Source organism: Pyrgilauda ruficollis, unplaced genomic scaffold (assembly GCF_017590135.1).
Source record: "Pyrgilauda ruficollis isolate IOZ18807 unplaced genomic scaffold, ASM1759013v1 scaffold74, whole genome shotgun sequence".
Taxonomy (NCBI): Eukaryota; Metazoa; Chordata; class Aves; order Passeriformes; family Passeridae; genus Pyrgilauda; species Pyrgilauda ruficollis.
This window is the reverse complement of record NW_024529266.1, coordinates 123,098-256,732: the sequence shown is the minus strand read 5'-3', so window position 1 is coordinate 256,732 and position 133,635 is coordinate 123,098. Positions and strand designations below refer to the sequence as shown.

Below are 133,635 nucleotides of genomic sequence, written 5' to 3'. Positions count from 1 at the left end.
AGCCTTGGATGAGGCTCCTGTTTCCGGGCCCAGTTGATGCATTATGCATCAGGGCTGCCGGCAACTGACAGCCCCTCAGCCAGCGTCTACTTGAAAAGCAATGGTGCTAATCAAAGTCGACACATTTGAATGTCCAGACACACACACAGAGAAATTTACTAATCAAAAAGTGTATTTCCTAGGGCTGTCTCCAGAGAAATCCGCAGGAAGAAATTGGAATAATTTATTAGCTTACAAGTTTTCGTTGACAGTTAGCCCAAGGCTATTTATCTCTGTAATAGAGAACGTCTCCAATGTGGCAAAATTGACCAAATCAAACAGCTTTGATCAGAAAATGAATCTGGCAAGGCTGTCTGTCTGTAGGTCCCAGGGGAAAGGTGGGAAACAAACAAAAAGATTTAACAAGTGGTCAATAGGAGGAAGAGAGAGAGAGAATTTGCAGCCTGGAAAGTCAGAAGCTTGCAAAAATCATCACATACAAGCACTGAAATGAATTACGGGAGAAATAAATAATGTCTCACATCTTAACATTTAACATTGTACTTGTGCATAATTGGATCTATGCAGGCAGTGTGATTCTTGCATTAAGGTGATGAAAAATAACTGCAGGTAGGGGAAAATGTTTTCACTTCTACTTATAGGAAAACAAAACAGAGAATTCCACATCTTCACAAGAACACTGGTAGCCCCACTGAAGTTGGCACTTACTACCCATTAGTAATACCTGCTCTGCCACAAAGATGCAGAGTCCCACAGTCTCAGTATGTTGAAAGCCATCACAAAACCAACACCAAGTTCTGTTTCAAGGAATTTGAATGTGTTTCTGCTGTTTCACTGCACAGTTCAGCCATTGATTTAACCACCTTCCTATTGAGGACTAAGACTTTTAAAATGAAAAATAATAAAATGTAAGAACAATTAGGGATAAAATTAAAACAAGTATAGAACTTAGATTTATGTAATAAATAAATCTAGACATGCCTTCTTTTGTAAAGAAAATTTTTACCTGTCAAAGATCATCCCATGGAGAGGATGCAGAGGAAAAGGTACAGGATGGCAATCAGAAGCTTTTACATTGCCACAGTTCTATTTTTATGTTACTTAGTACTCTCTGTTTCTAGTAATACATGTGAAATATCAGATAATAATACCTATGAGTGAAAAACTTAATTATTTTTTTGAATTAAAGTGCTTAGTGATAATTAGATATAGATGCCTCAGATGGCCATTTCATTATTATATTACATTCTCAATGCCTCACAGACAACAGACCAAAGGACTGTATGCTGTTTCCCTTTTTGCAGAAATTGCAATACTTCCCTGATAGGAAATGGATTTATTTATTCAGATTCTTGTGCTATTGTCTTTAAGCAGGAAAAGGCAGAAGTAATCTCTCTAAGAAGTCTCTCTCTCCTAATAAATGTTTCAGATTATGTGAAAGAAAGAAAAGTGCAAGCCATCTTAACTTAATAACAAAGGATCAGCAATTTTATTTTGCTTATATTGGTGAATTGAATAAGCAACCTTAAAAGAGAAGCACTCAAACAAGTTGAGATTGAAAGCACTCCAGAAAGCAACCAGGCAGCCTAGTCAGATACCCAGCAGGAAACTGAAGGCGACAGGTTACCTTCTCACATCTTTTCAGGCCATTTTATAGGACCGTAAGTCCTCACACCTGATCTATATTGTTATATACACTTCGAGAGATCAGTAGGGAATAGTCTGGGAATTTATTTATTTATCACTGTTTGAGGTGATAAATTTATCAATTTGAGGAGAAAAGCTGGCCTTTTGAATATTGTTCATCAAATTCAATTTTGAACGGTTTTGTATTTTTACATGAAATTTTCAATACAAGCTGGTTTTGTACTTGAAAAAAATTGATAGTCTGAAGATGATTGGCACTGTATGTTTTGGTATCACTGGGCTGGACCATGAACCCCTTCATTATTTCTTAGACGCTTGTGAGGCAAGGAGGACTTTTGCCTTATTAAGAAATTGGAAGTATCTTATATTTGCATTGTAGTATGCTTCTATAACAGACTAAAACAAGGTAAAAATTGATTGATTATAGTTCCTGCATAATAGGTAAAAGTTCAGTGTTTTAATGGCCTGGCAATTTAAGAGGCAGAATGGTCTGAGTAATAAAGCCAAAACCCCATGTTTCCAATCCCTCCTTTTCCACTGACTTACTGTTTTGCAGTTTACTGTTTTGTAGGACCCAAGAAACATGAATTTTCATCATTATGTCTGCAGTCAATATGCTCTTTGAACGTTTAGCTTCTCCTGTGAGATTTAGTGTTCTATCTCAAGGTGTGGTTTTGCAAATATTTTTACAAGTTTCCCCTTTGCAAGACTTCTTGTGAATTTTCCATTTTGCAAAACAGAACCACATACTTTACTTTTTCTTTAAAAGGCGATGAGCTTCCTGATTCCTGATCTGTGGAAGAGGGGAGGAAAGTGTACATTTCCTCTGCCTGGGATCCAGTGATAGGATGTGTGGAAATGTTCAAAACTGCACCAGGGGAGGTCCAGAGTGGACATTAGGAAGCATTTCTTTATCAATAAATGGTCAAACACTGGAATGGGGTTCTTAGAGAGGTGATGATACCCCAAGCCTGTTGCTGTTCAAGAGGGATTTAGACAATGCCATTAGTAACATGATTTAACTTTCTCTCAGCCCTGAAGTGGCCAGGCAACTAGACTAGACGATTGACGTAGGTCCCTTCAAACTGAAAAATTCTATTCTATTCTATTCTATTCTATTCTATTCTATTCTATTCTATTCTATTCTATTCATACTGATACCTAAAACCATAAAGCAGCAAGACTCTTGTAAGACTTTCAGTTTAATTTCTGAGTGCAATTCAAGATGCTAAAGGTAATCTTTGGAACTCTGGATGATATGGTGGTGTACTTAAGGAATGATGCAATCCTCAAACCTTCAGATAACAAGTCTTCACTTTTTGATACTCCTTTTTTTTGTATAAATATCATTACTGACCTCACACAAATTCCTTCAAATGAAATTGCTGAAAGGCATTGCACTGAGGAAGAGACAAACTGAAGAAAAGAAGATGCAAAATGAAAACCAAAACCAATTAACCAAAACAAACAAACAAACTAACTAACAAACAAACAAACAAACAAAAAAGCACTTCTCTCTAGAAAGAGCTAACAAACTTTAAAACAGGGGATGTAAATTATAGAAAAATTGTGAGCTTTCTCTTTTTCTTCCTTTCACACCAATTTTTTTCCCAGAAACAACCTCTATTATAGTCATGTTTAAAAGGATACTAATAACTGGCGCAGTACAAAAGCCTGCAAGAAGTAGAATATTTCTCCTCTGCCACTGCTGGCAGCTCTTACCCAAAACTTACGCGACACGTTCATCTGCACTTCTCTGATGGAAGTGACATGGCCAGGACAGTACTGTAAACTTCAACATTTTTAACCTGCATAAAACCATTGACTATGTTTTCTTTCTTGTCAGAACAGAAATGCACATTGTCAGATGTTGCCCCTTTGCCTCCTATTCATGTTGACATGAACTGTACTACTGCCTTTTCTTTTCTCTCCAGCGCTAAAAGGATGAGAAAATTATCTATGGATGGAAGTGTCTTCTTCCTCTGCATAAAAAGTTGATTTTTCTTTTTTTACCTGCCTGTTTAGAGCTCAGTGTTCCCTTTATTTTGCAAATTAATGTTTTCTTGGCAATGTAGTATTTAGATTTCTTTTATTAATATTAATATTCCCACTCCCTACCCCAAAGACAGAGGTGAGGTACACTAGTCTGCATCAGGATGCCCTTAGTAGTGCTATGTCTCAGGCTCTGGTGTGCACCAGAAAGGGACTATGAAAACTTGAGCTGGGCAAGGCTGGATGATATTGGAAAGTATGGATGTTCTTGGATTAGTAAGGCCATGCATGGCTTTATCCTCATTTTTGTTTTAATTTTGTTTGCTTTATTATGCTGTGTTATTGAAGCTGTTTCTTGACAGGACTTAGTTTTTGCTAGTTTTGAACAACTATCAGTTTCTTCCATTGTGATTTTACAAAGCAATATTATCAAGATAAATTAGTAAGTTATGGCAAATGTCTTAATTTATGTTTTGATCTAAATCACCTAGTATTGAAAGACTTTTAACAGAACGTGGTCCCATATTGTTCTAAAACAATAATGCAGTTCTGAAAAAAAGCAACCTTAAAAATCTAACTCATAGCAATTTTGTGATTACTAACAAGGGACATTCAAACAGACTTCGGTCAAGTCTGCTGTGATCAAATAATCTACCTCTCCCAAGTTATGAGGTTAGGGGTTTTCCATACATCTAAATTAAATTACCAGTCACCTCAAAGAACCAAATTATTTTAGGACTGGGCCACCAACCAGATCCTGGTAGAGCAGAGGAAGTCATAGTGCTTCTCAGATGACTCATAATGGCTGATGTCTGTTCTGCAACCTCTCACATACCACACACCCTTTGCCTTTATCAGCCATTCTCCCCTATCAGGTCATGTGGTAAGGCCATATTGTCTTTATGTGTCCAGCATATTCACAGAGAAAACATGCCTGTAACAGGTTTTGATGTGTTTTTTCATGTAAGTCATCCTGTGATCCTGTAGCAGCCTAGGGATTTTGGAGGGATAAGCCTTAATAAGGCTTGTAACTCATGACAAGACTTACGGCAAACTTTATGGAACTGTAGGACTTTGGAAATATCTTCTTTCTTGCCAAGGTCCAAGCTTCCTTCCCCATGGAATACCTCTTTCTGACTTTAACTTTTTATAGTGTCCAGATCACCCTGGCATGACCTAAGCAGGGATTCCAGATGTTTTTGGTAATGTCAAGCTGTAGTGTGTGAATCCCTGTGTAGGTATAGGATCTCCCAGCTGAAGGTCCTTGAGATGAAATTTCCTTCCCTCCACCAATAGAGCATTGGTCTAATTGGCTTTTGGGTGTGATACAAAACACAGATCCTGTACAGGCTCTTATTCTTCACAGAAGGACACAGTAGGGAACAAATTAGGGTAAACCAATTTTGAAACCAGTGGCAGAGCCAGTTCCAAGTAAACTTATCATGGGGACAGAGGGCAGTGAGGCAGCCACAAACATGTAGTGCTGGGCAGACTTTGATTTGAAAACACACACACACACACACACACACACACACACACACACACACGCACATCTAAATGTCCAGACTTACTGGGAGGGCTTTTTATCCACTGGTCTTGTAGGAAGGCCATGCAAACACAGCAAAACTCACTGCCTACTCCTCCAGTGGCATTTTACAGGAAGATGTTGAAGGCAGTTGCCTCTGTCATCTTTGACCCACCATGGATTGCCATCACCTCTGAGACATGGAGTGCAGAGAGCTTTTGTAGGAATACAAACAGGTATAATAGACAGAGAAGCAAGACCAGATGCTTTCTGGGTGGGCACTTCTCTCTACATGTTTGCTTCCATGGCATGCATTTCAGTAGAAGGAAAATTAATTTATTTGGCTCAATTTTTGCATTTTGCGTGTTTATCTATTTGTTTACATTTGTTTCTATCTTTCATGTTACTAATGTATTTCCACTTCATTAGCAAATTCTCAGCCCTTCATAGGTGTAAATGTTACATGAATTTTTTTCTTGGTTGTTTTAGTCAGCTTCTGAAACCACTGTTCTAGGAGACATGCCAGATTTACATGAAATGTTTGAGAGAACGCTTTCTTTATATTAAGGAAAGAGGGATTCTGCCTCATCCTATTTTAAAATAAACTTTAATATGTATTATTTTTACATGAGCAAGATTTCTTCTCTGAGGTTTGTCATGTACTTCTGGCAGCCAATACTTTCCTGGCAGCTTCATTCTCAGACCTTTGGTCATTATCCTCCAATGTCACCCAGCTAACTATCACCACAGGCAGGAAATCACTCATGAATCATGACTTCTGTGCATCTCTAGAACCTCAGATCTCCTCTGACCTTAAGCACTCTCTTCAATGCCATTAAATAAATTAAATGTTTAAATTACCTATATTAGCTTTAATTGTATAATTATAGAGTCAATGAGAAATAAATCTGTAAAGGGGAAAGTCTAATCTAACAAAAGACTTGCCCTCACTTCGAAGTGGATGAACATGTCAGTGGAAATGATAGAGGCCTCTGTAGGAAATCAGCTTATGTCAAGGTTTCATCTCCTATAATCATATGATATAAACAATACCAGATTTTTTAGTTGAGGGCAAATGTCCTCATGTTATTTCAATGTTTTATCAATTTATCATTTATCATTATGTCATATTCAGGAGAAAACAGCAGCTTTTATGCACTGGGATGAGGATGTAGTGAAAGCCTTCCTCTGAGACACACATAGATTCCAGGCAGAGGTCAGGGGACGAGAACAACAAATAAAAATTCTAGTACTAGTAAAAATATCTTAAAATAGATCTGAATTGTTTCAACATGAAGAGTGGAATTAGAAGTTTAATTTAATGAAATTAAATAAGTTTGATGAACTTATATTTAAGTTAAACTATGCTCTTTCGCAATGTTGATAGCAGTCTCCCATATCTCCATTTACCTGTAAACTGACCCTGTGAATAAAGGTGTTGGGAAGATGAGTCTCCAGACACAGATTGCCTAGGGATTAAGTTATAGGAGATACAGCAGGCACATCCCAGGGAGTGATGGAGAAATTCTGCATCAGCAAAGGAAACTTGCAGGAGATACCAGGAGCTCAGTCCTTCGCCTCTTTAATTTCGCTTCTGCAGTTCAAGACCACCTTCCAGGACAGACAGGAGTTCTTGGAGCTCTAGTCAGGCTGCAGAGCAGAGGACCAAGTGCATGAGAATGATGTGTCTTGTGAGAGCTGTCAGCAATACCTCTGTATTTTCCAAATAGTATTTGTCTTCAGTTTTCTTCTATTACACTGGGGACAGACTGCAGCTGGCCTCCATGTCTGAGTGGTTAATAAAGTTGATTTACACTGTTTATTTCTGTCAGGAGTCCATCAAGCATACTTTATTTTGCCTCTGGTAAGTCCCCAATTTGTTACTCTATAGTCATCTTCCCCAGACACATCGATTCCATAAAAAGAAAAACATCATTACAACATATTGCCAAACCAGTCATTCACAAAGGAAAGAAGTCCATTTATTCTTAGCACCTAGTAACAGTTAACTCTGTTTATGCTGGCATTACCTTTTAGTTGGTAAAATATAAGTGAAAAAAGTGTGTAAAGTGCAACTCCTGCTGATTACAATGATTTAGACTTAAAAGTTGGTGTGTGGGGTGCTGTAACTTGGTTTGCAATTGTTTTAAATAAAAATTATGTTAGGGAGGTAAAAAGACTTTCTTATCTTCCTCATGAAGTCTTTTCACCTTTAAGTAAAATTTTTCATGGAAGGGTTTATTTTTCTCTTGTTAGGTCTGCTGCAGATTTTTGCTGGTGGTTCCTCCTACTGCTGTGCTCCCACCCTCCAGGAAGAGTGGGACAAACATCTCCCACAGAGAAAGAGCGAAGAAGAGTTACCTCTGGCACCTGCAAAGCTGGGAATTACAACAGCCAAGGCATCCTGTAGCAATAGGGGAGAATGAACTCTGTCATCTCCCCACACTGAGAAGCTCCTGGGAATTAGGATCAGAGTTTTATAAAGACAAACTGTCATTGCATTACACATACTGAAAAACAAATTGTAGGGAAGCTGGGCTATAAATTGATTCTCATTGATTAAATTCTCATCTCAGTGTGCTGGAATAGTGTGGAAGATCCAAAGGATCCTGTTGCATGACAGGTCTACATAAATCCAAGGATTTATGTCAGTGCTTTATGGAGCACTTTGGGAGTGTCCAGTTTTTGTCTCTCTTTGAATAAAAAACTGTGGTTGATTTTCAAAGAAAATATTAGTTAAAACCTCATTTAAGACTCAGGATCAGTAGGGTATGTCATTAATCTCACAAAGTCTTCCCAATGTCCATAGTCATGTTTTTGGCAAATACGATTATAAATGGAATAAGGAGATAAAAAAAAAAAAAAAAAAAAAAAAAAGAAAAAAAAAAAGTTAGCTCAGAAAATTAGATTTGTCCAGTTAATTTAATGACATATATGCAAAGGTTTGCTAAATGTTTGAGATACTGTAAGGGTGAACAGGACAGCTCACTGAAAGAATCCCTTTCCACTTACATTACACTGCCATGTCCAGGCATGGCCAGACAACCAAAACAAAACACACACATATCTGAAGCCTGCAATAAAGAATGCCTAAGAGACCTCCAAGCAAGCTCTGATGTAAACCAAATGCACACAACACCTCAAAGCTCTACTACTATAGACCCAGGGGAATACAGCCTTCAGGAGACAGAGCAAAGCTGTGCCTTCATGCAATGTTTCACATGTGGGGTGCTAATCCTCATGAAGTCCCTTGGTCAAACACAGCAAGGCCAGGATGAAAATACAAACTGTGTTTTTTCACACCAAAGTTGTATTTGTTGCAATTTTTTCTGAGGATAGCTTGCTACCTTCTGTGGGAGCTGGAACTGATATACTGATAGGTATCAATACCAGCAGGACTTTGTCAGAGCTTGATCCTGTGCTTTCCTCTGTTCACATGATGATGGATACTTTCCATCCCTCCTCATATTGCACTGTGCAATTCTCTTGTGCCAACAAACAAGCTTGACAATGTTGAGGCTGCTAATGGAGGAGTTGATGTCCCACCATACTGATCAACATTATATAGCTCTGTTGTGTTCTTCATGGTAGAATTAACTTGTTATCTATTATGATATAACATAATATGATATGATATGATATAATTATATAATATATTAATATATAATATAATATAGTAGTATATTATAGTAATTTATATTATATTATATTATATTATATTATATTATATTATATTATATTATATTATATTATGCATGTTTCCCAAAGACTCTATGCTTCTGCTTTTGTACAAGCTTCTTGCACAATGGATTCCTGGGCTGTTTTATTTTTTTTTAATTTTAGGTGCTATGTTATTACAAGAAGTGCAGATATTCCATTATGACAAAGAATGAATAGTAAGAACAGTAGATAAATTCAAATGAAAAATACCTGAAAGAAAAATGAAAATTGTATTCTAAAAAGCTGAAGGAGCAGATGCTAACATGGTGGGATTGACTAAATGAAACCAATGATGATTAGATTGTATTTTTAGCAAGGCACATTTGCCATGAATGTTTTGAGGATAGTTTACTACCTTTGTGGTGGATGGAAAAAAATTATATATATCAATATTAACAAGACTTTGTGAAAACAAAGGCTTATTTTATTTTTAATAGGAAGAAAGCTGATTTCACTGTAATTTAATAAAACCCAGAATGCTTGAACATTTAAGGTTCTAAAAAGACAGAGGATAAAGATAGCAATGCTGTCATCAATCTCTCATTCAAAAGTCAGAAAATCCATGGATATTTTTTGCTCATTTCTCTGTCTGGTGGTGGTGAAACAATTAGTGAAGGCAAATGTTGCTCTTGTTCCGGAAAAAAATTACATACTACATTAATTTTGTTCTGGTTTTGTGTGACAAAGAGCATCCTTTATTGTGTATTGGGCTTTTGTGATTTGAGCTGTGTTGCAAGTAGAACTTTTTGCAGTCTTGGAAAGTTGCTGTCTTGGAACTGAGCCTTGGAAGGTTCAGTTAAGTATGAAGTAAAAGACACTTTAGAACACCTCTAGCTTGCATGACTGCTGACTTAAGTGATCACCAAAGGACTTCTTGGTGCTGGAAACTTCACATAAGGTAGATTCTCCAATTCAAATTGGCTTTTCCTGAATTAGTTTAGCAATGAATTAGACTCAAATAAGGAGACCCTGGTTGATTTGTGAAGAGATGTTCTGTGAACAGGAAAAGGATAGAGAAAAGGGATTTCCACAGACAAGCAACAGATGATCACTTAAGGCAAAGCTGAAGGGCAAAATATGTATGAATGAGTGCCCATGTGAGAAGTCCATAAATGAAAGATGAAGAGAAGGGGAGAATGAGATGGTCTTTTGAGGAGAGTAAAGCAAATTTATGATGTGCACATGTCAAAACTCCACTAGGAAAACCACCTCGATTTCCCCCTTTTTGATTTTTTTAAACTGATCAACATAATATGTTGCCACTTTCAAATCTGAAAATTTGGGTGACTGACAAAAATAGGCGGGAAGACTTTTGTGAGACCCAGTGCTATTTCTGGCTAACAGCTGCTCTGCAAAAGTCCATCACTCAACCAATCCAAAATTCAAATCTGTCTCCAAAAGGCCATGTCGTGGTTTGACCTGGAAGTGAGGTTTTGGGAAGATATGGTCAACTTATGGGAGACCTGAATAGGTTATGACTTCTAACATTTTGTCATCTATGCCTATAGACCAGTGCAGAAAAATGCTTACATGAAGTTTTGTATCTAATGAATATTCTCAAAAAAATATGGAGGGAGAAGTAGAAATTATAAATCATTTTAGATAAATCAATTTTGGAGTTCTCAAAGAAAGAGAGCTTAAAAAGAGATGCTGTTGAAAAGAAATGCTGCCACTCATGTTCTCTGCACAAACATTTCAGGAAGATTTGAGAATCAGATGCTGGGAACCTGAATTTTGGAGCACTTACAATCTGTGTCTTCTTCTGAAAATCTGGGCCAAAGTGTTTTCTTAAAAGTGAATTATCTTCACTAATACAAGAAGTACTTGATGTTTTAATATTTTTATGAAACATTGACAAAGCCACAGTATTCTAAATGGTGACTGCAGTTTTTGGCCCTGTGGAGGAGCAAATCTTCTTACTTCCAACCCAAAAATTTAATAATATGGAAGAAAATTTTTCTGTCACCTTCCCCAGAACTTCTCTGCCTTACAGTACTCAAATGCCTAGGCTATTTTTTCAGCAATATTTAATTTTTTTAAAGAACGGACCAGTCTGCAAATTGAAAAAAGAAAGAATGATTTGCCCTTTTGCTAAGACACTCCGCAGGATTCTACCACATCCTATCCATATGGTATAGGCTCCAAGGCAGTGATGTGATCATCCCTCTGTTGAGAGATAATAATGAGAGATAAACTATCTCTTCTTGTGTTGAGCCTTCATTAGAGGCTTCATCCAAGCTCCAAGGAGAAGCAACCTCTAACCTCTAACGTCTATCCTCTATCTTTCTAGCAACCTCTAACCTCTATCCTTCTTTGTTGAGATAAATGTGGACAGTAGTATTTTTCCACTACTACTAACTTGCATCATACAAGAGTTAAAATGCTACTTTATCGGTCTAGACTTTTGGACATAAAGACAGACACAAATCTGCATGTAAACCATCACCAATGATCAATGGTGCCTTCTGCAGTAAAACTAGATTGACACATGCAAATATATTATTTTTAAAGATGGACCAGTGAGAGTAACAGTCAGCCTGTGTCTGGCACGCATTGGTCAGCAATGACCACTGGTCAAACTTTTTCAGGCTTTATTTCAGGTTTTTGCAAAACTTCCTTAATCTTTTTACAGGAAGGCAAGATCTGTGCTGCACTGGTTGTCCCACAGTCCATTAGTTCAAAGCACAAGGAAATAAATGGTGTAAGACTGAGAAGGATTAAACCAGAAAGCCAAACATGAAAGAAGGGACATTTCTGAAGTTCACTTATCTTACTTACTCAATACACTTTGTTTTGGTAGCCTGTAAGTCCTTGCTAAGGGAATGTACAGCTGAATGAGTAGGGGGTTTTGTATGCATACTACTTGTCTGTTTTATTTGCTTATTACCTTTCTTCATCTGGTTTGTCTTTCAAGATTGTTTGACTTACTCTTTTACAGGAAAGATGAAAATAAATCTATGTGGTTCACAGATTGAAAGTAAGAATTAAAAACAACATTATGATTTTCATTGTACAGGTTGTCCTGGGTACTCTCTGAGAGATATTTGGTTTAAGTTAGGAGAATAGACCCGTCTTTGAAGAGAAACAGTGAGAAGGGAAGTGTCCTTAACTTAGGAGAAATTTTATTTTAAAAAATAAGGAGAAAATATGAATTCAAAGAAAAACATTAAGCATAAAATCAAGTTGATTTTGATTGATTTTGGTTGACAAGTTGATTTCAACACGTCAAGTGTTGCTGTTCATTTGGGGGAGTCCCTGGGGGCATCCCCTAAGCTGTGTGTTTGCTGGTAGCAGCAGGCAGGCTAGGAGACTCCACATGCCTTCTGAGGTTAGATGGGGCTTTACTGGGGGGTCCCACCCCTGGGAGCAGCATGGTTACTGAGGAAGAAGGGGGAAAGGGGGAGGGAGGGGGAGAGAGGGAGAGCCCAGGGAGAAAAGGGCCAAGAGAGGGTCTCTTCTCCCTCACACAGCTTAACAGGGAGATCCAAGGTGGGAGTGGAATAAGATTCGGGCCAATGGGATTACAGACACATGATACTTCAGGGGAGGATCACAGACTTGGAATAAACCCTACATTTTCAAGGGATCAGACAGAGCATACCATTTAACTAAAATGTAACACTACAATCAAGAAGACATGTTGAAATTAGAAGTTGCCAAGAGCTGAAACACTAATGTCTAGATTTGATAACTATTGAGATATGAGGAAAACCGTTTGTGCTACAGAGCCAGAAAGTAGACTACCTGATTCCTCCTGAAGCTAATATCTAAATATTTAGGAAGATGTATCAAGGGTCTGTGAAAATATAATATATAATATAATAAGATAATGGAATGGATTTGGGTGTTTTTGGCAAAAATGTTGTTTGTTAATTGTATTGATGTATACTGGAAGACATCTGATGTGAGCTTCATAATTGAAATGTTACAAACACTTCAGCATATGGATCCTTCACATTCACTTAATTGCCAGTTTAGTAATAATTTTATGTAATGAGGAATTATTAATAACACGTGAAATACTAAATTGACGTAATCACCAAAAAAGGTAATATGACATCCACTGTGCAAAGGGTGTTATAATTCCAGGTGTATTTGTTATATTTTAAACAAGTAATATAACTGGTTGAATTCATCTTTCAAAACTATTGACTCTATAAAGTAGTACTAATTTTTTTTTATAATTGTCTTTAAAGGTAAGACTATTAATCAGATATTCTTTTTTTCCCTCATCCTTAATATTTACTAAAATCCAGTTATGACAAAAAAAATTGACAAATGATCATTAACAAACTGCCTTACAGTTTTATGGCGCAAGTCCTGCTGTGAAATAAATCTCTGTATGCTGATTTTTGATTATGTAGGCAGATACCAACACCCTGTTCAGACAAGTGAGAAAAGGGGACCAAATTTGTCTCTTTCCCTGTTGTAGTTTAATCATTGTGGAAGACTGTGATAGTGGGACAAGAGATCTTTTATCTCCAGTACACCAATAAAAATCTTCCCTAAGTTTGCAATTACTGAAAGTCAATAGCCTATTGGTATGAGAAATGTACTCTTTGAGGACAAATGTCCACAACACAGTTATCACCTCTATTGCCACACAGAACAGATTGAGCAGGCACGGAGAATGTCAGGCACCTCCCCAGGTAATCCTCGTCACGGCAGGATCGGCGCACACTGATGTGGGGACCAGTGAAGTGTGCAAGGCCGCTCATTCTCTGGGAGCCCTGTCTAGTCTATGACTTCATTTTCCTGAGTCATTATTCTGACACATCTCATGGGCAACATCTTCAGTGAGAGAAAAGAGCCAATATGAGTTTTACTTAAACTGGTATAAATCAAGAGAAACCCTACTGAAGCCAATGACTTTCCACACAAAATCATAAAAGCAAGAGGTAAACTGAAGCTACTAGTGAACAACAAAATAGAAAGCAAAGTCTTCAATTTCAGTTTACTTCACTTCAGTTTTAAGTGGGAGAAAAGGAATTGAAGTTCTCTGGTTCACCTGATGTGGGAGCAGGAATTGGATACTTAAACTTTGATGTATAAAATTCATTGTGTGCACTTATCCAACTAAAATAAATTAGTAAACCAGAATTACTACATGTGCCTTTGGCTTTTCTGCTTCTTTTTCATAAAGCTTGTATCAGTGATAAACTCTGGTTGAAGAAGATTTGTATATTTAATGGAAGAAGGCATTTTACAAATGTCGTTTAAAGAAACTAGATGACAAACATAAATTAAAGGTCAATTCTATTTCAATTTTAGGTAGACACTTTCAAAAGTTAAGAAGCTTTGGATAAAGGAGATCTCACTCTGTTCCTAAGGAATGCTCCATTCCAGATTTTACTCAGACTAATCAGTGAGTCTTCACAGGGCAACAGCTGTATGCAGAAAGATTCAGGACTGGAGTTTATTCATTATTTCATGCTTCCTTGAACAATTTTTAAATAAAATCTTACAATAATATATGAGTTTCAGTACTTCCAATGCCTTGTAAAATACTGAATTATGGGATCTGAGCAGTTTCCTTCTGATTTTCTCCTTGGAAGAATCCATATAGAAATAGTGTAAACTATATTCAACAGCAAATACAACACAGCCCTTAGAGAGATCATGCATATATGTTTCATAAGGCAGATCAAATGAATTATTTGTACATCCATCTATAACAAACCAAGGAATTTTTCAGGCTCTGTAAAAAGTCTGTGCTCTTTGGGTGATATAATTTCAATGCTAGTACATATGCTATGATTTGATGAATTGCAATAATTACTATGTGCATTGTAGTCTTCCCTTCTTGTTTTCACATTTGCAGATTTTTCTCTGTGAGGCTTACTAATGGTTTGTGTTTTAACCAATTTAATACCTCTTTTCTTAAAGCATTTAGAAGCATTTGTTTATATAAAGAAATTGCTGTTGAACAGGCAAAAAGGATCTATTTTAATATTTTAGAAATCAGCAAAATAGTATTGCAGAAAAACAAAGCATTACATATTGTAGGGAATGATACAAGAGAGTATCTTATTTCATATAAAATGTATTAAGCAATGGCAATCATTTTAGGCAAATGTTTATTTTTTATTTGATTGCTAAGCAAGAGAGATTTTCATTCATCTTCATTTTTGCATTTTTAAGTCTATATAATTTAGTTCACTCTCAAGAATGAAGCTGAATGTTAATAATTTTCCTTTGTGCATTGTGAAAGCGAAAGGCAAAATAGTTTGTTTTTTTGTTTTGTTTTGTTTTGTTTTTTGTTTTGCTTCTGCTTCTGGCTTTGTATATAGTAAAGGAAGCATGCTGTCCAAGAAGATTTTTTGTCATCTACAACAAAAGTACCAGTAGGAGATGGTGAAAATGTTCCTCTTCTCCTCATGAAAGAAGAGAGGAAGACTCAGAAAGGGAGTGAAAGTGTAAAAGGAAGCAGTCAAATTGGAAAGGGAGAATTTGGAAAACTTGTTTTCAGATTTGGTTTGATTCCTGGTAGACTAGAATTACAATTAACATTACTTATTTTGTGTCACTCTTTTCCTATCTAAATTCTCTGTCCTTAGCTGTAAGATGTGTATTCTAATTGATATCAGACGAGGATACTCTTGCTTATATTAAATAGTCTCTTGAACTCTTCAGAGTGGCACTGAAATAAAACACCAACCCATACCAATTTATGAAACTGCAATACAGCAAATTTCCTGCCATCTTTTTAAATCTTAAATACAATTCTATAGAATATAGTAAATGGAGTGCACAAGGTAAAAAAATAGGTTGACAAAAATAGTTAATGCTGTACATTTAACCCAGATCATCAAGAAAAAAATTTCTAAGATGGCAAAAGTGGGAGAGTAGGCACAATATTTTAAAAGTGTAACCCATAACTAGTACGATATGTATACAGTAGCAAGAATTAGTGATCCAGTCCTGAGGTTACCAAGCAATCTCAAATATTGTTTAAGTTCGTGGGAACCCTCGGTGCTAGAACCTCTAGGAAGCATGCCCTACACAACAAGCTAAGAATTTACTATCATAAGAAACCAAAACCAATGGATATTGGCCTTACAGAAATGACAATATCACTGTGAGGCTTTTTACATTAGAGCTGGTGAACATTTGCTGAAAATTATCTGCAGATACTACATTTATTTCTCTTTGTAAGCTGTCCACAAAAAGATAGTAACATTGTAAAATTCTCAGCAGTACTTCTTATTCAAAATTAGTTACACACTTCTCCAGTGAATTTTCTTTTCAAAATCTGCTTTTGGTGAATATTTGAGCTAGCATTCACTTTTTCATGAGTTATTCATACTAATAAAGCTTGAGCACTCAAGTGTTCCTGGAAAGCAAACGTGAAAGCATTGCAAACATGGTCTAATTGAAATCCACTTTCCACTTTGAGCAAATATTCGCAGAACATTTTTTCTACTATTTACTTCGCTTTAGTTGACATTATGGGCTAAAATCTCACTGATGTGCACTAAAGAAACACGTCAGAGCAGAACCCTCTTCAATAACGCAGGTGCAATATTCCTGGAAGAGGCAGGTCTCTTGAACAGGCACAGCATGATTTAACCTGCTCTGTATTCTCATTTCGTTCAGTGGACAGCCTTAAAGGAGACTGCTCAAGAGCTAAGCAAACTCTTTTGATGTGTGGTTGTTTCAACCACACATCAAAATATAAGAACCTGTTGTACCTCTCTCTAAGCTCCCCTTCAGTATTAGTCAATAAAGTTATTCATCTAGCTTTTTTAATTATTACCAGTGATCAACTTATTGCTGGTGTTAAGATAAGCTTCTTCAGGACACATTTTTCTTGATGACATGAGAAGACACAAGATACAAGGAACGACCAGTGGTGTAGTTTATTGTACATGATAGATAGAGAGACAGACAGACAGACAGATAGATAGAAAGACAAACAGATAGATGGATGAAGCTGTTCCCCCTGAAATATCTTGCTTTACGGAACTATCCAAAAATCTTCAGTCCAATCCACCAACCTTCTTGTACAGACAGGTTTCAGTGCACTAGGAACCTCATCCTTTCTAGGAACAGGATGATGTCTGTAGAGCAACAGGAGCCTCCGGAGGGCCATTCTGATTTCGGTTGACCAGAACTTTCTGGATGTGCTCCTATATCCCCATTAAAAGAGAAGGAGACCATACAGAGACATAATGCCCAATGAATGTGCCTCAGAAAAGTGTTGGTATTGGGGAGAAAAATTCAGATCCTATTATCTTCAGTGTCAGTATGTAAGAATGTCCACAGTCCTGCCATCAAACTCCCTGTAAAATTATCTTCTTTGTATCCTCCTTGAGATGTACTAGTCTAGTGAGAATCACTCAGTCCTGCTAGCAATTCCCTGCTACTTTGATTGTCTTTTAAGCTCATCTCCTTTTATTTACTCATTCATCACAGACCATTAAGTGAAGCACTGAAAGGGATAGGAGATATCACATCTCGCACAGAACTCTCAGAGGAAGAAAGCTTCAGGAAAGTTTGTTACAAGCTGTGTTTATATTTCTCACTGTGAAGGCTGCATTGCTAATGTCACAAAGCCTACTGACAGTTTTTGGGGGACTTTGTTGTAAACATAGTGAACACCATCTTTCCATAGCTTTGTGCATGGCCACTCTGGGTCACAGCTCAGCCATTTAGATGTCTTATGTCTTCCCAGATTTGTACTACACAAAAGTTGAAGCCACTGGCTGATAGGAAACAAATAAAAACTAATTTCCCCGCAATCCTTTACATAATACACAACCTTTGCAAACAAAACAGATAATTATAATACAGGCAATTCACCCTTATGGTTGTAGCTACCAAAACTTTGTCATTGTTATATATATCCTGTCACTCCAACTATATCCACTGACTACATGCAGATAATAAAAATATCTCTACTTCAATAGTTCTTACAATATGATGTATCTCATTGCAATAAATTTCCTTCAACAAGGTTGCAATATGTGAAGTCCACTCTCTCCCAAGGTGTTTTTTTTCTTTTGGGTTTTATATACTCAGTCATTAAAAAATAGTTTCCTACATACTAAATAGTGTCACGCAGTCATTTTCATATAGTTAAATAAAGCACTTTAGCTTGGATTTTAGGTCCAATGGCCACACCATGAGAATACAATTCATTCACTAATTAAATGCCCACTACCTCCATCACTAGTGCCTGCCAACTCCAAATTTATACTGCAAAGAACTTTCATTTTATATGATGCATAGAAAAGAAGAAAAAGAAAGGGGGAGAAAAGACCAAGACTATTAATATGTAAAAAATTACCTCTTTAAGGTCAGGAGTACCTCAAAAAGAGTCCCTAGAAATGGAAAGGAGACTCTCAGGTTCATAACAATATAGTAATGATATAAATAATATCTTTCTCTATGTATTACAAACAGCTAGTTGACATGCTTTTGTTGCTACTCTCTAACTACTGGTTTATTGCCCTATTGGATGGGGGCAGAAAGGCATGTCAGTTTTACGCGGCTTATTGTCAAAGTTCATAAAGCTAGATTAGGATGAGTTCTTGTTATGCTTGCTCCTCCCTTGCAGCAGAACTACTTACTATTTTTAATGGATGTAAGTGTGAAAATTAGTATGAGTATTTATTTTAAGGCTGGTTCAGTTTCAGCTTCCTCTACTATATCTACACATTCATACACATTACTTAGTTACCTTTTTTTAGAGGTTATTTTTATATTTTTAATTGTTAGGTAGACTTAGGATATGTAACAATGGATAACTGTGCAATACATTAAATACTTATGGGTATATTGTGCCTTCTGTTATAATATAAAATCCATCTATTCTGGTTGATGGGTTTTAACCTCACACAGAATACTTTAAACTCCATTTGGACTTGTGCCTACAATCACCTTAGCAAAGTCTCTTAAGTAACTGCGCACAGCCTAATTAGTATGCATTATCAATTAACAAACTTAATAGCCGGCAGATTGATTAGATCCTCTGTTGCAGGGGCAGAGCTGAAGCGAAACAGAATGAAAAATCATTGCACGCATACACTGCTGCTTTGTTATTTTCTCAGATCCCCTCCTCCTCCTCCACATTCCTTTAATTAATGCATACATATGGTTCTGAATATCTTGTAAACTGGAGCTTGCTCTAACTCTTTAATAAAACTCACTCGTAGATGAGAGAGCCATAGTCCATGCCTTATTTATTTCTGGCTGAAAACATAAACCATTTGTTTTCAACCAGGTCTTTCCTCTCTAAATGGCACAAATTTTAGAGATCTGCTGCTTCTAAGCTGCTTGTTTTCGTAGTGAAAAGGATAGAGAAAAACAGGTAAGTTGGAGCTGCGTACATCACTCCAAATAACCTTTAGCTGAGAAGCTGGCTCAGGCATCATGCTGATGGCACGCTGATGCATACCACAAGGTGGATGCCATAATTACTGTTATAAAATAAAAAAGCATAGCACAGAGCAAGGCATGTAATTTTATAAATTCTGCTATATTGATGAATTGGAAAATAAGAATACAGGAAGAAAAGCCTTTCTATTTTGAAACGAGGAATCATACTAAAAAATTTCACTGTTAATTTTAGATAAAATGCTAGTATTAGACAGCATTTTTTTGCATCAAAGGATGCAAATCCTCAAAGACTACTGAAAACAACACGGAAGACTATCAGTTGGTGCCTTGCAGTAGGGGCAAGCTCTATCCTTGGGCAAATCAGCCTTTGCACACTGAGAAAGAAAGCTGTGCTTACCATGATGGTCTGAGCACTAGCAGCAAGTTTCAGAATTAATATATATTTAGCATTTATATAGCATTTACATATGCAAATCACTGAAGCTAGTGATTTGCATATGTAAATGTTACATAAATGCTAAATATATATTAATTAATTAGCTAATTAATTCACAAAACATAGTGGTTGGGCAGGTCATGTAAAAGTATCCATGATGGCTAATACTGGTAAATCCAGTAAAGGTGCAAGACTAACTTCCCAAAGACATAACACATGCTGTTGTCAAGACCTCCATCAGTGCTCGAGGGTCCCTAATTCCCACATCTGCACCCCTCAGTGAGGTTGTGCTCACAATTGTTACCATTTTCCTAACCACACAGTCACAAACCCAATGGCTGAGGTTGGAAGTGACCTCTGGATCATCTGGCCCAAGCCTCCTACTCAGGTGATAGCTGTGGCCCAAAAGTAAGATTAAGACTCTTAAAGAATGGCTGCTCCTCTGAGTCCTCTAGGAGTCAGATCTGAAGGAGCTGATGGCTATAGCCTCATCTTGATATAAAGGCAGTGACAGACTGAATTCCCTAGTTGAGAAAAGAGCAACAGTTAGGGGTGGTCTGCTGAATTGTGTTTTTCTTTTCCAAGTAAGAAGTTAAGCATGCTGATACAAACTTAGTAAAATACTCTGCAGTACCTTGCAAAAGGAAAGGTGGCACTTATCACTGGATTGGGACATGCTTTGTCAAAAAATCCTGGAAACTTGCAGATCTGGCTGAGTTCAGGACTCTCCAAAACAGGAGATACTTCCTCTGTCTTGCTGGCACTTGAGAGTTCCTATTACTCCACTGTCCCACTGCAAGCCACTCAAAGACTTTCCATGCAAGTTTTTCACTCCAATGTCATTGATTTCTCTAGCCCATCATTTTTTTTCTTTGTAAGCATGTTCTCCTAAACAAAAGAGCATAATGCATTTGGAAGCAGTATGCTCTGTACTGACTTTGTAATCTATTACTATGCCCTAGCATGGCTTTTCCCCCTACATCTTAAAAAGGCAAAGACAAAGAGTTAGGAACTATTTTCACTCTAAAGTGTAAACAAATATGTGTGATTTAAATAAAACCAACTTCAGTGAAGTTGGAGACAGAGTATCCTTCTCTCAGGTTCTGCTGATGTCACTTGGGTTTTACATAAAGCATCACACAGTTTTATCTACTCAAGCACAAGTAATTAAATTTGTCTTCTCAAACACAAAAAATTTAAACTATTTCCACTACAATGCAGATTTTTCCCTTTGTTTTTTTTTTGTTTTTTTTTTTTTTTTTTTTTTTTTTTTTTTTTTTTTTTTTTTCACTTTTTTTTTCTTTTTCCCTTTTTTTTTTTTTTTTTTTTTTTTTTTGTTTTGTTTTGTTTTTTTTTTCATATATCAGCTGATCTGCTACTGGTGATATAAAAGTGATTTTCAAAAGAAAAACCCACACAAAAATATTGCTGTGTGTTTAGATTTAAAGAATTAGACGAGCCATGCAGATTCAGAAGTGTAATTAAAATATTTTACATAAAAATAAATTTCTTTGGATTAAAGAAATCTGAAATATTGTTAGAAGAAACAATAACATCTAAAATATCAAAGACATACCTTCCAGCGGAAAAAGGCTTCCCTTATTAAAAAAAAAAAAAAAAAACCTTAAGAAATAAGAAGACTGGAATTCCTTTGAGTCTAGGTAAGGATGGAGCATTAATTAGCTGCCAGAAAATGGTCTCTTAACACTGCAGTAAGAAATATGCCTCTAATTCTCATTATGTGACCCAAGAGAGGGGCATTAGGTCTGTAACCAGTGAAACTAAAATGTGAAAACTTTTTTTTTAATGATTGGACTACTCAGAGAGCAAGAGGTGAATAATCACCTGCTATCAAAGTATTCACTTCTCTGGATTAGCAGTGGCTCCATACAGGCCTGTCTCCTCACCTAAACCTGAGCATGCTCTGTTTAAGATGGATCACTTTATAGAATATACAATTTCTGAAAAAGTAAAGAGATCGTAAAAAATAAAAGAAAGAAGCTAACATAGAAAAGTCAAAAGTCATGCAGCAACTTTCTATTATCTCTGTGGGTATTATTACAGGTGTTTTACAGTTCTACAGCTGTTCTACAGCACTCTGTAGTTGTTCATGGTATAGGTGTGTTATTTAATGTGTATCCTTTACGCTCCATGTAACAGAGGCCTTCTGTGTCTCTGCACCATGTAAAAGACTCTTATTTTAGGTTAATATTGTTTCTTCTTCAACACAAGCCTAACTAAAACAATTCCAAAATAATTAATGCCCCATGAACTGTATATACTTCAAGGTATTTCCTGTTTCCTTAAATATTTGAAAGATGATTTGAATAATCTTTCAAATATTTAATAAATATGTGTGATTTTTGTAATCCTATGTTGTATGTTACCCTTTACTACATATCATTTTGACAGCTCTCTGAAACAGAGTATAGTATTTCAGTACTCTCTATCCCATGCTGGAGGCATGAACTGGTACCCCCATCAAATTTAGTATCCTGTTCCTTTGATCTGATTGTTCTGCATGCTCCATATCTCCTTCTCCGCGCTACTGTATCTTATTTTCAGCTACTTTTTCCTATGTGATATGATGTTGCTGTTCATATTTCTAAGGAAACATTGCATCAGTTCATATCTTCTTATATTTTTAGGGATTTATAACGCAAAAGAAGCAACAGGACATCCTTTAATATGGACATACTAAACTTGACAGGATAAACAACAACATACCCTTACACATCTGAGAAAAGATACATAGCATATTGCAAAACGATTTATCTACATTTTGAAGACACTTTGCTACATTTGTATTAGTTTATCTCTGATGTTTAAAAAATCGCAGCTGGATTACTCATCTGCCATAGCCCTAATGATATTAGTATTTTAAGTGCAATTTTTCAAAGTGTCTAGTAATTCTGGCTACTTAACATTTGGAAGGAGCCCAAATTTAAAAGAGTAGATGTTCAGCACTTTCTAAAAATTAGTCCATTTTATATGTCAAATGGAATTTTTCCTGGTTTTCTTGTGCAGAATTTTCTCTACCTCTTATACCAGCAAACAGACCTTGAGGGGAAAGTGGGAGAGATGGTGGAACAGAGAAAATCAGCAAAACTCACCAGCAGACAACACTGGACAAATCTCACAGTTGGCTTCTTATTTGTTTCTATTCCAGAAAATTGTAATATGTGTTTCACCTGCTCTGGAAACAACTGGCAACTTCAGACAATCCAGGTAGCCACATGAGAATTTTCTTCTGCTCAAAGGGCTCTATCAGGCAGCTGCAATGACATTCAAGGATTAACCTTCTCTTAGAGAAGTGTCCACCTCCACAACTGAAGAGACACCACAAACTTGTTTTCAATGCTATGCTAAAACAAGACCAATTGAAAGAAACCCTACCGGGTCCTTATAGAAATTGCTGTTTAGAGACATGTTCATATCAACAAGCAGAGGTTTCTGCTGCTCTTTCAACACTCACTACAACAGGAGCACAAGAATTTCAAGTAGTTAACTGAGCAGAGGTAATTCAGAGGATGGTGTGAGAAATACCATTTTCTCATCTCTTTCCCCAAGACCACAAACTGAATCCAACTAGAATGGGGCCCTAACATCTTCCACATGGCTGACTTCTCAGATATTTGAGAAGCACAGACCTCTCCCCTGATTTGGCATTTGACTATGGCTACATCAACAGGAATCTATTTCCAACAGTTGGTCTCAGGTAAATGAGCCTTATGAAGGGTAAATCTTCAGAGGACCCTCAGCCCACAGAAGAGATCTCAGCTGTCTTGCTGTCTTCAAGGAACTCATATATGTGACAGTTGTATTTTTGGACATCTCACACCCACCACAACACCCCATGATGAGGCTTTAGGAAAAAGACACAAAAAGAAACTTAAAGCTGTGGCATGTCTAATTCTAACTGGTCAGGAGACTGTTGGGCACATTTAAGCAGCTGTTCCACATTTTTGCTATTATTGTGGTTTGAAAGAAAAGCATGTTTCAGTACTTCCCTTACATCAAAATCATGTTCAGGCCATATGATCATGACTGAAAAGTCTACAACAAAGGGTTCCTCTGTAATTATGATAGATACTAATTACAAGATTACATACTTATTTCTACAGGAACCAGGTCTCATTCAGTGCTCATTATTTATTTTACTCTCATAATTCAGTCAGTGACTTTATTATTTATTATACACCATTCAAATGCAGCACTGAATACACTATCATTAAATCTCTTCTGAGCTTCTTATACAATCCTCCTTTATTGTTTTCTTTGGGATTTACAAACACAGATTAATTTATCTTCCCAAAATCCCTGTGAGATGAGGAAGGGTTCTGGCTTGCAAGTTATAGACAAGGATTTATGCCACTGAGGTTGAAAGCAAGACATGAGGTAATTTTCAATACCCTATTTTTTAAAACTGGGGACCTAATTCTTCAGAGTAAAAAATATACCAAAAGCACTCTATCTGTTCATAAGAAAGTTCCCACTGAGCTTGGGTTCAATCATCAAAGCTGATTGGTACTTCTAATCAAAGGACTTTTTTTACATACCCAGAAAGTGAGGATCATGCTTATAATGTCCTTGGTCATCTAAGGGGATATATATAATGTCTGTTTCACAGTGTATGACCTAGTACCGTAGATAGAGCTGATACTAGAGTTCTCATCCATATTTTTTTTTTCCTTCTGTGATGCTGTGAATGGGTTAACTGGAGCCAGAGCTACCTATTCCTTTGTATTGCCACCTATGATGTGAATCCCTACAGACAAATATGTTTAGTAGTAAAGCAATCGTAAAAAGTGAAACAAATTTGTACTGGAAAGACAAGCCCCTTCAGATATTTTTAGAGTATTTTGTGTGCTTGGTTTTGTAAGAATGGTAATGTAATATTTATTTCACAATATGTTTAGTTCCACTAGGCATGACAGCAGTCTTTGCTAGCAGTTTTACTGCTGTAACCTTTTTTCTTTCCCCAGAAAGATTCCGCTCTTCTGTTATTTTCCTCCTGCTTCATGCAAGTTCTTTGATGCAGAATATGCTTTGCTTCCTTTTAACTTGGTTGAATATGGAGCACACTTTTGAGTTGTGAATAATTCATACAAGGAATCCTTATTAAAGATTTTCTACCTGGTATCTGCAGAAGACACAGGAAATCACATCATCTATGACCTTGTGATAGAAGAACTGCTTTAAAAATTATTGAGTTATTCTGACCATAACCTAAATGCACCGACTTTTTCCCATAAGGAACCAGGAAATGCCACCCGTTTAATTTTTTTAATATGGAGGCTCAATCAATAATCTTCTTTCTCTTTCTGTGGGAGACCCTTTATTCATGATTCCAAGCCTAGCTAAATAATAGGTAGGCCAATGATTTATTTTTAATATGAAAATCTTCTTATCTATCGAATACTTTAGCCCCACAAATGTCAAGTCATTTATTCAATTGTTAAGGTGACTGCTCATTTTCCATATTTTCAATGGAATTATTTCCACTTCAGTGCTAAAATATACTAAGCTTGAAGTAAATCAATTCCCTCCTTGTGCTAAAAATTAGCATAGCACAAACTAATCAATGCTATCAAACACTAGTGCAAAAGCTGTGACAATAACCGTATCAGTGAGGAAGTAAATTGCTTATTATGCCAAACTGGGAAAAAAGCCTCATCAGTCACAAACTGTCTGATTCATAGAAATACAGTCTGTGGGTCTATTGTTCTTAGAAGTGGGCAAGTTTGTTCCCCACGTTATTGAAAATACATCTCCTGTAATAATGCATGGCCCCTGCAACATTTCTCTGCAGCAGCACCTTCCCCGTGCCCTAGTGCAAACGTTCAGAAATATTGAGCCCACATTATAAGGGATACAGTAAACTGCAATGCCCATTCTCTGTCATGCACTAGCTCTTGTTTGGTGGAACCCTTGCTACAGCTCAGATGAGCTGGGGAGATGGCACTGCAGCTAGGGTTGAATCGGGAGAGCGGGACCTGGCGCTCACCTTTGTCTCCAGCTTCCCGCATGACTAAGTACAGCTGCTCTGTACCTCTGCTTCCCCATCTGCAGTCAGGGGTAAATATGTCCCTGCTGACTAGTGGTGTTGTGAAGACAATATGACTAATATCCGCAAAGCATTCAGGTGCCTGAATGTAGGAGTATAATAGAAAACCTGTGTAATAGTTCATTAAGGCAGGGCTGCTTCCACGACTGTCTAACAAGACTGTCAGCAAGGATGGCAATTAGTGCCAGTGACTGGACCAAGACCACCAACTCGTTTCCTCTGGGCCCCCAAGCAGCCATCTGATGATAATAATTTTGGGTCTTTACCAGGCAGGGACAGACATGAACGGATGAGCTAGAAGGGAGAGGTTCTATGTTCCATTACTAATATCCTGAGCTATCCAGTCCTACTATAAAAATTCACTTTTATTAAAAGGTTATTTCTGTCACTTGCTATAGTATCGCTATCATTCTCTGGGATAGAAATGATGAAAGATCATTTTAAATGTTATCAATGCAATATTTAAACAGCTTTTTTTTTTTTTTTGTCTCAGAGAAAGTGCTTTGAAAAGACACCCCCTCCAGCATGTATTAGTTCTTAACAGGACCAACTTTTTAAAACTCACAGTTTTTGCACAGTGTAGGAAGAAAAAAAGAACAAATCTGCAGTATACTGTGCTACATTGTACTTCTTGCAGCCTGGGACACTTCTTTATTTATGCTTAATAAATTGTCACAAATAGAAGTTGCTGAAGTATGTGGATATTGATTTCCAGTAATATAGTGACATTGATATAAAATGAATGTAATTTTAGTATTAATACCTTACACTTTTAATAACAATTTTGTCCCAGGAGGAAAACGAAATACTTTCTGGGGATCACCTTGCTCCCAGCTGCTGTGCAATGCCTGTATTACGGTGTTGCATTTGTCTCCTTCAGAAAGAGATTCCTCCCTGACACCTCTTAGCTATTCACAGCTAGAAGCAACTACCAATGCCCAGATGAAGTTGTAGACTGTAGGAAGTAAATGTACATGTTACAGTTTTTAAGATCATGCAGCTGACACCCACACACTTTAACCCAATCTTCTCAACAAATAACTCTTTCCTCCCTTTCTGCCTGCAGAAGTGATGAATGTGAGCTAGCAAGCCTTGGCTTTATGCTCTTCTGCAGACAGGACTTCCCCTAACAACACGCATGGATTTCCATTACATTCTGATTCAGCAGAAAATTGTATCATCAGCACCACTTGTGCAGCTGAGATTATCAGAGTAGTCCAGGGGATTGAAACACACAGCTTCCATTAAAATGAATTAGAAGTTCTTCCTGGAAATGGACCTTCAAGTCACTGGACCAGTTCAGTTCTCAGTAAGAGATAGAAAGCACTTTGGGGAAGAAGGTATGGTGGAGTATAAAGAGGACAACCACAAAACAAGTTGTAGCAAGTCAGGACTTCCCTGCAAGAGAAAGAATCTTACCTTTTTACAAGAATATTCCAAAACACTACATCTTACAGAGCCACTATGTTATCTAGTGCAATTACTCAGTGTCTGCCTTTGCTACATTTCACATGCTGAAGTAGGGGGGCTGTTTGCAGAAGAACTGATTATTTTCAAGGCTTCTGCTAAAAGGCACCACAACAGCATAAAAATAGCACTGTTTTAAGAGAATGGTTTAAATACAAACTTCCTTGGGCCAACTGCAGGCATTGCTGAGGAAAACACAGTTTCGTGATTACAAATACTGGTAAGTAGAAGAGCAAAATCCTTGATAAATGAATCAAATTTACTATTGTGCTTTAAGATATAGTTAAATCATAGAATACACTAATGTCTGTTTTTTTTAGATTAACCTAAACTGATGACATTGATTGCAAAAGAATATAACGTTCTATTGAGGAGAAATGATAGCAGCACTAAATCTTGTGTCTATTACAAAAATATAATTCTACAGATCCTTTCAACATAAATGTCTTTAGATATGATATGCAAATTGCAGCAAGTCTCCTTAAGGCTCACTCCTATAATGCTCAAGGCCCTGGGAGGCTTGGTACCAGCTTGGTTCAAGGTGCAGTAAGAGCAGATACAGGGAGGGAAAAATTCTTTATTCAGGTGTCATGAGTATGCATGCAAATACTTCTGTTGTTATTCACAGATTTGATTCATAGCAAAATTTTGCTATTTTCATGGATAATCAGAGTGCAGATATCTAGACAATATACCCACAGAAAATTGTTTGCAGCACAGACTCTCCGTTTTTATAATAAACCCATAAAACCTCATCTGCAACAAGGTGAGCCCTGTTCAATAGGATCCACAAAAAAACTTTATGTTTCCTGGTGCTGTTTCTAGATGTCCCTGTCAGAACCCCAGAGCTGTCATACTGCCTCACCTCGTCCAAAAATGACAAAAGCTCAGCCCTGCTTGAGAACAATGCCTGGTGTCTCGTGACAAAAGATGCTGCCTATGTTGGGGCCACCTTCACGTTTGGCTTGTCTTCCATCATGGAACAGCCCACGCAAATAATGGCATTCATCAACTTTCCAGCACATCTTACAACACAAGCAATGATGGGGTTGTGAAGAGATGAAACATTAAATGTTAGAGAGCATAAAGTGTTATAACTAAGCCATGTAAAAATCCAATAATTCAGTAAATTTTCTTAAAAACAGGAGAAAATCTGCACATGAGAAGAATGTATGCGTGTGAGTAAAGACACATGAGAACAAGCAACAGCTCATCTCAGTTCTTTTGGGCATTGTGTACATTTGCAGTCCAGAAGTAGAAGAATTTGTTTAACCCTTCAGTTTCGTGCAGATAGTTCCCATTTTCATCATAACAATTAGGTACAAAGGGAGCCTGGCAGTCTCAGAGAGAACAGCAATGGAGCAGTAGCACGAATATCATACTTGATGCCATTTTTCTTCTGTGCATAGGCAAAAGATACCTGCTTACAGTGCCATAATGCCATGCCTCTCAGAGACCCTAAACTCACTTCCCAGGATGGAGAGTCTGAACTTTTATGAGGTTATTTATGCGACAGACAAAAGTGCACTACAGGTAAGTATGACAGAAAGAGTTACTGAGTGAACATGTAGCTAATCAATGTGTGTGAACAGATCTGCCATACTTACTCATAAATGTGTAAATGTTGTAAGTAATGAACACACAAAATATGAACACACTCATTTGTCTACTTATGAAGAATCAATTATTTCCTTATCATTTTCTGTACTCCAGCCCATATTGCAGAGGATCATTTTGTCTTACTTCACTGAAAATATAATAAATCTTCAATACATCACCAAATCTAACAAATTAGTACAAATTTTGCAGTATTCTTTCTTTTCCAATCTAAAAAGGGCACATGCAAGACCAAACCTCCAAAGAAACCCATCACTTGCTTCTTAGTTCAAGTCCATTTAATTTTATAAATTCATTACTCCTTGCAGATAAAATTACTTTCCTTGATGTTTTCAAATACACTTCTCTCTGATTGCACTGCATTCAGACAAATATTTCCATAGAACTCACACAAAAAACCCAAATCTTCTCACTGTTAAATAAGAGGTAGATTTCTGATTTATTACTAGTATGACTGAAGTCCATGTAGTGCTTCATGTATTATTGTACTGGATCTCTTCTGTTTTTCCATGTGTTTAAAGAGCTTTAGCCCCACAAATCTGTCTCAATCTCATTCACAGAAATGAAGTCAGAAATATATAGTAAAACCATGTGAAATTTACTTTGGCTATTGCCAAAGGAGAATTTTGAAACATGGCTCTCAGTGTTCTCTAGAAAAAAGAAAATTGTAAGAATTTGATTCAATACACTGGTATTCCTTAATGAAGTGTTGTATTTTGAAATGAAATATTTAATAATGGAAGTCAAACACCTAGATAAATTTATGGTCATCCCTTTGGCATCTGCACCCCTATCTAAATATTTGCTAACACAGGAAAACCCCTGTGTTTCCTCCCTGTTGCAGAGAGTTTTCTGTTTATTTATGAGTTTTCATGCAGTATGGTTTCCAGCAGAATAACCCTGTTAGAGTGCAATCAAAAAAATGGATTTCATATTCTGATCTACGTTGTATAGTCCTGATCTCTTCTACAGACATGAGCGAGTGGACACACTATTACTGTCTTCCACATAATGTGTTTTTTTATTGGAAGGTAACAATTCTTGGAGAAAGGAATTTCCAATGAAGTTTCAAGAAGGATGCCTAGCATCGAGGCTGAGCTCCAAACATAATGACATGGCTTATCACACTGCAAAAGTATTATAATTTGTGTCTGAGCCAGGAGTAAACCTTTTATCTGTCCCAAAGTCATACAGCTGGCTTTTGTGCAGGTAGTCACATTCTGATACCACTTCATGTGACTGCATATTGCTGTGCCTACACATGGAAGTGTACTATTTCATGGCCTGAACAGGCTGTGATTTCTGCTCTTCCACAGCATTGCTCCAGCAATGACAGCAGATTAAGAAGTGGCATCTCCCCCATGCCATCGGCTGCTTGTCCCCACCTCTAACGTCATAGCCTGCCCTCCCAGTTGTCGTGCCACTACAGTTCAATAAAATATGAAACAAGAAGGGAAGAACTAGAGAAGTTTGAAACAAAACAAGCAGTAAACCTAGAAATGTGGGTTAAACTTACCTGAGCACAAAGTATTTATTCTTGTCATTTTTTCATTACCATAATTTACACAAATTGAATATTGAGAGTTGTCTTTGTTGGGAGTTAGGTTGCTTTCCTTTTGTTCCTTTTTACTTAGGGAATTTTGTCCCATAAGTTGCTAGGAAACAGCAACGACTGGGTACTTAAGAAAAACAAGAAGTGGCCAAGATCAGGGGAAGAGGCCCTCTGGTTGCATTTCGGTCTCGGCTTTGGAGGAGGACAGTCAGAGCTGCTGCTTGGGGAAGAGAATTCGCTGCTGCCTCTGGAGCCCAGCTGCTTCTCCTGCCGTGGGGAGAGCCTCTGCTTCTGAGAGCACCCCCTGAACTGGGACCATATGAGCACCTACCTCACTAAGAGAGGGATCTGTTCCCGTCTGCTCGGGATTCTGAGCTCGCCTCTCCCTGCCCTGCTGGGAGCCGCTGCCGCTATCCTGCTCCTGCCCCTTCTTCAGCACTGCTCTGGGCTTTCCCTGCACTGTAGCCCCGTAACCCCTGTGTGCCGAGATGTCCTGCTGGCCCAGCTTGCTGTTTCCATAAGTCTGCAGGGGCACGGAGATCGGCTGCCCCAAGGGTTTGTGAAGGGAAGCCTCACCGCCATCCCTTCCCGTCCGGGCCCAGCCGCCATTGCCGCGCTCCCCCAGCCCACGCCACAGCGCCCCCTGCAGCCGCGGGAGTCGCTGCACCGGCCCTGCCGGACCGGGGCCAGCAGCGCCCCTGCCGGCCGTGCCCGGAACTGCAGCCAAGGGGAAGTGCCGTGGCCGAGGAGTCGCGGCGCAAACGCCGCGCCTGTGTCCCTGTGGTGTTGGTGCCCGAGCTAAGTGTCATTGCCTGTGTCCCTGTGGTGTTGGTGCCCGAGCTAAGTGTCATTGCCTGTGTCCCTGTGGTGTTGGTGCCCGAGCTAAGTGTCATTGCCTGTGTCCCTGTGGTGTTGGTGCCCGAGCTAAGTGTCATTGCCTGTGTTCCTGTGGTGTTGGTGCCCAAGCTGTCATTGCCTGTGTTCCTGTGGTGTTAGTGCCTGAGTAGTCATTGCTTGTGTGCTTCATTATCTATGTCAGTGAAGAACTGTTATTCCTATTCTCATATCTTTGCCTGAGAGCCCCTTAATTTCAAAATGATAATAATTTGGTGGGAAGGGGTCTACATTTTCCATTCCAAGGGAGGCTCCTGCTTTCCTTAGCAAACACCTGTCTTTCAAACCAAGACAGTCTTTAAGATTGACCTTGGGATGGCTGTTGAGTTTCTTACTGTCAAGTGTCTCCTCTCTTGCAAGTTTGTGCCATGCTGCAAAATGAGTTCAGCTGCACAGGGAGGATCTGCTGAATCTCCATGGTTTACAGTCTGGTTTTGCAAGGGAAACAGGTGCAGGTTTTCTTTTCTCTCGCTATAGCAGGCAATAATTCACAGAAAATCAGGAGCTGATATACAAGCTGCAAGGTGGATTGTGCAGACACAAGAACAGTTCCAACTACACCAAAATTAGAGTCCTTAGACACAAAATCAAGATTTGTAAGGGTAAGGGCAATTACACACCTCTTAGAGAAGCATGTCTACCTAGGCAAATTAAAACCCTCTTTGTAGTTAAAAAGCATACCCACTCTCTTTTTACATCATATAGCTAATTTTCCTTCAAAATAAGTACAGTTTTACCTTAGACTGCATATAAATCTTATCCAAATTAATATAAAATTCACTGTATATCAATCAATAGTGAAAATGCAATTCTAATAATAAGAACAATTTAACATTTGATCTGGAGATATGTCTGCTCCTGCCTTTACCTGTGTTACAGCACCAGCAGTATGACTGTATGAAGTGCTGTGCAGCCAGGCTTTACTCTTGGTACTTGAGGAAGAATAACACAAAACAAAAGCCACCATGTATTTAGGCTAAATTAGGAACTAGCCAGATTACACTAAAATATTTTTCAATGGAGTCTTCAGTGCAGCTGTGTCCTGAAATATGCAAGACTAAACTAGTCCTGATATGCTGACAAACATCTCTGTGTAATTAGTCATCTCATGGCAATCACAGAGGTATCTTCTTAAGCACAGACGGCATGTATAGTTTCATGCAATATCAAAGAAATAACATTGGTCTACTGAACCCAGCTCTTGTTCTTACACTATGGCTGTTTATATTGTGGCATTAGGCAACCATATGCACAACACTTTTGTCCATTCATAGCCTCTATTCTGATAAAGTAAGAAGAAGAAGGAAAATAGTGAACAATTCATGTGATAATAATGATGAAGTCCAAGTAGTTAATTCATGAACATAGGACAAACATAAAGTTTTTAAAATGTCCCAACAAACTCTAAATTAACTAGATTGCTTCAAAAGAAGTCTGACTTAAAACACCATCAAAATTCCTCTTCAAATCAAGTGTGTTGAATATACTCTCAATTATTCTCTCATGTCTTTCTTTCTTCTTATGAGTATGAACTAGCATTGTCTATTTACACAAAACATCACACAAGCAATGTGAACCATTAGCATGCCTTCTGCACTCTATAATGATACATGCATGAACTCACATTTCAATGTGTTTTATCAAAAAATTTGAAGAAACAGGAATTGAAATATAACACTTCAATAGTAATTTTCAGCCACAAAAACTACTCAATAAATCTGTTGTCAACACATTGCATTGGATTTTCTCTATATATATATGTGCAAGCTGCTATTTACCCCTGAGTCTCAGTTTCTGCCTTCACAATCTGCCTGTCAGAATATTCAAACATTCAGAATAAGTAATTCTGAAGGACACAGAGATTTGGGAAGCAGACCCTACCTCCCTTCAATCAGTTGTCATGCTCTCTTCAGGCTGAGATTGTCATCATTGCTACAGCCTTAACTGGGCTTGACAGTAGCTGCATTTGTGCGTGTTGGTCTTCATCTTTTCTGGCTAAAGCCTTGGACCTGAGTCTCTGCTTATTTTGATTCAATATTCATAAGGGATAGTAAAATTGCTAACAAAGTTTGGATTCACCATTATTTAGAGTAGCAGCAGAAGATCCAGACTCCACTAAAGATCATCTCAAGTTGATAGGAAGACAGTGAATCTCTTCAAAATCCTAGATTTTGCACCATTCCTCTTAACATCTGAATTTCATGCCAATGAAATTCAGATGCTAAAGTCTTCTCTTTGTGCACACTATAATTTGAAGCAGATTATTTCACATATTTAATGGATCAATGAAAACTTTTTTGGTTTTTTTCTTCTTGTCATAAAGATGTGGCAAACTCCATTTTTCTGTCAGATTTGAGGAACAGAACTTCCTTTACTTGCTCAACATGTTCATTTCCATTCAGTAATGCTGCTGTCAACTGTCATCCACAGTGTCTGAGCCCACACTGGCTTCAGCCACTTGCTACTAGAAACCACAGACTCAGCAATAAGGATGTCATCAGCGTACTTGAGATTACAACATCTCCTTCTGCCAATGTTAATACCACTATGGCAACCATCAACAGCAATACACATTATTATTTCACTATACATATTGAGCAGATGTGACAGCCTTGTCAAACTCCTTTCCTGGTGTCCAACTACTCCGTTATACCTTCTGTTGCTTTGACTACTCTTCTCTGGCCATGAAAAGAGATGGCACAAGTTGACCATGTGTGTAGTAAAGCACTTTTGCAATGTCCAGAACTGGCTCATATTTCTGTATAACATACTAAACTAAGGTTTTTAAAAACAGTTGCTAAAATATAAATGCAGTAGAGTTACCACTTCATTTTTTTTAAATAACAAATTCATGATTAAAATCTATGCAGATTTCCACCAACTTCACCAAGGTCAGGATGTAGCCCAACAGCCGCAGAGCTCCTATTATAGCCAATAGCTGGCTGAATCTACTGTAGCCCTCTTTTCCCGAGCTTCCTCGAAAGACAAAGAAACAGAAATACTGTGTCAGAGTTCCTGTTCAACCCTTTATGTACATTCACCTAATTAATCTTTCTGCTTAATTTTAAATGTCCTAAGAATGTTTTTGCAGTTTAGTTAGAAGAAACTAAGTTCACGCAGACCAGAATATTAGATGTTACTTGTTCTCTTTAAGCAGGTTTTGCAGTATCTTACCTGGAGAAGACAGCAGGGAACCTTAAATTAGAAGAGGGAGTTAACTTATCCCAAGACTAGGTCAGCAGGAGAATGAGAAATAGGCAAGAACAACCTAATCCAATTTTCCATCCATTTTCCTGCTCAACCACATACCATTCAAAAACCCCAAAAGGTTATTCAACTTCTAATTTTGTAGGCATTAGCCTTTAAATCACAACAAAGCAACTCAGAGAACCTGGGGAATGACCTGCCATGTTCTGCTTCACCTCCACAGGCATAGGTTTTCTCTCTGAGGGCTTCAGAAGAAGCAACACAATGGCTATGTAGTAGCACGTCTTTGTATGGTACAATGTACTGTGCATCAGAAAAGGGAGTCTCACAGTGTTCCAGGTGTGATTGTCTTAAGAAACCAGTGTTTCAGACAGCAGCTCTGATTCCTGGCATTTCTTCCTTCTGAGTTTACATCCGTGGCAGGTGAATTGTCCATAGTAAAAAGAGATGTGAAAAACTGGGCAGACGTGGTGGAGCAGGACGTTCCACAGGTAAGGGAAGGTGAGAGGTGAATCCAAGGACTAGATATAGATGTTCTATCATGAGCCAAGTGTTGCTGAAGCTAATATAAGTTTTATATTGAAGAAGGGGCAGGCAAACTCTATAACCTCCATTGTTAAATCAATAACATTGGGGTGTGCTGCTGAAATCCAGCTGCTCATTTCCTTTTTGTTTACCTTTAGGTCTAATCAATATAGAAAAGGTGAAGAGGAAAAGTAGTGTGAAGCAGCTTTGGTTCTCATTAAGGATATTCTCTTCAATCTGGGTAACATGGTAATCTTTTCTTAGAAGAAAATTCTGGAGATATTTGCTGGCAACCATAAGACTTATCTGCTTACTTAAAAGGATTCAACCTTTGTGTCTCCTCAACTCCATCCATAAAAGTGATGACAAAACCTTTAAGTTTGTACAAAAACTTACCTTTGTCTTATTGGCATAATTTCTAGTATGTATTATACAAAAGTTTGAAATCTTCAAGGATTTATTTACTGAATGTAGGAGATATGTGCTAGCTCCAAGACTGATGAATCATCACATGGTGGTGCACAATACAAAACACAAAACTAGAGCGTAAGAGTACAACAATGTTTGAGTAGTCATATTCTAACATCAGCTGGATGCTGCTGGAAAAGAAATGAGGCGGGATTACTATTTTTAAAGGATAGCCAATGCTTTATTTCTTTGGTTTACATTTTTTTAAGTGACTCCAAAATACTTCATGGAACCACAGACTGTACACTGCCTGTAATCTTAAATGCATCCAGAAGGACACATAAATAGATATAAAATGCCAATGAAGGAATAATGTAAAAAAATTCCATCCTCAATTAAAAAATGTGCACAGTCATTTATGTTTGGAAGAAAAAAATCTTATATTGCTCAAGACATGATAAAGACAAGGACTTTGGAAATATGTGACAATCTGAACTTGGACAAAAATCTCTAAACCTGCTACTTCAGTTGTAGCTTTGCATAGTTGTAAACAAAGCAGGTGTGATCAGGTTAATTTCTGCTTTCGTACAGTTCCTTGGCATAGTGCAACACAATAGATTAAGAGACTCTTAACTCTACCAATATCTTCCAATGGAGAGCAACAGCAACAGGCTCCATGCTGGCCTCCCTTCAGGTCACGGTTCTCACAGTGCTTCACAAATTATTCACACCTTAGAAACATATCTGACCTGTGGGTATTTAGCACTCATTTCAGCCCAGCTGTTTTAAGTATGTTGCAAATTCTTCTTGCTAAATACTTAGGTGACCAGTTGTAACCCCTGAGAGCATATCTAAAAAACCCAAGGTCCTGGTTTAGCTTTAGCAAAAGTAGTTTCTTTGAACATAGTAGGACCTCTCACATCCTTAGAAATTATACAAAAGGTGTTCTCAGTGTCATGTTTGTTGAGGGCCCCTTAATGGGTAGGGCAGTTGGCTGGGGACCACAGAAATTCTTTTAATGTGTAACATGTTCAAAAGATGTCAGATTAAGAAATCTTCCTCTGTAAGTGACATGCAAAACCTTTCTAGGACATTGGTGGCTGTTGGTTCTGCTCTGGAAGACTTTGATATAACAGAAACTAAATCACTTAACAGCTGACATTAAATAATTAAGTACCTCATCAGAATAAAGGTTCATCTGTATGCAACTTTTAAGGTAATTTAGATGCTACTTGGTTTAACCTATTAAAGATGCAGATTTTGTGGATCTCTTAAGGCTAGCATTTTAGTTTCCACAAAATTTGTTCACAGTCTTTCAGATTTTTCTGTTCTTGATAGTTATGTTCCCCACTCCACAAGAGATATTAAATTAAAGAAAAAGTACAATACCTTACTCTCTAGACAAGAGAAAGTCTGTGCTATTTAACAAGCTTAGGGAATAAAACCATTGTTGATTTAAATGAAAGGAAAACTCCCAATTGTTTTCAGTAATGGCCAGGATTAAACTTTCTGAAAAAAAAAAAAGAGCTGCTGTTACCTCAGGGGTAGTACTGATTAGGAGGAGTTATACAGGGCATATATCACCTTCAGGTTTTCACTACAGATTATGTCTGTACCTTTTTCTTACCTTCCCTCTGAAATTTGTTTTTCCCAACTCCTTTTCCTCCCTTCCTCCTTCTCTCTCCTCCACCTCCTTGCCCTCCACCTTTTCTTTGAATTTCTTCCACTTTCCCTCCTACTCCTTTCACAGCCTCCCTAATGCAGCCTGTGAACCCATAAAATTAACATTCCAATTAAACTTTCAAGCTCTAAACATTTGAATAGATTAGAATAGAGGTGAGCTAATAAGTAATCCCTTTTGCAGATCTGGTATAAAATGGTGGTATCAAGACCAGTGGGACAATTTCCCCAAGAGCAGGAAACTATAGGAGACTATAAAACTTAGTTTTGGCTCATGCTATCTTTTTATTTTTCCTCTCTATAATAAAATATGAGAGGAACTTTCTTAATTTTCACAGCGTTTGCAGCTCAGGACTCCATTAATGCACCCCTCTCCCTGCTGCTGTTCTCTGCCCTAGTTTGCAGTCAGTTCATTCTGCACTGATGTATATTTCATTGCCCAAGGCTTAATTTTGATTTATTGTCCATCCATAAATTAGAAAAATATGCTCTGGAATTCCATCCCGCTGAAAAGCTGTGCCTGATGTCAGGGGACTGGGTGATATTTAAGATGTCAGAAATACATATTGGATTAGTGTGCTTTGTTTCCCCACAACAGCAGGTGTTTAATCATAGCTGATGGCTGAAGTTAAATGCATTAGGACAGGATCAGCCAAGAAGATGGAGTTTTTCTAAACCATACAAACTCCAGATAAATAACTCAAAACTAATTGTGTGTCCACATCTTAGATACAATTTTATTTACTTTAATACATTAAACAATGAAAATAGACCCTGGCACTTAACTCCTCATTTAAGATCTGTAGAAATATTTGATGCTAATGAGTGAGTGGCTTTTGCAGCATATACATGCTCCTATCTTGGCCCTTCAATGGCTTAAGATATTTTCTACAGTAAAGATAAAGAAGAAATAAATACAAGGGAGTAAAGCAGTTACAGAGATGGTACAGTGTTATTTGAGATTGGTGGGTTATTCCCATACAAAATTCAGGACATGAATTTCTAAAAAATCAGTTAATATACACAAGACCCTAAATAGCACAGACCACATTCTGCATCCAAGAGTTTTCTTGAATTTTCTTCTTCTACTGCTGATTTTTGTTTGTTACAGTTAAGCTTGCTGCTCTGTTTATGTTAATGAGAACTCTCTGTGTATAGAAAAATGATCAGGCCTGGTCTTGAGCAATTTAGCTGGAGGCCGAAGAGAAGACGCTTAGGAGAGCAAACATTTTCAAGGTCAACCGGTGAACTGTAACAAGCCAGTGAGATTCATGGCAAGAATTGTATATTTTGACACAACAGCGATTTGATTAAAAGAGAAAGTAATGGGTTTAAACAGTCGCTATGAGGATGTAGCCAGACTTTGTTAGCTTTTCGCAAATTACTTAACAGAGCAGTGATGGAACTGGAAATGGGGCTGTTTTGTGTAAGGTAAAGAAAAGAGGGTTATGTTTGAAACAGGAATAATAAGGGATGGTAATGTCTGGAGTTCAATTTCACTTTATTCACATTGCAAAAATTTCTTGGAAGTTTAGAACATTATAAATGTTATAGACAGTTATAATAAAGTTTTCTAATATTCAAAACACAATTGCTGTTACTGCATTTATAAAACCACTGCCTTTTATGAATAAATAATACTCTGCATGTACAAGACCCTTCTCACAGAGGTTTTAGATCACTGCAAAAGGCAGGCCATGGAAGAGCTACTGTTCACTCCATATCCTGCAGAGAGAAATTGAGGCAGGGAGGCTCTGATTTGCACAAAATGAGTGAGTCAAAGGAAAATGTATGATACAGAGCCTCCTTACCCAGTCTTCAGATCCAGGGCCTCATTGTACATGGTATTTAAGTATGAGCTTGTAGTCCTAACAGTGGGTACTCCAAAATAGTGTTAGGCCCATCTTTCCAAACTTTGTTGTATCTGTCTCCCAGCTAAAGAGGAGATGCTAATATGCAAAAAAGAGATGAACTTTTTTTACTGACATTGTGATTCTTTTGCCTTCCTGATTTAAAATTATTTTAAACAGATTTTTGAAACCATGGTACAAATTCAACCCTTACCATGACATGAACTCCAGTTTGCATGCATCCCAGAAGAGACATTTTCTGCAGGTAAATTCCACCTTGCCTCAAAGCAGAGACTTACTAGTATCTGAACCTTATGCAGAAGAGTAAAACTTGATGTTTATAAACAGCATTATGAGCATTTAATCAGGCTGGATGTTTTAAAATTATATTTACTGTGAATGTCCACTGGAGACTAATATTCCAGCAAAAATTGGTCCTTTTCCTTCTCCTGTTACATCTCCATTTAATGTTGTTGACTTAGGTTTTTTGCATACACAGAGGTTATGTGACTGAGGGCAGGTCTGCTTTAAAAAAATCCGCAATGAATAAATTCCTGTTAATGGTGAAAGATCAGTGCCCTATAATGGCAAAGCAGGAGCAGGAATCTTCCTAGGCATACAGTCTGGAAGATAAGACCATGCTAGCAGGGTATCATAGATAATTGAATGTGACCATAAACATCAGAATCGTAATTTCTGTTGGTGCAGGTTGTATTTCACAAATAATCAGTTTAGAAAAAAAGTGATTGTGCTTTCTTAATTGTCATTTCTTAAGCTCACAGTATTCAGGGTATATTATCAAGTGGTGAGGTGAATCGTCACGTTTGAATTAAGCCCATCTCAGGCCCTGCTGCCATCAGAAAGAGTCAGCCCTGCCTTACTCAGTACCTTGTGTCTGTGCTCTCCAGAGTGGGACCACATTGAGATTGAAACTGGTTCTCTAACCTGGTTGAAATTCGATGTTTTTTGTGGTCAGCTGGGTCACTGAGTCAATCCAAATCACCACACAAAAACGCAATCACTAGCAGTTACCTTCAGGAAGTGGAGGGAACGTGTCACTGGGGGTTAGATGGGGCAGGGCAGAAGAGACCATGCTGACCACTGACCAGCTTTCCTAAAAACATCTTTGAGTTAGGTTCTGGTGCTTCAGCACAGCTTCAAGATCTGCTCTCTTTAGTCTTAAGGAGTAAGCAGATGGCGATGAAAACCTGCTAAATACTAAGATGGGTGAGAATCATCAAGTAATTTGGCTTCAGTTTTCTTTGAAACTCTTTAGAATTGGTATGATATTGTAGCTACCCTCAGCTGACAGGATTTGCTAATAAATCCCCTCCATACTAAGGCCAAATGAGGTTCAACTCATACTCCTTGTAAGGATTCTGTGGACAGTGAAGATGGTTTTTATTTTGAGGAAAATAAAAATATTGAATTCTCAATTCGGTGTCATTTATTCAGAAAAAAAAATCCACTGAATTGCTACCAATAAGTTAGAGCTGGAGCATATAGCCCTAATTCATATTTCCTATCAGTATTAGAGAATGTAATTCAGAAACTGGTGTTAAATTAATTTTTATTCTAGGGTGTAGTAATTCTGATTTGAGGCTGGAAGGCAAAATCTAATGGGATAACATGTTTAAATATGCATAAATAATAAATAACAGAAAATAGCAGAAAAATATAATATAATAAATATAATAAATATAATAAATATAATAAAATATAATGAATATAATATAATATCATATCATATAATACAATATAAGAATGAAATAATATAATAATAATATGGGATCTGCATATTTCAAATAACTAGTTATTTAAGTGGAAAAATATTAACAATGACAAAACTCAATACCAATAAGAAGTGTCCAAGAAATATTCCAGATTATTCCTCTATGCAAAATCAAATACATCTGTCTTCACTTGATCTCCAGATTCAATGTTTTGCAATTCAAAGCCAGTGGAAAAAGATCTTCCAGTTAATAGATCCTTTGACCCCTGCAAGATCATGATGTGCTGTCCTTAGTATATATACCCTTAGTATACATGTAGTGGGTTTCTTCAATTTTCACTAGTCTTAAAAAATATTTTCCATGGGAAGATTTTGGATTGAGCAGGATATTTATCAGGAATCACAATTCCTAATTTCTCAGCTCTTCCATGGATTCCTTGTGTGACCTTGAATAAGTCAACACACTTCCATTTCCATTGCAGAACAAAAGATATCCTATTTATCTCCCAGGGGCCTTGTGCATCTTAATCAATCAATATTTTTCATGACATTTTGAGATCCACAGATAATTAGAGATTCTACAATAATAAACCATAAGTAGTGTACCCATTTTAGAGGCTGTTTTTTCCCCTGCAGTGTCTTGTAACTCCAGTGGGACTAATGAATATCTGCACGCCTTTCTAGTGTACACTGAAAGGAAATAACTTGCTAAAAAGAACCCAAACAAGACTACCAAACATTTCTCCTGTTTCATTATCCAAGATGTCCTGTGAAGGAAAATAGAAATTCTGATGAGCTCGACCTCTATATTTTCCTGCAGGATCACATCACTACAGGAAAATAACCTATCATTTTGAAAATGAAGCACAGAAACTTTGATTGTGCTGGAAGTCTAATGCAAAACTTAAAAGATAATTGGAATCTTAGAAAAACTGTCAATTAAAATCTAAAACCTAGTAGTATCATAGGACATTTCTTTGGAGGCAATACACAGGGAGGGTCCCACACTATTTGTGTGGTAGACACTAGGTGTTTCAGTGAGATCTGTAATTAAATGATAAATGATATTGTAGTCTGCTATGTTTCCACTTGCTCTAGTAATAAATCACTGGGACATTGAAATGTCCTAGGTTTTGCTACCAGGCCTGCTTCTCCTGAGGCAGAACTTTGAACTATGAATTTTCTCCTCTGCATGAGATACTTTACACTTCATAAGCAAGAAATATGGGCAAAGTTTCATATGAAAATTTCTCCAGTCACTATTTATTCTTTAGAATTGTGGTTACACACTTTGTACTGTAGGGTCAGCACAGGACAGAAGTCTGGGATAATTCACAGAGAAAACATGCAAAGTATTTCTGATGAGCCACATATTACATTGTGTCATAGTGCAACATTGAAGAGATCTGAAAATACGCATCAGAAATAAAACCGTTATTAAGAGTGCTAGCTTTCTGCAGTCCTGCCCATCTAGAGACCACAGGAATGATCTTTATCTCCACAATAAAATTGATCTGGATACCACATGGGCTGAGATGATGAAAGTCAAACCTTTGTTCTAGCTCTAAGCAAAACCAACTTCTTCATCATCAGCAGGGCAATTTGTCTATCTGGAATAACTGAATTTGCTAACAACAATGCTGATAATAAAGTCATACTTATTATTTCTGACTGAAGAAAAATGACTGCAGATAATGAAAAGTAAGAAACATATTTTTTCTCTATTCATTTGAAAACTGAAGTACTATTTAGAGCTGTTGAAATTACAAAGGAAGCTCATTACTTCCTGGATATGCTTCTAAATCACATTTGCAGTCTTCTAAATGTTTAGTAACTAATCTTTCATACTTCCTAGTGGCACAAACAATTATTTAACTTTATTTTAAGCTGTTCATGATGATACACATATGGTAACACTAAGATGAGGCAATTAACAATTATGCATGCAGTCTATTCCAAAAAGTGAGTAGGTAAAAGACACTCCTGTCATAAAAGTCAGGATGATCTGATGTCAATGGGTAATTGATTTATTAATTAAAAAAAAAAAAAACAAACTTAAGCAGACCCCAAAATTTAATTGTTATTAATTGAATTTATTTAATGTTCGAATTACCTATCTACAAGTAGGATAATTTTGCTAGCCCCATAGTTTTGAAAGTAGGGTCTGTCTTCTATCAAAATTCTGTTGGCAACAGGCACAGACTACAACTACCTCTGCAGCAAGTTAGTTCTTTTTTTAAAATCATGCATACAGCAAAATGCCTTTGGAAAATGTGAATCTTCCAAGATTTCACTTAAAATCAGATTGGATTTAACTACTTTGAGAATTCTGTCATAACTCCAAAAATCATACCAAATTTTTGGATGTCCTGAGTATATTATTAGAGACAAAAATGGTTTTGATAAAGATCAAGTTAAAGTTTTCAAGGCTGGGAGGTGATTTTGACAGTTTGAAATTTTACAAAATCTGTTGTGTTACAGTTGAATTTTATTTTGACATTATTTTATTTTTATATTGTAAGTCCCTCTCTAGGAAGTAGATTCAAATAATCTGAGAAAATGGAAATCCTTGCAAACAGAAATGGATACTAAATTAAAAATATAATTTTTCATGCACCTCTGGTTTAACGTGACAGAGCATAGCAATTTCAAAGGAGTATTTGTAGTTATTTAACTAAAGTTTACAGAGAAAACACTGTTCTCCCCTACTCATTGTCTCTTACCACAGCTGGAACTAGTGAGAGCCCTAATTATTTCCTCCAACTACTGCCCAAAATTGTGTTTCATAGCTTACCTTTAAGAGGGAGAAGTAGGATTTCTTTCAGGGTTAGGCAGCTCTATAGTATGTGGGGAATGGAGAAGTGAGTGAGGAGCACAGATTAGTCTACAGAGTGAGTAGCACCTTCCTTCTTCTTGGTGATTATCACAAAATCATAGAATGATAGAATAGTTTGGGTTCAAAGAGACCTTAAAGACCATCTTCTTTCAACTCCCTTGCCACTGGCAGGGACATCTCCCACTGGAGCAGGTTGCTCAAAGCCCCATCCAACTGGGCTTTGACCACTGCCAGGAATGGAGCATCCACAACTCCTCCTGTTGTCTCACCACGTTCACAGGAAAGAATTTCTTCCAAATAGCTAGCCTAAATTTCCCCCCTTTTCAGTTTGAATCCATTGCTCCTTGCCCTATTACTACAGCTGCTGATGAGGAGTCCTTCTCCAGTTTTCTTGTAGTGTCACTTAATTGATTTTATTAAAGTCAGAGTGTCTGTGTTCCACAAATATAAATCTACAGCCCTTCCACATCTGCTTCAACATGTTGGACTCATCTATTTGTGCTTAGTATATGGAGCTAATCAAAGGTCCATGATGCACTTCTAACTCTTTTAATTTCCACAGCTCCACTTCAAGTGCATATTTTGAAGAACTTTATGTACTGATGAGGACAAAGGGAGTGATCATAGGCGTAGAATGGCTTCCAAACACAGCAATTTCATCTTGGAAAAGAGACAAGTGAGTGAGAAGATAGTGGAGGCAAGTAAAATCAAGCTGATGAACTGATGAATAAATGAGAACAGAATAGGAAACAGGGTCAGACAGATCAGGCAGTAGGTTTAAGACAAAGTATTTTTTCACAGAACATGAGCATAACCTGGAAATATAACCTGTTGAGGAAAGCCCAATTATACATGTATTTAATAGAGGATCAGGTACATGTGTGGTAGGTAGAGCCACCAAAAGTGAATAAATACATGGTTCCAGCCTTGAATTTCCTAAATGGCAAAGAGAACAGGGATAACAATGCTTGCATTTATACTTTACAGAAGCAGGTTTGGAAAACAGACTACACTAGACAGGTGTTTCACTAGACCTGTCTTCTCATGTATTTTACCCTAGCTAAGGTAGTTTGGTGTGTAAACTGAAAAATCCCTGAAAAGTTTACAATAACTGACCAAATCAATTATGAGAGCTGGGAAGCTTTTGCAAAATGGCATGCCCTAAAAATTTTCTCTCACAAGACTATGGTCTAATAGTCTTCACCAGAATAGAGAAGCAAATAGGAGCTGAGAGATATAGTTTAGCAGTGTTCCACTCCTGATCAGGTGATCACTTCGCTGCTGGATCTTACACACAAAGTTAAGGAACAGGGAAGGCAAAATAAATCTGACCTGCACACCAGGGCTTGTTTAAGGGCTCTTCTCTCTGTAGCCCTTCTATGTCTGCTGTAAACCTGATATGCTTTCTATGAATGTTGTTCTCCTGCCACTAATCTCAGGAGCAGCTCTGATATCATCTGTACCTGCTGTGCTCTGCTGATATTGAGGAACAGTGAAGAATTCCATGGCATGATAGTCTGGCCTTGGATGTGTTTTCAAAGGTGCAACCAAGCTTGCCGTATCAACCCACTTTATGGGTCTTCACAGGGAAGAAACAAACCGTTGTCTAGAAAGATATCTGCAGAACTCTGATAAGAGAATAAAGAGGCCTGAACATTTTCAATGTGCAGTCCTTTTCATACTCTACTACTCTACTACTGCTTAAACCTCTCCTTCCCCTTTGATTCTTATTAATTCTCACCCTAGCTAGGTAAATCCAGAAGGTGGGAATGAACATGACTCAGTCATGTGCCTTTTTCTCAAACTGGACCATGTGCCCCTGTCAGGTTGTGCCAAAAAGTCTGAAAGAAGGGATAACATGTCCACGGTCCCTGCAAGTCAGGGTCATCATAACAGGGCATGGGACCATGGAGTCTTTGGCTCTGTGCTGCTGCTTTCTCCATATTTATGGCTTTTATCATTACTCAGTTCAGCCACACAAGGCAAATTGTGTTTAATAAATTAGCCTAATGGATTCAGCAAGTGGTTTGTGAGCAGGGTGCTTCCTCTAGTTAAGGAAAACATTTATATTCCCTCTCTCTTTGCTTTTCATGACAAAGAGGGTAAGCAGAGGGCAGGGTATAGTGGGGAGGGGGGAGCAAGACAGCCTGTCATCCCTGGGGCTGGGGACATCATCAGGGCCAGCCCCAGAAGGTTTGTGGGGAGCCTGGGGCACCAGTGCCCTTTGTCTTGTCATCAGTGTCCAGGCAGCCCAGGGCTGAGGTACCTACCACAGCCTCCCTGGCAGGCAGCTCCCTCCCCTTCCCTGCGCTGCACATTAAACTCTTCCAAAGGGGCCTCTTTAACAGCTCCCCATGAAATAATAATTCATTATGTCACTAGGAGGGAAGAAAGGGAGTGTAAGTGTCTTGATGGGATTAGCGTAAACCCCCGCAGAGATGATTTAGGAGCCGTGATAATTCATTTAATAGGGGCCTGGGGTAAATTGCTAGACAGGGAAATGTAACTGAACCAGCTTAGAAAGGGCGCATTACAGGTCTGTATATGATAACTGGCTTCATTAGCAATATTTAAGAGATTTCATTTAAGAATGAGTCATAAAATGCAGAACTATTTCATCCACCTGGTTTGGTGGCCTTTAGTTTTACTCTGTCTGAATACTAAATTGGAAATGGCACTACAGCAACACATTTTGGAAACTGTTCTTTTGGCTGTTATTTGTATGGTTGGTTTAGCTTCTCATTTGTTAACCTTTTAAAATGAGTACCATTGAAGCGGCTAACGGTACACCCAGAACTCAGGGAGATGAAAAGGCTGCAATAGCTGAGAACAGACTGCTGCAAAACTTAGAAAAAACTCCAGGTTCCCATCACAGTACACATACAAGGGTCCAGAAAGAGTCAGCAAACAGAAAATGCTTTCCATGAAGCTCTTTTCCCACTGAATACTTCTGATTTTACAACAGCTTGGAGGGGTGGAACAACAAACATGCATACAGACATAGTCAGATGGACTTCGGGAAACCTACCATCCTGTACCATGGAGCTGAAGTTTGCCTTGAATACTGTTATTAGTAAATGCTTGGTTTGAGTTTGGAAAAGGAATGATAGTCACCAACATTTTAAAATTGGTAATCCTGAAAAAAGTCTGGTTTTTTTTCAAAGCATAGTCCAAACAAATTTTAATTGTGGCCTAAATAACTGACTAGAGATTCCTATTCTTTATATGGGTAAATATTAAATGGATAATATTTAAGGGGTAATTACTCATGCATGAAAATTAAAATGTATTATATGAGGTTAGAGAACATAAAGAACTTAATTGTGTATAGCCTTGCAACTTCATTAACTCCTCTGGGGCTGTGACATGTAAACAATGGGAGAACTTGACCTGGCACTTACATGGTTTGGATGTGTGTAAGGTGATGTCCATTATTCACACAAAAGGAATTGTTCATTATTAAAACTAATGTAAAGCGTTTTATTAATCCTAAATATAGGGGTCCTGTGCTTGTCAAGTCATGTTTTAGTAATATTTGTCACCAGTACTTATGATGTCCTTTGGCCCATTAGATGCATTTTAGGAGTCATGATGCATTTCACGATTTGAGAGAATGTTTAACAAAAAATGAGTCATAAGCCTACAAACTTTTTCAGTGCTCCCTTTTTATTTATCACTGATTTATTTATCATTGATTTTTTTAATCACAGAAAACAAAGGAAATGCCCTTATAAAGAAGCACCATCAAATAAATTATTAAAATAATTCTGTCATAAAAATGTGTGCTGCTTATTCTTCTGCTGAAATATCAAAATGAAATAGTGATATTTTAACCACTGCATAGAATTAGATTAAAATTTGATGATGATATTTTATGTGGGGATGTTGCCAAGTGAAGTGCATTGTAATTCACTGTGCAAGCTACTGTCACCGAAAACAAAAAACTGAATTCTTTTCAACCCGTAGTTGAAGTGTGGATGTATTAATAAACTCTTCTAATAGAAAAGGCATGTAATTATACACAAAACAATGCAATAAGAAATATAGGGTTGTAAAAGATGAACCAGATTTTCTTTGAGTATTAAAATTCAACAAAACCTCTTGTTCTGTCTGTCTACTACAGAAATCTCAGTGATATTAGCACCCTTTTTTCCCAACTTCAAAATCCCACAATAAAGAGGTTGCACTTGATATACAATTGTAAACCATTTCAAAATATAGCAAGCAGTATCTTTATCAAAGGTAGCTAAAGATATTAATAACCATGACTGTCAAATGTAGGAATAAGACAAGTGTTTTAATAAATCTTCACTAATACTCCATACAAATATAAAAGAATGACTAGCTTTCTCTCCTTTCCTTTCCCTAGTGACCACTGCCCGTTATGACTTTGAATGATTCCCTCTAATGGAAGACAGCCAATACTGTCCATTATTCCAGATGGTCAGCTCGGCTGCGAAGTTCTGCTAATGCTTCTCAGCATTCAGACATAATTCGGCAGGGGTTTTTTTGTGTGTGTGGGTTTTTGTTGATTTGGGGTTCTTTTCTTTTCTTTTCTTTTCTTTTCTTTTCTTTTCTTTTCTTAGCTTTAAATGTATATACAGTCCAAGATCAGCCATCTAATAGCTGGCAGAAAAAAATCTGGGCTATCTTGCCAATTAGTTACAAAATCCATTTTAGTATTCATGCTAGAAAGTAAACAGTGGTTTTCTGCTCAGTTCATATTAAAAGAAATTCAAAACAGATCAACAGCTCTGTAATAGCCAGTAGAGTAATACATTAATCACTTGATTCTCCACAGCTAAGAGGTGACAGGTAAAAATATAAGCAGACTTTCTGGGCACATTCTCAACTGGGCTGTACCTGCAAAATAATCCTGCCTGTTACCACAATCTGCACTGAACACAAACAGGATTTGGCCCAGTATCTTCCATGTAGCAGATGTTGCTTTTTCATGTATTGGGAATATTTGACATGCTTTGTCCTGATTTCTGTAAAAGCAATACAAATCATGCAAATATTTCATGCTCTAATCAGCAGAAAGTAGATAAGTACTGGCCTGTGCATGCAATTTACCAAAGCTCAACTAATTTTTCAGTTAGTAGATAATGGCTGGATATTATAAAGTAATGCTCATCACTTCACACAAGCAGCATTTGCTTAGTGCTGTTCTCTGTTAATACAAAGAGGCATTAGCAGACACTTGTAAATTTTCCTATGTACAGCTTACATAAAAACTAATGACAACAACAACAAATGACAACTGCTCCCATTTAAAGGCACTGCACCTAGAATAAATATTCTAGGAGTCCTCGGGGACAAATATTTCAAGTGCTTAGTTATCTTTCTGGTATGCCTTCTAGCATTCTTCTCCTCTGAAAAATCATGCTACAAAAAGTGGGCTTACATAATATTTACAAGACTGTTCTGTAACAGGAAGCTTACAATGCTGCATTTCTGGCCTGAAAATTAAAATTATGTGATTAATTTTACAAATAACCCTATTAAAAATGGAATGGTAGTTTTGACATTGAATTATTCCAGGTTTTTATCTTTGATCAGGAATGCAAATTGGGCTGATAACTGTGCATTTCATTGCAGCAATAACCACTATTTAATCAATATATTTTATTCCAGGCAATAAGATGTTTCTAAATATTCAAGGAACATTCAGCTAGAAGGCACCAGTATTTTTTTAAATAAAATTGTTTTTGAGAGAAAAACTAGCTATACATTTGATCTGCTGACTTTTTCAGAAATTATTATCCCTAAAGCACTTTTGGTACTCTTGATAAAATAAAGTTTAACTTGTGTTTGAAACACACATTACAAATAGATGTATAGATGAACGAGATATTGAGAAAGGGAAGAGTACAGATTATGAATATTAAGATTTATATTAATCTATAAGCCTATTAAAGTACAGTAAAACCTGTCCTTCAGACCACCTTTTTAAAGATATCACCTCCCTGATGGGACCACTAAATTTCGGGCCAAATTATTTTCCCATAAAGAACAATGAAAAGAAAATGATTATATTAAGACTACTTCTACTATGGTTTCTTTTCATTGTTCCGCCAAAAATGATTCCAAACAGTAAAATAACATTGATTTTGACCTTGTTAATGAACCTGAAGAACTTCAAGGCATACTTGACCATAGATTTCCCTTTAAACAGGAAAAAACTGACATGTAGTCATCATAATTTCATCAACCTTGGCAGAAGAGATGTAATTTTACTGATATTTTGGATAACCAGCTTGTCTTGATATTGTTAACGTTCCACAGGGACAAAAGCATGGGGTTTTTCATCATACCAACACTCTTAAATGATTCTGTAATTTGTATCACATTGATTAAGTCTTCTGAGAGTTAGGAATATTTTAAAAGGCTGTGTTCTACAGATTTATATACTATTATGGGATTAATTTAATTTTTCTAAGATGTCCATCTTCCCTATGGTTGGAACTTTCCAGAGGTGTCTCACTGGGATTTCCTCACTCCCTTTAAGAGGCTACACCTTGTCTGTGTAAAGCATAGATGATCACAGTTTCCATTCATATTATAAGTCCTAGAGACTATAGGTCCCAGAGTAAAATGTCCCATTTTGATTTGAGCTGCTTTGCATAGACCGGGACCTCCAAACAATACGCCTGTCTGGTTTAGGAGATTTCATGGTATGGGTTGCAGAAAGCATGTTGGTCCACCACTAGCCACAGTCTCTTGTTTGCATTTTTGCATTTTTACCTCTATGCATACACAAAATCCAGTGTGTTTGCTACCAATTTTCCTATGTGTTTTTATCAGTCAGTGCATTTACATGAAATCATAAAACATGCATGGGAAGGAGCCCACAAGGATCATAAAACCCAACTCCTGGTCCTACATGGGACACCCCAAGAGTCATACCATGTGCCTGAGATCATGGTCCAAATGTTTCTTGGACTCTGTCAAACTTACTGCTGTGATGACTTCCTGGGGAGCCCCTTCAAGTGCCCAACCAACACTGGGTGAAAAGCCTTTTCCTGATGTCCCACCTAAACCTCATCTGCCACAGTTCCATGCCATCTCCTTGTCCTGTCAACGGCCATCACAGAGAAGTAACCAGAGAATTGCCTGGCCCTCTGACTCCCCTCGGGAGGAAGTTGTAAGTCTCCTCTCAGTCTCCTCTCATTCCTAGCCAAAGTACCTCAGCCACTCCTCATATGGTTTTGCCTCGAGGTCTTTCATCATCCTCATAACCTTCCTTTGGATGCTCTCTAATGCCTGAATGTCTTTTTTATATTGTGGCACCCAGAACTGCCCCCAGCACTCGAGGTGAGTCTGCCCCAGTGCAGAGCAGGGCAGGACAATCCCCTCCCTTGCCCAGCTGGTGATGCTGTCCCTGGTGCCCACAGGACACGGCTGGCACTCCTGGCTGCCAGGGCACTGCTGGCTCATGTTCAGCTTGCCACAGACCCCTTTTCATGGAGTTTCTCTTCAGACTCTTGCTCTCCAGTTTGTCTACACATGCACTGTCCCCGGTGCAGAATTCTTACTTTATGTGAAATGTCCTAACCACTGCTGTCATGGGGAAGCATACATCTTGGCCTTTACATCTATGATACTAATAGCTTTATATGTTCTAAATGGTTTTCTTTCTAAGGCAGTGAAAAAAACACACTTAAAACCCAAATAAGCATCTTCTTCCAAACTTGGAATACACTTGAATAGTAATCTTTTAACTCTGTATATAAACTTAATTTTCCTGGAACTAAACCAGACATTTTTAATGTTAAAAATTAAACCCAAAATCAGATCATTGGGACTATTACGTTACAGCTTTCAGAGCTCTGTATGGTTTTTTTTGGAGTGTATGCCTTGCTGTGGTGGCAGACAGGGACCTAGTGATCCTCACAGATAGAAGCAGGGAGGAAATGCATCTAGAGAAGTATTAGAGTTTTCCCTTATCAGAATTTCTTTGGCGTCTCAATAGTGGGACATGCCCATCCCACCCAGGTCCCGAAGTCATACTCAGAAGAGAAGATGCAAGGGAATTTTACAAGATGTACAGTTGTGTACAAGGTGTAGTTTAAGTTGAAAGGCTCTCTATACCTCAGCTGTCTCAATGGAAAAATCCTTACATCTGAACTGGGGGTTCTCAGAGGACCCTGTGCTGGTGACCCATTCAGTCAAAACTGCCCCACTGTGATTGGAAGTACCAAAGGTGGTTTCTGCACCTCAACTTATTTTCACTTGTCAACATGAGATTCAATTAAATTATTATTCTGCTAGATGAGGCGCAGTCTACCAAACTGCCACTTGCCTTTAATCTAGTGCTTTTACTGGACTTGTGCCCTATTGCCTCCAATTCACAAGCTATTCATTGTGAATGCTGATAGTATTGCTAGTACCTTGGCATTTGTGTTGGTAGTCTTGGAGCATGAATGCTTCAAGTTGGTGTTGTCACTAGACAAATCATACAACAAAACCACAATCCAGGTCTGCAATTGTAGGAGTAGCTCTCTCGTTGTTTGTTGATTCCCAGAGAGGCAGAACTTGACTCCTCTCCTCACTTGTCCTTTCTTCTCTCCCTCTTCCTCTCTTTCTATCTCACTGTTGCCACGTGGTCTCACCACCTGCCTTGTACCATCTTTGCTCATCAGAACCTCCCTCCTTTTCTTTCAGCTCAGTCACCCAGCAGAAAATCACCTCCTTTTAGCTGCATTAGTTTTCTGCCAGGATGGCATGCAGAATCAGTTCTCAGAGGAGCCTGAGGATGGTCAGTGTGCATGACAGGTGCCAGAAGTGCCTAGCTGGGAGCAGGGGGAGAGGAGAAGAGGAAACAGAATGGAAGTAGGACCTTCCCTCCCTGGTGTCTGTGGGCTAGCTGAGTGATTAGCTGATCCCATCATGCTGAAGAAACCAAAAATATCAAGGCACTTTACAGGATCCAATAATTGATTAGATAGATTACTCACATTTCTTTGAGGGTGTTCAAACTCACTGGTAAACTCTGCTTTGTTAACTCACATTATTAACCCTTCTAACTACAGCTTTTATTACTAAAAAGAATAGTTGCAACTTACAGTTAGCAGTCTGGTGCTCACAAAACTGAGTGGTAAGAAAAACAAAGATTAATAAAAAAAGCTGATTCATAGAAATTAAACTCTGCGATTTAGATCTTCCATGCCCAGACTTTAATTTACACCATGACGCTTTGTTGTGCGAAAATGTCCAAGAGCCAAGACCGTGTTCCTGCTTCAGCCCACCTTTCTGTAATGGGTGTTTTGGCAGAGTAATTTGGCAGCCCTACAGTACTTGAAAGGATGTTTTTTTCTTGTGCTTTTTACACAACAGTACCCTTTTTTGTTCAAATGAGATTTTGTTGAAGCCTGTAATAATTTAAACCAACCCTCAACTCATATTTGTTCAAACACATATTTTAATATGATGTTTAAAATGTTTGTGTAGGCGTGTTAATACCCATCGTGTATTTGGGCTAAAAAACAAACCATCATTTTAATATTGTTTCATTACTAGTATTTGATGTGTGACACAAATTCATGACTGGTTAATGAACAAATGTCAGCGTGGCACAACTATTTCTGTTACAGAGCAATCAGTGTCTCAATAAGGGTTTGTTAAAGCCAGGGTTTAATTGTTTTTCCTTCCTCACCAATTCAGTGAACTAAATGCGACTTACTGTTTTCTCAGTTTTTTCTCATTCTTCCTGAAACATCCCAGTGTTTTCCTTGCTGAATCTGTTCTGGAAGCCATGATCGTATCTTTACTATTATAATCTATATAGCATGATAGATGCATTTGGATGATTTATATATAAATAAAACAAAAGCTCTTTGTCCAGAGGAGCCTACAATCAACTGTTTGAGGCTGCAATTGCTATCACATGGGCGGGATTGCTGTGTCCATGTGTTATCAACTTGAAAATTGTGGCTGAAAGCTTTAATTCTGCAGTCAGCTCTGCTAGTGAGGAATAGATTTAGGCCCCAGTCCTGCAGTTGGCTGTGCTGGCCAGCAGCCCAGTGCCTTTGTGGAGCCTGGCAGCAGGCATCACCAGCAGACAGGACGACGCAGTGAGGTCCTTCACAATTGGATTTTGCTTGTTAGTGCTGCAAATCATCTTTTTTTTTTTTTTGTTCTTTTTTCCTGCATCGTATGGTAAAGGACAGGCGTAATAACTTCCCTGGTCCTTTTTTTTTTTTTTTTTTTTTTTTTTTTTTTTTTTTTTTTTTTTTGTTTTCCCAGCTCTCTTTCTGCAGGAAAGACTCTAAATTCTCATACCTAGTGGCACATTCCTCTTTGTGGGGAAGACACAGGCATTTTCTTTTGGGCAACACTATTCAGAATTCCTTGGTGCAAAACACTCTGACTGTCATGTTTTGCTGCTAATTGTGCAGCCCTTGTTCAGGCAAAATTCCTGTTATCTCCATTGGGCATTTTGCCGTAGGGAAACAGGATCCATTTTACAACACTCTGTAAAAATTAGCATCTTCCAGTTCTAACCTATTTCAAATAGTTCATTAGCTATGAACAATGAATCTATATGTTTAAAAAATATTAACTGGCAGATTTTAGGTAATTAAAATATAAAATATCAACATTACATGCAGCTAAGAAAAACTATCCCTTGATTTATGTGTCTTTGCTGATATATTGAACAGTATGGCCCAATATATATGATATGTATTGTAGTAATTATGTATTACAGGGTTGTATAACTTTTTGAAACAGCAAAATGTAAAATGTGTATTTAAAGCCTTTGGTCACCTATTGGGAGCGATGTTAATTATGATTTGTGAATTATTTTCTGCATGAAAACACAATTTTTACAATAACAATATATAGATTATAAACTTCTCAGAAAACGTAATGCCTGTGGGTGATATTTTGGTTGTTTAAGTACTGTCATTCTGGCAGAGCATTAATTTAGATTTTCATGCTCTAGTCAGCACCTTGGATGTCCTTAGAGTTTTACACTTGGATTAAAAATACATTGAATTCATCAAGCATATTGTTAGCAAAATGAACTTGGGACTTCCCTGTTGCAAAACCAGTTTTATGATTTTCTGACTCTAAATGACCTAAGAGAAAAACAGGAATGTTTGCAATTTTGCAGTATAAACCTTTTCTCCCTGCCCTTGTGCAGTTTTGAATTTCTGAAATAAACTATGTGTAAATAGCTATTGGACTGGTTTCAATATTGAAAATTGATCTTATTTCTTCTCCAAATATGTCAATAGCAAGGCCACCACTTGGAAATCATTAAGCAGAGTAGATCAGATCTGCAGCTGGTTCAATTTCAGACATGAATATTTGAAACATTTCTAAATTAATCTAAAGAAAGTTCAAAGCACACAAACCCAAGGTCTGTCACACACAAAAAAATCCTAGCTACAAGCAGGGAAAGATCAGGATGCAAGAGAAATAAGGAGAATTTGCATCAAAGAACATTCTATTGTGGTACAAAAGAAATAAATCTTATGTGTATGAAATCATAAGCTTTAAGATTTGGAGAGAGTTGTGCAATTGACAATCAAATGGAGCTTAAAGGAAATTATGAGGTTCTACACTAAAGTCCTGAAATAAAGAAAGTAATATTTTACAGCAAAAAATTGCAAATGTCAAGATTAAATCATAAGACTTTGCACCATTGAGCCACTAGCTAGCTCTATAGCTTCTTCACTTCTTAACACAGGGAAAGACCAACTTTCATGGTCAATAAAACTTAAGAACTTTAGAAATACATTTAGAGATATAAATCATATATTTGTGACTTTTCCTCCTTCAATAGCTAATTATGGGGAAAAATGAATACCTGCACTCCATAGCTGCTAACCTATTTTTGCATTTGTTTTCAGTGTCATTTTTTAGTCACTTTTGTTTGTTCCAAGGAAATTATACTAATTTCTCAATTTAAAAATATAAATGTAAATGAAGAGAACAGGATGTTTTTTTGTCTGTCTTACTGCAGTAGTGAGATCTTGAGTAGATATACCTTGGAATAAGCAAGTCAAACCAGATGCAGAAGTGGAAAATCCAGGGCTCAAATGCATGAATTCTTTCCTCCAGTCCAAAGCTGGACAGGTGGCTACCCAGATTGAATCAGTAGTTGTGGGAATGATTTGATTCACAAACAGGGTTATAAAATTTTATATGGAGATGCCAGTGAAAGTCACAAGATCGTAGAGCAAAAGACCTTATTCACATAAATTACCTGAATGGCTATGAAGCATAAAGGATATAAATTGAACAATATTGCCCATACTTAGCTTGCAGGCATATGGTACATAGCTTCACATGATATACATTATAACAATGGGCATATTTGTGAATCCATAGAATAATATTGATACATACTCCCTTAATAATTCAAAGAAGGAAGCAGTTGTCTGCTCTGACGCTTATGAAGTCAAACATATAGATTATGAATTTTACTCCATAAAGAAGGCTTCTTTTAGCTCAGAATCTTGTCTGTCTTTCCTCATGTAGATTCAGCTGGTCTAATTTACTATATTACCTTTCCTTACAAACCTTATTTCTTTTATTACAGATACAACACACATACACGTTGGGCATGTTTGTACAGAATTAATTTGGGTAAATGTGAGGGCATTCAAAGGGGGAAGTGAATTTCTGGAGGGGGAGCCTCTGCTGGTACCTGGCAGTACAGCACACATGGTTCACATCTGGCAAGAAAACAAATTTTTTTTATGGCAAGCTCCACACCTGTACCATATGTAAATACATATAACAACAAAATATTTCCAGCCCTGTCTACCCAGCTGATGCATTGATCTCAGTGGATTCTGAGATATAAACTTCAATTTGGCCCCCAGTCACTTAGTGGACACTGCCACCAGCAGCTCTGACACCGGGTTATTTGTTGTTGCTGTTTGCTGTCCCTGTTTGCACATTAATCCAGTGACAATTAGGTGTCAGCGAGCGTTGTTTCTGCTCGCTGATAGCCTTGGGCTCTGCGCTTGAAGCCCTAATCAGGAGTGTAAACTCTGCTATATTTCAATTTGGAGAAGCGCTCTTCCGCTAAGAGGCCCCTGGCACTACGATAAATAAAACGCCTATTTACTCTATTGCCACACTTAGACATCTAATGCACTTACTACCGGCCCCCTAATCATGGCCCACAGTTAAATCCGCCTATAAATCACTCCATTCTCATCCTGCAGATTAGTGAAGCCATTTTCCCCAAACCCCACAATGAGCACTGTTTCCTTTTCTTGTTAGTCAAAAGCGAGATGATTTTTATTAGGTTAAAGACAAGCTCACAGATGGTAAATCATGTGGAGGGAAATAAGATGAAAAGTCCTGTGGCCTAGTGGGGATGGCAGGTGGGACAGTGTGGGCCATGACTCTGGTAGGCATCATCCCACCCCAGTGCATCACAGCCCCAGTAGTGCACCGTCCCAAGATCCAGACCCAGGTGACATCTCTCCACACATTGCACAAAAAGGCACAGCCCACAGGGGTGACAAATGTGTGCAGCTTCAGCAGCCATCAGTGCAGGCAGTGGGGAAAAGGGGTGTGTGGGGTGCCTTTCCATTTTGTATCACCCACTGCTGGGTTTATCTGCAGAGGCTTCTGGATGTGCATAAATGGGGCTGGCACAGAATAAGATCTGGAGAAACAAGCACGTGCCATCAATACAGTCCCACCAGGAACAGTCCAGCTTTATCCTCCACAGCACTGCTACGCACAGTGGGAGCAAACGCACACTGATGCAGAGCATTTAATACAAACATCTTGGATCTCTTTAAAAACAGGACTGTCTCTCAAACCTTCTTTATATACCTTCATATAAGCAGCACTACCTTGTATGCAGCTGTTTTAGCATAGCCAGGCACCTAATGCAACTGTAATGCATAATACATTTTGTATTTTTTTTTTCAGTGGCTGGTAAGAAAGAGATTCTGGGTTTTTAAAAATAGGTTCATTATTCTCAACCATTCACTGAATATTTCTGTGAACAATTTCTAGCCTTATTCAGGTGAAATTTGTTGCAAATATCTGATATTTTAAATTCTACCTGGGTTAATTGGTTGCAGAGGTCACACACTTCTCTGCATACCTTTGATTGAAGGAGCACTGTGCTGAGATATCAGATTTTCTGTGCAATAACTATAATAAATTCAAAATTCATTATCCATAAATATTCTGTGACATTTGCTCTAAATTTTGGCACAAGGTTCTGATAGCAGACCCCTGCATTAGAAGGACCAGAGAAAGCAAGCAAAACAGAGAAGCAAAGCACAGCCTGATCAAAAATCTCCAAGCGAATCAAAGAAATCATCAGGGGATGCTTTTACTTTTACTGCATTACCCTTGATATGGTGGCAGAACTATCAGATATGATAGTCTGTTACCCTTGATATGGTGGCAGAACAGTCTCCTTTCTGGGTAGGGAAGCTTTCACGTATACACATTCATGCAAAAGCCATCCAGAGGGATGGCAGAGGTTTACATCACGCACGGAACACGATTTACCTCATACGTGGACATGCACCCATATGGGCCATTGCGGGGGAAGTGGCAGCTGTCATTGTGTGCCGGCCCACACCACCACAGGTTCTGTAAATTGACCCTCCAACACTAAGTCCCTGCTCCAGCTCAACATCCACGGGGATAAGATTCAGCCCCTTTTCTCAGCCTTCTCTCCCTGCTCGTTACTTTTCAGGTTCTAAACAGGATGGATTGCAGTGAAGAGCTCCCTGTAATCTCTCTTTAACCATTTCCATATGACAACTGCTTTGGATCCCCACAGCCGAATGAAAAGGCCAGAAGCCTTGGCTCTGCTGGGGGGGGTGGGTGCCCCTGGGGAAACATATGTAAACAAAGCCCAGCTCTGTAGCCTTTTGCACCTCTCTCTCTTTTCCCATTCTTGCTTGGATCTCAGGTGGAATTAAAGGGATTAAAGCTGAGCGTAAATGAGGCGAGTGTGTAAAATGACTCCTTTCTGAACCAAACGGCATGTTCCGTGCTGAGGAAATGAGATGCCCATTTAAATCTCATCCATCCACCGCCTGTGGCCACCACCATGTACCTGCCTACTTAGCCCAAGGGTTAATTAATTGAGGCTTCAATGCACTATTGCAAGAGCATTATTGCATTTGATACTCTACATCTGTGATTTAAAACTCTTTCAGTCCCTTGTCAGCAAGGGAGGGTTTTAACTAGGAAATTAGCATTCAGATAAGGGTACGCTCTATTTGCTTCTGAAAGGAAGGAAATATTAAGGATGCTGGCGCACAAACCAAGCTGCAATATCCTGTCCCATCCTAGAAAGGGCTCTTGGGCCCCTCTTCCCAAGGGGACACTGTGTACAAGGGGACTAGAACACAGAAAAAAGGAATTACAATTTTCACTGGAAATATCATAAAGTAGAAAATGGGAAACAAATTGCGGTTTATTTTTCAGAAACTTCTCCTCATTCCATGATAATTATATGTTTCCTGTCTTGACACCTGGCTTATTTTAAATACTCAATCACCCAACTGGCTTATATCCATACTCTATTTCAGTCTTCTCATGGAGTTCAAATATTAATATCACTCCCCATCTAGCTAAGAAGATTTTAATATTAACTTTTATTTTTTCTAAATAAGCAGAAAAATAATCATTCCTTGCCTTCACATAATGTCCTTGCATTATAGCCAATGGCATGTGTGTATAATCCCCAACCATTAAAATGAAACACACATTTTCCAGCAATAAAACACAATACTTTGGGATATGAAGTGACAAAGGAAGTATCCAAATGAGACAGCAGGAAGAATTAAAGGTAGAAAGAATGCAATTTGTCCAACCTTGAGTCTAGCTACGAAATCTCAAAACTGAAAAAAATGAAGGCCATACATGAGCTGTGGTGATTGACACAGTAGGCCACCTTACTGCAAATTTCTCACTGCGTAGTTCACAGGGAGCTTCATTCCTGTCTCATTAGGAAAGGGCCACTTGTACAAGAAGAATTTCAGAAATAGGACCTAATGGGTTTAATCTAGAACCACGCCAAAATCGCAGCATGCTCCTGCTCTGCCTCTCCAGTCCAGAGATAAATACCTAGGAATGAGTTTGGCCAGGCAAGAGGTCTGGAGTGAGATGGACAGCCACAACTACCCACGCCAAGGGGTGGTCCGTAAAGCATTGTGCCTTGGAAAGATGGAGTTACATGACTCAGCAGGATGTCCCACCAAATAACTGCTATTGCCATTTGCTGGTGTTGCAATGATTGATCTATTTTGGAGAGTGCATTCCCACTCCAGGATGTCACACCATTTTGTTGAAAATAAAGGTCACAGCTATGCCCTCCTCTTCCACTCTCCTTGGGGAATCGGTGTGGCTGTGCAACATGCAGTGTGCCTGCGCTGGCTGTCACTGGAGCATGTCACAGGATGAAGCACAGCAGCTGTGTGTCCGAGCACAGCAACAGTTGCACGGATATCTAAAACAGGAAGTGCAGATTAACTTGTCCAGTTGAAACTACAGGGGGAATTTAGGAAGACAGAATGCAATCAGCCAGGACACTGAGGTTAACACAGTTAATCTTGTGGAAAGTGCAATGGGACCTTTAATAACTGCAACTGGTCAAGGCCTCAGTTTTATGTCTCATCCCAAAGATGGCACTTCCCCGTGTTTGGAGGTGCTGTTGTGGCTGGAAGAGGGGAATAGTGCCACCTACTGCAACAGCATCATCTCTCATAACACCTGGCTTACCTGAAAAGTGTCACCAGCATCCTGGATTGTCTGAAAAAATAGAGTGTTAATTAGAGTTTTTACTGGTTTTCATTTATAGGTGGTTTGTTCTTCCTTAGGACCCCTTTCATCTATTAGCTATGATGTCTGACCTTGGCAAGCAGAGTTGTTAGCTGGGGGATGGCCAAGCACTGTCCCTGAGGGCTAAAGTATTATCCCACCAGGCATAGGGATGGGAGCAACTGGTGCTCTTTTCGACCAAGTCCTGTCACTTTTGTTTGAGCTTCTTGACAGACAGCTCTTGAGTACTTCACAGGGCTAATTGTCATCGACTTAAGAAGCTTGTTAGATGTTTGCACAAAGGTTTTTATCCTTTCAACAATTAATCTTTGAACTACAGAGCTTAATAAGTCACTATGAACTTCACTGTGGTATTTTAACAAAGCACTGAGACTGCTGTATGCAGTTCAGGTTTATGAACAATGACACAGGACTTTATTTAGCAGGAGGCAATCTATCCAGTGTAAATCAAATATCTCTAAGCCAGCTTCAGAACAGTGGTGGGCATAAATCAATGTGTTGTCAAGCAGGCCATATCTAGTCTTTAAGACATATGTCTGTTCTGTATCTGTCTTTGATCCGTGGGGCATACACACAGTTTTACTACAAAGAGCATTTTGTGAGCCCAGGTTTCTTAGTAATCACTGTATTCCTGGAATAGCTTTAAAAGTCTGTAAATACATGCATATTTTCTGATACCCACCGGTAGTTCTGATATTCTACCCACAGTGCAGAGGGTGCCAGCACAAATGTTTTGATATGAGGCATACTGCAGAAGGCTTAAAAGCAACAGGAGCATTGTATATTTACTCTCCTAAGATGCAAAGAAGATACAAGCTCTTGTGTATGCACTATATAGTTGTTGCAGAGGTTAAAAAGAAGACATCATGATTAAAACCAGAGATGTGATTCCAAAAATGAGAACTAAGGCTTGGTTCCACAAGGGCTTAAATATGCTCTCAATTTTGAGAAAAGGAGAGGACCTTGAGGAAATTAATGTTATAAGATTGCATGTTTATATAGGGTGTGATTAACAGAGAAGAAACTAAAATGGGTTACTGGATGAAGGTCTACATCCTGTGGATTAATCAAGCACAGGACAGAGAGGAAAGTACCTAATACTCCAGAGATGAAATGGTTTCATGAGAGCCACACCCCCGAAGTTGCCTTTTTAGAAAGTGTAATAGGACTTTTTCAGTTTCATAAAGTATCTTGATAACTGGAAAGTGCCAGTTAATGGTACAATGTTCCAACTATGAATCTTACAAAGATTAATCTACCCCTTTAGGATCCAAAGGAGCCAATCAAAAGCTGCCCAGTCTTCGATGTTTTACAGTCTCTATGGGCAAAAAGCTCAGCTGAAACTACCATTCAACATCCTAAACTGTCATCTTCATCTTCTTCTAGCATAAAAATACATATTTTTCCCCATAATAAAGATTTTTTATAATAGCAATAAAGTAACTCTAGAGAACATGGTTGTCTTGAGATAGCTTAACTGTGTGTGGTACCTCATAACACCCTGGGGACCCAGCCACCTCATAATAATCTCTTTTTTACCATGCCTTGCTTAATTAGGGAGTGAAGCCAAAAGGTCAATGCAGGATAAAAATGTAAATCTGGAATTTTTCTTGTGGACCCTAACTCCATATCATAAAATATATATAGAGTGCTCATCACAAAGCTTAGTACATTAGCAGATAGAAAGTGTAATGTTTTATGTTCTCAACATTTTAGAGTTTTAGTGAGACAACAAATAAGAGCTTTAGGTTCTTCGGTATAAAATTATGTCTTTCTTTGCAACAGATGATTACTAAGTTATTAATTTATTCTCTACAAAATCTTCTTTAGCCTTGTACTTGTCTTTTACAAATATGACATATGATAAATATAATAGTTTTAGAGTATTTGGGTGTACCTAAGGTTTCCTTTATTTTACTTGCATATACTAAACACTGCCACTCTGGAGTGCATGCTGCTCTGGAGACGCACGGTATGGTACTACAACCTTCTCATTCCAGTTCTCCAATGAAAGCAAACATAATTTCTTTTCCAGATCTTATTACTACATTTGAGTATTGATGTCATAATAAACAACATGCTTTGGCTGTTTATCTTCTTGGTTCTTTCATTATTTGTTATTCTCCTTTCCAGTTGCCTCCTGATGATAAAAATGTGTCTGCATTCAAACTGTATGTATTTCTAACAGAGTTAGATATATATTTAAACTCCAGTCTCAGTTCTTAACCTGTTTTTATCATAAGTGATGGTTGCAAACCAGTAAATATTTATTTAACTTTGGGTTACAGAGATTGCAGAAATCATTTATGGATTCAATAATCAATGTAACAATTCTGCTGGAGATCCAATTATGTGGTTTTTTCCCTTCTCTGATTCTAGGTATATAAGTGGACAAGGCATACATCGCCCTGATGAACATTTGACGAGCTGATCTGGATTTAGGTAAGATGGACAATATAAGAAATACAATAATTTCCCCCCTCGTCTTTAAAATAGCAACACTATTCTAACAAAGCATATTTGCTATCAGAATTGCAGGTACATGATTTTTCTGGATATTCAGTTGTGAAACATTTCTTGTTTTCATTTTTTTTATGGCATCATTGCTGTGAGTAACACCACGTCTGTACCAGAACCCAGAAGACTTCTCATCAGGCAGTATATTAAAGTGTGTAGCTGTTTTACAGATTGGCTCTAAAATATGAGAATGTACTTTCCCTTTTTGTTCAGTTACCTATTAAGGAATAAACGGCTACCTTTACAAATTTTATATAGGTTTTCCTGACAGCCAAAGGCAAGTAAAGGTAGCACTCTGTCTGGATGTTTATATGCTTGTTTCATCTATTATTCGGATACATCACTTACATGGATTCTTTCCATAATGAGTTGTTGAGATGTTTGTATATAATTTTCGTATGAATCAAAGAACAGGCAGCTCAAGAATCTACCTCCCAACTACTGGTTGCCTTGTGCTATCCAGTCTAAAGGTTCCTTCAATTCAAGATCTTTAGATCCTTCAAAATCAGATTCCTATTTCTATTCACAAGCACAGTAGACTGCAACAACATAACCACACCTGCTGGACCTCAGCTCTGACACATTCTGCTACATCATCCTGTCTCCATTTCCATTTTGAGTCTTCTCTAAATTGCTATGGAGTGTGATATTTGTTTCTTACTGAGTGGGCAATTGCTGCACCAGAAACTGAAATGGTTCTTCAAATAGCTTGGAAGAGGCCACCACTCCTTGTTACCAGCTGCAGGGTGGGTAGCAGCAGAGAAGGCTAGCAGTTGCCTGCTGGAAGCCTGGAACCTCTCCAGACTCTCTGGAACTCTCCATTCAATCCACAGAATATTTCAGCCCTTGCCTGCAATCTGGAAGGAAGACTTTTTTCTTTTCCCCAAACAGAAAAGACAGTAATGCTGCTGGAAAAGTAAAGCACCTAAAAATTTAGCACAAAACCCCTCAAACCACTTCAAACACATACACAACCCTACACCCACCCACCCACTCTCACACACCCATATGCACTTTTTGAAATGATCTTTTAATAAGGTGTGAACATCCACCTGGATTTCAGCTCAGGGCAAAGTGTTCCAGAAATTGACAGGATATTGGACCATTAAATTATTTTCCTGTCATTTTATCCTCATCTCTTGCTTTAGAAAGAGCAAATACAACAAATAACATTGTTAAGCAGGAAAAAATGAAAGAATAATGCCACATCAACACCAACATCCCTCTTCCCACACTCTGTTTTCAGCTGTTAAAAAATTATTTCCCTTATGCTTTCTGAGTGGATGAAAATGTAACCGAGGTTGTTTTTTATGCATTTTTTACTTACCTATACAAGATGAAGGAAGCCTGAAGCATTAGGACAATACTGATACAAGGAGGCTTATGACAGCACTTGCCCTAATGGTAGACTTCACATTTTTGGTACCTGTTGACATGATGGCCCATCTGTGCCTCAAGTTTGCCCTATTGTCCCTCAAGATGAGCAAAACTGAGTAATCCTAAAGATTCAATGCATCTCCAAAAGAGAGCAACACTCTGGCACCACTGTATTTGTTCTCTCCTTTTTAAGGGACACACCTTTGGATTCACACAGTTATCTTTACAACCCAAAGTATAAAGCCAATCACTTAGGTCCTGCAACGTGACAGGCCATATTCCTAACTCCAGCCAGCACTGGCTTGTTAAATATTGTTTTTCAAAAGTTAATTTCTATTTGTTGTAGCTAAGAAATTAGGATTAATTCAGTTAATTACTATTACTATTTTGTGTAGCTAAGAAATTAGGATTCCAGTTGCATTTAATGGACGATGGGAATGGTGTCTCTTGGCTAATTAAAATCCTTTTTTGTAATGCAGAGCAGAAGAGGCAAATAGGCCTCGGATTTGATTTGAAGGCCACTGATTTCTTGTGTGAGGATCTGATAGGGAGCTGTTTTATGTTTAGTAGCATATTCATCATGTTGAGATGAATTGTGTAAAACTTGCTTAAATAATGTGTGCACACTCGGGGGTACCTATGTGTTTGAGGACAAAGAGCTGAAAGAAAGTGAAAATATCCTATTAAACCTCATTTAGGAACAGCTTTAGCATTTGTGAAGTGTAGGGCCTCATTAAAGCCACCATTCCTGGAATCCAGGCAAAACACTTTGCACAATTCAACTGTTGTTTCTACAACTAATTATTTTTATTTTCTAATATATGCCTTGTGCCATGAGCAAAGAGCAGATTTTTCCCCCATGCCATTTAGCACAGCTTCAAATGCTTACAATAAAGGTGAGTGCATTTTACTGCTCTTTGGCTTCAGCTAATTTTGTTCTATAACAAAACCAATTAGACTGGTGTAGTCCCAATTTTTTTCCTCGTTTCCAGCTGCTGAACCTGGATCTCTCTCAAAAGTACTTTCTTCCTTAGCCACAATATTTTTTTAATGTCATCGTCTACTGATTGTTGTTTGGTTTAAATAGAAGAGATGAGAAAGCAATGGAACAGGCAGCTTCAGAACAAAAATTGGAACATGAAGAGACACTTCAAGTCTTTGCTTTTCTACTGATGAGGCAATCTCTATTTATGAAAAATAAATTAATTCCCTGCTTATGTTTGCTGTTTTCCTAGTTATATGCATTTTCACCATTAATTAATGGAGAGATGAGAGACGGCAGAACAACAAGCCCTATGCAATATGAATGGATGCTTGGGCTGACTGAATAGCTATTCTCCTTCAAGCATTGTTTTAGGTGGTGGCTGCATCAAGGATAAGACTCTTTCTCCCTTTTTGTGGTGCATCCTGAGCAGCCGCTAGAGACCTAGCCATGCATCTGAATAAAAGGTAGGAATCTTACCAACAGGCAAAACATTAGTATGGCAGATAATATAATGTTCTGTATGGAAAAAGACAGCCACTCCTTGGTTTGCTTATTAAAAAAACCCAATTCTCTATAGAGACTGTCGGAGAGAGGCAAGTCCTTTCTAGCTATCCATCTCCAGGGCATGTTTAGTGCAAATAGATATGTTTGACTACTGGCCTGTCTTGAAATTCTTCTTCTGTAGGGCTTTTGTTTAGTTTAGATGTCATTTAGATGTCATAGTGTAAACAGTGTCTTTGTCTTATGTTAAGATAGCAAGGGATCAGAGGGAGAGCACCTAGCCTTTTACCACCTGTGTCTGTGTTGCATGCTGGTTACTTGCTACAGTATTAAATTATTTTTGGTACGTACCAAGCAAATTTCATCCCTTTATTTAAGATCTGGCTAAAAGAGGTAAGAAGCTACAGCATCTTCAGATTTCCTGAGAAAACAGCATGCAATAACTGGAGAAGGGAAGACCCTCCATACTGCTATATTCATGCTTTACATGCTAAAGTCTTGTTAGGTTTTGAAAAAAGTTCCACATAATGCCTAAGACACAACACATCCTTAGGAATGACAAGAGTATATCTAAAAACCTAATATTAACAACCATAACAATCTATCATAGCAGTAAAATGAAGGGAAGAACAAGCAGCTAGAGAAAGTTCCTTAAAAATGTGAGACCCCTTTAATCCACATAAGCTTGTCACAGGGCTATGTAATAAAGCTAAGTCATGTGAATTTGTAGTTAAAAGATGAACCAATTAAAGTCTGAATAATTTGTGACATAACTGATAATAGGTCAAAGCAAGGTTATTGTAGGAAATGGACTTGACTTTGGAAAGAACATTGGATATTTGCAGGGCTAGCAAAAACAGCTTCTCAAATTAAAGTGTTAGTAAGCAGTGAAAGAACAGAAGTGCATCTCATTAAAAACAAATATCAGGGCATAATAGGGTATACAATCAGAAAAAAGGACTATGGTCAGTTAAACAAAACCAATACAATGAGGAGGGCAATATTCCATGTATGATCTGGAAGAAATAATGTTTGGCTTTCATTCCATTGTAGACTTTTCTTTTTAAAAAGAAAGATGTTTATATATGCATTTAGTATTTAAATAATGCAAAAATCCAGAAGAAACAGGCCAAAATTGAGGCTCACTTATTCTCAAAACATGCACAATACCAAAGATATGATAAAGAAAATAATACCAAATTATCTGCAGCACAATAAGAGTAATCTCTGCTGCTGCGTTTCCAGATGAAGTCTTCCTCATGACAAGACTGTGTTGACAAATCTGTCTCTCGTTTACTTCTCAAGAAGTAAATGGCAAGGCACCTAGATGAGTTTGACAAGAGATATATGTATACACAAAAAAATGTACCTCCACCTTCTTATGGAGCCTGTTGCTTTGCTTTCTGTTAAAAAAAACCCAGCATGCCTACCCCTGGCTGAACATTTTACACACAATTCCAGATCACCACAGCACTCCTGCTTATATGACACAAGGGAGGTATAAAGTAAAAGGAGGCAGTGTAATATGTATAAGAAAATTCCACAAAATTCCACAAAAGCACTAAAAGCCTCATTAAATATAGACACATACATCCAAATATGTCAGAGTCGCACTTCTCATCTTGACAGTAAATACAAATGGAGAAACAATCCTTTCTCACACCTAGGGCTGTGAGAATTATGTTTTCATATGGGAAACACAAAGACTATGACGTATGTCACAAAAATCTAAATAACACATACTATTTTTCTTCTGATTGTCTAGAGACCACTTTGAAAATTTTTCTAGTTTCGCCACCATTCCTAAAGATGTCTATTTCTTTGCCGTGTTTGGATTCTGTGCTATAATGATGTCACCTCAGTCTCTTTGGGTCTTCCATCCATGTACTAGCATGAATGGAATTTCTGTGAAAACATAAAGAAAACATGAATTTAGAGTGGATGTGCAGGTACAGGAGGAAAAGCAAGAGCTTTCCAGCCAAACTTTACTGGGTTTGCATGGCAAGCTTTTGGTAGTGCAGGGTTACTGAAGTGGCTTCTGAGAGGAAATGCCAGAGGCTTCCCCCATGTCCCAAAGAGCCAGAGCCAGCTGGCTCTAGGATGGAAGTGGGTAAAGACCTGCCTAAGAGAAACTCCATCCCCAGACATTATGTGAGAGAAGCTACTCTGCAGACGCAAAGTCAGTGGAGAAGGAGGGTCAGGAGGTTATCCAGGCACCAAAGCCGAGATTTTCCCACAGCCCCTGGTGCAGATCATGGTGAGGCAGATGTGCCCCTGCAGCCCATGGAGGACCATGGGGGAGCAGAGAAGCACCTCCAGTCCATGGAAGACCTCACGCAGTCTTCTGAGGCAGGTCAATATCTTCAAAGGAGACTATGACCCAATCAGAAGACTGTGCTGGAGCAGGTTTGCTAGCAGAGTTTGTGATTCCATGGGCACCCACACTGGAGCAGCCTATTCCTGAAGAACTGTATCCCATGGAAGGGACCTGCACTGGAGCAGTTCATGAAGAACTGCAGAACATGGGAAGGACCATGTGAGGGAACATCCTCCATGGGAGATTTGCAACACTGGAGCAGGGGAAGAGTGTGAAGAGAAAGAATTGACAAAGAGTGTTGAGCTCACCAAAGTCCCCATTTCTCATTCCCCTATGCTGCTGCTGGGAGGAGGAAGAGAAAAAAAGCAATGAAGATAAACCCAGGAAGAAGGGAGGGATGGGGGAAGCTTTTTTTTTTTTTTTTAAGATGTGGTTTTAGTTTTTATTGTGTCATTATCCTACTCTTATTTGCTTAGCAATAAATTAATTTTCCCATCAAACCAGTTTTGCCCATGAGGGTGGGTGATCTCTCCCTGTCCTTATCTCAACCCATGAACCTTTTGATATATTTTGTATCATCTGCCAGGTGAGGAGGGGAGTGGCAGAGCTGCTTTGTGGAAATGTGGTGTCAACTGACTACATAAACCCGTTAGTTAATTGCAGATGAAATGAAGAACCAAAGGGGAAGAAACTTTCACTTCAAAGTATGTGAAAAGAAAGGAAAAAATTTCGATTAGTACAACTACACCATCCCCTTAAAAGGTGAACCCAGGTATTGCAGCACACTACCAGTCTCACCAGTGTGAGCACTATGGTTTTTTACTTTCAGGTGCAGGGAAGAAGCCATACTGTGAGGATGCTGGAAGCATTGCACTGGCAATAGTTTTATCTTTCCCTTTCCTTTATGTTCTGCGAGTTGATCCAAGGAGTTGCTTTCAGAAGTGGAGCAGCGAAGTGAGACTTCCTGCAAAACTCTGCTTACATCCATTAGAATTCCAGAAGGAAAAAAGAAAAAAAAAGGTAAGAGAAGATGGATGAATGTGCTCTAAATATTATGAAATTGAAGGCAAAGATGAAGTCCTTGAGGAAAATACTCTATTAAAAACCAGCGACTTTTAAGGGTCACTGGAAATTCAGCCTGAAAATTTCTTCATGGTTAAAAGAAGTACTTTGAAAAAAGGCAATGTTAGTGATGCTGTCTGCCTGACTCTTTAAAAAAATAACAGATTTTTACTTATTTGTTTCCTTCAAACATATCAAATACAGAGCTTGGTAAATAAACTGCAACATTTTGAATGGAAAAACGCACAGAAGAGCTGAAGCAATAAAAATGGGTGCCAAGCTATGAAGAACTGCTTTTAGAATAGGTCTCTGAGAAAGAATGGCAGCTCAGATATGTTGTCAAGAGAGATATGATGGAATGCAGCAAGAGTAAATAGGTGAATTAAGAAATTTAGCAGTAGAGAAGACAGTGTTATGTTACTTTTTAATTGTTCCATAGAGAGATTTTACACCTCCTGAGAAGTACATATTCTGACAAGCAAAATAGGCAGATATTTTGCTACAGAGAACCAGTGCAGAATATGTTTCTCCTCTAGAAAGGCAGAAGCTAGCAGCACTTAGTGGTGTAAAAAACAGTCACTGTGATGTGTATTACTTAGTAACAATAATCTGAGTATTGGGAAGCATGTAATCTTAATTCATAATTTATGCAACTCCACATCTTCATAATTGTGTGTTTGATCACTTCACAGACCAAAGAAAAAGCAAGGCAGACACCTGGCCAGGAGATGAGAGCACAGAAAAGAGCAAAGCAGAAGGCAAATGAACAAACTTTTTTTTGTTCCCTAGTAATATAGTCCCAGTATATAAACTTAATCAAGGAGTACATAGGATGAAAGATCAACTAGATTTTAAATATTCCTTACACATTCACAGAAAAAAAAAAAAAAAGAAAAAAAAGAAAAAAAAAAAAGACTGGAAATCAGCCTGTCTGTGTCCTAAAGCTGTACTGTATGTCATACTGACAGATTCTTTACTTAACTTGCAATGATTTCTACTTCTGGAACTTCCACAACCTCTCCAGCCAGCCTGTTCTGTGACTGCACTGTCCCTTGTGTCAGATAATTTTCCTGTGCCTAAACCTAGCCTTGCTACTTTACTTTCTATTCATCATGGACATGGGGAACACACTATTCAATGATCTTCCCAAGGATCTTTTAGGTATTGCAATAACAGTTAGCATGTTACCTAAAGGCTGTTACACTCTCCTCCACAGCAGAGCGATATAACATGTGTATCACAAAGCTGTTTACACAGGAAAAATGATATCTTCCCTGAAGAAAAAAGTGTACAAGCCTGGTGAGTTAAAAAACTACATACTGTTTGTGAAATTGTCCTCTTGCTCATGGTGCACCTTTGTATGTGCACAGATCTGCTCCGCAGATGACAAATCTGGACCTGTCCTTTGGATGTCATCCACAGAATTTCTACACTGCATTGCCAAAGATAAAAACTATCTCTGATTTATTCAAACCTAAAGAAAACAAATTATGGACGACTTCTGATCTCCACTGAATTCATAGGAGGGTTAAGCCATAAAGCAGAATATGGACAGCTCTTTGACAAGTCAAGGTGTTACAAATGCAGGAGCCACAATCTCACCTCAAGCAGATAAAGTCTGCTTGAGATAACGATATTCCAGACCAAGTCTGCAATCAGATTGTCACTATCTGCAAGCCATTGGGTACAGCTGGATATAGGCATATCCATCTCATTTGTTTCAGCTTTTGCATGTCCAACTGAAGATGGGCCAAGGATTTGCTTCTCAGTGGACCATGAATCGAACTGAGAAAATCAGGTGCTGTCTGTAGTTTCCAGTAATGCATGATGCATTTAAAATTACTCATTATTTCTGAAAATGTACCCCATAAACTTTTGCTATGGAGCTCTGTTCTCCATTTGTAAGTTCTACATCCTGGTGCCAGATTAGATACATATCTGTCACGTTTTCCAAATTACTTTTAAAATGGACTTAGTTTTAAAAGCAGGACAGTAGCCAATTCCTCCAGAAGAGGATTTAGTATTTTTCTTAACTTGTTTCTGTTGTCCCTGATATGTCCTTTGTGCAAGATGCTGTTTTAGGACGGTTGCCACATAAAATTCTCCTTCTCTAATATTCAAGATGGTAACATTTTGATTTCTAGAACACAATTTTTTGATATATCAGTTTTGAAAATTTTCTGCTTTGTCTTGATAAGCTACTTGTCCCCTAATTTTGTTTGGATGTTGCTTGTGGCTGTGACCCAGGAAGAGGCTACTTGACTTGCCATAACACCATAGCTGGCTTTAATTTTAATGTTTTCAGCATATTCTTACAGCCATTTCTGGATGTATTTCTGGTGAAGAAAGACTGGTCTTTGGGTGTTTGCCAATGTCAATGGAAACAAAGGCAAAACCTTTTTTTAAATTTTTTTTTTAAATTTGAGCTGAAAGCAGCCTGATGAAATGAAGTTGCTGCAATTTGTTGAATTACTAAACTAAGAAGAAATTATTAATAATTTTAAACAAGAGAACTTAGGTCTCTTCTCTTGGTCTCACTCAACTTTATCTGCCCTCTTTGAATTAATGCCCAAAGACAATTATTATTTATATCACAGCAACACCTAGAGGTTCCTACTGAAATCAGAGTGCTCTGCACAAAGTACGGAACAGTGAGACTCAACCCATATTCTGCAATCCAAACTGGTCAGCAAAAGAAAGAAGATCAGGGGAAGCAGTAGGAGCCAAGACAAAAGAATGCACCTGTGCTCACAAAGGTCATCATGCTGAGATGCACCTTCGGCACCTCAGTGGCAACCCAAATATTTCACCATCCTGCTCCCAGAGATCATAGCCAAAACCAGATGGATACCACCACTGCACTTATTCCAGGACCCAAGCTGCAGGGAACAGAGGGCTTGGGCAGTCCCTACAGGCACTAGTGGAAGAAAAGCACCTGTTAGGGCAAACACATCCAAGACCAACCCTCTCTACATCACAGTAGGATTTCTGAGTCTAGAGCAGTGCTGGGAGGAGTGTGAGGAATGACAGCATGAGGAAGCAGTGGTTTTGCTTATCAAAACGTTTTGTAACAGCTGTGCTTCTACTATGTAGTTTTAGTACTAACTAATGATTTAGAAATGACAAATGGAAAATCTCTGGGCCCACTTTCTCCAGCTCCTGGGGTAAAACAGGGCTACAGAATGTCCTAGGTTTTGGAAATCACCCAGCAACGTACATTCATGTTTGACTCTAGGCTTTTATTGGAGCTTTAGTGAAGAGTGCTTTAGTTTTGAGGTTAAATTACTGGTTGGAGAGGACAAGAGCAGACAAAAGACAAGAGGTACCACATAAAACCTGCAAGCTGGATGTGTAACAAGAATGATTTGGAAATACTGGAAAGACAAACTGATCCTGGTGGTAGTGTCAATAGCCTCCCCTGTGAGCACTAATTATATTATTACAGAAACAGACTAACACAAAACTAAAGCACAAAAACATACATTTAAGATCTGGCCAGATGCCAGTGTGCTCAAGGTACATTCTTCATAGCAGCAGTATGATATTTTGTTATTTGTTTTGCTGGACTGCTCAGGAGCACTAATGGTCAACCTGCGTTCTGCTGTGGTCCATGCATAAAAATACAGAAGGCAGACATACCACCTGCCTCCAAAGAGATCACAAGGTACATGCAAGGTCAAAGGGGTACTGGCAGCCTAAGGTGGTGTACCCCGGTGAGATGGCCATTTGTCTCCACATATCCATGGTCTGGCTGTTATTAAAGCATAGAACTTTGAAAAAAGGTTTTGAGGGAGAGCAGCATTACTCTAATGATGTTTTCAGTAATATTGTCATTAAGGAGGCTTATGGATTTTTTAGTAATTTCTCCTCTTGCCTGTAATCCTCTTACTTCATACCTACTAGGTAAAATGTTCCAAACCAAACATATTGCAATGTATTGTAGTGAAAGACGTCACTCAGACAAGCATCAATAACTGCTTGTGAGAAGACAAGGACGTTACAAACAATATATCAGCTCCTTGCTTGATGCTTCAAGTTTAAATAAATAGTATCTTCCATTTCCTGGATTGTCAATAGCAAGTATTTAGTAATGGTACTTAAGCAATTCACAAAACAGGGAGCAAGGGGAAGAACACCCACTTTATTTTTGGTGGATCAGAAGATGCTGGAGAATATGTTTGTGCATGTGAGGGGAATGGGGAAGCATGGGGCCAGAGCCACATGGAGGGGATTTGTATGCAATGGGAATAAATCTGTGAAAACGTGTAAGTGGAGCTGCAGAAGGAAATCTGCAGCCGCCTGAGCCAGGCAGTTGAATGGCAGAGAGGATGGAGGCTATTTGAATACTGATGTGGCCCTCACTTTCTTCCATTTCCATTAATGACATGCTCATCAAGGGCAAACAATGGGACCGGCTGCCTGCGCCTGTCACACTGTGTGGGTGCTGGGAATGCCAGGCTGTCATCCCGGGGCTGCATTTAGAGACCTGCACGCTAATAAGAAGTGCTCTCTGCCGTCAATGCAGACAGGTGCTTCCGAGGCTGGGACATGCTCCATTCCCTTCCCCTGAAACCCTCCTCTCCCAGCCCCCTGACAGACACCATGAAATGCACAAATTAACAGCCCCATCATGTTGGGCTGCTGCTGCCTGCGGTGAAAGCAGAAAATCAAGTTGTCACCCAGGGTGCAGCGATAAAGCCACAGCCTCATTTCTCTGTTGGTGCCCTATAATAGCAAATGCCAGACAGCTGGATGGATTGGGAGGTTTTAGATTAGGGCCCTGATGCACTTTGGCCACTGAATTAGCAGTTGCCGTTTTCATGCAGATTATTTGTGTGCAAAGCAAACATCTGGAGAAAGCATAGGCTCTAGGGTCAGATATTGGATGCTTCTTTCCCCTAATAAAGCAGAAATAACAGAATTTCTACAGTGCCTTTGAAAAAAATTCATCTCCCCATCAATGAAAAAGGAAAACCCTTCCTGGATTTGCCTTTAGAAACTTTCACAGCAAATGCTTAAGGCTATGTTTGCAAGCATTTGTGCACAGACAAACCGAACAAGAATCTCAAACACAGATATGTGCTGAATTTTGCAACAAAAGTGGTTGGAGAAAACCACAGAGCAGGTGTCTCTGGGAAGGAAAAAGGAAGGGTGAACTAAGAAGTAATTTTATTTCCATAGTGTGGCATGCCCCTTTGTCAGCAGGTTCTTCCCACAGCCATCTGAGACCCACTGCAATGAGAGGGTTAGGCCATTTTCACACGAGTGACTCAGCCAGAGTGAGAGTTGATGTCCACGGCTCAGAATCCAAAGCGGGGCCACAGCAGCCCTGAAACTCCGATTGTCTCCTCACAAAGGCAGGTACCTGAACTTCCAAATAAAAAACAAATCCGAAATGAAAGCAAAGAGAGCCATTGACAAGGAAAGTGATGATGGACAGAGACTGGTCACACAGACATTTGCCCCACAGCAGGCACTGCACCAGTGGTAAGGAACAGAGGGGCCTGAGCCCTTCAGACTCCATGGAGTTTAATGACATAACGGCCTGAGAACTTCAACATAAAACAGGAAGAGCAACTAACGAAACTTACAACATAAAACCCCCCTCCTGTCATTTTTATAGTAATAGTAAAACACTTTATTGAATTTATGAGCTACATAATGACTATGAAGAATGTAACTTGAATTAGAACCAACTCAGAAGTATAATATCAACTATAAACCCTTTTCTATTACCCCATCTCTTTATCATCGTCCTATCTGGCTCTGTTTAAACCAAGGAATATTGCTTTCTTCAAAATTTAGTCTGAGATCCATCTCTTAACTTCTCAATAAATCAAGAAAACCCCAAGCATCTGTAACAGACACAGAGCCAAAAAATCAAGGCATGGCCCAAGTACAGATTTTATAGCTAGAGTCAGGAAATTATTGAAAACCCAAAAAAAGCAAACAACATTTCTGTGAAGATTTTGTCTGGGAAGGCACGAGGGAACATCCTGAATCCTGAAGGTTTTTGTTGTAAAACTGTGTAGTGAGGCATAACACAGCATTATGAGGCGGTTCAGGCCCTAAAATGCAAGTCATCAGCACAGACCTTTGAAACAAAAGCACAACTCTACAATTCAATCCCTGAGCAGTCTGGAAATCCATTTAGGAGCAGAAGCATTAGCAGGACTTTGTAGCACCCTCTCCGGAGCCCTTCCATACCCAGGGTTTGACATGAATGATAAAGTCTGAGTAAAGCTGGAGAATGCGTTGAGGGGCTGTTTATATCCAGATCCATTATTTTTTCAGAGGAGTTTGTAAATGAATGATTGCGGGGGAGGGAAATGTACGTAACACAGCTAAAGCAGAATGTTTTACTGTGTTTTCTGATTCCATTTTACTTCTTTAGTCTCTCTGGTCCCCAAGGATTTTTCTGAAGGGCCGATAAAATAAAATGGGTGAAACAAAGCCATAAGCCAGTTAAGTCTGAAAGACATGTCATCTCATCTAAAAAGAAGAAACGGACCATTTCCGTGCCTAGGGCTGACAGCAACGCCTGAGCTAGCAATAGCGCTATTCCATTTGATTTATAGAATAATGGGGTGACAAATGATGACAAAAATAAACTTTTACTGCACTGAACTGCTCCTTTATTTATGAAATTTGGCCAAGTAGTGAAATCTTTTATCTGCAAGTTGTAACATGGAGTGGAAACGAGCGATTATGGTGTGGTAATAGTAATCCAGTGATGGAGGCCGAGTCAGTCGGAAATGGATTGAGGTAAAATAACTACCGCACCATGATAAATGTGAACAGCGCTTTGCTGACAGATGATCTAACAGGTGTTCATAACAACTATATAAGAGGATTTATTTATGACTAGCCACAGCCGCAGCACTGTAAATCAACTCCAGCAGCTGCACACCAATGAAACCAAGTCCCTGATGGAGAAACAGTGCAAGAACCCAAAAGAACACAATTCACTCCAGAATCTTAATCATCAAATAACATGTTTTTCTGAGCAATTACACCACAGTGCAGAAATCAAAATGACTTTCAATTACATGAAGCTGAGCCACCAACTAACTTTGCCCAAGCCCAGGCACTGGCAGAGACCCACAGATCCATACAAAGCAGAATGGTTATTTTTGGACTCAGTATCAAAGAGGTGCCTTTTTTGTTTTCTGATAAAAGTAACCACTTTGGTGCTGTTCTAGCATAGCACTGACACAACAAGGAGCAAGAGGAAAAGAACAGGAGTGCATTTTGCCTTGCCGCAGTGTAGTCCTTCCTAGCTGTGTCAAATCTAAATGTCTGTAGGGCTACACTCCAAATTGTATGAATGAAATTATTGGATCACCAAAATCTATCACAAATCCCACCAAAACACTGCTGTCTCATACAAAAGTTTATGAGGATTTTAAACTCAAATGATCCTCCTGTTTTTCTTTAGGGGATACATCTGCAAACATATAGAAAGACAGCTGAGGGAGGAATTAATGGTACCAGGTGGGATGGGTACCAAGTGGGATTACTGTTTTTTTGACAGTGTTGAAAAAAATGTCTAAAGAAATAACTGAACTGGTGTCTCTTTCTTCAATTCTACCTCCTTCACCACTGATGTTTCAGAGTCATTCACTTTTCAAACCGGGTTCAGTAAGTGCTGGCATGCTGTGCACTGCTGGTGCATGCAGAGAGCAATTAGGTGCCTAAGAGTCTTCACATAAATATACAAAAAAACAAAATTAAGATTATAGGAGATTATAGATACTACAGGATCAAACTATTCCCTGTGTCAAACACCATCTACAAAGAGAGGGAAGGGCTTCACTGCAGCAAGGTACACTGTTATACACAAGCAATTTCCTGGGCACCTTTTAGGAGACCAGAGGCTCTGCAGTGGCCCAGGGCAGAGCCAGCTGCCCCTTGTGGACCTGCAGCTGGGGTCTGTCAGGGTCTCCAAGAGTGGCAGCTGTTGCAACAGGGAGGCCTCAGACAGGTATGGACTTCTCAGCCTATAACTATCCCCAGCAGATGTGTTACGGAAGGTAAAAAGCTGATGCTGCCTCTCAAAAGGGTCCTGCCTTCCCTACACCTCCCTTGCCTGCTGTGTTCCAAGTGCTGGGCTTAGGGTGTGAGCTGCTGTGAGCCCAAGCTGGTGGGTGCCCATGGTCCGAGACACGGCTGAAGCTCTGCAGGGTGGCTGGGAGCGCCCTCACTCTCCTACCATTTGCTGTGCCTGGCAGCTGAATGCCTGCCAGCCACGGCTGCTGCAAGAGAAGGCCTTTCACCACCTCCTGCACATGTCCAGAGTCCACCAGAGTTTTCACAGAATGGAAGGTGTCCAGGACTGAAGTGTGCCAACAGCTCTTGCTCTTTCCTGAACATGACATGTGACTTGCCAGCTGGTTTTTCAAGGCTTAGTCTAAATCCTTCCCATCAAGGAGAAAAAACAGGTTTGGGTTGAGCCAGAGGGGTATATGAAGGTGTGGATGGCAACCCACAACCCACATGCTCCATGAGATGGTGCTAAGGGCAGAATCATCTTCCCTCTTCTCTGAAAGCCATGACTGGAAGGTGGGCAAAGGAGGCAAGTCACCAGGAGCAGGAAGAGAGTAGGCCAAGACCTGGAGAGGACTGGAAAAGCAGTGCTGGAAGCCAGCAAAACTCACTTTTGCCCTCTCTCCTATGCACGTATGATAGAAAAAAGGAGTTTAGAATAATACTACCTGTAAAGATCATAAAATCATAGAATGCTTTGTGTTGGACGGGACCTTAAAGTCCATCTAGTTCTAATCCCTCTGCTAAGGGCAGGGATGTCCCTATACTAATTACACTAGGCTGCTCAGGGCGCCATCCAATCTGTCCATGAACACTTCCAGGCATGGGGCATCCACAGCCTCTCTGGGCAATATGAAACGTGCCTCTGTGGCAATATAAATGTATATGCACCACAATGTACACAATTTAAGTGAACCAGGATTTGTGGCACTACAGTCACAGCAGGTAACACAACAGAGTTACCAGCCATTGAAGAGTAGTTCACCTTGCACCTTTTGAGGCAAAACCAGTTACCTGAGGGACTGGAAATGCAGTGGCATTCACAGTCTCTTTCTCTTCCAAACAGTTCACTGAACTGTTCTATATAAAAGCACAACTGTACCAGCCGAGATAAAGACAGCAGAATTAGTGCTTTTATCACAAAGGGTCATGCACAAAGGCTCCTATCAGCAATCAAACCACATGTGTAAACATAGCAAAGCATGGCTTCTGTACAACAAAACATTTAATGTGTTAAACAAGTGTAAATTTTATGTCAAAATAAACAGAAATGTGTGGAAGGGGAGAAAAATAAACTGTCAGAAAAAGAAGGGAACAGAGTCCAATCCTCACTTACTTGCTTCAGGGTGCACACAGAAAGTCAGATGAGGGCTTGGGACAATTTAACTTACCTGTATATTGCTTACCAGAAACCATGTTAGGGCATTTAAGTGCTAAGTTAAAATTAATTCAAGCATGTAAGATATTGTATGCAAAACTAGGCAGTTCAGTAACTGAATATTAAAAAAAAAAAAATTAATGCTCCTTTTGACAATGTACTATTGCAAAGCAAAATATGCAAAAGGATTTCATCCTATCACCAAATATCAGCAATTAGCCCAAAGGCTCAGATGAAGGGAATTTAGAGACCTTGGGTTTTTGTATGTATCTGTATATTTCTTTGTTGATGTGCACTTGCACTGGATGACCAGAACTTAAGTACATGTTGTGTTTAAAAAACAGGGGAAGTAAAAGTAAATGCCTTCCTCAAATTTAAATATATTGCTTTTGAAATGTTGCAAAATGTCACCTTGCTCCTGAGTTAGTAGAAAAGATCATCAGGAAAGCTCAATTTATCTTTTCTGCGTAATTCATTATTTCTTATACTGTATCATGTCCCAGTTCTAAAACCACTTCCATTATTTCCACTATCCTTTCACATACTATTCTATTTATATCTTCCATTATTTTGTCTCTAGCTTCAGACCCATTTTTATTTCGGCTATTTTTCTTTAGAAATTAATTATTAGAATTAAAGCAGGGTATGAAGGGAAAAAATACATTACCCTTTTATACAACATCATAAAATGTCAAAGAAAAATAAGCAGAAATATTACGTTATTTTTACTGTAATGCATCAAGCCTATGTTTATATTCTGCCATCAACAGTAACCAAACAACTTCTCCTTGCACCCTATTCTTTCAAAATGATTTATTTTGGAGTAAATGAATTTGAAAGTTTAGTTGTTAAAACGAAAAAATAAAGAAAACACTCTTCACTAAGCAGAATGTGTATGTTTCTGTAGAAACAACCAGGCAGCAAAACAAAGGTAAACTATGAATCTCTCACTATGCAGAAACTTTCTTACCTGTTTGTCCTTGCTCTTGCTGAATAATTCTTCAATTCCGAGTTGCCAGCACTAGTCCTATAGCTTGTAGTAGACCACGATAGTTTTGTAGTCTTTTTGAGGTTCAATACCTTCAGCATGATTAAAGTTAATAAAATTATACCCTAATTTCTCTTTATGGTAACATATGTGAGTTGGTAGTTGTTATTGTTTTTCCTATGTTTCTGAATGTTCTGTTGCATTTGAAACCTTGCTAATTTAAGTAAATAACCCTCACCTCCCACTCCTTAAACTAGACCTTGATACAATTGCTAACCATCTTAGCAAAACCCACCTCAGCAGTCCTGCAGCACTATGCTTTAGCCTTGCTCCTGCGTCCTGAGCCGTGCATGCTGGTATGCTCCAAGTGTGCCCAGGCTTGGATATTTGCTGAAGCCAGGTGGCTCTCAGTGGCTCTCAGCTCCTGACTGATTAGCCCACAGAGGTAGAAGCTACTGCTACCTGGTACAAGCAAATCACTCCAAAGAGAATTTTAGATTGCAATTTAGACTAGGCATCAACCTTTAATATGCCTCTACAAATGATTAAAAGAATGGAAGAACTGAGTACAAATGATATATAACCAAACTAAAAAACTATTGTTAACTACTGGTACTGGTTGAATTACGACTGAGTGCAACTTCCACTGTTAATGTAAGATGGTACACATGCCTATGTTTAGATTCCTCAAGAGCTGAGTTTCAATACATGCAGCAATATATGGCTATTTAAATACCAGCTCTTAAATAAACTTTATCTCCAAATTACTATTTTGGGAAGGCAGCATGAACTTTCAAATCATAATATCATGCTGTCCTGACAGAGTCACAAGAGGTAACATGCCTGCCAGGGACTAAGATGCATAATACTGCCAAGAGGGTAGACCATGTCAAGAGCATGGACCACAGCCCGCTATTACTTTCTCAAGTGGGTACAAAAGATAGCACAATCCAAAAAATAGGCAGTGTGAAGAGCTGTCCCTGAAGAATACCCATGAGCATGTGGTGGAAAGCTGTGGGTAGGAGTCAGGGACCAAGGCAGCAAGGGGAGCCTTTGGCTGGGGTCTGCTACAGCCGCCTGACCAAGGGCAGCCCATTGACCAAACCTTTGCTCCAGCACAGGAGGCCTTGTGCCCGAGGATTGTGTCCTGCAGGGGAACTCAGCCAGCCCAGCAGCTGTTGGGAATGTAGCTTGGAGGACTGTGGCAATCCAGGAGACTCCTGGAATGCGTGGAGGATAACTTACTGAGCCAGGTGACAGACAGCCCTGCCAGAGGGAATGTGGTACAGGATGGTTGGTCACCAATGCAAGTGAGCTAACTGGGACACCAGGACTGGAGGCAGCCTGGGCTGCAGGGGTCATGCACTGCTGGAGTGTGCAGCCCTGAAGGATAGCGGTTGGGTCAGGAGTTCAGCTCTTCAACTTTAGGAAAGAGACTTCCAGTCTGTTGGGAACCTAGTCAGTGGGATCTCCTGACAGACTGCCCTCAGGGACAAGGGAGTAGAAGAGAGCTGGCAGATCTTTAAGCAGCTCTTCCACAGAGCATGAGAGCTGGCAATCCCCAGGGGCAAGAAATCAGACAAGGAGGGCAAGAGACCATCATGGCTCAGTAGGAACTTGCTGGTCAAAGTTAAGGGAAAGAAGCAAATGCACAGGCAGTGGAAACCAGGACAGATGACCTATGAAGAGTTTAGAGATGAAACACAGCTGTGTAGGAAGGCCATGAGAAAGGCCAAGGCAACAAAACTGGAACTGGCAAGGGACACAAAGAATAATAGGAAGGGCTTCCACAGGTACGTGAACCAGAAAAAGAAGGTCAAGGAAGAGGTGTACCCCCTCTGATAAACAGCACTGGAAAACTGGAGAACTGGTAACAACAGAAAAAGGGCAGGCTGAGGTACTTAACGACTTTTGCCTTAGTCTTCAATGGGAAACTCTTCCCACAGCTCTTGACTGGATGGATAAAAGGATGAGGACTGGGAGAGCCAAGTCCTTCCCACTGTAAAAGACAGTGAGGTTTGTGACCACTTGAGGAACCTGAATGTACCCAAGGAGATGCATCCCAGAGTCCTGAGGGAATTGGCTCATGTAGGTGCATGGCTGCAGGAAGGGCAGGTCCTGTCTGACCAAGCCAGTGGCTTTCTATGATGAGTGACTGCATCAGTGGGTAAGGGAAGGGTTACAGATACACTTTTTCTGGACTTCAGTAAAGCCTTTCACACAATCCCCCACAATATTCTCTCCAAACTGGAGAGAGGGATTTGATGGGTGAACTGTTAGGTGGATTAGGAATTGGTTGGAAGGTGGCATCCAGAGGGTCATGGTCAATGGATGAGTTCCAATGGACAGCAGAGACAAGTGGTGTCCCTCAAGGTCTGTACTGGGACCAGTGTGGTTTAGTACCTTCATTAATGACATACACAGAAGGATCAAGTGCACCCTCAGCAAATTTGCAGATGACATCAAGCTGAATTCACTTGATACCATCCAGAGGGACCTGGACAAGCTCTAGGAGAGGGCCCATGGGAATCTGATGAGATTTAACAAGGTCACGTGCCAGGTGCTGCACCTGGGTCAGAGCAGCCCTGGCACCAGCACAGGCTGGGGATGGACAGATCACAGCAGCCCTGCCCAGAAGGACTTGGGGGTGCTGGTGGCTGAGAGGCTGGACATGACCCAGCCAGGGGCACTCCCAGCCCAGAGAGCCACACGTGTCCTGGGCTGCATCCAGAGCAGTGTGGGCAGCAGGGCCAGGGAGGGGATTCTGCCCCTCTGCTCTGCTCTGCTCTGCTGAGACCCCACCTGCAGGGCTGCAGCAGCTCTGGGGCCCAGCACAGGAAGGACATGGACCTGCTGGAGGGAGTCCAGAGGAAGCCACAAAGATGATCAGAAGGTTGGAGCAGAGGCAAAAGGCTGAGAGATTTGGGATTGTTCAGTGTGGAAAAGAGAAGGCAAGACTATTTACAATGGCACGTAGAGACGGGACAAGGGGGAATGGGTTTATATTGGAAGAGAGTAGGTTTACATCAGATATTAGGAAGGAAATATTTATTGTGAGGGTGGCAAAACACAGGTTGCCCAGCATAACTGTGGATGCCCCATCCCTGCAAGTGCTCAAAGCCATGTTCAATAAGGCTTTGAACAACCTGGTCTAGTGAAATGTGTCCTGTTCCATGGCAGGTGGATTGGAACTAGATGATCTTCAGGGTCCCCTTCCAACCCAAACCACTATATGATCAGCCAAAGATCAGTACCAAGAGTTACTGAACCACTTGAGTGCTGAAAAATATAAATTACTACCAGCAATTCCACAACTACCCTTATTATATATGTTTCTGGGCTTCACTGCTAAAATGTATGAAATACTCTAAGGAGGCAGAAAATACTCAGCAATGTCTGTGACTTACACAGCATTAATGTGCTTTTCTTTGATTTATACTGTGCTATGAGATGCAATTATTGTTTGTTTTCTCCTTTACAATCATGGCCAAAGCTTTTACAGTTCAGTTTTTCTCAGGATGCACACTTTTGTACCTTTTCCTCGTGATCTTCTCACTGGGTCTTAATATTAAAGATTACCTACAGACCAATCTGTAGTTTCCCTGAGACAAGAGTAATTTCTATAACAATTAATTTTTCATCTATTTGAATAGCTTTTACATCACAGTTGAAAACTAATTCAATAGCAAACTTATTGCAGGATTAGGACTTCAGATGTAAGTAATGTGAAAGTAATGTGAATGTTGATTAAGAATATGTACATTTCTCTTGAGGGCATAAGATTCTTGTTTGTTTTTGGGTGCTAGAGCAAACTCTAGGACCACATTTGTCACAGAAGCGCAGGATAACTGCCTTAAAAACCTAACCTCTCTTTAGCATTTGGAGCCTCTTTTTAGTTCTACTAAAATTTAATAAAAAATTCAGGAGAATTTAGTGTGAAGCAAGACAACATTTTTGAAAAAGCAGCATTTTGTATAATTCTAAATTAGAACAGCACTAGTTGGGCATCTAAGAACCATGCAAAGGTCCTGGTCACAGAAAAAGGTTACACTTATTCAAGTATCTTCTCTGTAGTAGAGCCATGAGTTACTAGGAAAAAACATTTTGGAAGTGAGGAGAACTGGTAAGAAATGAAAATGCTCAGCATTTCCCATCCTGCCATGCAACCAGAATGTGAAGGGAAGGTCAAAATCAGTGACCTGACAAAACCACTGAGCTGTACCAAGAAAACCGGGTACACCAACTGGTGCAAGGCTATTGGTCTTCCCTGGCTTAGTTCAGTTGATATGGCTATGAATTTCTCTTTGCCTCAAGCCCTGGTTTTTACAAAGTTGAGAAATGTTTTAGTCTAGTTTAAAAAAGAAATTTGAAATAAAGCTTAACTATTCATTAAGCTAGATGACAGTATTTGCCACAACAGTCTAACAATCAGTATTTCATTTAATACACATTTGAACAATTCAATCAGTATTTTATGAGCAGGCCAATTTGAAAATAGGCAGCTGCTGGCTCTGTGAATTAACAAAAATGTAACCATATAGCAGACAATTATCACAGGAGTACAAACACTGGCTACTTTTGCAAGAACAATTTGCTGATATGTGTATAGTGTCCACCTCATTTGTATTTACTTCAGGTAACCAGGTATATACGATACCAGCATGTCTGTTATCAATTTTCTACCAAAACAAGAAAGAGGGAGCCTCTGTTCATAGGCACTACTTTATTAGCATCTTAACAAAATATTTGAGAAAATGACAGTAGGTAGGAACAGTGTTCTCAGTTGATCAGTTCAGGTTTACAAGCATTTCTAGAAAACCATTTTACTGTGTTTTCACACACCAAAATTCTCTCTAAACCACATACTCGTTGTGTATGTTGCTGGAACCCACCTGCCATTTGAACTCAGTTTTCAAGCAGTGTGATTTCCATTGAACTTTATTACCTAGTATTTGTCGACTATGGGGGGGAGTGGAAACTGATGGGGAAGGAAGGTAGTGGGGGAAGGGAAGAGAGAGGGAAGGACTAAGGTAGAACAAATGGGAAATATATTTAAAAGCGCAGATAACTGACAGTAAAATATATGTTCTTTGGTTAGCAAGCAGAAAAAAAGGAAAGGACTTGCATACATGATAGATACGCACTAGCATTCTAAAGCAGAAGACAAGAATGTCAAGAGTGTATTCTTTCCCCACTGCCAGATGGAAGGGCTATTATTATAAATGAAAGGCAGCAGTAGTGGATGCCAGGCACTTTTGTTGTGTGCCAGATTCTGAAGTCCAGATGTAAGCAGGTTACCCCTGGGACAGGACAGGCTTCAGCTCCCGCAGCAGAACAGAACCAATCACAGTTTTCTCAGTGTTTATGATGAGCTGTGCTGTAGAGCTCTCCTTCAGCTCCACTGTGACTAGCATCAGTGACCCACTGTGCACAGTCTTAGCTGCAAACCTGGAGGGAAAAGGGAGAAAAAAAAAGAAAAGAGAAAAATCACTGAGGATCTTAAGGTCAAAGACTGCTAATGTTTCTTTCTGCAAGAGTTAAATGAGCTCAAATATAATAAAATACTTCTAAATCCATTAATGCATTTCAGGGGATAAACCTCCCATAAATTCTTCAAACATAATTTATGTAAATATTTTTGCATTTTATAAGGGCAAAGAATTATCATGCAAAATTTTTATTTAGTATTTAGTTTAGTATTTAGTATTTAGTAGTAAAAACTAAATCTTATTTAACTAATTTTAATATGAGTATTTATTCTTCAGTTCATCTACAATATTCATATACACTGACAACCTGACTACAGCTGTATAAAATTTTCCAAGGATTTTCATTAGTTGGTGCCCCAAAGACAATACAACTATGTTAAATGTAGTAGAACACACACAAAAAGCCAAACTATTGTACTTACTGAAATATGTCTCCTCCTGTAATCCCATAAATTAATTCAAACTAAAACCAGTCAAAATTATAAACATATGAAGCAATCAATTTGAAATGACAGAGCAGCAAGACAGAGTTATTCTGTGAATTTATCTCCAGAACCATAAAAATGTGGCCAATATTTTTAAACATTTTATAATTATTAAAAGTCCTACAAAGGAAATAAAAAACTACCAACCAATCAGACAGACAAAAGTTAGGGCTAATGCCCCCTTACTAAATTCCAAGACATGAAGAACCCACTAATTACATGGAATTAAAAGCAAAACTAGCCTTTTAAGCACCACAATTGACTGAAAAGCCATTTTAGGCACAATGAACTTCTGTCAATCCTGTTAATTCATTCTCTGCGCAGAGCCAGGCCCAAGAGACAGGAAGCAAGAGGATGGCAACAGCGTCCATCTTTCCATCTTCCACAAGGAGCACAACATGCTCTCCCCCCTTCTTGGTTACTTCTCAACAACAAAGTTGCTGCACATGGGCTTTTGAAAACACTAACAAGTGTAGAGCAGGTCTGTGACCCCGTCTGACCCCACTTTGCAGGGCCAATCTCCCCTCCTCTTTCTGAATGACACGTGTCTGAATCAGAGCCATCTGCCTCAATTTGCGCAACATCTTCAGTCACAATAGGACCCAGTTAGCCCTGACAACAGCTCACAATACAGAAAAATCAAACTGCTGCGCTGACAGCACGCTGTGGGCTATTCAAGAGCAAACCAACTGGTCAGTGTCTCCTGTCTGACAATCAGCATGGGCCTTGCAAAGCGCCTACCCGAGCCCTTGGGGATCTGTTTAATTACCATCAACATAAAGGAGGGAGTTTATCAGGAGATACTCAAAAAACTTCACTCCAGACTTAATTAAAATATTAGCCACTTAAGCAGGAAGCAGGTTCTTTTTAAACGAGAAGTAATTTCTGTCTTTTTTTCCCCCCCCCTTCTTTTTAAACTAAGCATATCAAAATCTCATAACACATTATACTAATTAAGGAAACATGGGGCACTTTTCTAATGTCACCCATCACAGGTCAATCTATTTCTTTTGTCTGTATTGCAGATACATTCAAAGACCTCTCTTTTTAATAGAAGGTTATAAAACAATATTACTAGTACAAAAATTACCTACTTAGCTAGTTATATCAATGATTTCATCTATTTACGCTGCAAGGTAGAAGATGACTATTTCTCTTGTTGACTTCGACAGGGGGATAATTATAGAAACAATAGTCTTATTAGTCACTTTATTTACTTAACAGTTGTGTCTTGGGACAACACAGAAGCAGATTATCTCTGAGTATGCACATAAATAGGTTGCTAGTTGGCACTCCTGCTGTGCTTCATAGCCCCGAGGCTTGATTTTACCCTCTTTTATCAAAAGCTGAAAGCGATACAAAGTCAGCGTTCTGGGAAACCCAAGGTGGTCCAAAGCATGAGAGATGAGTTTTGTGCTGATATTTTTACATGTGAATTTGCAAAATCACTTAGGGGATCAATAGTACTTTTCCATAGCCCGGAACAAATCACACAAAATCAATAAAATGTGAGTTTGCATGTGGTTTGCAAGATGCAAAGGGCCTGATACTCAGGTAATTTTACACAAAGTGCTAATACATATAAATAGCAGCAGCTAATCAGCTTCTATCCATGGTCACCGATATGCCTGGAATTGCTCGGTGAAGGAAGAATCAGACCACAACAGGAAGACTCACTTCACCATTAAAAATGCATGTATAGAAGAGAACCACTCAGTGGGTTTACTGCTGCTTTTGAACTTTGGAAACCAAAATCTGTTCCTTAGAATAGGGAATATAATCTAGTTTCTAAGGAGAGATATAAATACACTTGTATAATCTGTAAAACTGAATACAGTTATAACAGGGTGGAGCAGTTGGCACTAGCAGTAAAACCGGTTTGTCAGTTATTTAGATGTTTTAAATATGCTGTGATTGAAGGATTTAGTTAATAGCTGTTTTTTCTACTAAATGCATGCTACTGCATTTATATCCTAACTCTTACAGTACACCCTCAAGAATTTTCCAAAAGGTGTGCTGTACTCAACTAAATACCTAGGGAAGCCTAGAAAGGCATGAAAAAAAATCTCTCAGCAGCAAAAAATTCACCACTAATAACATGTGTTCACTCTCAGTGAGAAACTTTCATTTTCTCCATGAGGTCAGTAATAATTTTTCACTTTGTAGGTTAGAATTTGAATTAAAAACAAATAAAAATCCCCAAACAAAACTAAACCAAAAAAGACAATAAACCAACAAGAAATCTTTGGCTTTAATAAGCCTTGAAAACTGCACTGTGATACATTCAAATCTAGGATGCACAGTGATTGATTATATTTCCAAAAGAATGAATCTGTCCTGTGAACAACTCTAAATATAGGACACGTATGATGAGCATGGTTCTGTTGCAACAAAGGATCCATCCATAAATACAAAAAAATCCCAAACAAACACGAAAAACAAACCCAGAAAAACAAAGCAAATGAGAATACATCTGGAAAACAAATCCAAATATTTACTAATAGCTTCAAGATGGCTGTTTCGGCTATGAAGCAGTATTTAATTCTGTGATAATATTGATTCTAAATCAGATTTTACAACATTAAAATATTCAGGAACATTTGCAGCTGTTAATATCTTTCCCATTTAAAAAAATCAAGACAGATTGGAACAAAACAATGTGAGAAATATTTGCATATTCTGAACGTTTACAATTTTTTTTTTAGAAAGAATGTTAAATATTCTGAGCATATGTGACATGCAAAAAAAGAGAAGGAGTTAATATATTATTTTTATATAAATGTAGTACCTATCAGTGGATAAGGAAATATACATTAAGCATCAAATTCAACACCAATAAAATACTACATATATTTTTAGAAAATAACTTGGTCTTTCAGGAGTTAAAAATAAAGCAACAGTCTCAGTGACTTCCAATGAAAATAATATTTGTTCATGATAACCATACAGAAAAATTTGATATACAGTTGACATAAAGAGAAAACACAGAGTGTCAGATACTATAATGTGACAGCATTTTCCAAACACTGACTTTGCAATGATGACAAGTCTGAATACAAGCGGGGAGTAATTTTCTCTTTTTCTGTAGACAAAATATAGCTACTATAAGGAGATGCATTTTTGGGGAGAAAGGTTCTGAAAATTTCAGTGGCAGTGAATATACAGCAGCAGACTAGCTCACTTAAAATTTGCTCCTTAAAATTCAACATTTGAGCAAGCAAATTTACACCTGAACACTCACTATCAGAGTATAAATAAGTGCAAATCAGGATATTTACAGCAGAGAGGGTTCGGGGTGGGGGGGTTCGTTTCGCATAATTCAACTGCATTAAAACACACTCTCTCCTGTCCAGTGCTTTTCTTCTTCTTTGACTTTTCTATCCAAGCTAAATTTTCTTCTTTTTCTGTTCTACTGCTTACCACAAAGAGTGACAATGGCCCATGGAGGTTAAAACTTTTTTTTCCACTGCCCTTTCTTTAAATCTTGTACATGAAGCCTTCAATTACTGCCTGCTGAAGCAGACAGAATCCTATTAGTAAGGAAGACAATCAGAAGATGCAATGCCCTGCCCTAGCTGTAGAAAAATAATTAGTCCAAAGCTGACAAATGTGTAATCAAGTTATGCAATGAATACATTCAAAGGGGAAAAAAAATACTGCTGTGAATTAATCTTCAATTTGTAAATATAAGAATGAATAACTAAAAAGGTGCTTCCAGCATGTCAACTGGACAACAAAGATACTTACACTTATAGTTTCAGTACTCTGAATCTTTGTGTTGCTTTGCTATGTACAGATTTCACCTTATAAATAACAACCCATCTAAAAATTGGCTACTTGTATTTATTTGTATTTAAAAAACTCACTTGCATTCATTCTCTGAGTAAGCCTTAGAAGATGAAAAAGAAGTATTTGGATATCAGTTCTGATCTGGGGATAGAGAGAGCTTAATACTAAAACTGTAAACACAAATATACCCACAAAAAGAAGGAACTTAATTTGGTGATTTTAACATTGGTTACTACTAATAAAATTTGATTGCTATTTACCTTAAAAATCATGTTATGATAACATGACTTTCTTTTTCCCTGCATATTTAATGCAATTTTAACACTATTTCTGAACAAATTGTTCAAAACAACTAATTTGTTAAAATAATGTAATTATTTTCCAATATTATCTATTTTTTTGGCGGTATAAAATAACAAAATTGTAGAATAAATTGCAGTCAAATGTACATATTTTTATAATGTTTATTTGTATTGCCAAAATAGATTGTAAGTTTGTCCTCAGTTTGTCCTGCACTGCACCTTTAACAAAAATGCAGAAATGCAAGTGAGTAGTCAGAACTTACTGTCCAATACATAGCACTACTCCACATGTTTAAAAAGATGCTGCATGAACTTTTTATCATCATCTTCCAAATGTGTCATTAGTTTAAAAATATCAGCATTTTTATATGTAGGTATTTATATATCCTCCCCTAAACTTAAATGACCTAAGAGCTTGAATCAAAATATTTGGTCTTCCCACTTTGAAAAGTCTAATTGCAATACTCAATCTATTTTGTTTTTTCATATACTTCACTCTTTCTTTTTTTTTTTTTTCCTCTAGAATTGGGCATTTAATATGATACATGCTTGAGAATTATACTCAGTCTATTTTTAAAATAAGCTATAAATTTTAATTTGCAGGAAAATTATTTAATTTCAAAAAAGCAGATTATTTTATAGAAAGATATTAAAATATTAAATATTAAATACTCAGAGATCTTTACAATCAAAGACAGTCTTCTGCTCAGTTACTTCTTAAAGCGTTAAGCATTTTCTGTTTAAATAACTGGCTCAAAGGGCTCCTGTTTGTTTTTCAAAGAAAATGCTGCACATATTTATCACTTTATACCATTCAGATACAAAAGCAGTGCTGTCCTCTAGTGGAGAGCAAATAAGCCAGGCTAGAACAATCTGTTCTGATCAACAGCATATCTAAAATGACTCATTCATATACTTTTAATGTTAAGACCAAATTTAATTTCCTAAAGTTATTTAAAAATCTTACGATTTGCATATAAGCTACTTAATACAATAATATATCTACAGTGTTAAGGGCATTAAAATGATTCTGTGTGAAGGCATTCTCTTGATCAAGTATTTTACACCAGTTATTTAAAATCTTGATATGATGATAACACATGAAAAGAGTATTAGTATACACAGGGCCCTTTTGTTAGCAGAGAGAAATTTTCAAGGTTTTGGAACATTGGGATTTCATTAGGCTTGATTAAGGAATAATGGTAGTAGGAAGAGTAATATGAGAAACTACAGAATGAATACTTTCATACTTATAAAATTCAGCTTTGTTTTCCTCTATTAATAAAAAAATTAATCTAAGAATAGTTACTAAGCAGAAAGACTTCTAGTCCTGCCTGCTTAAATATAAATGGTTAGCCTAGCTGGGTGGTTTTAATTAAAAAAACAAAACCAAACCCCCCAAAACAAAAAGCTGGAACTACTTCCATCATAAAGCAAGAAAACATTAGGAGTTTAAAAGTCCTGCTTAAAATAAAGGGTGAAATAACTGTGGACATGGATATACTATTCCATTTAAAATTCTGTCTCCGCCAGGTAAAGACTACCAAAGAAGCTGTTTTGCCTAGGTTATTTAGCTCTCTAATTAATTCCTACTTGAGAGATTAGGAAGCAAAATTAAAGCTGCATGCCTGTTACAAGTTTATTTACGCAGCTACCCACTGAAGCTTTCCAGAAGAGTAGAACAGGAAGATTGAGCCCCACAGCTAAGGAACTAGAGAAGCAAAACAGTCTTAGGTAACTGCATCAAAGGAGCTACTTTGCAGGAGCAGAGGTTGATTTCACTTCCTTGGAGCTCTCCAACAGGCTAACTGCTTAGTAAAAAAGTCTTAGAACAGGTGTGCTTGCACACAGAGCAGAAAAGGCCTTTAAAAAAGTCTTTGTGGATTTATAGACCTGTTTATCAGTTACTGACAACATATACTCTGATTCCAGTGAATAACTATAAAGAATTTATACTTCTCAGAAATTTATACATGGTGTTTTTTCCTTTCCAGCAGACATGGAAATATAGATGGGTTATTTTCCTTTCCAGCAGACATGCTGGAACCAGATGCAGTTGTTAGTTATGTTAAGGTGATGGGGTCTGATTACTAACTTTCTGCCTTAGAATTCTTCCAAATTTAGTGCAAATTGGAAGATGATATACACACAAAATTTTCCAGGTGGACCCCATTAGATAGAGTTTGGTTCAATACAAATCTACCTACACAAACATGCCATGGCATACCTTTTCTCCCTACATTAAGTGTTGCTGGATTAAAAAGATGTGGAGAGGATAACTGATTACTAACCACGACATTCTCTGATAATCAAAATTGTCTGTAAACAAAACCCTCTTTCCTTTGAGAATCAGTCTGCCAATATACTATAAATGGGACATGACAGGTTGCAAAATGATAAAAAGGGGTGAATACAACCAGACTGTCAAGCTGATGCATGGGGTGAGAAATGAAGGCTAGTGAAACACGGTTTGGATTTCTGTATTTTCTGGATTTTGAACATTTTATGCAAGTTTCTACATTTGATTGTTGCTTTCATATTATTCAGAGTATGAATTCTCACCAACTGCAGTGTGTCTACTGTCGTAATAAATAATTTACACAGTATGTTTCTGATTTTGCTAAAGGGTAACAATAAAAGAAGCAGGTGGACGGCATTTTACATCTTGTTCAATAATTGCTTATTCAAGAAATCAGATAGTTAAGGGTACACTAAGCAATGTCATACTATGTACAGCAAGCTCTGAAGAAACTACCATACCTACATGGTTCAGTAAAGTGTCCTTAAAAATGTAGGTCTCAGAACTGCGCAGTCACTGCACACACTGCAGTGCTTGAGCTAGGTTAGACCTGCCCCAGCAAGGAGCAGAAGTGCTATTTCATGCTTCTTTGTTAAAAACTTATCTTGCTTGCTGCTAACTCAGGTGTCCACTATGACACCACACTAGGAGATGAGAATCCTCCCTCTGCAAGTCCTGGTCATGTTTAGAAAGAAGAGATGGCTGTTAGTATTGCCACTTTTTGTGACTGTAATGAAGAAAGACATTAAAATCCCTATCTTAAAATATGAAATGGCTGTTCTGAAGTACTTTAGAGCTTTGTTGTTGAAAGAGATTTGATTTTCTCCAGAACCTCAGATTGTCCCATACTGGGTTGTTGAAATTATAGAACTGACCATGTGAAATTTGAGACCATGTGAATTTGACCATTTGAAATGAATGCTCTCGAGTGTCTCAGAGGGCAAATCAATGGTTACAGGCATCCTGATGAACTGCAGAGCAGAGATATGTATATGACACCACTCACTTTCTAATCCTGCTACTTCCTGTTTGCAATTGAGGATTCCTTCCAGAGTACAACAGCAGCAACAAACTAATGCAACGGACTATTAAATAAATTGAGGTCGACTAAACTTCATTCTTCATTATCCACCCTACTAGCTTCAGAGTTTTGTCTCACTGGCTGATTGGGCAATGCACAGGTAGTTTTCAAGAATGAAAGAAGTGGAAAAGGTGATCTGTCTTGTACCACTTTTAGAGCCACAGTCATTGAAATAAGTAATATTCCTTAGTATGATGTATCCCATTTAGAAAATGTTTTGGGAAGTACAAGGTAGAGAGGCAGGTAGTTGAAGACAGCATGATTCTCCATCCCAGTGCACATCATACTCTGACGTCAATGGAAGCACACAAGTATAAAACAAAATGAGAGTGAAGAAGTAAATCCAGCTTGTGATCTTTGCTCTGAACAGATGCCACATGCTGCTTTTTCTGCCACATGCTGCTGCCAACACTTTAAAAGCTTTGCACCACATTTCTGTTGGTAGCATGAAAAAATGCCTTCTATGTGTATTTCCATTACTTTTTTTCCTAAACCAATTTAGCCTGAAACACCTCTTCTTCACGCACAGGGCCTTGTGTAATAGTAGACAATATTTTGACACTTTCTAGAGGATTATGAGAGCATTCAAGTCTTTACAAGATTCAAAAATGCAAGTAGTCTTTTCATTCTATCACCATCTGTTATCTTCTGCCATAATCAAAGTGGCAGATGATGATTTTTATCTCCTACCTATACTTGTAGGAGATAAAAATAAATAAAGGAGGAAGAGACCTGAGGAACTTTTACAATATATGTCTGAGAAGAATAAGCAACACGTTGAAAGTAACACTAGCATGAAGGGCATTTCTGGGTAAATAAGGCTTGTGTCATTAAATAGAATATGACTGAAAATCTTGAATAATGCCTTCATCTCATCATATTTTGAAGTAGAACAGCCTGGATTTCTTTGTTGTTGTTCTTGTATCTAAAGCAATGAATGTTACTGCCCAAGCAGAGACCAGGAGCTCAAGTGATGTTCTATAGAAGAATCAACTTTGAGGGAATAAATGTCCTCCATTATGTACCCTCTTATCTTGAAGATAGAACAATTCCTAATAGGCTTTCCCCATTGACAACAAACAGCATACATACTTCAACTGAAAAGTACTTGTTCCCTAAAGGTAGTTATTCAGAGTGATTTAATTCCCTGCAGGAACAAATACTTTTCTTTCAGTGTCTTTGTCTTCAGATATTCAGATATGGTGCCCTCAGCTGTGGTTTGAACCAAAAGATAGAAGCTTGGTGCCTCAGCTGACTCTTAGAAATCACTTTATCAACATCAAGTAACAGTTCTTAGAACATTAAAAAAGCCATAGATATTCCAACAATTAGGCTAATATGTCTTGTGAAAAAATATTTTAAGAAAAAAAAGAACTCTTCTTTCAGCAGTTTTAATATTTAAGAAAACACATTTCCAATTCAAGAAAATCTCTTTTGAGATGCATTTCACATTCCTGCTTCTAGAAGAAGCCTTTGAAAATTGAAATAATGTTTCCACTTATTAACAAAAGCAAGAAAGATCAATACATAAAACAGCTAAATCCTATTAAGAACATGAAAAATGCATTGCATATTGTCCTACAAGGCCCTGTAATCAAAGACCTTGAATAAACTCCACTGAAGATCAGGGAACTACTCTAAAGGAAGCAAAATAGTACAGCAAATTTATTTTTCAAATAACAAATATTAACCTGCACCTTTGTCTGCTGATATCCATGTCTATATCTACAGGCGACCGAGTTAAAAATTTTTGCAACTATCACTTAAAATAAAAACCAGTCAGAAAAGGCAGTTTAAAGCAGAATCAACTATGTCACCTGCCATATTGTTCTACATTCATTTAACAGTTAAATATTACACAGTAACTAAGCACACAAATTTAGTAGCCACATGGTAAAGAGAGAAAAGAAATGCTTGTAAGAAAGTGTTGCTACATTGTGATATGCTCAGACATATAGCTAATGTATTTGACATTTGTTTTCACTTATTTCATTTTTCTTTGGTGACTGCATGCCACTCTGTAGATATTTATTTCAAGTATTTACTTTTGAATCTTCATTATATTTGTGCTAAGTGTTTTTACTTTGTGCAAAAATAAAATCCTAATAGGGTTATTAATTTAAAGACCAGTAATTGGATTCCACCAGCATGACAACATCTTCAGCATAAATGTGAATATGTTTAGACTGAAAGAAACCATGAAACACACCTGTTCATGTCCATTAGATACTCTTGCACTTGTATTAAACTGTACAATTTCATTTTGAATGAGTATATTGCATTACCAGGCAATACATTTTTTTGGCATTAGCCGTCATTAAGCAGTAATACTCAAGTTGGGGATGACCAACTAATAGGTTAATATAATTTATGCTGCACAATGCAGAACACCAGTTAAAAAAACAGTACTTATTTTTCTGTGTAAAAAGGCTTCTTCCAAGAAGTCAGCTGAAGTAGTGCTCACAAAACAGCATGATGAGCTAAAAGTTTTTGGACATAATTTTTTCTGCACTATCACTTGCAATAAAACAAGACAAATGACAATCATATAAAAAATTAGAAAATTCACTTTTAATGTATTTTTATTGGATCTGTAACTATTCAGACAAGATAAAAGGTGTCTGTTTATTTTATTATCCTGAAATTGTGTATCAAATAGCAGTCACAATTCTTGTATCCATGAGACTTCTGCCAGAAGAGATTTGATTTTTGTTTCCTCTCATGACAGAGGTAATTTAATCCAAACATATGTTTACCTTAGATACATACATATATATATATATATATATATATATATATATATATATATATATATAAACTATTTTGGTCATTTTTTTCAGTATTTTGGAAGGATTAATTATCTAATATCTATCTCAAATATTCGTTCATATGAATCTAGGATTTACTTTAATGATGAATCATTACTGTTTTAAAGATTAACAGCTTTTTCACAGTATCAATTAGGTAATGTTCCTGCTCAGTAAAATCCAGGTGGAATTATGACCACATAATATCTGTGAACTCCATTTACTTATGGCGAAGCAAACAAAGGACCGTTTTCTAAATGCTTATCAACTGCTGGGCATTTCTCATGGGCCACTTAGATTGTTATAAACTATTTGTTTTGCTTGATGGATTATTCTATAGTCTATTCCATAACTATTCTGGCAGACTGAAAACATTGTCATTTGAATCTAAAAAATCAGATTATTTCAGGATGTTCTGAAGCACTCTGAATACTTCAGCTTGTCCCAAACATGCCTTTAAGCATGTCTCTGAAGGAGTGTACCCAACAGTAAGTGCATCTTCAATATATTTACTGTTGGTTATAGACTCTGTTGTAGAAAACTTCCTTTAAAAGAAACCAAAAGAGCAAAAGGAAACACCATCAAATTAGAAACTTGTCTACAACCAGGAAACGTGTGGCTAAGCTAGGAGCTAGGCTATTATTTTAGGGAGCCTTTTTGAGACTCAGTCAACAAAACAATCCATGCCTATGCAATAAGTCTCATGTGATAGATAGGGTAAAGATGGAGTGCACCTGTAGGCAGCAGACACTTCAGTCTCTCTTGATTGACACTCTCACCTAGTCTTTGAATTGATGTTGAGAACACAGGCTATACAGATCCCTCAGGGATGCAACAAATGAGGACTCTTTCATGGAGGATCAGGTGTCAACAGTGACAATCATTTCAGTGCAATTGCACTAGCTGTGCCATGTTTTTATGGTGAAACAGAATTTTATCATTAACCGTATCAAATACATAGGAAAATCCAGCTGGGTTAATGTTAATGCAATGCACTACAACTGCCCAGCAATGCAAAAGAGACTACATCCAACAATATCAGGTTATTAATCTTGTGTAGGCTACAGAATTCTCACCCTTTCAAACAGCCATCTCAGTCAGCAAAATTTCAAAGAAAAGAACTGTTGTTTTCTTTAAAAGAAGATACTTTGCTTTTATTGAATAGCAAAATTCAAGGGACTAGAGATAATTCAGAATTTAGTGAACAGTTTTAGTAGATGGTAAGAGCAATGTATTTGTTTTCTTATTTCAAGACCAGGTTAACCTGTTTGTTCCTGCCACAAGTGAGAAGCCAAACAGATTCACAGGACTAAATATTTTGAGTCTATCACATTACAAACTGTCATTAATCAATAACTGCATCAATTCCACTGACATTCTGTATTGTAGCATTTGGATGAAATGGATTAATCTACAAGTAAAAACTGGAAATTTTACAGGGCCAATGACTTTCTTGGCTGATAATTGTTTTTGTTTGCAGATATATATATAGGAAAGTAAAAAAAATAATGTAGGAAAACAAGTTGCTCCTCACAGATGATAAAACTAGAGCAGGCTACTTACTATGGGAAACAGAAACACAACTTAAAAAATCCCCAAAAACCTTCTTGAAAGTACTGTGCTCTAAAAGGCTACCTCTTCCCTTTGAAACAAAACAAGGGATGGACAATTTCTTCTAACTGTGCACAGAAAAGTCTAGACTTCTATATACACTCAATTAATAGTACTTAGTCTCAAGTTACTATTTGCTTGGTATTATATATTTCAGTATAATTTGGTACCTTCTTCCTTAGAGGTATAGGTAATAAATTTTTCCCTAATATTATCAAATCTTGATGAATTTTGAACTAACAAATTAATATTAAAAGATGTTCTACTTTAAATAACATACAATCTTACCTGTGTATGTTATCTTGACCAGAAGGGACTACACCCAGGTTTGCTGCTTTCACTACTCTCTCAATTATTACAAGTCTAGTAGAGTTCTGTGGAGCAACAGCTATTGTAGTAGATGTCTCATTCATTCCTGTCAGCATTCCTGAAACATTAAGTATTTCATTATGAATACACTAAGGTTTGCTCGCTTATTAAGCATTAAACCAAAACAGTAGACATCTAAACAAAAAAAAAAAAAAAGCATAAAAAGTTACATCATTTATTGAGAAAACAATTTCAAAAGAACTCAAATAATTATCTTACTTTAATATCTTACTTGCAATGACCTATTATCAGAAACAAATTAGTAATAGCTGAACAATGACATGTGTGATACTAATGCAACTGTGAAACCAAGGTAGTTTTTTTCTCATAAAAAGCTTAATTTAAAAGAAGAATGTAAATGCAGAAATTAAATATTAAGTAAGACTGATTTGGAAAGGTCCAGCTTAAGTAAGAACGTATACAACGATCCTTTATAATCTTTCAATCATACATTTAATTATAATTCCATATCCAATTGCTAAAAATGATCTTCAAATTCAGAGAGTAGTAATTGGTTCAATTTAGTTATTTAAGAGAAAGTCAGCACATTAGAAACTGGTAAATTCAGTTAGTATACAGCCCTCTAAAATATCAAAATAAACTATTTGAGTAAAATTATTTGAATATCACTACAAAATGTAACAGAAATATAAAGATTGCATCCAAACATATGATGAAGAAAAAGTAAAGAAGGCTATGATATTCAAGGACATTTTAACAAAACTCACGCTTTTCTATCAATATCCATTGTTTAGAAGAATGATTTGTTGGATGCTCATGTTGATTAAAACACAACAATAACTACAACTTAACACTGTGAGTGCCTTTTTACAGTATGTTCAGAAGCTGAAAATGCAGCCAAACAAAGGAGCACGGTACTTCAGGCAAAAATATGAAGCATCTGAAGCAACACTAACAATGAAAACAACGTAAAGGTCTCAAAAGGCCAATATTTTAGGGCTGCACATACAGTTCTAACCCAGAGGAAACAGTAGTACCAAGATGCTTAATAAGAACAATTAAAACAATAAATCCAGCATTCTAATGCCCTGGAATGTGCTGCTGTCACAGAATAAGAAATATGAAAGTAAAAATGGAATAGCTGATGAGTAAATAGTAAGATATTTTGAAAGAGAACAACAATCGGCATACAACTTTTATAATAACCAGATTTATCTTGAGTAGAACATTCTATTTCAAATTGTTTAACTATTAGGCAAAAGCTTTACAAACTACATACACAGACTAAAACTGCTTTTAAGCAGAGCACGGGGACTGACATAACACTGCTGAGAGATATGTGTACTTATTTAGGATTTAAACCTTCTCCATTAAGCTCTACTGAAGAGCAAATGCTGAATAAATGAATGCAACTATGTTTATGTTAAAAGCCTGTTTCCCGCAGCATGTAATTAAAGGAAATGTTGTACAAAGCCAGTACTTTTGTCAAGCTCCTGTAAATGGAAAGATGGATAGCACTCAGAGAAGTGAATGCATTGCTTCATATTTAACCTTAACACTCTTGTCATTAATGGTTTGTCTAACTTGTTCTATAAAAGACAAGGTACTGCTCCATTGAAGTAAAATTAAAAAAATCAACTAAACCATGCTTTTCAGAACAGAAGATTCATTATCGTCGACTAATGTATTGGCATAAAGCAAAGTAACATCCTATCAAGTAAGGCACACATTCAATCTGCTTTTTCACCCCCCTTTATTTTTAACTCATGCTGTTTTATTGTTATAGGCAATTTGTACCACTCAGCATGACAGTGTAAACTGAATCAAGATTAATTTACATGCAAAAGAACACTTAGGAGAGCAGCGTGGTAAGCAAATGTATTGTCTCGATTGCTGAGGTGGAAAAGAACCTGGAAATAAAAAAGGGTACTCTAATTAAGGAGCATCAAATATGATTGCTTGGGGTAGTCAATGGCCAGAAAATAGTAAATGTCCAACCATTTAAAGAATTAGCATCCTGCTTGTTAGGAAAACAAATTTTATATATACAATTTTAATAAAATTAAGTAAACTATCTGTTTACTTAACCAAGATTAGGTTTTGGGGTTGGTTTGGTTTTTTTTATAATGCGATTCAGGTATATACTTCTAAAAAAAAGTTGACAAAATTATTTAAAAACATGTCTCTTGAGAGAAAAAAAAAATCCTAAAGTAGTTTTAATTGCCTATTTTAAAAACACCATAATAAAAATTCTGATTAATATCCAGCTATAATAATCACATGATACATTTAATATTTCTTGAAACACAAGAATCCAAGAAAACTCTAGCCTGAGCACAAAGCAGAAATTAGTCCGGGTTAGCCACTTGATATGATGAAATAACTGCATGTATTTTAAATAATAAAAGAAGATTAAATTGGAAAAATTTGCAGTGATGGGTAACAAGGTATGCTAGCCAGCAAGACCAGTCCTATTCTGGATTGAGGGAAGGAGAGTTTTGCTACTGAATGTTAAAACAGACGAGTTGAAATCTGGATACAGAGCTCCCAACAGTAAATGTTCCCCTCATGCAGAATTCCTGCTATGGCAACTTGACTTTTTATGGGGATGTGATGTAAAACAGGGCATAAAATTCTGAGTCCTGAAGGATCAGAAAAAATACTCGAGCAAAAAAGGTAAATAGTGTTTAACACTACCATTTTAATCCACTCATTCCAAATTGTCAGTCACAATAACCACTAACTCAGCTGCTTCTCCGGGGAACTACTTCACCAGAGGATTCCGAGCTCAGGAAGGAAGGAAAGGGGAGATGGTGCAGCAAAGCTAAGCATATCATGCACAGCATGTGGATAAAAACAGCTTTTGAGGTTCTGCTACTACCACCAGATAACCTTCACAGCCATGAATATTCAATAACCTGTCTGCTCCTCTCTCTTTATGCCATCAGGAAGAAAATGGACATATACAAATGTAACAGACAATGCAAAACAGCAGAGTGTAATTGAGTAAAGATGTGTAGCAATGAATTGTCTTCTACATAGCAGTATAATACAAGCTATTTTCTCTTTAGCATTCTTATTAGGTTACACATGCAATTTAGATGTGAAAATCCTTAAAACCCATACGTATTTTCATTCTCTCCCTGCATTTCTAATATTCTCCTCATTCCTTCACTATTTTTTACCTATCTGTTTTGGTAACAAATAAAACCAGGCATCTCCAGATACAGAACTTAAAACACGTTCAAAACCAACAAAAAAACCCAACCAACCAAACAAACAAAAAAACCAAAACCAAACAAACAAAAAACAACCCAAAAAACAAAGCAAAAAAAAAAAAAAAAAAAAAGAAAAGAAAAAAAAAAGGAAACAAGAAAGGGAGAAAAACATGACAAGTCCAAAACAAGTTATATAAATCTGATTCATTTGGAGAATACAGGCAAATTGAAGTTAAACACAAAATAGAATAGTATATACCAAATTCTAAATTGCCCTGCATTTATTATTGTAATTTGGATTTTTCATTTAGCAAGAACACAAAGTAATTCTTCCATATGCTACTTGCTCCTAAAGCTTAGTAATAAATACTAATGCAAAATGTAGAATTGAGACCTCTGTTACCAAGAATATTCTGATACAGCTGATATCCATAAGAAAAAAGATGGACTAGGAAAGGTTTTTAAACCTGTAGTAAATTTGCCAGCCTGCAAAGTCCTGCATCACAGAATGAATTCAGGAAGACAGAGCGAGCGATACAGAAATGCCAAGAGACCTTCATGGATTTACAAATACTTCATATAAACAAATTTTCAAATAGCTTTATTCAGAGTAGCCTTTCTGCTCTATTAAACATAGCAAACAGCTGCCAGATTTATTCAGACAAATAATCAACAACCATAGAAGTAAAATGGCAGAAGAAAAAGGAATTTTGGCAACAACTCCACAGAGGACCACAGCTATTCTCCAAGTACACTTCTTCTATGTGCTCATGGTTCTGTATGGCCAGTCAGGAGGAAAAAACGCCCTCAGTCACAGTAAAGCATACAAAAACTCTATCAAAATATCACGAAGCAAGCAAACATAAAAACAGGGAGGGAAGAAGCACAGTAATCTGCCTTCTTTCACTACAACCTCAGCTACAATTTTTAGAAGGGAACAGTTTAAAATAAATGTACCACAGCCTCGTTCAATCACTCACCTTGGTTTGCTGAGCAGGTATAAAGCAGAGAGGCAGGCTTTAGCCAGCAAAGGGTAAGAACAGCAAATAAGTATCAATTGGTTGTGAAAACAAAGCACAATCCTAACTTTTCACTGCAACCATAAGCTTAACTGCAAATGATCTAGACAGTATTTAAACTACTTTCTTAATAATTCAAAAACACAAAAGCAAGAAATGCTCAAAAGCAATAACTAATAATACATAACATTACTCATTGGTGTTCTTGACTGCTTGATGGATATACTGAGTTTCTGAGCCTTACACAGCAATGAGACAGGATCCCATGGGCATATTCTCATCTCAATGTGAAGAGACATATACATGTAAATCCCCATACATTGAGATATATGAGTAAACACTACTACATTTGAGTGCATCCAAAATGTAACCACTTATATTTTAAAATATCCAAGAATCATATCCAAATTAAGGACAGCAGTATTGACTATTCAATTTAACATATGCTTAGGTAAACCTAAGTACAATTTTCTCTAATTATTTTGAATAAAATATTCAAATCACTAAAAGCTCTTATGGGGGGTTGTGTCTGGACTAGTATAAGAGACTTAAATTCTTTGAAAACACAGTATTAGTAGAACACAGAAGTATAAAAAACAGTATTCCAACAAGAGTAGTTTTACATATGAAAAGTGTTTGAAAGTGAAAATATTAAAACAATCTTCAAAGTAGCTGAGGAACAGGTATATTAACAGTACTGAAAATTAGTACTGGAATATAGAATAGTAAACCCCAATGCAATACCAATGTATAAATGGTTCATTTCCTTGAGCTGGCATCACAAGTTTCTGTTTTACTGCTAGAAGGAAAGGCATTCACACTTCATGATGGGAGGCCAAAACTCTTGGAGCTGAAGGACTGTTTTACAGTAAAGGGTGGGCTTTGATCCTTTAAAGACTGCATCATATCATGGCACATCCTTCTCAAGATATTTTTCAACTACTTAAAATTGTCAGAGTGAATACTAACAGTGGCTAACTCAACCACAATTGGAAGCACTTTCTGTGTACTTGGAAATTGAAAGGCATGCAGCCCTCTTCCCATCCAAGTAAATTTACTGAAGCTGCTGAAGTCTTTCTCACCTTGCTCCTTCTTAAAATCTTTCTCTGACATAGTGACAGGCAGGAGCAGTTCTCCAACAGGGGGTTGAATGCTAACATTGAAGTGATCATCCTTTGTGCTAGAAAAGAGAAATTACAGAGAATCAACCAAGTGCTTCAACATAGATTAATAAATATACATATATGTTTCAAATTTTCTATGAAATCATTAAAAAGTGTAAGAACTACCTGTATGATTTCTACCTTATTAATTTGAAAGCTAACTTCTTACATTAGTAAAGCTGATCCATTTTCTCCAGTACAAATGTGACAGGCGTAGTCTTGTATTTCTAAAAATGTAACTTTTGCTCAGATCTATGTTTATTTGCAATCTACAAAGCATCACACTCAATCTAAATGCTTGCAAAGGACAAATTATTGTGCATTTCACAAATCCTTTGAGAGAAGTGTCATCCTGTCATCAGCTACAGCTGTCCTAGAAATAGGGGTAAACATAGAAAATACATAATTTCAGACAAAAGGATGATATTGTCTGGAAAAAAACCCACAAACAAGCCAAACAATAAATACAGTAGTAATGGAGAAGCATTTTTGATAATTTCAGTTTTACAGTATTTGGTATATTTAAACAAAACCACACAGCATACTGGTTAATGTAAAAGCACACTGGAAAACTGCAGAACTTGAGGCCGTTTTTAAACGACAAAGTTAAAAAATACTATCACTGGGAATACAATACTATTAAATGTTACACATTTCTCATTAAAAACTAAATATCATACAGTGAACTTCCTCTCCCTATCCATTCAATTCTCTGATTTTCCAACTATTTTGTTTGAGACTTCTTCAAGGCTACAGAAACTCAAGATACATTCACCTGCTATGTTTCATTGACTAACTGTACCATAAGGGATTCGCCTAGCAATTCAGGATCAGTACATTCAGTCAGAATCTTTGTTAATGCTTTAAAGCCTGAGAAATTTTTAGAAAAGAACACTTTCCTTTTTTTTTTTTTTTTCTGGTGTACCACATAGCCAATATATATTGATTGGTGATATGCCTCAGATATCTTACTTAAATATAATGATACAATCATTAGAATGGAAAATGCATTTCATCCATTAACATCCATGTTATTTAAATTAACCTAAAACATATGCTACTGATATTTTATAACTCTGCAACTTCAAAGTTCTGAAACAAGACAGACTGATGGAAAGCAAACACCACTATAGATCAATAGTATAGAGAACATATATGTCTCCCTCCTAAAGATACAAGACAAGCCACCTGGAAACAGAGAAGCATTTTACAGTCCTTCTACTCAAAATTCCAATCCTTATTGTAATTACCCATTTTCAAAAGGAAATGCTTAGGACCTAGTACATTCTTGTTTTCTATCTGCTGATATAATTATGAGTGCAATCTCAAGTATGGGCCATTCAAATGAAACAGGACATTTACACTAACATGTTTGAGAACTGAAATTTAGTAAACATACAGGGGAACAATCCCTTCAAACTCCTAGTACTTCCTTCATAAAAAATCATTTATTAAGTGCTGCTTTTGAAAGCTAACAGATTCCAACTTTTTCCCCCCCATACTACTTTTCCTCCCCATACTACCTTAAATACCAACCGTCTCTAAAGTCATTATTATAATAAAAGAGCAGGGATTGTTTGACTGTCTAGCCTGATTAAGTGCACAGTAAAATAAGCAAGAAGTATTTTTTCTTTTAATTTTTCCTTTGAAAAGTGATTAAGAACTCAATCATCTTAAGAGCTGATGGAAGGGCCTTTAATCAACTGCCTCATTAATTTTTTGCTATTCATACCCACTACTAGGACTATAAGACTAACACTTTCAACAATAACTTCATTGACACTGTTCAACTGATTGTTCAACCAATGTTATGTTTCATATTTAAGCAAGATGTACTCTTAAGTAATTCAGCATGAAACAGGTAAACCATTTTGTGTGCAATAATTTATGTCCTACATTGACTGGAGAGATGCCATTTGTACATAAAATTGACTTACAACATCAATTATTAGATTGCTTTAATGCTTATAACAATATTTCCACAATAAGAAGGAATAAAAGCATGAGTACAGCTTGGATTTTTTATGTCCATAACGGCTCAAGAGGACCACTTGACACCTCTGCTGTTAACAAACATTCCACTTCCATTTCCTCTAGTGAATAAATAGCTAATATATATTCTTTGATAAAACATGAACTCTTCATAACCTACAAACAGAAATTCTGATTGCTAGTTGTTCTTCAAAACCACTTTGTTCTTAATTTCACTTTAGTCAGCATCTGGGTTACTTTGCATGACTTTAATTCCAGTGTGCTACAGTAAATTTCTTTCTCAGCTACAGAAAACCATCCTTCCTTATAGGTTCTCTTTATCAGACACTTCACAGATTAAATATACAGCTTTTGTTTATTGATCTGCATCTCTTTTATTACATTTTTATATTAGAGAGCTCATAATATCTAATTTAACAAAATTTACTTCATAATTCCACAGAACCACAATATGAAGGGGCATTAGAAATCACCTGATTCTATCTCCTGCTTAAGCGAGGGTCACCTTAGCTCACTTTGTTCATGGCCTTGTCCATTTGAGCACTGAGTATCTCCAAAGATGGAGATTTCATCAGATGTCTAATGGAGAAATTTGAGAATAAAAGTGAGGCTTGGACTACAACTAATTAACTTCCCCCTAGTGAACTACATTTCAGTGTATTTAACTTATTCATTTATATTTTCAAGGCCATAATTAATATAAATGATGCTTAAACAAAAAATTACATTAACTTTTAAAAGTCTGCTGGACAACTAGTTCAAGTGGCACTGAAGCATCTCTCAGGTGGTGTTGCTTTAACTTTCCTGAAAGATCAAGGTGAAGCAGCTTACCAGAAAAAATACCCAAAGTTTCTCAGGGCAACAGAATGTGTTTCTTTATTTCAAAAATTAAAGACTGCATTTTCTGGTATTAGCACGTGCAGTTGGTAAGTTACAGCCTCAGAGGACATGAATACTTAATGAGAAGTTCTTAAAGGGAAGCTCCAAAAGGATCAAACAGTTGGGGATGTCTGACAACAATACCTTTCCAACAGTAGCTTGCAAAATCTGTTATGTATTTAATTGTGAACAAATGATATTACACATCGTTACTCTTACTGAATCCATAAAAACCGCTGAACTGTACATATATTTTTAAAAGACTAACATTACTTTCATGACTCAATTGCAAGATTCACACGAATTTATCTTCTGACGCACACATCAAGATGAACAAATGAGAGACAAAGACAATAATGCTCCCACAGGAATAAACAGAGACTTATTAGCTCCACGATAACTGACACTGTAAGATTAACATTCAACCCTTCAGAAGATGCACAATTTAAAGATTTCTGCACATGTCTGTAGATGGAGTGGGAGCAGCTAGCACTTGTCGTTTGAAACCCTTGGCTATTCCCTCTCTCCTCTCAGTTTGGTTGAGATTTTTTTTAAGAATTGGCTCTGAAGGGCTCCTGGTAAAGAAGTTCTCTACCATAACAAAAGACTTGAGAAAAGTGAAGACAAAATCTTCTTTGAAACTAAACTAACTAATACTAATATTAGTTAATGACTTCTTTTAAAATTCCACAATAGCAGTGGTTAAAGTCTTAACTTCCAAGGCTTTTAAAAAATTAGTATTCTAATAAGACTGGGAATATTCTTCTAGCTCTTCATACTCTCCTTTTTTGTTCCACTCCCAGCAGCAACTTGTCCCAGAACATAACTATCCCAAACCAGTTTACTGTTTCAGTCTTGTAGTCACAAAAATCTTCACATGTGTTTAAAAAAAAGAACATGAGAGGAAGAGCAACACTAAGAGAGAGTTAATTTTCTGCAAAACAAAATATGGAATAGAAAAGTATAGGGGACTTGATTCCCAGTCTTGCTGAAGAAAGGAAAGGACTGCATCCTGCTTTTGTGTGAGAAAAAGGCCAAAGCACTAGAACAAATGAAAGCAGTTGTTCACGTCCAGCCTTGTTTTTTCCAGGTCAGTTATTTATCTTGGCATAATTGTGTTCTGGAATAGGGCCAACTGACTACTTTAGAGTAATGAAATAAAAAGAAGAGTACCAGATTGCTTGTCTTACATTTATAAGCAACTTGGTGATCTGCTGACAAAGCACTACGGAAGGAAACAGCAAGAAAAAAGTGAAAATGCAAGCCACAGTGATGTGAAGACAATCCTGTATCTCTAACATCACCTTTTAATATATTCCACAACATATTCCACTACATAATTTTAATGAGATGTTTTTGTGGAAGCATCTACACCTGAATGCATGCTTGCACTCAACAGAAATACTGACTGCTACCCAACCAACCCTCTTCATTTACTTGCTTTGCAAGTAGAAGTTCTGCTTGGGAAGATTTCTACATCAACACAGAGTGAAGTAAGTAAATTTCATGCCGCAAAAAATCTCTTCCTTTGAAAATAAAATTCAGAGCAAAAGTTTCTACAATAAGATGAAACCTGCAGAGAACAGACTGAACAAAGTTTTTAGATCTCATTCACAGAATTTATTTCATTTAAGGAATTGCTAGATTCTTTCTGCTACACCAAACTCTTTTGGAGTTTTCTTTATATAGTACAGGACAGATGAAATGAACAGACATACAAGAGTATGTATTCACCTCATCAGAAGGAGAGGGTCCTTCTGATGACACTGGGACACTAAGAAATGCCAATATAAGGTAACCAGTTAAAAATCTCTGTCATGTCACGCTACTTTCCAATTACCTAATTATTTTGAAAAAGAATGAAAGGCACAAGAGCTGTTGCTTTAATTTGATTTTTCTTTCTTCTTGGTTGTGTTCTGGCAGTTAAACATTGAGAAGACTAGGGAGAGGAAATGCAAAATCAAAACTAGGGAGAGAGATGTATGGCATGGACATCTCCCCTACACCGAACAGTTGAACAGTTTCAAAGAAAGCTAAACAACTCCCTGTGTACTTTTCAAAAGAACAAAGAAGAGAACCAGGTTCTCCATGAATTAATTTTATCTTTAAAACTGTGGTTCTTTCATGGTTTTGGGAACAAGTAAGATAATTTGGAAAGAGAAGATGAAAAGAATAAGAAAGAAAAGGTAAAGACAAGCTTTTTTCTCCAGCTTTCAATGTTGTAAAAAGGACATCTCCTCTTCACCTTTATGAAGAGGTTATTCATCATGCCTACAAGAAATTGGAGATTTGCCTACTGAGTTATACAAACACAGACAGGAATTCATAATGCTGAATATACACACAAAAAATAGAGTAAGGGCATGTATGTGCTGTAACTCTCTGTCTCTATAACCTTCCGTCTTTCATCTCAAGCGATTCAAATATTTTCATTCCAAGGATCCACGGGCAAAATTCTGACACAGCAAAGCTCCCATATCTTTGTTCAGACATCTCAAAAAACTAGTAAACTGAGAGAAAGACTTGAGAATATCTGAAAAACAGAGACATGCAAGACAATAAACACAAGTGGTAGGATTGTTGAAATGGTGAACACTAGGAGCTCAAGGATTCAACAAAAACCACATTGATATGGAAATCTTTGAGATCTGACATGGGGAAAAAAAAGAAGTAATTCCACAGTCAGTGAAGTATTGCAGATAGTCTGTTATATCAAGAATCCATTCCAACCTTTTCTCTGCTCAACTCGTGCCTATCTGCTTAGCTAAGGCTCAGGTCTCTTACTTGGATGGTGAATATACTAAACTTCAACTAGAATTCAACCAGATAGCAACCTACCTTGCATATGAGTTAGCCAATAACAAATGGCTCTAAACTCCTAACCTGTGTATATCCTGCTTGCAAAATGAGAATAAAGTAATATGAAAACAAAGAGTAACATTCAAAAAATCTTTTAAAAGGCTGAGCTCCTCCATTCATTCCTCTTTAACTTTCTGCTTGAGAGGCATTATCATGCAGAGCACCAGTGTTGGTGAAATAGCTGCCTCTGGACGGAGGTGGCATAAGAAAAATAACAATGAAGAGATGTTCTCCTTACAAGTACATGCTGTGAACATCCTAATACACATTCTAAATAAATGCATTAGGCACAGTTTTCAAGCTGAGGCATTTCACCCCACTTTAATTAGATGTGTGATCTCGGTAAGGTTTGCTTACTAAAAATAGTATTTGAGCGGGAGGTCTTTCAAAGCTCATTCCTTCAAGCCTTTATAGTGCAGTTTCTCCTTCATTGTCCTTGACTCGTACAACAAATTCAGAAAAAGATCTAAATATTTTATGACTCATATTATTTTTTTTCTTTATACAGTCTATTTATCGAACCACTAGTACAACGGCACATCCCTAAGCAGAAAGGTAGTGTTTGCTATGCAAAACACACAGTCCATGATTGGCATCTAAGACCAATTGATCTACCCATTACCACTATGTCCCTACCCCCACAAGCTTTACTACAAAGCTATTGATTTAAACACTGCCGATCGGTTTCCATTTTCTGATTTTGGGCAGGCCAATTAAGAAACTGAGTAATTGTGATTACACTGCTTCAGGATCAATTACATTTGATGCAAGATAAAGTGCTCCTCTTAGAACAACGTAAAGAAAATTCTTATGATCAGGAACACTTTAGTGCTGAACATGCTTCTAGAAAAAACATAAAATAACTGACAACACCTTTTATAGAGATATGTTAATAGGAAATACGAGAATATAGACACCTTTGTGTGCACATTATTTCAACTACATTTTGACAAACTTCTAGAAATCGTTCCTTCTTTTGGATAAAAGCTTTTTGAAAAGTATAAGTTACAGAGCCTGCAGCTGAGTTCTTTGAGACATTGCTCCCAAAACATCACACTGCAGTTTCTTCAGTGATACTGAAGATCAGTAGGATTCTGAACAAAATAAGTTTTCAGTGTAAAATAGCAAATTTAATGCAAATAATATTTTACCTATTTTTATACTATTTTCTAGGAACTAACAGCAAAGAAACAAGGCCCTATCAATTAGCAAAGGAACAAAGCAAGCAATTCCTATTCTTAATTTAATTTTAAACTTAGCTTGAGCGCTTTTGTCATTGGACTCACATTGTCTAAATCATTAAAATGAATACACCACTGAGGTCTGAGGCAAATCTATTTACAGTGATGTTACTCATAGTCTGGTTGGTGTTCAGGAATATTGATCTGTCTTGTTTGTCTAATAGGAAAATAATAAACAATTACTAGGCAATGTTGGAGAAAGTAATCAGTTTTTATATATCACTAATACAGCAGACCTCCCAAAACATAAAGGTGATGATCTGCATAAAATCAATGTGTTATGCTACATTGCTTATCCTCATCATTGCTAAGATTCTTAGCTATAAATGGCGTAAGTTAAAAATCAAATCATTGGTAGACTGAAAATACGTACTTGAAAGAAAAATATCTGCTTTATTTTAAAAAGAGTATTTCTGCTTGATAAGCTATCAAGCAGACACTATTTTATAACATTCAAAATATATTTAGATAAAGAGAGTCAGAGTCTATGATTTTGAAGCAATTTTGAAACTGCACTGCCTACAAGGGAACCTCCTTCCTAAACAAAAATCAGGCAACAGTTCAAAGCTGTTTCCAAATTCCAGCAAACAGCATACAGACCAGCTATAACAACGTGATGTGCATAAGCTACATGCTGCAGGGATTTTGCTGGGACTACAAATATGTGTAAACTGATTATGCAGGAGCATCTATTGTACAGGGAAAAGTTTGCGAAAAGGAAAGAAAAAAATTCAATAGTAAAACCTCCTTGCCCCTAGAACAAGAAATGGTATTTTAGCAGTGGTACTTTAGGAATCACTTGGATACGTCTCTATTATTAGGATATTCATGCTACCCCCAATAACTTGTCAGTTGAACAAGCTGTGCTTAGTAGCAGTACACTAAAATTGCTACAGAAATTTTCAAACAGAAGAAGTACAGAACTTTCATGAAGGGCTTCCCTTAAACTGAAATGCAGCAATGTGAATGTCTATTCAATATCCCTCTTTTTGTACTGAATATTGAAAGCTGTGTTTCTTGCAACAAAACATATAAAAAATCCACTACTTCAAAATATGTAAAAAAAATTAAATTGTGCAGATCTGTATAGTGCTTTTGCACAGTTTAAAAGACTACATAAACCTGAAAAGCCCATAAAAGAAGGTTTCAAGTTTTCTCCCATCCATTTTTTCCCAAAGTTGAAATTACCCCATTTTCAAATGCTGGTTTGTAACAGAATTCTAACTGCGTGAATGGGTTCCCTGCTAGCCTAGGATGTAGAAAGAGGACCTTGCACGCGCCAATAATGAGCACAAAAAATGTGAATCAGGCATATTAGAATATTAGACAAGATTTAGTTGGCCAGCCAGTTACTTGGTTTCATTCTCACTGTTGATTTAAAAGAATCTACAGCATTTCTTTGGTGGGCAAAGTTTGGGGTTGTTTTCAGGCAGTCATGTTACACCGACCATGTGCACTCCTAATAAAGACTCAGGGTAGTAAAATTGCTCATATTATGTGCCATTTTGATTTGCTGTTTCTTACAAAGAAGAACACACACAAAACAGTAAAGCTGAATAGTCAGACATGACTGCTTCTTTCCAGATGGTGTTAATAAGAAGAATCCCAGTAAGAGTGGGACAAAAAAGTAAAGCTTCCAAAAGTAAAACTGAACACTAATAATGTGCTATTTCTCTTAAACATCTTGGATGTATATCATGTTGTAAACTTTAATTCTTTGAAAATTTAATAAACAGTGAATCTAATACCACCAAGCAGACTTCCAATAAACGCTAGTTTTACCTTCCAGGAGCAAAAAATTACCCTCCCCCTCCCAAGAACTTACCATAACTGGAAACTGGCTGTCTGGGTCGAATCACAGAAGTCAATACCCATAGTAGCAGTAATGGATCCTCCAGGCTCAAGGCACTCTGCATGAAGAGATTTTTAACAGATAAAGTACACATGCAAGACAACAGAAGAAGTCAGATGCAACCCCCCAAACTTCACCCCCCAAGAAGCTCTGTAAGGAAAAATCCAACAATTGTAGTTTTATTACCAATAGGCATCACCCAAATGTCACACTTGCATGTTTAAGCATCCTGGATTCCCCCTCTCACACAGATAATGCACATGAAATGTTGCCATTTCAGTCTTAGAGCTCTATCAACAAAATAAGGCCTTGTATTAGAAAAGCAAGGAAAGGAAAATTATTTACAGAAGAAAAAAAAAATTGAAGTCACACCCTTTTAATTGTGCACCGATCCAGCACTGAAATTTCATTTTCACTAACACTGGTTTGCAGATTTAGTTAGTAAATTGCAAAATACAACAAATAAAATCTACATTAATACACACAGTAATTATGAAATGAAGTTTAAGTTTAGCTTATTTTCCATAATGGAAAATAAGCTGAACTTAAACTTTATTTCATAATTACTGTGGTTTACTTGTATCTCAGTATTCTACTTGCATTAGGTGGAAGGGAGAAGAAGGATTATGAATACTAAATGGAAGATGACTTTGTGCTATACAAGCAGTGCAGACTGAGACACTCTTGGCAGTGAAGATATCAAGAGACATACTCATTCTTAGATTCTTTGCTAAAACAACACTATTTCCCTAATGTTGTAGAGATAAAGCTTTCCATAAAGGCTTGTAAGCTTCCTTGTAAGCTCTTTCTTTACATAAGTAAAAAGCATTGAAGCAGACTTTGCCTTCTCAAGTTTACAACAAAGAGCTGAAAGCACACTTAAAAGAGAGGAATTAAAATAAAAAGGAATAGGCAGGCAGAAGAATGTCTGATTTCCAGATTATTCATAATGTACCTGGATACTTTTCAGGAACCAGACAGTTGCTCCACGACAAAATGTAACAAAATTTAACTGTTTCAAGATCAGCTTTGCAAAAATGCAGAAAACATGGAGTTAATGCTGCTGGCTAAAGTCTAAACTAACACTAGGAAGTGAATAGAAAAAAAAAGTATTCCAAGGAGTCTGTTTACAGCATTGGAAGATTAAAGGCTCCAGCTTAAATTCAGAATTAACTTCACCCAAGTCTTTGAGCTTAATGTTTTCAAAGGGAGTTTCAAACACACTTAGGAACAAGAAAGTGTTGTGCACAGGGACTTGGGTGAAATAATTTAAACCATTTCTACTGGAAGAATCAGGACAATTGCCAACAGTACTTTCAGTGACTGAAGCAAAACTAGACTTAAATTCCAGCAGGAATACCTGTCTATGCTGACACTTCTTCTGTTGGATCTGCTAGGTAAATTGTAGGATGCATTTTCTAAATGCTGGAAACACAAAATGTAGTAAGAACAGGGTGTGTAGGCTTAACTTTACACAAAATGACACAGAATACAGAAAATTTGCATTCAAGCAAGAAAAGTAACATTTTTGGAAGAACTACAGAGCTTATTTTCTGCAGAAGAAACCAAAAACTTTTCAGGACAAATACCGCATTGCCTTTCTTGGAAAAATAAAAGGCAGGATTGTTTTGTAGACCTCAGGGAACCTGAAGTGGACAATTTATTAATTCCACTTTTTTCCCCCTCATGTTTTTATGTGAGACAAATGAATGTTACTGTTAATTGACTGTTATTGTGGTTACAGTATCTCCGGATCTAATTTATAGTATTACTAGATTTCTACTTGTAAGCCTTTGTGCTTTATTTCTTCAAATGTTTACAGGTAGGGATATAAAATAAAGCACATGGGCAAAACTAACATGACATTTCAATTCTGATCTGGACTTATTTTGAGGAATGAGTAGCAAAATGTTCACTTAAAAAACCCGAACTAATAGAGTTCTAAAAGTAACTGCCTTGATCAAGTATGTATCATTACCAAGATGCAAAGTGTTATTAATTTTAAATCTGAATTAAATTATAGCACTGGACAACTGCTTTTGCAGCTATTTGGTGTAAATCTGCATAATCTTTCCTACATTAAAAAAAAAATTATTTCAGTAGTTTAGAGCCATTTAATTCAAACATCTCAGCTACTTAACAGAAAGAATATTCTTCAATTCTCTGTTGTGCTTTAAGAGCATGATCCTGTATTCTTCTATTACGATACATATTCACATAATAATATAGCTCATTGAAGGAATTTGTATTATGAAACAGAGATGCATCTTCTCCTTCTGACTACACCACAATGTTCTAAAATAAAGAACTGCTGAGAAAAGAAAGCAGGTCATGTACATAGGTATTACTCTTGAAAAAAACGTGCTGTGATCTGTGTTCTTTCTGAAGTTTTATACTCTTTTCCACAGAAATTTAGCAAAAAACCATCCTGATTAGAAAGTAGAAAGTAAAACAATTTAGATCAGGTCTTACTACACATTGCTTTTTATCTAATCTAAGCAGACATAATTTGCAGAACTATAGTAGACACAAGCTAAACTAAAACATATACTTCCATTCTACTGCCATAAGCTCACAAGGAAACGACAATAAATAATACATTTAGATTCACTTAAACTTATTAAGAAAATAATTGTGAATAGAAAATCAAAACCTCCTTTTTAATAGAAGCCCATAATAGTAGCCAGTCTAAAGTAAGACAGTAAGGGAATCAAAGTTTGTAGGGATGCAGAAAGGTTTGGTCCTAACAAGTTGATAGTTGATGAGTGTCTGTGTAGGTATGTACACCTACCCTGCCCACCACACACACACATATATGAGTATACATGTAACTATGCAAAACCATTTTCCTGCATTTGAAATTTTGCTGAAGATTAAGAACCTGATTTTTTTAACATAGGATATGGTTACCTATTGGATTAAACTCATGCATCCTCATGCCTGGAGGTAATTTCTTCTCTCCAATGTGAATAGCCTCTATCTTCTGATCAGTTGTATTTGTTACTGTCACTTGCACAGGTACCATACGATCATCAAAAATTCCTGGCTGTCTTGAGAAGTGATAATGAGCTGCTAATCCTTTCCCACTCATTCGATGAAGCAGTTCATGTGTTTTTGTTGGCACAGAGACTTGCATAGTGACCTGTTAAGTATAACACAGTTGGCAAATACTGTAAGTCAAGAACAGTAAAAATGACAATTCAATACTGCATTTTTCACTCAGTTAGAGCACCTGCTTTTGAGCTGGAATTTTAGTGAATCAGAAACCTGTGAAATACATAAGCAAATTGCAGTAATAGATATCAGATACAGAGCCTAAAACCATTTCTGGCACTGAAAATACCTTCGTTGTACCTATCTGACTTTGCACTATAAATCTGTTTTCAAGTTTTTAGCTTTACAGTTAGCTGTTAAATTATCACGGTTTTTAACAGCTTAAATAGTTAAGTTTTTTCCAACAAGAAACATTCTGTGCATCAGAATTCAAGGGTATTCCCAAGCTCACTTTGTAAGATGAAAGTATAGTGAGAAATTGTCTTCTGTTTCTCTTGTTAAAACCACAAAAAATGTTGTCCAACAATTACACTGTTGAAATAGTAAAAACATAGTTATATAGAGCAGAAAGATACTGATACTTTTTAAAAGCCTTGCTGCTAGAAGCAATAAGAAAAATCCCAAGGATCTTTCAGCCCATTCTATCCTGCAGAAATAGCATAAAAAAAAGACATTCAGCATGCAAACAAAATCCTAGATACTACCGACGTGGAAATCATGACCTCAAAAGTAAGGAGTATACAGAAATATGAAGACAAGTGAATTTGAATTCTTTACATGAGTTTTAAGGAAAGATCAGAGTTATTTCAAATTATATTTATAAAATAATGACCTGTGACATCACATGACCAGACTTGCAACTCACACAAAATGAATGGAAAAGGTATAATTTGTATGGAACTTCACAGTTACTGAAAAATTGAAAACATTTTTTAATAGAAGTCCCAAACTTTCACAGATTAATAGTCTGTTTAGTTTTTGTCATGGATTGACACTGGCACAGTGCCAGTGCCTCCATGAGAGGTGTATTCCCCAAAATGGTTACTGTGAGATGTGACCCGGGAACAGTCTAGAAATAACTGACAAGGTCAAACTCTCAAAAAAATGCCTCAGTTGTAAAGAAATAATAACGGAAATACCTTGAATAATGAATATCTTATTGGCACACAGAAAGAGACAATAACAGTAAGAGGTTATTAGCAGTCATATTAGCATGCTATTTAAACAATTACTCAAATAATGACAAAACTCAAGTTTTAAGATGGAATTTAAAGCTTATTTTTAAGTTTAAGCTTAGTCTCTTAGCTTTTAATATTCAATTAAATTTGAGCAGGAGATGCATAACAGAAAAGTTATTTCATGAAATGGTTCTCCCATTTTACATTAACAAGTTTAAGATCTATGTTTAATTCATGTTAACAAAAGTATTTTGAAGTACACTAGCTTCTCTGTGTTAACTAGGGCTGGCTTTATTAACAATATTTATTAATAGGAATGAAAACTTAAAAAGTAGTCAGAAGTCTGTCATGTTGATACACAGAAACATAGAGCCATTGAGGTTGGAAAAGATATCTAAGTTCTGTGTCCAACTGTTTACCCAGCCCTGCCATCTTCAGTAAACCACATGCCACACTCACATGCTTACTGAAGACTCCCGAGAATGGTGATTCCGCAACCTCCCTGGCCAGCCCATTCCAACGCCTGATAATTCTTTCAGTGAAGAAATTTTTTCCTAATACCCAACCTAAACCACCCCTGGCACAACAGGAGGCCATTTCCTCTTGTTCTATCATTTACCTGGGAGAAGAGGCCAACCCCCACCTGGCTACACGCTCTTTTCAAAAAGCTGTAGAGTGATAAGGTCCCTCCTGAGCTTCCTTTTCTTTAGGATAAAAACCCCCAGCTCCCTCAGCTGTTCCTCACTGGACTTGTGCTCCAGACCCTTCACCACCTCCACTGCTTTTCTGTGGACTTGCTCCAGCACCAGAATGATCTTCTTGTAGTGAGGAGCACAGAACTGGACACAGAATTTGAGGTATGGCCTCACCAGTGCCCAGTACCGGGGACAATCCCTGCCCTGGCCCTGCTGGCCACACCATTGCTGGTCCAGGCCAGGATGCCATTGGCCTTCTTGGCCACCTGGGCACTGCTGGCTCATGTTCAGCCGCTGTCAGCAGCACCCCCAGGTCCTTTCCAGCCACTCTGCCCCAGCCTGTGGCACTGCCTGGGGTTGTTGTGACCCAAGGGCAGGACCCAGCCCTGGGCCTTGCTGAACCTCACACCATCGGCCTCAGCCTCTTGGACCTTTGCCTTTCACAAACCTGTGCTGGCTAGGCCAGATCCCCCGGTTGTCCTACATGTGCTGCATGACGGCACCCAAGATGAGCTGCTCTAAAATGCATACACATAGAGAAAAACCCTCTCACTACAGTTAAATTGTAACACTGATTCAAGTTTTACTGAATCTCTTCTGTAATTTTTAGAGATTTTAATATGTGCCTATTTCCCTTTCAGCATTACTTCTTGTTTCAGTAATAAAAAGCCTGTGAGCCCATTCACTTTTATTTTCAACATCATACTATATGTAGCAGCAAAAACACACAGGACCCTCAGAAAAATGACATTATGTTTAAGTCATCTTTCCTTGTAAAGAACATTAATTTTCACTTGCATTTAATGTGGCAGTACTAGAAATAAATAAAACATATGTACGTTGAACAAAGCAATTTAATTCCGGAAAATTGGGAGTTTTCAAAACCTCTACTTGCTATCAAGGATTTTGCGCTGACAAAGGCTGATGTGACTGTAATGTGATGCATTTAACAGCTGCATCAGTCTGGTAAACAGTTTTTTGTTTTAATTCTAAAATTTTTAATGCAGTTGCGATAAAACCCATGGGGCATGTACCTGCAATCACTCTGGGGTTAAAATAAAACCACACAGAGTTAACAGAACAAGAAGCATCTACTAACTAGGAGATAATCTCCTACAAATTTTACACAGCATATGTTTAAATAATAGAAGTCGTTTGTGTACCTTTGGATGGTTTATGAAAATAACCAATCAATTCTGCAGACACAACATTATTTCTAAAGGAAATCTATGTGACTCATGATGCCTGCAGATACACAGAGACAAAGCACACATATTTTATCAGTTTATTACAGTAAGCAAATAAGCGTGGAATGAGAGCGCACATAACTGTCTACTTAACGCTTACTGAAACATTTATAAGAGCTGTTATCTCCCTAATAACAGACAGACAGTGTGCAATTTTAGAGAGGAGAAAAGCTTCATATTTTTTAACACTTCACTAAAAAGTAACTGAAGAGTGTAAAATGAAAAATACTCTGTGCAGTTAGCTGGTAATGGACCATATTATCAACTCAAGTTAGATTTATAGGATACAAACTAGTCACTAATAGTTATTTTATGACAGAGCGTGTCTGCTTTTTTGGGTTTAGATTATTAAGATTAAACTTGCAAAACTTTTTTTTATACAGCTGTTTAGAAAGACAGTAAAAAAAAATTAAAATACCGACTGCCCTCCCACCCCATTTTGACTGAAAGCAACCACATGTGGGGACTCCACACTGATACTGTATGGTTACAGTATCTCGGTACCAGTTGGACTAGCCAAAAGGCTGACTGCACATGCTGAAAGATAATTCATCACCCTAAAAGAACTGCAAGTATTTTTAAACTAGCTCTTGTATAAGAACAAGAGCAACATCAGGGCTTTACCGCCTCCTCCTTTAATCATGGGGAAAAAAAGGGAAAAGTGTAAGATCACTGACAGTAGCTGTGGCTTTATTACAACTGAGCTAACTAGTTACAAACCACTGAATCCTCCCAATATGAACACGTTTCTTTTTGCCAGCTCAGTAAGTCCTTATTAATTAAGCTTACATTGATGCAAAAAACTATTTTCCCTTATTATTTAAAATAAAAAGCACTACATGGTTTATTAAACCTACTATAGAAAAGAGAGGCGGTCATACATTCCTGTCTGAGTCACAAAGAATCAGAATGGTTTGGGCTGGGAGAGACCTTAAAGAAGCATTGTTACTATTAATATTATTATTACTACAGACACAAAATTCTGTCTGTTTTCTTTTGTACTTGTTCCTTAGTTTAAAAATCCTGCAATAACGAACACAGACTTATTCTTGATCCTAGCTCATAAATGTATGGATAAAACCTGTATTATTGGAATAAAATATTTGCTTCTAAGGATGATGAAAATTATAATTCTATTCCTCTAATTTACATTCTGTTAAAGCAGTGGACTACAACATTTAATCTAAGTAATCCTCCTACTGGCAATATCCATGACATAATCCAAGAATTAACTACTGAGCTGTGAGAGCTATAACCTCTCTCACACTCACAGTGAGGCTACGCTCCAGTAACTCTGCAACAGCTAAGAGGAGAAGGGCTATCACATAGTCCAGCCACTTTTACATGATCTTTCAACTGAAGTCATGAGAACAACTTAACTATAATTTTTTAGTATTAGGAGAAAGATGGAAAAACAGAAAAACAAAAGTCAGCTACTGGCAGGAAATATGATCTTTTGCTGAATTAACAGTTATATATTACTCACAGTCACCAGGCAACGTCTCTCTTATACAGCTCTTACAAAAACAATTATTAATTCATAAAAAGATAAAATAAAGTGCAAGCAAAAAATGTCAGCATCCTAGTCTACATTATTTCAAGAGGCCGTTTGAAATCCCAAGATTACAGCATACCTAAGTCACAAAGGCATGGATTGCCAAAGTAATGACAGAATCCCCCTGACAGGGAGCAAGGAAACCAAACAAGAAATCAAGCTAGCTCCTGTTTTGTACAATCTAAGAAAAGCAACTGGATACTGTCATTTAATTTGGGCTAATTTATCTAGGCATATAGACACTCAAGGACATATGATGAGTTCTGGAAAGCACTTTCCACCAAAGGTGCCTCTAACTGCTCTAACCTACCAAATACCTTGTAAAAGCATACATCCTAACTCCCTCCTTTTTGCACGGTCACCAACTTTTAGGCTCCACACTTTCCGTAATTACTAACATGTCAATGGGGCTAACTCAAAGTTACCATTATAATGATTGTATCTTTAAACTGTTACTGGATTCAGACAATTTCAGACATTATAAAACTAGTTCCCAAAATTCTTACTGGATTTTGACATTGATAGGTTAATACTTTTGTCTCCAAAACCTTGCAAGAAAAATAAAAATCAAAAGAAATAAAACCCAAAACTGCTCAAATAGCTTTCACTGATTTTTAAATCACCCAGAGATGGATCTCAAACAAAAGACCACTTTTATTATGCTGCCCATAACCTGCCTCTGTAACACTGCCAAAATTAATTGTTTTGCTGCCTTTTTTTTTTTTTTTTTTACTGTAACATTTGTATGGTCTCAAATCATCCTTCCAAGAAGAATCACGTGCTCAAGGTAAACATAGAATGGCTTGGGTTGGAAGGGATCATAAAGATCATAAAGATCCAACGTGCCACGGGCAGGAACATCTTTCACTAGGTCAGGTTGCCATCCAACCTGGCCTTGAACACTGCCAGGGATGCGGTGTTCACAACTTGACTGGAAAACCTGTTCCAGTGCCTCACCACTCTCACAGAACAGAATTTCTTTGCAATATCTAATTTAAACCTGCCTTCTTTCAGTTTGAGTCCATCCCCCCTATCCTGTCACAGCATGCTCTTATAAAAAGTCCCTCATCTTTCTTGTAGGCTCCCTTCAGGTATCAGAAGGCTGCAAGTAAGTCACTCCAAAGCTTTCTCTTTTCCAGTCTTTCCTTATAGGAGAGGTGCTCCATTCCTCTGACCATCTTTGTGGCCTCCTCTGGACTCCCTCCAGCAGGTCCATGTCCTTCCTGTGCTGGGGCCCCAGAGCTGCTGCAGCCCTGCAGGTGGGGTCTCAGCAGAGCAGAGCAGAGGGGCAGAATCCCCTCCCTGGCCCTGCTGCCCACACTGCTCTGGATGCAGCCCAGGACACGTGTGGCTCTCTGGGCTGGCAGTGCCCCTGGCTGGGTCATGTCCAGCCTCTCAGCCACCAGCACCCCCAAGTCCTTCTGGGCAGGGCTGCTGTGATCTGTCCATCCCCAGCCTGTGCTGGTGCCAGGGCTGCTCTGACCCAGGTGCAGCACCTTGCACTTTGCCTTGATAAACTGCATGAAATACCCATAAGCTCTCTTATGAGAACTTGTCCATGTGTCTCTTGATGGCATCCTGTCTTTGAGGTGTGGCAACTGCACCATTTCACTTGGTGTCATCTGCAAATTTGCTGAGGGTGCACTTGATCCCTTTGTCCATGTCATTAACGAAGATACTAAATAACACGGGTCCCTGAGTGACACTACTTTATCACTGATGTCCATCAGGACTCTGAGATGCTGACCACCACTCTCTGGAATGTGGCCATTCAAACACTTTCTTATCCATCTAACAGTCCACTCATCAAATACATCTCTCCAATGTATTGGAGGCAGGGAAGAAAAATAGGGAGAACAGGGTGAAGCCCAAATTCACAGGGAAATCCCACTTGTCCCATTTCATGCTGGGATCCCATATGATCCCCACGCCCTATTTCACCACAATCTAATTTCCTATGAGGCTACTTCCATTATCCCAGTTTCCTCCCCTTTTCTCAGCTCCTCCCATTTGTAGTGGACCATGTCAAAGGCTTTACTGAAGTCCAGAAAAAGTGTATCTGTAACCCTTCCCTTACCCACTGATGCAGTCACTCTTCCTACCCACAGCTTTCCACCTGCTCACAGATATAAGCTGTGAATCTAGAAATGATCGAAATCTTCAGTAGTACTAAATGATCTATTTTCTAATACTTTTATATCCCTTAGATTTTTTCCTATGGTTTTCTTAAACAGAATCAACTAGACAGCATTGTAGTTACTCTGTATCAATAAAAAGTATTGTTCTTTGAGCATAAATATGACCATATGATATAAAGGAATGAAAATTGGACCTTAACCTGGAGTTCATGAACAGCAGAAAACTGTAGTAGTTCCATACCAGACTAATCAAGAACTTTCAAAACAGAGTGTGCATCTGCTCTGCGTAACTGGAGGCCAGAGAGACAGCTTGCATTTTGCATAAATAATAGAACCTAAAGCTTTGTATTACAATAACACCTGGTTTTATTTGAGATTTGGCATCTTTGCCTTTTTCTTCTGCTGAGCATAATGAATCACATGAATAATCAAATGAAAATATTAGTAAAATATTTTAAAATGTCACATAAGGAAAAAGTCCATTAGCAACAAAAAGGGAATATTTTCATGATTAAGTCTAAGTTATTAAACAAGTATGAAGGAAAGGGCTAAAGTCAGTCAAACAATTATGGGATACAAACCTTGGTATAAATTCAGAAGCACACATTCTCCCCCAGAAGGTCTGCTGGGATCATTAGAGGACTATAAGAAGGGCTTAAATAAATACCAAGGAAAATTTTTTTTGTAGGAACACTAAAAGAAAATTCCTACACTTCAACTGGTGAAATTCATATCTGGGTATGGGAGATCTCAAGATTTTGTATCCTTTTGGCCTGTGTATGCTTCTATGAGGTGAGAACCACGTGGTCTGGTGGCTGATGCATATGTGAGACTTTCATCAAGCAGCATGAAACAGTCATTAGGTGTTTCAATTAAAAGGCATTTCCCCAATGCAAAACCAAGTAATTTACTTCAATTCAGTGATTCCATTCTTCCACTGACCACTAAACTGTGAAGTCTGAGAACAGCACTTTGGGATATGGTTTAGTGGTGGCCTCGGCAGTGTTAGGTTTGCAGTTGCACTCAATGGTCTTTTTCACCCTCAATGATTCTTTGATTCTATGATTACCTGAAGTAGTTCAGGAGTTAGAAAAACAGAGTAAGGTGTCAGCCTCACCTTGCATCCTAATTATGAATTTGAAATAGTGGACATTGCTGAGAAGGATTAATATGGATTTTGGCATTGAATCCTAATGACTTCAAGGAAGTTCCTACAAATGGTTTCTAGTATATTATTTTGATTTTTGGCAAACAGCCAGTACTTCAGAGACCTCTAAAGTGAAAACACACTGTACCCTACTGGCCATAACGTATAATCTTACAGTTAGATTTATACAGTAACAACTCCTGCATATTGGTTCCTTTCAGCAGAAGCATCTAGCTCAAATTTTTCCCCAGAAGAGGACATCATCTGTTGGGATAAGTGTATAATTTAATTGAAATACATATTACACTTGTGGGTAATAACACAAGCAAAAGTGAATTCTGCCTTTAATTCATTCACTATATTCAAAATCTAGTACAGGTATTTATGAATGACAGAATATAAATTACATCTTTTCCAATTTCATATAACTGTATTTGAAGCTCGTTCACTACACTGCTGTTGAAGAATGCAACACATTATTCTGGCTCCTATCAGGACGACCCTAATGCACAGTAGACAACTCACAAGGACAAAAACCTGAAATAAGCACTGAACTCACTGCATGTAGACAACTGTATCAGCACTTCCTCAATACAGGAGAAGAATCTCTGTGTGTACCACACTACATCTCTTATACATGATATTGATGTGCCAATTTTCTCCAAGTTTTATTTAATTATACACAAAATATTTTAACCTAAACAAATCCATAGTCCTTAGACTGCAAAAAAATTACAGATCTGAGGCCATGATAACATTGTTTTTCTGTGTTTTGTTCTCCTTAAGCATTTTTTCCATCCTTAAAAAGCAAGAAAAAAAATCCCACACTAGTTAGTAGTCTGTGAAGCAACAGAGCTTTATTTATAACCAATTACCTTCCGTTTATTAGTTTAAATTTAAAAACATTATTTTTTTGACTCAGAAACAAAATTTGTGCTGTCAAAAGACACATTCATCCTTCACAAGGACATTTCTTTTCACACTCGTAAGAAGAAATGCCACTCAATCCCATCCACACTGCCCAGAACACTACAAGCAACACCAAGCACAGCATGCTGCCATCAAAAACCTCACCCCACGGATGTCTCTAATGAAGGCTCCACTGTACAGACACAGACACTGAATGTAGGCAGTTGCTGTGGCCATGGTTAAGGCCTTTAACTATGTGGATGACTGACGGCAAATTAGGTAGGTAACTTTCTCACCTACTTTTGCAATTATCTTGGTCCTACTAATGTAGAGTATTACTGCTACTATTGTCCAAGACTGCCACAGATTGTTAGCTCATTGAGCACAAATGCAGCAGCAGGAAGACTGTGACAATGACCATTATTAAAACTTAGTCCATTTAAAAACATCTTTTAGTACACAAATGTATTTCAGTAGTTCAAATTTATGATTCACCTAGCAAGCATACATTCTAATGGTGCTGCTGTTACAAAGGTCCTTCAGTGCAAACAGTAGAATGATTTTTATACTTTTTTTTCATAAAACATTCCAACGTAATAACAATAAAGTTTTACACAAACCTTTTTTTGCAGTCATCAACTCCTAAACTGCACTATGCAACTGAAAGATGTATTTTAGAATTCTTACAAATGTACCTTTCCCCCATTCTTCTGCCATTTTCAAATCAAGAACATAGTTGTCAGGGACTAGAAACAACAAGCAACACTTGCAACCATATAAACATGGAAATGTTTCTCAACCCAAGTGAACAAAAGTTAAAACGGAAAATTTTTACGAACTTCATAGAAAACAATATGAATTATGAAGATGCTAGAACTACTTTTTAAAATCTTAATATGTCAAGGCCCTGTTCACCAAGCCATTAGGAGAAAAGCATGTAAAAATGCGGTGCAAGTCTGGACTAAAATAAGCTTTTAAAAACCCATCTCTCTGATGATACAGTGTTTAATCATAGCACTGTTAAACAGCCTTTTAGAGTCCTTTTTCTCTCCAATATCCTCTAGAGTCTGTGGCACAGGAGGGCAGAAAACACTTCCAAATTATTCTGATTTGAGAACACAATGGCACATTTAAAAACAACCTTAACATGTGTTTGGAGGTGGGTAATGGAGGGTATCCTCTTCCTGCAACTGTTAGCAAGAACTTATAGAGCACATTAACATGTATCTGCATTGATATAATTTAAAACATTCCAAGACCCCCCATTTTAACAACTGAAACATCCTCACATTTCACCTACTTCGTACTGCTAGCCTGCAAGTCATGTGGCAACATTCTACTAGTGCACAACAGGGAAGATATGACCTATGATCAAACAATGATCAAACACTTATTTTCTCAAAAAGTTTTATTCTTAAAATTTTTGGACAAAAATCTCAGTATTACTCTTTGAATACCAGGTGTTTCATGCCATGTTGTGGTGATTCCTCAAGTAAAAGTGCAGATGCAGTCCTACATGCATCAACCAAAACCTGGTTATTTATTTTTTCAAGTATGCCAAGCTAAAAAAAAAAAAAAATCAAAATTTCAGCAATCAAGACATTTTGTTCGTTAAAAAGCATTTACTTCTATTTCCATATATATTTAACTAGTAGAATTTAATTTCAAAGCTTATAGACTCTGTGGATAGTTAGATATATGTGGAACTGGAATGAAATAATTTAAAATTACAAAGGACCTCTATGGCTTTTGGAGCCAACCCTCTCCAAGTACAAAAATCCAAAACTATAATCAGTCATTTAAAAAACCCACAAACAATACATAGGTGTAACTGAAGCAAGAAGGCTTCCAAAGAATTTTTGCCATAATAGCAGGAGTCTTTGAATGTGGAGACTATGAGAACTTATATTTTTAATAATTTCTACATAAAGCTCAAAATTTTCCTTCCTATTCTGATGTACAGTCCTCAAAATACTCATCATAGTCTCACAATGTTGTGCTGCAGATGGAATGTAAGAAATTTTATCACTGGAAAACTCAGCTTTCTGTGTTTATCAATTTATGTATGGTATGGGGGAAAAAAATTGAAATATTGTAACTTGCTGAACAGCAACTGCATAGACGGTTAAAAAAATTAATTCTTTCTGCAGACCTCAAAAAAGTAATGTATTAGGCATACAGTTGAAGCAATGAAGCTGAATTGACTATTAAGTATATTTCATGTGTGTTACATAAACATATATCAACAGCATTCTAGGTGATATAAAAATTTATATTCTATTTCTATTACAATTCTGGTTTTGCAGTTAAACAAACTTTGTCATTGGATCATCATTTACTGTGACCCTCTGAAAATAAAGTGAACACTGATTAGCATGTTTTCTGGCACATGCTGTGTCTCTGTCACTAAACAATGTCTTATTTTAAATTCTGGTTCAGAATCACTGCTTTGACAACTACTGCCACTGTTCAAGGTCTGCACGAAGCTTCAAACTGCATATTATCACCCATTGACAAACTCGACATTTTATGAAGAGCCCCTTCTCACTCTGACTTATCCTCCTTATCCTGTGTAAATAAGTAACGATTCATTTTATAACCTTGACTTTAAAGTCCAGCCCTTCCACCCTTTTTTTTCTTCTTCCTAAACAAGTGACAAAGAACAAGGAAGCTGATTGAAGGGGTCCATTATGTATCAACTTAAAGAAAGGCAAAGTGATTGATGAAACTAGCAGTCACCTTCACTGCTAGCTACAGCACCTGTATCCTTTTTGTCAAATGACCTGAAAATCCTGCTGACAGTTTAACATTCACCACAAGGATACACTCTCTAGTACTGTAGTTTTGAATATTTTTATTTGCTCAGAAATTTGTGGGAACAGTCTTTAAGATGGAATTACACATTTAAAATCAGCAGCAATTTGTATTTTCTTCACACAGATCTTGTGCCTTCTTAACAGTTACCTAGCAAAACTATTAAATAATACTTGCCAGTGAACTGGCAAACCATGGCTCCTCTGCAATTGTCATACATTTAAATTGTTCACGTTATAATCACTTTTACAGTAAGATTTGCCAATGATAAGAGAATCTTAATTTCCTATCACAGAAGAAAATCAGTTTCCAGGTGTCAGACTAAGTTTTAGAGCTTTTCAGTAACCATCATTTGAAAACAATACCAAACAAACAAAACCCTCCCTCACACTCCACTTTTTCTTTAATTATTCTTTTCAATTTAAATAATATTTGGCTACTTTAACGTGATTCTTGGTTAGCAGATCAAATAAAACTTCCTTGTACCCTCAAAAAGAAAATTAAAATTGCCAAACCCAAACCATTCCTATAGTACTGGAAATGGTCTTCTGCTCTCTGCATGAAATAAAATTTTCACTGGGAAAGTGACAACTGAGAGGCAGGAATACCTCAAAAAAATAACAACACTGCACCCCCCAATCCAGCTTTACTCTGTGTGGGACAGAGCACCATTTCCTCTGGGCATTTATTACCTGTTAAAAACCAATCTTTTGGTGAGTGGCAGTTCAGGGTTTTTGAGAGCAAGCTGCAATATTTCTTCGGGTCTGCAGAGTCATAATTAAAGCTGAACTGAGTGGAATTGGAGAGGGAAGGTCAGCGAGGTGCCGTATGAGAGATGAGGCTGGGCTGATGGGCACCAAATGAACAAATTATGATGGGCCCCACTCAATGTGATGAGGTCAAATGCTTGTTTCTACCCACTGACAGTTCAATTTCCCTGAAATGTCTCTCGGTTCTCTATGAGCTAATTATGAATGAAAAGTTATCAACTGCCCTCACCAAAAAGAGCTTTCTTGGAGCTTTTAATGTCAAAATATTGTTGGAAACGCATGCTGGCCAGCTTTTTAGCCAAACAATACCTAGAATAAAGTAAATACCATTGTTATACAATATACTCTCATCCTACAGCAAAGATATAAAACATTCTTCAACTACTCTTAAACACACAAGTAAAGTTTTATAAAGTAAACCCATATTAATATTACTGTTTATTATGAAAAGACAGTGTGCTTATAGTTTTCTATAACGTAAACATAACTTTTATACATAACTTTCAAATATTTCCATGTTAGTACTGATTTCCAAGAAAATAGTGCTGGATTTTTAGGTCTAAAGTAACAATGTCTAGGTATATTTCATCATATTTCACCATAACTCTAAGGTGACTGATAAAAATACATAGTTCTTTCATGAAACTTTAGTTTTCAAAGTGTCCTGCCTTTTTAAAATATTGTCTTGTGAATATTCAAGAACATATGGTAGCGTATACTTGCAAAGTTTTAAATAAACAGTAAACATAGAAATTGTTAAATACCCACAGAAAAAGTGGATCTTTGAACTGAAGGGAAAATAGAAGTGAGCAGACTTTAAAATAGCAATTCAGAACAGGAGTGTCTGAGAAATTTCAGACTACTTCTTTCCATAGAGAAATAATTTTGATAATTTATTTGGGCACAATTATTCGCTGCTTCAAATTTAAGAAATTAGAGAGTAGTTTAATGTTTTGATTCAGAATGCTATGTTGTTTTTCCTTTATTACACAGCTGTTTCTCTTTGATATATTTACTTACAAGTCAGGAATTTTAAAGCAAATTCCTAGAAGGGATCAGAACTTTACTTTGCGAAGTATTTTTACATTTGCAATCTACACATATACTTGGCACTGCACAAAATGGGACTGTCTGAAACCATGAATTACACCAACTTCTAAATTATACCAATTAATGAAATTACAGCATACACATAGTTACAGCAGGATGTTAAAGTCAGAGTGCATCTGATATATATTGATTTATAAATTAGAATTATTTGTCTGGTGTTTAGAATTTCTCATAAATTCTAACAGGAATAATGTAAACAGAAACTTGTCAGTAAGTGTTTTGTAAAATTCAATACATTTTTAAGGTCATTTAAAGAAAGTGTCTAAAATAACTGCAAGAGAATAAGAGAAATAACTCTAATGACAATGTTGAAAGCAGTCATCTATGTGTGCAGCACCTATAGCTGCAACATAAATGTATGCCTGAAGGTTTTCAGTAGAGCACAGTATTAAATTTACCACTATAACAGTTGCTGTCACTGTGGTTGGTATACTGTCTTATTAGACACACTAATGATCAACTGTTATTACAACAACAACAACAAAAAAAACTATGCTGCACAGAGTCTTCATGTTAAAGTACCACAATTAAGAACAGAGAAATACAGTTCATTTATTACAGAACCTTTTCAGGAAGTTGGTTTTTTTCTAATTCTTATTGTAATTGCATTGTTCTAATCCTGTATTATAAAGGCAGCTGCTTGCCTATCATTTGTACTTTCCTCGTTAATCCTGACTCAGTGAATTAACCTTTAATTACAGCCGTTAAAATTGAAATGAGCCTCTTGTCTGGCTGGGGCTGCCCCCTTCCAGTGCATGAGACTGATGAAAATTTTTAGGGTCAATGAATATGTCCCATGTCATGTCTGATAGATGCTAAAGATGTGAGGAGGTAAATGTTACCTTAGAAAGATGTGGTTGAAATTTTTAAGAGCTACATTTATTGACAAAATAACAGAAAAATACAGCTTAGGTTACCTCTCTCTTCTGTCTGAGTTAGAGCATAACACACATACAGACACACTCTGTTTTACACACATTACCACAATACACATTAAAAGAATAACTTATGGAATCATCATAATGCATCACACACGCTTGTTTTTAAACACCTGCCACCAACCCTGTTTACAGCAGCCCTATTTTAAGGAGCACAATAAATGTATTCTTCATGTTGGAAAGAAAAAGAAGCATTATTTCAAACTCTGCCATAAACCTAAGCATCTAATGATATATAAAAAAATTATAAGTTGGATTAGATTTAAGGACAGTACTGAATTTTAATGGAAGGCAAAAAATTATCAAAGATGTCTTCACAGTAACCTACTTAACTGAGATTCTGTTTTGCAATATCCCCACAATTTAATTTCTATCTTATTTATAAGACTTTAATATTGCAATTGCACTTTATTTTGCTATTTTGGCACTTTTATTTTTAAATACAACATTTGAATGCTGGGTTATTCTTTGTAACTCAAAGATAACAAAACAGCAAAATAGCAATACAGCACTGAATCAAGTTAATCAGTGATGTGGTTATTCAGAATACGATTACATTAATATACAAGTTGGTAACTAATTACACATTGTATTTACATAATTTTTATAATTATAAATAGTATCTCATTTATAGTGTATATATATTTGAAGAAAATAAGTTGAAGATTTTGAAGTGCAAATTTTTTTAAGAATGAATGCATCTAATAAACATGAGATGTGTATTTTTAAGGCTTAAACATTATTAAATATCACAAATGTAAATGCATTTTTAAGTAAAGAATAGAGGTGAAATGACAAGCAAGTAGTGTCAAGGCAAGCGATTTTTTTCTTTCAAGCTAATATTTTTAGAAGTATGTGGAAACAATTTATGAAAAGACAGTATAGCTTTCAAATATCTGATGCTACACATATTCTCTGTAGCCAATTTAAGAGCATCCACCTATACACCAATTTTATAGGAACAAAGGCAAAAAAAAGTATGTGGGAGTCTTTTTTTCATTTCTTCTTCTTCTAGCTTGGCAATAGTTAATATCTGCTGATGAGCAGCTACATTCATTTGTAGATTTCCAAGTGCTTTCCCAAGGTGAGTAAGCATCATTATCCTCATTTTTCAAATGGAAAACCAAAAGATTAAGATACTCCCTCCAGATCACACAGCAAGTAGTAAGCCAAAAATAGAACTCATTTTCCATATGTAACACCCAGTTCTGTATCCACTGGACTACACTGCCTTCCCACAAGCATCAGTCACACCTAATCAGCCACATAGCTGAATTTCGGGTGGCACTAAGACAAAGTTATTTTTTAACTCCTAAATTTAAGACTATGCCTTTTAACTTGCTTCCCACATACAAACCTTCCTGGGCACCCTACTAACATACACTGTAGAATGTGGTTTCAATTACGCATTATGCCAGTTAAAAATCTTGCAGGGCACAACAGGGACTGTTCCACAAGGAAAAAACCCACCTTCACAAATTAAGCTGTAAACTGTAGAACTACAAAAATATCTCTGCCTAATTTTGTGGTCTGCAGTTGTGGTCAACAACACAAGCCAAGCCATGAACATTCCCAGGAATAGGATACATGTAGACTGTCTTGTGGCACTTTTTCCCTTCACCTCCCCATAGTAAACCTTCCCAATTTCAATCTGTATATTAAAACATGGGCTTCAGAAGTATAATGAAAGGGATAAGACTCCTTACAGGAAGCTAAGAAACAACACCGCAAATGGTAAGCTATAAAAATAATAAAATTCTATCATACACTTGTGTTATCTTAACACAGAACTACAAAATCTTATGATAAACGAGATGTGGTTAATATTGAAAGCTTATTTAAAAGCATCCTCTTTTGCCAGAGTAAAAAATTTTACAAGCATCCTTAAGAGGGTATGGATATACTTACAGAAATGTAAAACTAATTATTTGAAAAACAATGGTAATTGATCAAAATCTGCATGAGAACAATGGGCAGAAGACCACCATTGCCCACAATCTGCTGCTATCATAAGTGGTTGCAGTATGTCTCTTTCATGACAATAACAAGTTAATGTTTCTTCTGATGCAGCCATCCGTGAGGTAAGCACTCAGACCAAAGCTTATATGAATGACAAATGTACATAGTTAAAGAATAATTGCTGCTTGCAAAGCTCTGAAAAAATAAATAATGAAGTGCATGACAATAACTATTTGGAGGATATACTATTTATGTCTCTACTGCATGATTTTGAAAATTCTCAAAACACCTCATGCTAGCCTTTCTTGCAAACTGCATACCAGACTACAGCCGTTATATAACCCATCATTGCAGCCTTTGTGTACCCAGTACTTCTAAGCAGAGATGCTTCAAACAGGAAAAGAGTCAATCTTAAGACTTGTTATAGTGGAATTACAAACAGCCTAAATGGACAAACCACCTAAATTATAAGAAAGGCTTCCCCTCTAAAGACTGTGTCAAAACCATTTAAGGTGTTCTCCTAGTCTGAAAATACCTTTAATTAAATATTGAGGGAGTTCATGTTTACTATTTCTCAAGAAATTCTCTAAGTCTGTACTCAATTTAAAATGAAATGTATTTATCACCTGATTTGACAGGTCTGCAGCTTGACCTTGACTTTTGACAAAAGCTATTATTTTTTCTTCATACATCACCACTCCAAAGAAGCTCTTGAAGTGTACATTGGTCAGAAGTTCTTTAGAAGATAAGAAACAGAAAACAGGATGATGTGTTCCTCCCTTCCTAAACAGTTTCCCTGGAATGCCACGTAGTAGGGAACAATAAAACATACTATTGGTAGCAACAACTATCATGTAAAAACACTGAGTATATTGAATAAAACCTTAGTGAGTAAAACAGTACCACGTCTAAAATTATACCTTGATTCTATATGCAGAATAATTGATAGCAAGTCTGAATCGCTGCAACAAATATTTTTATAAGCACTTCCCTGCTAAAACAAGAGTTTTCTCCCCCATTTGGTAGATGCATTTTTTGTGACATTTTCCTAGTCACCCCTGACCTTTTCCCCAGACTATCCTATTGGGGGCAGGGAAACCATTTTCTCTCCTTAAAAACTACCCAACTCAGACCATACAGCCACAAACTTTTTTCCTCATCCAACTTCTTCTCTCACCAGAGCTTACACAGACCTGTCAGTTCTCCCTTCCATGAACACTGTTCTGAACCATAACAGGTTTCTTGCTACCAAAGAAATATTTCCTTCTCACTAATTTTATTCATAAAAGCATGTGTCATTTTTACCAGTTAATTATCCTATGCTGTATACTCAGGAGTCTCTACATTTAGGAGATACATTTTTACTATCTAAAATACTAATGAGAAAAGCACAGGTGGTTTAGCTTTTTTTTTTTTTTTTTTTAATCAGCTGTGTGACAGGTAGGAACAGATCACTCCCCTCTTCGGCTTCTCTCCATTACTATAGCTCTCCTCTCTCATTCCTCTCACCATTTTTGCTTGAAATATTAACTATTGTAGCAGATTTTAATCCTCCCTGTCCTTAGGTCAGTCATGAGTTTGCTTTCAATTTCTCTTTTTTCACTTTATAACACCCCTTTTGGGGAAAACATTAATTTTCAGTGTTTTCAAATAACTGCTTCACACCGACAGCTTGCAGTTTTGTCTTGCCTCCTGGTTTTGATTCACACTGCATCTTCACATATTTTTCAAAACTACAAATTATTAATCTGAAACTCAATCAACACCAACTGCAGTTTCCTCAAGCACTTAGTTTTGCTGTCACTTGCCTGCATAGCATGAGAGTCCTCACAGAAGCCTCCAGTGACCTCAGTTACCTGATTCACTCAAATCTGAAGATGAGCCACACGTACCAAGGCAGAAGAATGCATACAGATTTACTACATTTTGCTTTCAGTTGGAAGAAGGTTATCCATGAATTACAACAGAATTTTGTTTTTCCTGGAACAAACTATAATACGCATGCATTTATATGAGGGGGAAATGTACTGTATGTAAACATGATGATAAAAACAAATGAGCCACAGGACAAAGCATTAGATTGTGCAGTTTCCATTCAAGAATATTTTGGTTTTGTAAGTTTCCCCATAACTGTAAAACCATTCTTGTATTTATACTTTCTTTGTAACACTCAGCAGCTATGAATTTGGAAGTTAAAAGTGTTCTGAAAGCTGTATCCAATCAGTCCTGAATTATATGAATAATAGACTG

At 37.5% G+C, this 133,635-nt stretch overlaps 1 protein-coding gene and 1 long non-coding RNA gene across 3 annotated transcripts in view; both read right to left on the bottom strand.

Moving 5' to 3' along the window:
• Positions 1-16,718: 16,718 nt before the first annotated feature.
• Positions 16,719-79,812, bottom strand: LOC121363680. Its single transcript, XR_005956769.1, has 3 exons — positions 79,751-79,812; positions 22,775-22,936; positions 16,719-17,013 (listed from the first exon to the last, which is right to left on the bottom strand). It is a non-coding gene; the product is annotated as an uncharacterized LOC121363680 (long non-coding RNA).
• A 4,351-nt stretch (positions 79,813-84,163) lies between these two features.
• The window catches only part of AP3B1 (adaptor related protein complex 3 subunit beta 1), a 153,323-nt gene continuing 103,851 nt past the window's right edge, over positions 84,164-133,635 (bottom strand). For both annotated transcript variants that reach the window (XM_041486109.1, XM_041486110.1), the window contains exons 23-27: positions 114,782-115,013; positions 111,845-111,929; positions 102,968-103,065; positions 97,607-97,745; positions 84,164-84,903 (exon numbers count right to left, since the gene is read on the bottom strand). In XM_041486109.1, the coding sequence (XP_041342043.1) occupies positions 84,750-84,903; positions 97,607-97,745; positions 102,968-103,065; positions 111,845-111,929; positions 114,782-115,013 (708 nt within the window). In that variant the 3' untranslated portion in view covers positions 84,164-84,749. The remainder of the gene's footprint in view (positions 84,904-97,606; positions 97,746-102,967; positions 103,066-111,844; positions 111,930-114,781; positions 115,014-133,635) is intronic.